Source organism: Ornithorhynchus anatinus, chromosome 17 (assembly GCF_004115215.2).
Source record: "Ornithorhynchus anatinus isolate Pmale09 chromosome 17, mOrnAna1.pri.v4, whole genome shotgun sequence".
NCBI lineage: Eukaryota > Metazoa > Chordata > Mammalia > Monotremata > Ornithorhynchidae > Ornithorhynchus > Ornithorhynchus anatinus.
Genome location: NC_041744.1, coordinates 32,706,783 through 32,850,961, shown reverse-complemented (window position 1 = coordinate 32,850,961; position 144,179 = coordinate 32,706,783). Strand labels below are relative to the sequence as shown.

The 144,179-nt window shown below is 43.3% G+C and overlaps 2 protein-coding genes across 3 annotated transcripts in view; one reads left to right on the top strand and one right to left on the bottom strand.

Moving 5' to 3' along the window:
• The window catches only part of CMSS1 (cms1 ribosomal small subunit homolog), a 109,519-nt gene extending 105,849 nt beyond the window's left edge, over positions 1-3,670 (bottom strand). The window contains exon 1 of the mRNA XM_039914457.1: positions 3,630-3,670. The gene's annotated coding sequence lies outside the window, so the exon portion shown is untranslated. The remainder of the gene's footprint in view (positions 1-3,629) is intronic.
• Positions 3,671-54,600: 50,930 nt separating this feature from the next.
• FILIP1L (filamin A interacting protein 1 like) lies at positions 54,601-142,432 on the top strand. 2 transcript variants are annotated; one of them, XM_029082146.2, is made up of 5 exons: positions 54,601-54,823; positions 55,540-55,713; positions 62,141-62,319; positions 122,833-125,620; positions 141,269-142,432. In XM_029082146.2, the coding sequence occupies exons 1-5, from the start codon at positions 54,611-54,613 to the stop codon at positions 141,458-141,460; spliced, it is 3,546 nt and encodes a 1,181-aa protein (XP_028937979.2). In that variant the 5' UTR covers positions 54,601-54,610; the 3' UTR covers positions 141,461-142,432. The 2 variants fall into 2 exon arrangements, with proteins under 2 accessions (XP_028937979.2, XP_028937980.1); XM_029082147.2 differs by lacking the exons at positions 54,601-54,823; positions 55,540-55,713; positions 62,141-62,319 and adding an exon at positions 96,985-97,185.
• The last annotated feature ends 1,747 nt before the right edge of the window (positions 142,433-144,179 follow it).

The window sequence follows — 144,179 nt, the reverse complement described above, 5'->3', positions numbered from 1 at the left end:
TCCTGCCATTGCCCAACTGGAAGGAAAGGACATCTTCTCTCTAGACTGTCTTCTAGTCGATGTCAGACCTGAAGAGGCAACAGTTCAGATTTCTGTGACTAGCTACGCGACATGATCCCTTATAGAGCTTTTCAGGCCGGCTGCTAAAACGGAGGAAATAGGTCTGACTATGAGACTCCCAAGAGATTAAATACCAAATGAACAGATAAATCAGGGGTATTCGTAGAAGATCCCTGTTCCCCTCACACTGCATCTGCCCCTACAGCCAGGGCTCAGTCCAGGGCAGAGAAGGAGCGCTACCACCTTGGCAAGCCATTCTGCTCTCCGCCCATTCCCTCGCCCCTGGATTGATAGGGCTGCTCTGTTTCCTATGTGTGAGTAGCTCCAACATGGTCTGTTATTGTATGTCACTCCCTTAGGCTAAAAAGAGCATGGGCCATGGAGTCAGAGGAATTGGGTTCTAATCCACTTGTCTGCTTTGTGACCTTAGGCAAGTCACTTAACTACCCTGCTGTGCCTCAGTTCCCTCATCTGTAAAATGGGGATGAAGACTGTGACCCTTATGTGGGAGAGGGACTGTGACCAACGTGATTATCCTGTATCTACCCCGGCACTTAGTACCGAGCCTGGCACATAGTAAGCATTTTACAAATACTACAGTTGCTGTAGTATTATTATTAGTCTGACCACCAAAGAAGAAAGTCCAGACCTTCATGAGGGAAAACACAACTGCTGAGTCAACTACTGGCCTGGTACATTTGGGAAGGTGGGGGAATCAATCAGGGAAAGAGCCGGGGTGAAGGCATTCAATCTGCTTGCAGATCCAACTGGTGAGAGCATCCTGCTCACTTTGCCTTCTACAACAGAGCCTAGTGCTTTACAAGGATACTTGCTGGATCAAAAAATCAAGACCTCAGCTTGCTGATAACACGCTCTCTGGTGTTTTCGTTTGGCAGTCTTGACAATGACTTGTTTTCCTACTGGGCAAAGGGGTGAGGGGCCACATTTCCAATGGAAATCCTCCATGTTGAAACTAAACAGCATACCTAAAACATTGTATTTGGCTTCCTATGAGCACATGAATTCTTCCTCCAGAGTCAGAACATATAATGAGCCTCCACAGTTTTGGAGGGCAAACTCATTCCCAGATGTCCTTCTCTTTACAACAAGGTTGTTGATTCCTTTAAAGTCACACATGGACCCAGAAGGCCCCCAATTTTCCCCTAAAGTTAGAAAGGCCTGTAATATGATTCTTGCTTTTTCTTTAGAAGAATCGGTCTTCTGGAGCAGACAAAGAACATTCTGTTCGGTTTGGGCTTTTTCATTTTAGTGATGGGCACATTGGAGAGATTCCCAGGAAAAAATAATACAAAATTAATTTCTTCTCGTGCGAGTCACTGTGAGTAGCTGGCGGGCGTTCTGAGTGGTTGGTAAGCTATGAATTCTACCAACTTTCTCCTTTTCGGAAAAATCTGAGAGGGCAAGAGTGGAATCTGTAAGATTCTTTATGGTGGAACAAATGAAACACGTGATTTTAAAGTGCATATGTAAATGGGCTGCACTCAAGGAACAGATTTGGGTTCTGAAACCACTAGGCCACCCAGAAATCTTTTCCAAACATTTGGGGTTTAATCAAACTCATCCTAGATCCCGAAAAGACATTTCTATCAATCATTCCTTCCCTTTTAAAGAAACATCTTTTAAATATAAATGTAATCCCCAGAGCAGATTCACTTACACTGAAAAAACTAATGTCATAAAATAGAGTTCTCTTTTTTTAATAGATTTAATTGGGAATGATCCTAAGCCCCAAGCCCTTAATTCTTGATAAGGGTTCAAATAATAGTAGTAATAATCATAATGATAATAATGTCATTTAAGTATTTACTATGTGCTAAGCACTGTACGCAGCATTGGGGTAGATACAGATAATCAGGTCAGTCACAATCCCTGCCCTATATGGGGGCTCATGGTCTAAGAAAGAGGGTTCAGGATTTAATCCCCATTTTACAGATGAGGAATTTGAAGCACAGAGAAGTTAACTTATTTGTTCAAGGTCACTGAGCAGGCAAGTGGCAGAGCCAGAATTAGAACGCAGGCCCATGAGTCTGACTTCCTGGCCACGATCTTTCCACTAGGTTCCATTGCTTCCCCAGTAAAACTTATTCTGTTCCTGGTAAAGAGCCAAATAAATTTCTGTTGACAAATGACACACACCTGGCCACTGAAAGCCCTCTTAGTTGGGATAAAGCAATTTAAGACGCTTCTATTAATAATAATAATAATGATAATAACAAAAATTGCAGTGTTTGTTAAGGGCTTATTATGTGCCAGGCACAGTATTAAGTGCAGGAGTAGATACACCAGACAATCCTAGCCCTAATATGCAAAGGAAACCAATTAGCTTTTCACAAGGAGATAGTCAAATATGAGATAGATACCTACACTTAACAGGGTAGGTAATTTAACACTGTACTGATTTCAACATGAGAGCAATTTTCTGCCCCCTCTTATAGTTTCTACTTATTGGGAAGCTTGGAAGAGTTTCACAAAGGCAAGTTTGGTTTTCTATGATATTTGAATTACACCTTTGATAGCATTAAAATCAGCATGGCGGATGGGAGGAGCGGCAAATGACATTCTTTAGGGCAAGATAAGGGGGCAGAGATTCCGCTCCCAACACAGTCACCGGGATGCAACAAAGAAGACCTCAATCAACCTTCTTGTTCTGGTTAAGTACTTAGATTTCCCACAATCTTATCTTCTTAACTAAACAAAAAAGGCAGCTGGGAAGGAGCCAGGAGCCCACAACATTGTCAATAAGCTTGGCTATAAAGAAGCTAACCAACCTTTCACTCACCCCAGGTAGTTTGACACTGAAAATGTATTTGTGTTTTCTTCTCAAAAGTAGAGGTGCTTTCAAAATATGCTCCAGAACAGAGTTCTATAGTCCCAGCTAAGTAACTGTTCCAGGCTTTCACTAGGACCAAAGAATGTGATCTACCCTCTCTTTTTAAAGTTAAGTTTGTTCCACTGGCTTTGACAACACTGAGAATCTCAACACCCTCCCCCCAATATACAGCACCATATAAACATATAAAAATGTAAAAAAAATTAATTTGATGGCTCTAGGGTGTATCCCCAGAATCAAAAAGATTAGCATCCATTCCATGGGCGACTTTTAATTCTTTTAAGTATAAACTTTGCCTCCCAAAACTTATTTGAAATTGTTTTACTGAATCATATTTAAGGAGGACACAGTATGAAGAATTATGTGGCTCAAAGTAAGACAACCACCCATGTCACACCATTTCCACAAAACCAGTAATTTTTTGAGAAACAGCAGATTTTCATGGACTATAGTTGGAAAATTATCTTTCTAACTTTCTGAGATTATTTTAAACAACGTTTTATATCCTTTCAAAATAGCCACAATTACTTGACTTTTACTTCATCTTTTAATTTTTTGGGGGGGAACGGGGTGGCGGCGATGGTAGGGAGAGGATGGGTTTTATGAATGAGTGCAATGGCGTGAAGACTACTGGGCATCAGTTCTGTGGGAAAATCCTGTCAGAGAAACCTCAAAAACAAAGAGTTTACCATAGTTTGAAAAAACAGCAAAACATTACCAAATGGAAAATTCCTTCCAACACGGAGCACAGCAATATGGGCCTTACCTATAAAAAAAGGAGAGAGAAAAGGAGAAAAAAGTGAGAACCAATTCCAGGGTTCTACCTCCAAAATATTCAAGATTCCAAAACATTCCCAGGTATCCTGACAACCCATGGACAATCCAAAATAAACAGTAACTGCACCAGAAAAGGAAGCAGTCATTTCTTAAGAAACGGTAATTAATGTTAAAGAGGAAACCGCAAACCATTCCACACAGGCAGTGGAGAAAAGCAGCTGAATTTGATTCCAAATAATTTGGAGAGGCCCATTTAAGAGGCAAATGAGTAAGACACCTAGTGGTGTGGATGCAATGTATCTTGCTAACGGAATGCCGGAGTGCGGGCACCACTGCCCTAATGAGGAGGGGAAGTTGAGCCCAGCTCAGCTAAAAGAAGGATCTGTGCAGGCCTACTATATTTTTCCAAGCTGAATTTTTCTCCCCTTCCTCACTGTTTGAACTGTTTGTTATTTTTTTTCCCCAATGTGAATATTGAAGGTCATGACAGGTGCCAGATTAACAGCCCGGGAAAATTAAGTGCTTCATTCATCCAGGGAAAAGTCACAACCTGGGCAGAAAAAAATCAAAATTTCTCTTTCATGACTATTGCAGCTGGGTTTCAACTCTGACCCTTGGGGCCCCCTCTGACCTGGCATCCCCTTCCCTCTCCCCACCCCCCGCAGTTTTGGTGGCCCAGTGGCATCCTGGGCCCACTGGCTCACCAGTGAAGCAACCCAGCATCTGACTGTTGCAGGCTCTAGCCTGTTTGTGAATTATGTATTCAGGGGCTTGGCTTTGCTTCTTTCTGGCTGCAAGCCATTTCACTGCTCATCAGTGCCTCCATCAACAGTGGGCAGGGGAAATTTAGAGATGAAACTCAACCCAGTCAATCTTGCTTCTTGTTGGCAGTTCTGGAAATGTATTGGTAGAACAGCAGGTTTAAGCCACTGGATAAACTGAGGATTTTTGTGCTATCTGTGGGTTTCAGTGATCCACTTGCTCCGCATCACATAACTGCTCTCATCTTCATTCTCTTGGTTTCTGAAGCTTGGAACTCTGCCGTCACCCTTGACTCCTTGCTTCCTTTTAAGCTTCCTATTCACTCTCTTGCTAAATTCTGCCTTTCCTTTCTCCCCTATATTTCTTGGAAGCATCCCATTTTTGCCAAATGGCCACCTCTCTTGTTCAAACTCTCGTCATCTCCTCAACTCCCTATCCCAACCTCTTCAGTTTACACTACACTGAATCATCTTCCTGAATTTAGCACAGGTTTCTCCCATTCTCAAAAAACTGCAATGATTACCATTTTCCTTTCCGATCCAGCAAAAAATCCCTCACCACAGGCTTCAAGGCTTTCCACCAACTCTCCTCTTTTTATCCACCTGGTCTTTTCACCTGTTATATCCTAGCTCACTCTCTCTTTATTCCTTTCAAGCTCATCATCTCACTGCCCTGAGCATCCTTCCCATTTCCAGCCTTATGCTCATGTCCTTCCCCCTGCCTGAACTCCTACCCTCTTCAAACCCACCAGACCATAACTCTCTCCACCTTCAAATCCCTCCTGAAATCTGGACATCTCCGGGAGGCATTCCCCAATTAATTTCCAACTCTCCCAGGTTGTGTCATCCCAAAAGTCTCTTCCCCTCTTATGTATCTTTAGCACTTATGCCTAAAACAGTGCTCCACCTTTCCCCCAAAACCTTCTCTTCCTCCTAGCTTTTCCTAACTCAGCAGAACACGCCACCATCCTCTGTGTCCCAGAAGCTCACAACCTTGGTGACATCTAGACTCATCATTACCCTTGAACTCTTGTGGGTAGGGAACACGTCTACCAAATCTAGTATGTTGCACGCTCTCAAGTGCTTAATACAGTGCTCTGCACATGAAGTGTTGATTGACTGATTCAATTTTCAGGTAAATCCCATCAGTTCTTCCTACACAACAACTACTAGATCTGCCTTTTCCTCTCCACCCAATTACAAGCTCTGGGTACATGATGGCTAATGGCTAGACTACTGAATCAGTCCTTTTGTGGTTTCCCTGCCACCATCTTATGTATTTCGTCAACTGTACATTCAGTTATTTATTTTGATGGCTCTATTTCTAAACTGTTTTATGTTCATCACCTCTGTTAAACTCCTTAAAGGAAGGGAACAAGTCATTTCTTTATTTTGAACTTCCTAAGTACCTAATCAGTTGGTCAGTCAGTAGTATTTACTGAGTGCTTACTTTGTGCAGAGCACTTACTAAGTGCTTGGGAGAGTATAATATAACTATATAACAGACACATTACCTGTCCACAACAAGCTTACATCCTAATACAATGCATCACATTCAGAGGGTGTTCAATACATGCTATGGTTACCTTCTATTATGCATACACCTATTTACATATACTACTAAATTATTCATTTACCTATCTTTTGTTTCCTACTGATAGGTAAAATGGTTCCTGTCTGTTTCCGCTGCTAAACTGTATGCTTACTGAAGGGAGTGTTAGGGCCATTTATCTCCACTGGTCCCACTCCTCTGGGACATAACCAGCATTCAATAAATTCAGTTGATCTGACCTGCTGCATTCATGCACATTTGAAAAGAGTCAGTGACCAAAGGTGCCTCAAAATTATACTAGGCCTACAAGAAATATGATCTAGGGTATGTAAGGGGCTTCTCCAAAGTGTGAAAAGCACTTTGAGCACTTTTTCAGGGACCAGCTGCTCTCTGCCATGCGTGGCACTGACAGTACGATCCTGGAGAAGCGTGGCATATTTTTCACACTGGTATTTTTTTTGTTAATTCAACTGGAAAGGAGGCAGGATTGTTTCCTGTCTACGCTGTTAACGGAGCCTGTGCCTCGGTGTCAGGGAGATAACAACTGTGGTTTGTTAATCATCACCCGCTCTTGGAAAATATTCAACAAGCAATTAATAACCTGCAACGACTTGATGGATAATTTCCTGAAGGAATTTTATCTAGCATGATAAAGGTGCCAGGCTGAAAACCTCATTTGAAGTGAGTGCCAAACTTGTTGTTGTTTTCTTAAGGCTGCCTGCCCTCGCCCAGGCCTCTAGTACGAAGGAGGCCTCAAGGAGCCGTGGTTACAGACAGCCATGGCAACCAGCTGGAGAGCGATGCTCTCGGGGCAATTCACAAGGAAATCTTGGGAAGAGACAGTTGGCGATCTGCAGGCTGCTGTTTCCTCTTCTGCCTTTTCTGTCAGGCGAGTCTGTGCGGTGCTAACATGGGCATCAGCGGGCTGAGGCCGCGCTGCTGCTGCTGCTTTTGGTGGCGTCTCCTGCCAAGAATGAGGGATGAAACTCAGGTCTGAGAGCTCAGGACTGTGAATCTGCACGAGGAAAGTCAGGGCAGGGGTTTGTGCAGCACCACTTCCTCTCTCTCTTTGCTGCCAGTTCAGCTCCCGCTGGGGCACGGATCGCAGCCACTGAGGAGGGCAGCTCCAGGGAGAAGGGCATTAGCTTGTATCCACCCCAGCACTTAGAATGGTACTTGAGCCAGAGTGATCACTTAATAAATAACATTAAAAAATGAAAGAGCACATAAAACTTTCTCGGGTGTTGGACTCATTGATGGCTGAGGTGACCACACTAAGCTTGCCCGGGCTATGCCAAGGCACTGGGCCCAAAGGGAGCTGTTTTGGTTGCCATTATTTAAATTAGTGTCTGTCTCCCCCTCTAGACTGTAAGGCTGTTGTGGGCAGGGAACAGGTCTACCAACTCTGTTATACTCTACTCTCCCAAGAGCTTAGTCCAGTGTTCTGCACAGAGTAAGTGCTCAATAGAGAAGCAGCATGGCTCAGTGGAAAGAGCCCGGGCTTTGAAGTCGGAGGTCATGGGTTCAAATCCCGGCTCAGCCACTTGTCAGCTGTGTGACTTTGGGTAAGTCACTTAACTTCTCTGTGCCTCAGTTACCTCATCTGTAAAACAGGGATTAAGACTGTGAGTCCCATGTGGGAAAACCTGATCACCTTGTATCCTCTCCAGCGCTTAGAACAGTGCTTTGCACATAGTAAGCGCTCTACAAATGCCATCATCATCATTATTATTATTATTAATAAATACCATTGACTGATTGCCACCTATGTGAGCTGGATATTTTTCAGGGTTCCTGTTGGGCATGAGCAGTGTGGTCTAATGAATAGAGCACAGGACAGGGAGTCAGGAGACCTGGGTTCGAATCCCAATCCCACCATTTGCCTGCTCTGGGACCTTGGCTAAGACATTTAAGTTTTTTGTGGCTCAGTCTCCTTATCTGTAAAATGAGGATCAAATACCTGTTCTCTCACCTCCTTAGACCGTGAGCCCAGTGTGGGACAGGGACAGTGTTTGATCAGGTTCTTTTGTACCTACGCCAGTGTTTAACACACAGGAAGTGTTTTTGGCTCTTCAGTCGGAGACCTTTGCCACTAATGGCTTGGCCCCAGCGGGTATTTCTCTATTGGTACAGCCACACTAGATCCCAGATTCCCAGAGCTGGACTTTTCCACTGGACCAACAGCAAGACTTGGCAATAGAGCCAATGGGGAAGAGGAAATGGGACTCCTGCCTTTACAGCTGAGGCTTTGGAAAGTCTTTTCCTCAGTGTCTCTTGGAAAGCAGCTGAGCTGAAATGTGTGTCAGAACAGTGTTTCCTGCTCTCTGGGTTAAGAAACAGCTTGCCACCATACCCCATTACAGCAACGCATACCAATCACATGTCACCTCCATGGCTGTAAAGAGGAGTTCAACCTTCAAAGAAGGAGGCAAGAGTCCTCACTGTTGTGCACAAAGGGAAAGTGGGAGCCAGGCTAGGGAAACGGATCTCGGTCACGCCCGAGCACTCTGCTCTCATCCCAAGACCCTATAACTTCACAGGAAATGAAAAGAAGGCAGAGTCAGGCACATCCTCCCAAAGCAGCTTTTGGTGGGCACAATAAAAGTCAAAATCCCAAATGAAATTTTCTGTGACATCTTCATACCGAGTCTTTTGCTAGACCACCTTAAGGCTTGTAGGTCAAAGGGATGGCCAGATCACGAAAGGAAGTGGGCTAGCAGTAACACTCTCTCATTAAACACTATTTTGCATACCGGTGCCTCGACTCTGCTAGGACTCTGGGCCAAACTTGTGTTCCAGGGCTCCGTGCTTGCAACAGAGGGCGAAATCTGCCTTACGGCTAGGTGCTTTATTGCCGGCTCTATCTGCTTGTTGGTTTCTCTTGGCGGGGCTTGTGCTTGCTTCCAGCGCCACTCTCTCTCTCTCTCTCACTCTGCCTTCTGCAGGATGATGAGAGCGATGCGTGGTTTCCACTGTTGTCTATTTCACACGCACCGCAGAGCAGAAAGTGGGAAAAGGGAGGCAACAAGCTTTATTCTCTGGGGACACATCACAGAGGCTCAGTCCTCTACTTAGGGAGTTGTCCGATAGAGCATCCTCCCCTCAGGACATGGTCATTGGCACTGTCCTGCCCAATGAGCCAAAACCTCTGGTTGTGGGCTTAGGACCACCATAGAGGGTCACAGAAGTCATAAAGGAAATTGCGGGAACTCAGACGGAGGATCCAGTTGCTTCACTGATGAGGAGCCAGAAAATCTCTTCTTTTCGGGTCTCCGCTGGGTGTGTCTACAGGGACTGTAGGGATTTCTTTCTCTTCTCATTTCAAACTCCAAGCAGCCCAAAGAAGGATCACCAAGGGACCACCAAGCACGGGCATTCAGACGGTCATCACCAGCTAAGTGGGGAGCTAAGAAAGCTACTGGGACATTGAACACTGCCCTTTAGATTTTGGGCAAACTGCATGTAGATGTAAATGCCTGGGCAGAGTCTTAACAAAGAAAGCTATTTTTATTCTTCATGATGCCTCCTGCATGTTGAATATAAACACTCACAGAAATTAAGCATTAGGTAATCAAATAACTCAAAACAATGCACTATAGTTCTAGCCATTAAAATGGTTTGGTTACTTTGGCTCCCTTGCTACAATTGTTAATTTGATTACCTGATCTAAGACAGTGTCATGAACATCTGTTCTTAGCTTTACTTTCTTAATTGAAGTAGCAAACTGCAACAAACACCAAACTAAAAGCAGAGCACCCCGGCACTTTGAGAACAACATTTTTGAGGCTGGGGGAAGACGGGGGGAGGTAAAACCACAAACTTTGTCTTCCAACTTCTCTACCAAGACAGGCTTGAATCTGAGATTTCCCCAGGGAAAACAGAGATAAAAATCAGGGTTGAAAAACACACACTCCATATTCATCAAGAAGAACACACTCCATAATCATCAGGACATAACTGTGATATTCCCACCCAGTCCACTGCCCACTGCTTTGTTTGGATCCATCTTTACTGACGCAAAGTTCTTTCATCCCCAAAATTCTATGCCTTTTGTACTTTTCTGAACTTATCCATCTCTCCAATGGCAGTTCCAATTTCGGTCCAACTGCTCATTACCTTTCTCTGTTTCCTAATAATTAATTTGATAGTTCTCATCCTCATCACCAATCAAGAACCTACTGTGGACAAAAGACTGCCCTAAGCTCTCAAGGTGGCTAGAGCACTGGGATGAGCACTGACTGAGGGGAACAGCTCTGTACTGAAGCAATACTAATTACGGTACTTGTTAAGCACTCACAATCTAAGTAGAAGGGAGTAGGACTTAACCCATAGTTAAGTGACTTGCCCAAGGTCACAGAGCAGACAAGTTAATAATAATGTTGGTATTTGTTAAGCGCTTACTATGTGCCGAGCACTGTTCTAAGTGCTGGGGTAGACACAAGGGAATCAGGTTGTCCCACGTGGGGCTCACAGTCTTAATCCCCATTTTACAGATTAGGTAACTGAGGCACCGAGAAGTTAAGTGACTTGCCCACAGTCACACAGCTGACAAGTGGCAGATCTGGGATTCGAACTCATGACCTCTGACTCCAAAGCCCGTGCTCTTTCCACTGAGAACTGGGACTGGAATCTAGGTGCTCTAACTCCCAGGTCATGCTCTTTCCACTACACCAGGAGGTGCTCAGTAAATTCTCACTGAACACCATACTAAGTGCTTGGCAAAGTGTAACCTTTCCTGTCCTTAAAGGAGCCCCGGCATGAATGAAGGAGGCATTGGAATGCAGTGGATTTTGAATACACTTATCAATTAATTTGTTAAATATACTGAGCTCCAAATGTGGTCAGAGCACTGCAAAACCTGGTTCTAAATGCCTTTATCCACTTTATCCACTTTATCCAGAGCCAGAGGACCTGGGTTCTAATCCTGGCTGTGCCAACTGCCTGCTGTGAGACCTTGTACAAGTCACTTAACTTCTCTGTGCCTCAGTTTCCACAACTGCAAAATGGGGATTCAATACCTGTTCTCCCTCCTTCTTAGACTGCGAGACCCAGGTATATGCCCGATCTGATTAACCTGTACCTACCCCAGCGCTTAGAACAGTGCTTGACACAGAGTAAGTGCTTAAAAACACCATTAATCCTGCCACCGTCCTCCGCCAAAAAAAAAAACACCAAAAAACTTGCAATGGAAGTACAAGACATAAGCTGCCTTTGTCCTTGGAGGCACTTCCAATTTCTCTCTCTGCTTTACGATCCCAAGTCTTACTTGAGAGAAAAGAGGAGGTAACACGAATCATCACCAGTTAATGTGAAATATTTGAGCCCAGTCACATTTCTCTCTTACTCAAAACCTTACTACTGATTTTCAATAATAGTTGAACTGCTTCAGTCTAATACTACATTTTGCCACAAGCAGCGTATTCTATTGGAAAGAGCATGGGCCTCGGAGTTGAGGACCTGGGTTTTAATCTCGCCTCTGTTACTTGCCTTCGTGATTCTGAACTAGTCACTTGATTTCTCTGTCAGTTTTTTCATCTATAAAATGGGATTAATTCCTATTCTCCCTCCCCTACAGTCTGTGAATGCCATTTGGAACAGGGTCAGTGTTCGATTTGGTTGTAATTTATCTATGCCAGCACCATCCACAATGCTTGGCAGATAGTAAGTGTTTTAGGAAATACCATTATTATATAAAAATAATAATACTGATGATGATGATGATAAGTTTGGATCTCTTCTGGTTTCATCTGTTCCAGGACGGAAAGACCAGCAGTAGACATACAAGTCAATCAAATCTAAATGGAATACACATTTTTTGGGGGGGAAGAAACCTGTAGGCAATGCACACAATTAAAACCAAGGAAACAAAGACCCTCTGAAGAACAGAACCAAATCCCCTTCACGAGGTAGCCTGCAGCTACTTGAGTCCAGCTCGAACACCAAAAACCCTGCTCTTCCCCTGGGTTTGTTCTTTACCACGGTCCCCTGTCCAAAGCACATTTAGTGTTTTCAAAAATATGAGGCTTAAAACAAAAGTGCCTCTAATCAGATTTGGCCCAAAGAGGAGAGAAATACAGGGTGAGGTAAGTGTGATCCTGCCCTGCGGAATAACAGGGGATGGCAGGGCTTCAGCACATGAGTCACGCAGACACTAAGCAGTATACAGCGAGAGATAATTCTCAGGTAAACTTTGCCTGAGCCACTACGTCATCCTGCTCTAACCTTTCTGCATCAATCATGTCACCCAGATCCTGATGCAACCCAACAAGAATGTCTGATTTGCAGGCAGCGAAGAAATGCTCCCAGAACACACACACTCATTGGAGAAAGTGCAGTGAACATGAACTTCACCAATTTTTTTTTATTTGCTTCATTCTTAAAAAATTCCTGCTAAAAATGTGGCCTCTAGAAAATTCACTCTTCACGAACCAGGGATGTGAGTTTAAATAGGTGATGAATATGTTCCAGAGAACTGGAAAGAGAATGAATCTCCCCACAAAGAGTCCAGAAGGATGAGATGGATAACATCAATGCTAAAGGGAGTTTGGCCATTCTTACTGTGAGGAAAAAAGGTTCCATGAGCTGGCTAGTTTCCTAAGGCCACTGTTCTTAATTCCCTATCTGATAGACACAGAAAACCCAACAGCACTGAGAAAACTGTAATAAGCGCTGAGTAATTGTTTTAGAAGATTCAGGTTTGTGCAGGTCAGGGAGTCTTTTGCCCTCAATTATCCAGGAAATTATAGCTGCACAGCTCCGGCCCAAACAACTGGGGCTCATTTTCCTTACCTAAAAAGGAAGAGAAACTAAATTCTTCCTGAAACGAGAAATTGGAATACCCCACATCTGAGATGGATGGACCATCTTAAATCATCTTGGTTCAAAGCCCAAATCAGCCCAAATCTGGGACTCCTGAGGGGAGCCACGATTGCCTCCCCTCAGCATTACTGCTTGCTGCCTTCCATGCTCACTCCTGTACCTCCCAGATAGGGACAGAAAACTTCCACGCTCATTACCAATAATTTACAAAGGAATCTACGAACCCAAGTGTTTCAGGCGAGTTGGGAAATGAGGCAATGTTGCTAAAGGGAGTGATGGTAAACTAAACCAAACCCGCCAAGTTTCACCCAAAGCAGGTATGAGTTGGAGCAGGTGGGAGGAGGAGAGGGTATGCACGTGACCTCCTTCCTCTCCTCCCCCAAAACAGGAAAGCAGGCCAAAGGGTCTCAACAGCACCTGGAGAGAGTGAAGCTCTACAGTTGCTCAGATGAATGATTTATGGAGTTTGGCAGCAGGCTCAGGCCAAACTGGTTTAGATTCAAAGGTTCCAACCTACAGTTATTCTGAGAACTCTCCTCACACCTGCCATGATCTCTGAGCCATCTGGGAGAGAATACAAATGACTGGGTGGTGCCTTACTCTGACAGGAGAAATGGGAAACCATCTCACACAGAACACACATCACCACCAAGAAGCCGTGGCTTCTTGATATTTTCATACGGAGCATCTTAAACACCCATGAAACCAAATTCTCATATGTTTAGGCTAACTGGACCAGTAATAATTTTGGGTTTTGATCACTTCGGTACTAAACTGAATCAAAGCGATGGAACGTATAAAGATCTACAATACGATGCCCCTGCTACTTTGAAGTCCCAATCCTGTCACAATGACAGGCCTAGTCTATAGAAGCAGGCCACTTCTTCCAGTGAACACTAACTTGTGATAATGTATGTCAACCCCCTCATTTTCCTTCCACCCCTGAATCATCTTGGCCAGTTTTGGTACCCGTTACCTAATCATGGCTCTTGCTCATTGATCTTAAAAACCAACTGCCACTGACCGGGTTGTTGTAAGCTCGTTAAGGGAAGGGAATGTGTCTGCTAATTCTGTTGTAGTGTAGTTTCCCAAATGCTTAATACAGTACTCTGCACATGGTAAGTGCTCAATAAATATGAACGATTGATGGTTAACAATGTGATCGGCAACCATTAAGAAACCTGACCAACTTCAAGTTGGGAGGGTATTATATTCCACCTTATTAGCCACAGTATATGACAGTTAGACACAGTATAAGAGGAAAAAAAAAGGCAACTGAATTGAATTTTCTAAATCCTTTGCAACTCATTTTATTATCAATCCCCCCATTTACCGGCTTAATGTTGGACTAAAAGCAACACAGGCCCCAAAGGGTAAAGATCTAACCTGAAAAGCAGTAGCTGTTAATGGATATTTAAAAATGCTGACACTAATGGTGGGTGGGAGGGGATGTCAAATGCAATCTGGGGCAGATGGAGGGATAGAGAAGGTGGAGTTGAAGGAACCTTAGATGTGCAGAAAAATTGGGAATTCCAGGATCTAAACAGCTGTCTGCTGTTGATAAAGTGAAAAAGAGAAATGGAGTTCTAGCCCAGCAGGGTTCTTCAGGCTAATCAGTCCCAAAGCCTATCTGCCCATCGGGAAATCTTTCAACCTTCCCATAGAGCTGTTGGGCAGTTTAACAACATACATCAAAGGCTCACACTACATATCTATTTTTTTAAGTTAATTTTTTTTTTTATTGAGACCTTCTTGCCTGAGCCTCTGGCAATCCGGAATGCAAACGAATAACCAACTGGCAGAACTACTGGGACATGTTGGGGCACATGTCTGACTCAGAAGGATGGGCTCATGCACTTTACCCTGAAGGCTAACAGATTCAAGAGCTGTTGGACCACAAGGGGCAGAAACTCTCAAGGCAAACATTTACACAATAAGGGCTTATGCATGCATGCATGCACGCGCGCACACACACACACACACACGAATGTGTGGTAGGTAGGTACAAACTCTCTATTACTTGGGATCAGTAGACTGCAGTTGGCTTGGATAACTAAAAACTACAGGGAGGAATTGTCTTTGATATAATGGACATTTTAGGCATTCTTCAACCTCTCCCACCTTGGGTGCTACTCTCCACTGCCCAAATGTAGTAGTGGATGGAGTTGGAGGAAAATCAGGAGAGGAGACTGAAATGTGAGACACTATTATACAACTCAGTATTCACCACTTTGGCCCAAGAAAGGTTCTAGTTTTCTATCTTTATAGTCAGAGAATGAGCAAGGCAAAAGCAGTGGAGAAAATGGCAAAGACTTGCTATTGCTCCATCTTAATCAGGTTTCCTCTTCGGGACAAAGGCCAATATCCCAGCCCACTTGGATAGCCTGTTCCAAGACCTACACAGTCACAGGTAACACCTACATCCTATAACTTGTTCCAAAGCCACACCGGAGCGTCCAGTAATGTTTAATTGCCAATACAATAATAATAATAGCACTAATGATTGTGGTATTTTAAGTGCCTACTGTGAGCCTGTTGTTGGGCAGGGATTGTCTCTGTTGCCGAACTGTCCATTCCAAGTGCTTAGTACAGTGCTTTGCACACAGTAAGCGCTCAATAAATACAATTTAATGAATGAATGCCGAGCACTGTGCTAAGCACTGGAGTAGTTAGTTGATGCAAATCAGACACTTCTCTATCCCACAGTCTAGGTGGAAGGGAGAATAGGTATTTAATCAGGATTTTACCAATGAGGAAAATGAAGCACAGAGAAATTAAGTGACCTGTCCAGATCACACACAGCAGGCAAGTGGCAGACCTGGAATTAGAACCTAGGCCCTCTGCTTCCCAGGCTGTGCTCTTTTTACTAGGTCACACTTTTTGGTGCAGTTTGGAAGAAAAGAATCAATCATATTTAGTGAGCACTTATTATATGCAGAGCACTGTGCTAAGTGCTTGGGAGAGTACAAAACAACAGAATTTGCAGATATTTCCCCTTCCATTCATTCATTAGCATTTATTGAGCGCTTACTATGTGCAGAGCACTGTACTAAGCGCTTGGAATGAACAAGTCGGCAACAGATAGAGACAGTCCCTGCCGTTTGATGGGCTTACAGTCTAATCGGGGGAGACAGACAGACAAGAACAATGGCAATAAATAGAGTCAAGGGGAAGAAAACACTATGACCTTACAATCTAGAAGGGGAGAGAGAATAACATGAATAAGTAAATTATAATATATGATTTAAAATAAGTAATTTATAATAAATGATTTTAAAACCAATCAACCAATGGTATGTATTGTTATTTTTATTAATCATAATAATAATAATGGTATTTGTTAAGCGCTTACTATGTGCCAGGCACTGTACTAAGCTGTAGGGTAGATACAAGCACATCAAGTTGGACACAGTCCCTGTCCCATGTGAGGCTCTCTGTCACAATCCCCATTTTACAGATGAGTAACTGAGGCATAGTGAAGTGACTTGCCCAGGTCATACAGCAGACAAGTGGTGGAGCCAGAATTAGAACCCATGAACTTCTGACTCCCAGGCCCATTCTCTATCCACTACACCTTGCTGCTTCTCTTATTCATTCAATCGTATTTAACTCATTCAATCAAATTTACTGAATGCTTACTGCATGCAGAGCACTGTACTAAGAACTTGGAAACTACTACACAGCAGTAAAGAGAGACAACCCCTGCCCACAATGTGCTTATACTCTAGAAGGAGGGGGGTAGACAGAAATCAAAACAAGTAAACAGGCATCAATATAAATAAGTAGAATTATATCTATAAGTGCTATAAGTGCTGTATCTATAATAATAAGTGTTGTGGGGCAGGAAGGGGGGGAAAGAGGAAAGGGAGTGAGTCAAGATGACGCTGAAGGGAGGGGGAACTGAGGAAAAGGGAGCTTAGTCTGGGAAGGCCTCTTGGAGGAGATGCACCTTCAGTAAGGTTTTGAAGGGGAGGAAGAGTGGTTATTTGGTGGATTTGAGGAGAGAGGGCATTCCAGGCCAGTGGTAGGACATGGGTTAGGGGTCAGTGGTAAGACAGGTGAGACTGCAGCACAGGCTTACCTTTTGCAGAGCACTGTACTAAGGGTTTGGGAGAGCACAATACTACACAATTGGTAGATACATTCCAAAGCTCCTTGTGGACATGGAATGTGTCAACCAACTCTGTTATACTGTACTTTTCCAAGTGCTTAGTACAAAGTACTAAGTGCACAAAGTAAGCACTCAATAAATATCACTGATTGATTACAGTGGGAGACTGACATTAATATAAATAAATTATGGATATGTACATAAGAGCTGGAAATGCTACAGAAAAAAGCAGTAGCACTTTCCTTGCCCACAAGGAGCTTTTACCCTACTGGGGGAGACAAATATGGAACCAGAGTGGTGATCAAACTAAATGTGTACATTTACATACATGAATGCTGAGGATAGGTATGAATAAGTTCATAGTGACAAAGTTAGTCAATGAAATTATGGGATCAGGATCTCAATCGATCAATCAATTGTATTTAGATCGCCTCTTTGATCTCTGATCCATCACCTAGTGAAGTTACCAATGGACCATGAAATGTCCAAGGGGCAGGCAAGAGATAGAGGAAGAGAACAAATTTGCCTGGGCACCAGAGTAATCGAGAACTTTTACGAACACACACAGACCGCCCATGATAAATTAAAATATTTAAAGATGCATAAAAATTTCCCCCAGTCTGAGAATACTCTTTCTAATGTGAATATAGTGACATCTCAGGAGAGTACAATATGTAATAAATGAATCAGAATTATTCTATGGAAAGAAGTTGTTTTTCAGATGGTAATAACTCTTGGCTAGATAAACTCCCATTACAAGAGTGGAATGCTAGAATATGTTCTTCCACAAGATTAATTGTATGTTCTCAAAGGCAGTGGATTATCCTGAAGGATTTCAAATAACTCTTGAAGCCAGAGCTGGTATTTTGATTGTATAATAGATTATATTTAAAGTATTACATTTTGATTTTTCATTTTAATTCCATTTTCACAATAATTGAGTGATTGCCAAGTGCTCAATATCACAGGACACAATATTGATTTACATACTCTGCAATTTAAAAACCTGCTTTGCCACTTATTCTAATTTCTAATCCCTTCTTCCTCTTTATTTGTATTTCGTGTATCTCTCCTCAGTTCTATTGTACGCTCTTTGAGGACAGGGATCCTTGTCTCCTACTAAGTGCAGGTACTCCTCACCCTGCAGGTGCTCAATAAGCAGTAGAGACTGGTGACGAATCTAGTGGCTTTTGTCAATAATGGCTGTGCTGTCCATACACTTTTATTACATCTGCCTTTATTTGAAGTGCCTCTTGATGCACCAGGTACTTCTCCTGCTACCTTAAGAAATATTTGCTAGAAAATTTTCTAGGTCTAAATGTTCTCTCATTTTTAAGCCCTTAAACTGTTTATGACCTCTGGGGTGCCTGAAACTGCAATCTGCTTTCTTTCAGTCCTCTCTAGGGGCCATATATTCACACTGGCTTGTTGATCATGGGCTAAGTACTGGGCTTCCAGCCCTATCTTTTTATAGTGTTTTGTTTGTTTTGAGAGAATTCAGTTCACATAGCTGCCAGATTGACAGATGTCGAGAGCACAACCTACTCTTCCACAGAAAGTATCTTAATACAGAAAGCAACCTTTCTGACTTACTCCTCATATGAGTGATAAATTGTCTAAAACTTTGCATTGATCAGTCAACTGGAAACTCATTCCAGACCTTCAAAAATCAAAATTAACTGATGGACACTTCAATGTTAAAAAACAAACAAAACACACAAACAAAAAACCCACCAAACTCCAAACCCCCAGTTTTATAACAACAGCCCCAAATGGGACAGTCATCATCCTCAGGGAAGCTACCAGAGGTCCGCAATACACTCACCTCTCCTATAACGTGCAGGTTAAATTCTTGAAAACTTGTTCTAAAGTTTTAATTATTATTATTATTCTGGTATTTGTTAAGCACTTACTATGTGCCAAGCACTTTTCGAAGCATTGGAGTAGATATAAACTAATCAGGTTGTCCCATGTGGGGCTCACCGTCTTAATCCCCACTTTACAGATGAGGTAATTGAGGCATAGAGAAGTTCAGTGACTTGCCCAAGTTCACACAACAAACAAGTGGCAGAGCCAGGATTAGGAACAATGAGCCATGACCCAGTCCCTTCCAAAATCACATTATATTTTATCCGATCGGTCAATCCATCAGTGGTATTTAATGAGCCCCTACTCTGTGCAGAACACAAGTGCTTAGAGCACTCAAAAAAGTACTATACAGACTTGGTAGATACATTCCCTGCCCACGAGGAGCATATTCTACAGAGGGACAGACAGACACTAAAATAAACTACAGATAGGGGAAATGGCAAAGTGTAAGGATACATATCCACACAAAAGAGAGTGGGGTGAATATCAAGTGCTTAAGGGTTACAGATCTCAGTGCATAAGCAACACAGAGGGGAGGGATTTGAGGACTTAGTAAGGGAAGGTTTCTTGGAGATGTAATTTTAGGAGGGCTCTGAAGATGGGGAGAGTTGTGATCTATCAGATATGAAGAGGGAAGTAGTTCCAGGCCAGAGGGATGATGTGGAAAAAGCATTGGCAGTTAGACACATATCAAGGTCGGTGTTAATAGAACGCAGTGTGTGGGTTAGGTTGTAGTAAGAGAATCAACAAGATATGGTAGAAGGGGGAGAGCTGATTAAGTGCCTTAAAGCGGATGGTAAGGAGTCTCTGTTTTTCAAAAGGGAAGTGAACTCAAAAGGAGGTCTTCTGCATTCTTAACTTTCTCTGTGCATCAGTGAGGACTTCCTGGACCTTTTCGGAAGAGGAGAGAGGTAGCAGTGGTGTTTATGGGCAATACTTAGGTGTAAGAGGCAGTTGAGATTGAATTCCAATCTCACTAGCAATTTTTAATTTACAGAAGAAAAAATTCTAGACTGTAGCTCGTTGCGGGCAGGAAACATGTCTTCCATATCTGCTGTACTATACTCACCCAAGTGCTCAGTACAGTACTTTGCATATAGTACACCCTCAATATATATGATTGATCTGAAGAATCAGTAATTCAGTGACAATGTAAATGCCATACCTAATACTTTATCTGAGCCCCAACCTTTACTGTTGGACATTTTAGAGAGTTGGATCAACAAGAAAACTCTCTCTTCTTCATCTCTCTCTCAGTTTAGTAACCAGGATGCCCCAGAATGGACATCCAGGGGCCATCAGGGACCCAAATAATGAGACACAGGAAAGGCTAGGGAATGAAAGAGCCAGAGGGGCAAGTCACAGATGCAAGGGGCAAAGGGTTCAGTGCTGAGAAATTCTTTGGCTACCAAGTTGGTCCTGGCCAAAACATCACCACTCCCAGAGGCCCTGCAGCAGTAAATCTTCACTAGTAGAGTTGGAAGTAGGGAGGAAGGGCAGTAGAAGGGAGATGGAGACTGAAAAAACAGATGGTCTCTCTTTCTATGGCCACCTTCTTTCCTTTTCTCATCCCTCCCTCCCTCTTTTTCTCCAAATGTACATACCCTCAAAATGCCAGAGTGAGCCAAACTCCCTCAATTATTCTCTGGTAGCAAGTTGGGCAGATGGAGTCCTGGCATGGTAAACTATTGACCAAGATACCAGCAATTCTCAGTATGTGCACTTGACCATATCACTGAACTATTTGGTTCTAGCAAACCTCCTTCCTCCCCGCTAGTCTCTAGTGTTAGAGGGGTTGATGGCAATTCTTAGGTGACAACTCTACTTTGGGGTGGCTCCTTTGGAGATACATGCTGCCATTTTGGGTGACCACTAAGTCTGGACTTGGGCAACCCTAAAGGCCTGGGAGAGGCTTGAGGGGCCCTTCCAAACACCTCTATAAGAACAGATAGTAATTTACAATGGGGGAGCATCTGACCCAAGTTAACTGCCAGTCTGAGTTTTTTTAACACTGAGATGCCACTCTGAATTTAAAAGGTAAATTCCGCATGGCTAAAGTTAGTGCTGTGCATATATAATCTATGGGGAAGTCAGGTGCTCAAGTAAATTACAGGTAGGGGAAGGAGCAGAGTAGACTATGTTCATAAATACTGTTGGGCAAGGGGTTAGATGAGTATCAAAGTGCTTAAAGGGTCCAGACCCGAGTGCATAAGTGAAGCAGAAGGAAAGGCGAATAGGGTGGGGGAAACGAGAGACTGGTCAGGGAAAGCTTATTGGAGAAGACATGATTTTAGCAGGGTTGTAAACTGTCAGATGTAAAGGGGCAGAAAGTTCCAGGCAGGAAGAAGGACACAAGCAAGGGGTCCATGGTGAGTGATAAGTTACAGTAAGTAGGTTGGCTATAAAGGAGTGAAGTGTGTTGTAGTGGGAGAGGAACGAGGGTAGGTAGGAAGGCGAGAGCTGATGGAGTGCCTTAAAGCTGACGGTAAGGAATTTGTAAGATGTGGAGATGGATGGGCAACCACTGAAGATTTATGAAGAGCGGGGATCATCATCATCATCATGTATCCAAAGCATTTTCCAATCTCGACCATGTGCTATCTTTTTCCAGTATGGTTGTTGCCAGGGGGCAGTAGCCAGGTGCATTTACTAGGAGCAAATGTATGATTGGAATATATGGCCTCTGTGAAACAAAGTAAAGTATTCTTCAGTCAAACTTCCCAGATAGAATCCCAAGTGTTTCATTCCAAAGGAAAGACATTCTGGTGAATAAAGCATTCATTCTTCCCCAAAGAAGAACCCATGGCAAGCCCCCTCAAAGGGCTCTAGGAGGAGGTATATTGGCGGGATACAGAATGACCTGTCAGTGACTGAGGAAAGAGGACAATTCATCATGTCAGAAATGCAGCAAAAAATCAGCAAACAGTGGTAGAATTTCACAAATCTTTGGAGTTTACAAAGGAGTTATCCAGAATACATGAGCTAATGCAGACTAACTGGTGCCTTCTGCTTGTGCTCTGTCATTATCTATCAGTAATAGATGGTTTAATCCTAAAAATATATTATGTGGTTTCCACTCTTAGCTCCAAGCTTACAGATGGAGAAGGTGAAATACAAATTTTTATTCAATTTGACAAGACTCCCTATATAATGAATAAATGAGTTGCTACTGGTAAAATTATACCCAATGTATGCGTTTTTGGCCTCCCCCGAAGAATTACATTCCACTTCCTCGTTTTCATCCGCTTTAGGTTGCTGATCCTTTTTCAAATATACAGAATTTTATTACTTAACCATTAGTAGGATAGGATTTGATTTTTCACCTTGTGCTTTTTGATTCCTATCATTTCAGTTGTTGAATAGGAAAAAAGCCTCCACAAACAAAGAAATTAGCAAGCTAGTTCCATTGCCTAATATATGAGCCTTGCCTTTCCCCACCCTTCTGACTTTGTCCACCCCCACCCTGTTTTAATAGGATTTAGCATTGGTGTTTCCAGTTTAGCTCTCAAAATTTCCCAAATTCTGAAATAATTTTTTTTTATTCCCCAGGTATAAATTTTGCTGACACCATTATGGAGCACAAGCCTGAGTCAGGAGCACTAGGTTTTACTGTAGGCTTAGATGTACTCCTTAACTTTCCAGTTCCTCGGTTTTCCTACCTGAAAAGTGGGGAACGTGATAAGTATAAGGTGGAGATGAGTGGGAGTCTAAGTCATGGATGCATTTGGAACTCTTGGGAAATGGCCCAAGTATATCGTTCTATTTTTCCTTTTAATTAGACTTCAGAGAAACAGAATAGTGAACTTCCCTCCTTTTCGCACATGGGCTGCAATAGCAGCAGAGGCCCTTAACCGAGGAGCTCTTCAAAGGCAGTTTTGATGGTTGGTTGCCCTTCTTGACATCCGACTGCTTGAACAGGGATCCACATCTAAAATTCCCCACTTTCCAGCTACTAACTCATTAAGCTTTAATTGACGTACATTTTCAGTCTGTACAACTTCTGAGGGTAACAAGTCCCACATGTCAACCATTCCGTGGAAAAAAACATCCTTTTGTTTGTTTGGAAATCTTCCAGCTTCAAATGGATGCCCCCTTGTCTTGCTATTGGATATTAGGCAAATAGCAATTGTGTATTTGCCCTTTCACAGCCTTCATGATTCTGTAAACTTCAGTCATGCTTTTGCATTTCTAAACTGAAGAGCCTTAATCTTTTTAGTCTATCCTTACACAGAAGCTGTTTCATCCCCTGATCATTCTGGTTGTCCTCCTCTGTACCTTCAAGAGAACTGCCTCCTGCTCCCACATTTTCTCTGTAGCAAGGCAGGCATCACTGGATGCAATACTGTAAAAAACATGCTGTCTTCAGCTGCATGGCCAAATTACATAGATTTATTTGTTTTTTATTGAGGCAAAATGAGTGTTCCATAAGGGCCAGGCTGTTCTATTGTCAACATGAATAAAAACACATACACACATTTTTGAAGCATTAGGAATGATCCTACTATAAGAATAACTTATGACATGAAAGAGGCCACGCAGATGATGGGTGGTCTGGTTCTATCTTGTCTAAACAGTTTATTGATTTCAATACTAGGCAGGGAAAATTTTCTCTATCCACCCTTCTTCCACTGAAGAAGGGGGTGGGAAGGGGAAGCAGGACTGATATTGGTTGAAAAAAGCTAGGAAAGTTGTGAAGGAATACCATTGTGAACAAATACATAAAAATTACATTGTGATTAAATGAAAGAATGGAGTGTTTCACAATCCCCATAAACTGCCACGGAAGCAAAACTCATTCCGAAGGGATGAACGAAAGGGCAGTTAATGTGCTGTTAGGGGAAATGGGGGGATATATGTGGTTGGGACGGGCACCGCTGGATTGGGATATGAAAGGACTGCATTTGAGAAACAACTGATCTTGGACAAAACCAAAAACTCTCTCTCCCAATGTGAGGAAAGTGAATTCTCTCTCAACACAGTGTTCCCCTACAAAAGTGAATTTCAAATTCACACATTACCTCACAATCTTCCACCCAGCAGCCTCCTCTGAACAGAGCTCTCTCTAATACCCCTCCTGGAGCACCAGTCTGTTGTCTCGTCACTATAAATGCAGAACATTTATAGTACAGCTACAAGCTAAGTTAACTAAGCTGCTAAGAATGTATTAGTTCATAAAAATTGACCAAGTAAGGGATTGTTAGGTCTTTGATTAGTAAATAATGAAACTGCCTTCTGAACTCTTTATTTTAAATTACAGGACAACTGAAGGAGCAGGTTTTCTGACAAAACTAAGGTAAGGAAATACACCTTTGTGGAAACATTATCCCGATCTGTTCGTTGTGTCTGCAAACCTGTTGCGCCGTTTTGTGTTTACTCCAAGCTACATCTGCTGCTGTCTCTCTCTGATGCCAAGTCCTGGCTAAGACTTGGCAACCATAAAAAAGCAGTCTGGTCTAATGAAAACCTCATGGGCCTAGGAGTCAGAAAACCTTGGTTCTAATCCCAACTCTGCCACTGGTCTGCTGTGTGTCCTTGTCAATTTACTGAACATCTCTGCACCTCAGTTTCCTCATCTGTAAAATGGGGATTATATCATTCTCCCTTCTTCCTAGATTGTGAGCCCCACTTGGGACAGGGACCATGTCCAACCTGATAATCCTGTATCTATCCCGGTACTTAGAACAGTGCTCGGCACCTATAAAATGCTTAACAAATACCATAATTAATGAATTAATCCCAATCATGAACTCCAAGGACCAGTATTCACCCCATCACGTTTGGAGGCCGTCTGGGTTGGTCCCTGGCAGAAACCATGGAAGTTCCCAGGTGCTTCCAGCCCAAGCTCCAGGGAAAGTTGCCAGTCAGCCTTGTAGGCCAGGGGAAGAGACAGGAGATGCTCTATTGCCTTTCTTCCAGCTCTTTTTGGGCAGGGAATGTGTCTACCAATTCTGATGTATTCTTCCAAGCACTTAGTACGATGCTCTGCACACAGTAAGTGCTTAATAAACACAACTGATTGATTCTTCCTAGCAGACAAATGGGGTCAAAATCAGCAAAGCAAGGAAAATCTTCTCTTCTTTCTTCCAGTAAGAAAGGTAGCAGTAAGGTAATTGCTACCTTACTTCCAGGGCTCCCTCCAATACAGAGATACAGGATTTTATGACTTTTTTTCTTGCTGACCCAATCAATAGGAGAATCCACCGCCTGAACCACTTTTATATGCTCAAGGGAGTATCAATGACTTTAAGGTTTCTACAGGTTGCAATACAAGCCTTTCTTCCCCCAGCTTCATTCATTCACTCATTCATTCAATCATATTTATTGAGTGCTTACTCTGTGCAGAGCACTGTATTAAGCGCTTGGAAAGTACAATTTGGCAACAGAGGCAATCTCTACCCAACAATGGGCTCACAGTCTAGAAGGGATACTGCTCTTAGTTTCCATGGCCAAGGGTTCCCATATCAAACTGAACTCAATCTAATCTCTTCTGCTTAACAAGATAGTGACAAGCACTTACTATATGCCAAGCACTGTACTAAGCACTGGGACACCAGGAGGATAATTTATCCCTAAAGGACTTGTAGCTTTTTATTTTGGTTGAACTGGGTGCAGAATATTCCAGCTTGGGCTAATTTCTCTTGTTTTGAGCTGGCAGCTTTCAACCTTGCATCAGACAGGTTCACAGACTAAGAGAGAGGGAGAATATAGAAATTTAATTCCCATTTTGCAGATAAGGATACTTAGCCACAGAGAAGGGACTTACCCAAGGTGACAAGACAGGCAAGCAGCACAGGCAAGTGGAAGAGTAGGGAATAGAACTCAGGTCTCTACTCCAGGCCTAGACTCTTTCTAATAGGTCTTGCTGCCTCTCAGTATAGAAGGAGTACAGAAACTCCATGCCAACAAAGTTCTCCCTCATTTGTAAGAGAAAGACTCAGTAAAATTGTCCTCCTAACCAATATGAATCTTACTGCCAATAAAAGGGCAGATTCAAGAGAAATCAGAAATGAATGGCAGTTCTGCTAATGTACAGAATTCAGCACAATGGCATTCAATTTGAGATTCAAACACAAAAATAATGAGAAACAGTTTCTTGGACAGACACATTGCTTTTCTAAATACATTCTTATGTATACTTAATTTTACCACCTAATTTCAATTAACTCTAATCTTGTAAAACCAGCCCCCAGAGACAGCATTTTTCTGATCTTTGTGCCTGATTGCAAAGTGGACTTTCCTAAAAAGCATTTTTTATCCCCCATTTTCATTTGCTGAGGGCATATTATTATCTTTATGTGAGAATGAGGGCATCTGGAACTGCAAAGGCGGTTTATGGCAGCTGTTAGGTCTCTGAAGCAACAAGAATCTCCCTTTTAACTCTGTAAAGTCTTGCAAAAATAAATCATGCATAGATCCTGCAGGAATGGAACTCAAATGCCCCATTCAGCGCCAGCCTTCCTGGAAGAGATTTGACGAGATGCCCACTGGCATAGCTGTTCGGCAGGGCTCGTCATCTCCAGGGAAGAAACTGTAAATCCTACTTTGCCTTCCTCTGTACAGCTTGTGGACAAATCCCAGGATGACTATTTTTTTAAGAAAATGAAAACAACCTGCAAAATCTATCAAAATTCTTAAGTGCACTTGGGATTCCTTTGGGGTGTCCCATTTATTGGGATTTACAATGCATCCCTAAATCAGCCCTCAAACTTCTCTGAGGAAACGGGAGCACCTTCATATCCAAAGGCAGGCAGTTTTTCTATGGAACTGATGGAGTGTGATGATAAGAAGACTTCTGTTCACGGGGTCTCAAAATCACTCAGAAAAGAAGACTAACAGCTCTAGACAGTTTCTGACAAAACACTCTCAGGACATATACACTGACACTGCAGAAACAAACACCAAACCCCATGGAATTTGACAGCATATAGCTTTCACTGGATCACTGCTGGCACAGCAAAGATGAACCGGTGGGCTTATGCCTCTGGTTTGTTACATGAGCCCTTCTGAACTAAAAGATTTTGAAACACTGATCACCTGGTGGGTCGTACCACCTCTGCAGCACCGGAAACTTCCCAGCTAACAGAGTTCAGTTCAATCTGGGATGCTTTGACCCATCGACTATAAATGCAATAAGCTGGGTGGCCCAGTGAAAAGAGCACAGGCCTAGGAGTCAGAAGACTTGGGTTCTAATCCCGGGTCTACCATTTGCCTGCTTTGTGACCTTGGGCAAGTCACTTAATTTCTCTGGGCCTCAGTTCCTTCCTATGTAAAATGGGAATTAAATACCGGTTCTTACACCTCCTTAGACTGTAAGGCCTGTATGGGACATTTTGTACTTTACCGAGCCCTTAGTACAGTGCTCTACACACTGTAAGTGCTCAATATGATTGCCTGACTGACTGGCACAGGGCCTCTGTCCATCTACTGTAATGTAATTGTATCTTTCCAGTGCTTAGTATAGGATTTGGCATGTAGTAAGTGCTTAAATACCACAATATTATTACTGATATTATAATATTCATACTTGTAGCGTCTTCCTCACTGCCTTGTGCTTCTGCTAATTTTCCAGGTTGCACTGCCTGAGAGTGAGAGCCTCGAAGATAGGCAAATGGCTCAACCAAACCACAAAGAAACAGTTTTTTTTTTTTTTACACGAACTTGCAAACTGTTAATTCAAACCAAAAGAAATTAGACCTAGTTTGAACGTGTACCCTGAATATTCTGGCACCCAGCTCAGCTAAGATAAAAGTGACAAGCCCTTTAGTTACAAATCATCCTCCTTGTACTAGCCAATGGGAAATAACTTGTGAATTAAATACCCCCCAGTCAGTTTCTGAAATACCCACCTTGGAGATGATGACAGTATTTATTAAGTGCTTACTATTTGTCAAACACTGTGGTATAAGGACTGGTGAACAGTGGCCTGATTTTATACCCCAAAATGCACCCACCCTTTTGCCAAACCTACCCCCCTCTATAAATTAGAAGGTAATGAATCAATCAATTGTATTTATTGAGTGCTTACTATTCATTCAATCCTATTTATTGAACGCTTACTATGTGCAGAGCACTGTACTAAGCACTGGAAGAGTACGATATAACAGAATCAGCAGACACGTTCTCTGCCCATAACAAGCTTACGGTCCAGAGAGAATGCAGCTTACACAAATAATGCATGACAAAAATCTTATACGTATGAAGGACCTTTTAACCGGAAAATCCCCCAATTGTATTTCATTAAATGACAACAGTTTTACTTGAAATCTCCCTTTTCATGTCCTTTTGCATCAGGCTTGCACCTGTGCATCAGGATGACCTAAGTTGAAAAGAGAGTTATGATTGACATCTGACAGAATAATGGCCCCTTAACCCCCTGTGAACTGGGAAAAAGGAGGCAGCCATGCAGGGCGCATCCTGGCACACTTTTCACTTCATGCCACAGTTCAAGAATAGGTTTTCTTTTATTGTCAACCAAATTCTTGCAGTATTAAGAGCAACTACTATGGTGTGCATTAGGTGAATGAATGCATTTATTCTCCCCTTGGGTTCTATTTAGCAACTTTAATGCAGCAGCACAATTTTACCAAATAGTGACCCACAAATACCCATAAAATGAGGAAAGCAAAGTTTTCACAGCAATTACAACTTGCTCATTTGCTCCTGCATATTTAAACAACCAATCAAATGAGACAAAAACCAACTTTTTGCAACATTATGGATTTACTGCTCCTGGGGAACTGAGCTTCTAGCAACCCTGATTTAGTCTGAGTTTTCCCATATGGGGCTTTAAACTTGTTTTGTAACTGGGAGGGATAGGAAGATGATGAGTTAACCTAGGCCTGTTTTGAACTGGCTGCCTTATGGAGCCCCTTCGTTTCAACTTGTTCACAACTTGCTAAAAAACATCTTTTGGGATTGAAATTGATATGCCTCATCTAGGCCCCTAAATGGCATTTTTCTATTGAGAATGTGTCTGCTAACAATTCTGAAGTTCATTTCAAACTCCCAACTAGTACAGCAGGCAAAGGGAGGGATGAAGGAATCAATTTCTTTCTCCTTTCTTTTCTTCCCTTGCAATTCAGAAATGACTGAATTTTCAATCTCCTACCTCGTATGGGGCGCCCCCACCAAAAGGTGGAACCTGCCAGCAGATCATTTCTTGAAGTATGAAATAGGCAATAGCCCCCAGAGACTGCCTTGGCTACTCACTGCATTCTCAGGAAGGAAGGACTCCATCTGTCCATCTACCACATGATACCATCTGATAGCACCCAACTGAATAGATCACCAACTCAAAACACCAGGCAGAATTCCCCAGGTCGGAATCTGCGCGGGAGGGCAGCAGACAGAACCGGGCCCTTCGTGTACAACGGAGGGTTCATTCGTTCATTCATTCATTCATTCATTCATTCATTCATTCATTCATTCGTATTTATTGAGCACTTACTATGTGCAGAGCACTGTACTAAGCGCTTGGGATGAACAGGTCGGCAACAGATAGAGACAGTCGAGGGTTCCATGGCAGGCGTGTTTGAATCCTTGGTTTACTTGTTGCAAAAAATAAAAAATAACGAAAACTAAAACCCCAGACAAGTCATTGCATCTCTTGTGGGGAACTTGCCGTACAGCAAGCCACTGGCAGAGCTGGGATTAGAACCCAGGTCCTCCGACTCCCAGGCTTGTGCTCTTTCCAATAGGCCACATTGCTTCCTTTTCACAGAGGACTTCCAGAGCTCGTTGTGAGCAAGCAATGTGTCTTTATTGTTGTATTGTTACTCTACCAAGTGCTTAGTACAGTGCTCTGCACACAGTAAGGGCTTAATAAATACGATTGAATAAATGAATGAATGAACGACCTCTCCAGAGTTGCCTCTAGAGAGCCTGGGCCCTGGAGGTGGGGAGGGAAGGGAAATGAGCAAGTGAGTGAAGGCAAACAAAAAGCTGGAGATGGGGGAAGGGTTTGAATCTCTTTGTCCTCAGCCCACTTGCCCTACTTAATGCTGTTTGCACTCCGGGCTCTCTGAAGAAGTCAGGGATCAAAAGACACTGTTTGTTGAAGTGGGCTGTGCCTGGAGATCACAGTCGCACAATCAAGATACTCGGAGACAAACAGCCTGCACTCTATTGCTCCAGCCCTGATGGTCACTGAAGTTGGAATCCTCACCTCCCAGCCCAGCAAAATAGCACAGAGAAAGGGACAGGGAGAAAAGTTGCGGCTTCCTCCAGAGTGTAAGCTCATTACAGGCAGCGAGCATGACTGCTAATTCTCTTGTATTGGACTCTCTCAAGTGCTCAGAACAGCACTCTGTATATAGGAAGCACTCAAAAAATACCACTGATTGATTGATTTTTCCTGGGTTATTCCCTGGCCTCACCTATGAAAATATGCAGTATTCACGAACTAAGCTGGTGATGGCAGTTCAGTTCACAGGTCCACGGAAACAAGAACGGCTATTTACCCTGGAAAGAATGACTGGGGCAGCTGTGCCCAGAGGTCCGCCACACTGGCCGAATGAAACCAGGTTGTCACCGCCATGTTATTACTGTAATAACTAATGCCTAGGAGGAGAGTGGATTATCCAGTTCTAAATCGAACTGGGGGGAAGTGGTGGGGAGGAGGGGGTGCTCTGAGGCTGTATTAAGACATTCACTCCTAAGGTTTTATGACATCATCAAAACCCCTTAATGAATTTACAATCTGGAAATCCCTCCATGGCCTTTATTTTCCACATGTAAATCCCTAGAACCTAAGTAAACTCTCTAATGCTTCTGTGAATGAACAGGCTTAGTGTGCCCCCTGGAACCAAGTCTGGGTTTACCCACAAAGGGGCAAAGATAGATGTCTTCCCCATCTCACCTATGGCAAGACCCAATCTCTTTCCTAGAACCAGCTTTTTCAAATTTTATTATTAATTGTCGGCTTCCAGTTCCCGAGAAAGGACATCTTTTTCTACTCAGTTTATTATTTGGAACTTTCTCTGTTTCCACAAGAAAACTACCAAGGCTTCAAAATGAGTTCAGTATTGCCTGCTCCTGGCTCCCACCCCTTATGTTGCTTCCTCCCAAATACTTTCAGTCTCCCTGCAGCCAACAATAAATAAAAGATGAGAGCTACTACTATAGTGCTCTGCGCTCAGTAAGGACCGATTGATTGTTTGTAATGCACTAACTCTTTGCAATCAGTCAGTCAATGTATTGTGTGAGTATTTACTGTGTCAAGCACTGTACTACGTGCCAAGGGTAGATACATTATAAGCAAATTGTACACAGTCCCTGTCTCCCATGGGACTCATAGTCTAATAGGAAAGGGAGAATAGGTAATTAAGTAACCTCCCAAAGTCACGCAGCAGGTAAGTGACAGAGCTGGGATTAGAAACCACATCTCTTGACTCCCGGGAATACAGTGCTCTGCACACAGTAAGCGCTCAATAAATACAATTGAATGAATGAATGTCCTTGCCAATAGGCCATGCTGCTTCTCCATGGTCTTAATTTAAAAGAAAGTCATTCTCATGTCCATATTTCTCCTATCTATAAATTATTTTATGACTTTTTTCCGTGTTAAAGAGAAGCAGCATGACTTAATGGATAAAGCATGGCCCTGGGAGTCAGAAGGACTTGAGTTTTAATCCCAACTCTTCCACATGTCTGCTGTGAGATCTTTGGCAAGTCACTTAACTTCTCTGGGACTCAGTTACCTGATCTGTAAAATGGGGATTAGAGTGTGAGCCCCATTTGGGACAAGGATTGTGTCCAACTTGATTAATTTGAATCTACCCCAGTGCATAGATCAGTGCCTGGCACATAGTAAGTGCTTAACAAGTACCACAATTATTATGTTATTAAAGTGTAATCTCCTGGAGAACAGGGATCATGTCTCTACCTCTTCCAAATACCAATACAGTGCTCCAGATCCAACAGGCACTCAAATATGATTTATCATTTCATATCTCCATCACATCCTCACAGCTGACAGGGAATAAACTCAACAAGCCAGCTGTGTTAGTTCAGATTGCTCTTGCTGACCCCTCAAGGATTGTAGGAGCCTAGAAAAATAAGACAATACTGTGCCTATCCCAGATCTACTTTATTCTGATGGTGACATGGAAAGGTTGGTTGGGGAAATTTCTTCCCAAATAGATCAAACGTAACATCGACAGTAGGAGAGAATATTAAGTCAAAGGGGGTTAGATCCCGTCAAAGCCCAAGAGTGATGATGATGTCAAATACTTTTGTAACAACGGCTGCTAAAACCTGTGTTTTGGTCTGAATCTGCACTGTGAATCGAGGAGTGTCTTCCGCAACTAGTCCCAAAACACTTTGGGTAAGATGTTGCCAGCAGAGAAAAGAACTGCGATATCTGGGTAGTTTCTGCAGGCAACTCTCTCAACTTTGTTTTTGAAGATGGTGATTAGGGTGGCGTCTGAAGTCTGGCCTTTCCTCAGTGCCTGGATGCCCAGACGGGCCTTTCCTCAGCATATGAAACACTACCGCTCAGGCAGGAATGCCATCAGGTCCAGGTGGTTTCTCATTTTAATGGCTTTGACTGTAGTGGTGGCTTCCTACAAAGTTACAGCTAATTTCAGGCTTCTTGGTTTTGGCATCTCTGCAGACTCCCTCTTTGCTTGTGGTATGAAGAAACACGATTCTTTCCTTGGGTGCAGTCACCCATGCTCCCTTTAGAGCTGAGTAAATGTTCTTGATTTGGTGTTAATCAGCATACCCCTGAATCTTTTCGGTTTAGGACACAGCCACATGCTTTCCATTTCTCTAGGATGGGGCTGAGTCTCACAGTGCAATCTGCCACGGGCTCCCCTTTTCTTATCAATTGATCGATGGTATTTATTGGATGCTTATTGTGTGCAGAGCACCATACTTGGGAAAGTACAAGAGAGTTGGTAGATGCAATCCCTGATCACAAGGAACATACAAGTCTACACTCATGAAAAACCGCACGTAGGTAATGTACTTCTTGATGAGCTGATCAAGGAGAATGTTCCATATTTTGGTAGATGAGAATAGCTAAGTGGGGAACAGAAGTCAGGAGATTGCCTGGGATGAAGTGGAAAACTGAAGAGTAATGCTTTCCTTCTAATCAGGGTATATTTGAGCTGGATAGCCCAAGGCCCAGTCTCTTTCACATATATTTTAAGCAATTAATCATCAGTGGTATTTACTGGGTGCTAACTTTGTGCACGGCACAGTACTAAGCACTTGGGGGAATACAACAGAGTTGGCAGACATGATTCCTGCCCTCAGGGAACTTACATCTTATGGGGGTAGCAGGCATTAAATAAATAAACCTAAGGAAGCAACTGAGTAGTCCCCCCAGCCAGTTCCCAACAAAGGCTATTTCTGCTCCTGGCCCTCATCCATACAGTCCTCCAGGTACACCTATGCTATCAGAGTCAGAGAACACCCAGCATCGATCGTAGGTAAAGAACCCATCGAGAGAGCCTAGCTGAAGCCCATGGTATTTCCTTTCAGTGCCACTACAGCCTGGCTCTCCTAAGGACATTTAGAACGACTTGGTGCTTAAAGAACAAAAAAAAGTGCAACGACCCCACATGACTTGACATTCCAACTAAGTGAATTGGACACGCGAGAGGCGAGCATGGTCTGCCCAGGGGCAGGTCTCTACGCCGCTTCCTTCTTTCTGGTAGAGACAATTTAGCTTACGGCTTTCAAGAAACTTCCCATTAGAAGAAATGGTTTCAACTCTAGATTTATTGCATTTTCCAAAGTTACGTCACCTGGAATTCTTATATTCCCAAGGGACCTGGGGGTCCACATTGTAAACTGCTACAATATATATTAATGAACATCACAGCTGATAAAATCTGCAATCTGTGCATGCCCACACACACACGCACACACACACACACACACGGAATGTTCACCTTATATGGTTACTTAGAAAAACCTGCCCTTTTTACACTCTACTTTGTTTGCTTGCCAAACACGCGAAGTACATCTACTTAAAAAACACCAATTAAAAATATTAACATCACAGAAACATATAAATGATGGTTCAGAGCCAAGGGTACATACATTTATTTGGACTCACATGGTAAGTAAACAGAAAATGAATAACAGAAACCACTACATCATGCAAAAGTAAGTCCAAACAGTCCTGAAAGTGAAAGTGAACTCCCAATTTGGTATGTCCCCCTTATCCCTCCTCAAAAGAGAGTCCATCCTTCAATCACAGGGTGGCTGACAAAAAGAAGTAAGGGAAGGGAAAGCCTGGGCTTTTCATAAAACATTTGTTTGAGTAGTTGACTTCAAATTGTAAGGTGGGGCATGGCTTGCAGTATCTTTCAACTCTCCATCTGGAACAAATTATCTATAAAGCCTCCTTATCTTATTTAGCAGTTAAGTGACATTTTCTATTTGCAAATTTCCCTTCACTTCAATCTTAGTTCACCTCTCAATCCCCAACCTCCCCTTTCTGCCCACTCAGTCCCAGGTAAAATTGGTGGGATTCCCATTTTACCAATTAAGAACAGAGGGGCAGGAAAGTAAATGGACTTGATTGAGGTCTGACAGGGAACCACATCTGGGAGCTGTGTTCTGGGAGTAGTGATGGTCTCTGCTGGCTTCAAGAAAGGTTTAAGGTGCATGTGTAAGGTGGGGGGTGATGACTTGGGGGAAAGTGGAATACTTGAAACATACTAATAATAATAATAATAATGTTGGTATTTGTTAAGCGCTTACTATGTGCCGAGCACTGTTCTAAATGCTGGGGTAGACACAGGGGAATCAGGTTGTCCCATGCGGGGCTCACAGTCTTAATGCCCATTTTACAGATGAGAGAACTGAGGCACCGAGAAGTGAAGTGACTTGCCCAAAGTCACACAGCTGACAAGTGGCTGAGCTGGGATTTGAACCCATGACCTCTGACTCCAAAAGCCCGTGCTCTTTCCACTGAGCCACGCTGCTTCTGTAATGGGCCCATCTATCCCTAGGGTAGGATCAATAAGGCCAATTACCACATGTCCCTTTCCTTGAGCTTCCCTTCCCTTCCCAGAGCTCCAATTACCAAGTCCTTCCTATTAGGAAGTGGAACCCCTCCAAGTGGGACCAAATCAGTGTGGAACCGACTCCATAGGCTCAACAGGAAGGGCTTAAAGGGCAGAATTACTGCAATGGGACACAGAGATGTGATGAGAAAGCCCAAATTAGAAATATGACTGGTCCCACTCTATACATGTCTCAGCCCTCCATAAGGCCATGTAATGCTCCACTATTTTAAATCAGCAGCCTGGTTCCCCACTAGACCAAGCAAGCACAGAGCTCCAAATGTTCACATCTGAGGTTCGGCCTGTCTAAGAATGGCAAAAGGAACTGTCCGGAACATCTATTCAGAGAATCTTCAACTGTTGTCACAGGCCAAGACTCCAAAGACTACAGAACCCTATTCTCCGCTACTCCAGGGGGACCCTCAACAGGCAGGACCTCCAGGGAAGTCTGCGCTGGACACAGAGCTGCTCTGGACTCCACTGGGCTTCAGGCTGCTCTCGTGGACCCCAGAGGATTTTGAGATGCTGGGATTTTTGGCCAGCATATTCTGTGACAACCCTGGATCAGCGTGACATCATGATAATCTTGCCCCTCTTCCCCACCCAAACCGGTCAATCTCTCCTCACCGCCTAGCCAGAAAGAATAATTCAATCCCTAAAGCCAAAAAACCTCTTTAAAATAGCCACAGACTCATAGTGAAACATGAGAAAATAAAATCAATTAAAAATCAGGAAAAGCACTGATCTACTCTATAGTTCTCCTGCGAAGAAGAATTAGAGTGTCTAGTGACTACGTTAAAATAATCATGATTTAAGGATTAGAAATACATGGATAAGACACATGGGAATCTGGCATGGGAATCTCACTGAGCACCATAATGGCAAAGGTTTCAAAACAGATTTCTGCTCAATCTGGGAAATCTGACTTGTTAACACATAGGGATTCAGTCTATCAATATTCCAGTGTGTGATACTCATTACCTTTAATGCCTTATCCAGACAAGGTTTACCCAGCTCCACAGGCATATGGAAGAGAGAAATCTGCCCAAAGGATTAAATACATAGAATGCAAATCTGGTCCAGCCTTTGTATCCCACTTTGAAATTGATGAGGCTAGCACACTGGTACTATTATGGGCTATAACCTCAGAAATTGGGAACTCCATATTCCTAGATTGAATTAATCCCTCTTAGATCTTCTATCTGATCACTATTCACTCTTCTTTTATTACTCCCCAAAGTCCAACACTTAAACCAATTATTTTCTCTGGCTCCCTTGTCAAAAATCAAATAATGCAGCAGGTTTTCTCTGCTAATAAAGAAATATGATTGGTATTTTTGATTTGAAAACAAATTTTATCATCCCTCTCCCCTCCCCTCCCATCTAACTGGAAGTCTTGATTCTTGATTGCAACACTTCTAGGTCAACCACCTATTTAAGCTTGCACAACCACCTGTGACACTTACATACACATCTCACAGACCCTATTACTTGGGTACTTATTCACTACATATCCACTTCTCCTTTCTCCTTTTTGTAAACGATTTTAGTGCCTGTCTTCCCGGATAGACTGTTAACTCCCTGAGGTCAGAGACTCTGTCTATGAGCTCCCAAGCCCTTTATTCAGTGTTTTGCACACAGTAGGTGGTCAATAACTACTATCAATCAATCGCATACCGTCTTGGAAGATTGTTATTGGACTGTTTCCTTGGTAGGTTGGGCACACCTCCATTATCAACACAGACACTTAATGTACAGATTTTATACTTGTCCTGTACTCTCTTTCACTACCTACTTGTAGTTTATTCTTGTCCTGTACTCTCCCAAGGCCTTAAAGCAGTGCTCTGCACATAGTAAACGCCCAATAAATACCACTGATTGATTGACTGATTTTAATATCTGTTTCCCCCGCTAGATTGTATGCTCCTTGAGGGAAGGGGTCATGGCTACCAACTCTATTGTATTCTTTAATCAACTTAGGACAGTATTTTGCACACAGTAAGCACTAGATAAATACCACTAATCAATTGATAGGCTGAACTGGGCACTAATATTCACACTGGCTTAGAACATAAAAACACGACTTGCCTGAGGGATCCGACCAAAGTTCACATCATTCAATGGCACTGAGTGCTTACTGTGTGTACAGAACTGTACTAAGCACTGGGGAAAGTACAATACAAAAGAGTTGGTAGACACTATCTCTGACCATAAGGATGATGATGACTACGATGATGTTATTTGCTAAGCGCTTACATGTATCAGGCACTTTACTAAGCGCTGAGATGGATACAAGCAAATCAAGTTGGACACAGTCCCTATCCCATATGGGACTCACAGTCTCAAACTCCATTTTACAGATGAGGTAATTGAGGCATAGAGAAGTGAAGTGATTTGCCCAGGGTCACAGAGCAGACGAGTGGCAGAGCCGGGACTAAAACGTGTGACCTTCTGACTCCTAGGCCCATGCTCTATCCACTAGGCCATGCTGCTTCCCCGGAGAAGATTGCAGCCTATAGAACCAAACATAATTTTTGAAGTGAAGGATTGTAGGGTACCTGACAACACCCTCCTCCAACCCTAGGCACTCACAAAGCAGAAGAGGCTGCCTCCACCCCCCACAAAAAGCCAAACTACAGTTTGGGGCACAGGGCAGCTCATATTATGCTCTGTGTAAAGCCTGTGTGATGAATGTGAACTGGGGCTTCTTCCTTCCTACCAAGACATGGTGCTTTATAAACCCTGTGTGGCTATTTCTGCCTCAATAAAATTAGGGAACATGCTAAGTTTCTTGCACAAAAGAGGTGATCTCAGAACAGCTGTTCAGCAACATGAACCGGGTTTCAGGGAAGAGTAGCCACATGGATTTCCCCAGAACTCCTGGGCAAGCTGGAGCTGGGTGGAAATCGGTTCCATTTCCAAGACATTCTAGGAGTCTGTGGTGTGGTTTTCCCTGTGCTGTCAAAAGAGGCTGCTGGGAATAGCTTGAACTAGACCAGGCACAAAAAAAAATCACCTCCCTCCTCCAATTTATCTAAGTCTGAGAACTTCTTATCATTACCCCCACCACATTCATTTCTTTCCATGGAGGAGCAGAGATCTTCAAGATCGGAAACTTTATATGTGTTTTAAATGTGAAATCCAAAAAAAATTCCATGGGGAAAGACAGCAGTGTTAGTTTTTTTGTTGTTGTTGCTGCTGTTGGGTGTTTTTTTTTAAATGGTACTTGTTAAGCACTCACTCTGTGCCAGGCACTGTATTGAGCGCTGGGGCAGATACAAGATAATCAGGTTGGACACAGTCCCTGTCCCACATGAGGCTCACAGTCTAAGCCAGAGGAAATTCTCATTTGATAGATGAGGTAACTGACACACAGAGAAACTACCCACGGCCGAGCAACAGGCAAGAGACAGAGCCAAAATCAGAACCCAGGCCCTCTGTTTCCCAGGTCAGCGCTCTTTCCACTAGGCCATGCTGTTCCCTCCTTCATCCTGAGCATTAATAATAATTATGTTGGCATTTGTTAAGCACTTACTATGTGCCAAGCACTGTTCTAAGCGCTGGGGTAGACACAGGGGAATCAGGGTCCCCACTTTACAGATGAGGTAACTGAGGCACCAAGAAGTTAAGTGATTTGCCCAAAGTCACACAGCTGACAAGTGGCTGAGCTGGGATTCGAACCCATGACCTCTGACTTCAAAGCCCATGCTCTTTCCACTGAGCCACGCTGCTTCTCACCACAACCCAATGGCAGGCCTTGTTTTAAATGGGTATTTGTTAAGCAATTATTGTGTGTCTAGCGCTATTTTCCATGCTGAAGTAGATACTACGGTAATCAGGTCAGACAAAGTCCTTCTCTCACATGGGGCTCACAGTCTAAGTATGAGGGAGAACAGGTATTGAATGCTCTTCACCCAGAGAGCAAAAACATCAATTTTGGGAAAATTGAGCACAACACAAGATTTCTCTAACTCCCACTGGACACCATGACACATTTAGGGGAGCTTGTCTTTTCTAGGACCTGGACTCACGTGTAATGATTAAAATGGCTCTTTGGGATTACAGTAGCTTCTGCTAAGCAATACTAAAGCCATTTCACTAGACTTATCCACAGTTGGGATCCTGAATGCCTTTGAGATGAGTCCCAACGCCAGGGAATGTCGGGTGGGGGTCAGGCTGGCTGAAGAGTTTCTTCGTCTCCTGCAGCTGGACAGATAGAATATGATTGCAAAATGAACAGCTGAGACAAATGTTGCTTGCGGTCTGCAGCACAAAGCCTTGATTTGGTCATTACCAAAATAATTGGGACATAGCGCTCTCGCTAAAAATAACTCCCTTGAAATCTGTCCCAGATTGATTTAGGACACAGAGGAACCAAGTCAGGGTTCGAATGGATAATGTGGTTCCCCTTGTTAAAGTGAGGCAATTAGTTCACGCATACAGTAAAACTTTGTTACCAAGTCACTGGCTTACAACATCAGTACTGTTGCAGCATCCCACGATCCTGGGGCCCTGACGCCTTTCCACACTGAATTGCTCCAAACCCTGTCCTCTGACATAGGCTCCCAGACACATGCTGGACTCAACAAGAGTTCTATGCACACACTGTACCCCAAGGCAGAAATCTGTCCTTCTGGGTCTGGCAAACACCTGTGGTCCCACCCTTTCATCTCACAACTCTCCACTCGACAGCCTAGACATTAATCCTTCTGGAGACTGGCTTCAACTCTTGTCTTCAATTAAGAAACTCACGTGGTTCCAAAACACAGGCTTCTTCGCTGCTAGATTCTTGTCTGCAGATCGGGCTGCCCGTACGGCAAAGCACGGGTGTCTGCTGGCTTTGGGAAATTCCTTTGGGAGTCAGAGGGCTTGGGTTCTAATTCTGGCTCGGCCTCAGTTTCCTCATCTGCAAAATGAGGATTCAATAGGTCCCCCTCCTATTTAGACTGTGAGCTCCATGTAGGACAGGGACTACATCCAGTTGGATTAATTTATAGTTATCCCAGCATTTAGAATGGTGCTTGTTACATAGTAAGCTTTTAACAAATATCACCATTATTACTACTGCAGAAATAGACACCTTACAGTTGTGACAGAGAGATGTGTCTCTGACCTTCTGATTCCCATCAAAATCCTCTTTGGATCCACCCTAAATTTAGTCAGCCCCCGTATTCACCATTTATTTTCACACTTGAAAATGTGAGAAATGGCATGTCCTAGTGGATAGGAACACAGGACAGGACACCTGGCATGGCTTAATGGATAGAGCATGGGCCTGGGAGTCAGAAAGGCCTGGTTTCTAATCCCGGCTCCACCAGATGTCTGCTGTGTGACCTTGGGCAAGTCACTTAATTTCTCTGGGCCTCAATTACCTCATCTGTAAAATGGGGATTTAAGAGTGTGAGCCCCATGTGGGACAGGAACTGTGTCCAACCTGATTAACTTGCATCTACTCCAGTGCTTAGAACAGTGCTTGGCACACAGTAAGCACTTAGAGAGTGCCCCCATAATTATTATTATTATTATTATCCTAGTTTCACCATTGCTTACTGGGTGACCTTGGGCAAGTTATTTAACTTATCTGTGCCTCACTTTCCATCTGTAAAATATAATTGCCCTGTGCATTCAAAGATGACAATACTCTTGGTGAAATTCACCTAAGAACACATGTACAGTTGAAAAGGCCAGTGTGAGAGAAAGTCCTGGCCACATGATGCACACAAAAAAGTATGTCCCCTGTAGTGTTAATCAATGTTTGCAGGGTCTGGTTTTGTTTTCTCTCTTCATACATGTGGTATTTGTTCAGCCCCAACTCTGTTGTATTATACTCTCCAAAAAGCTCAGTGCAAGTGTCTTGCTCACAGTAAAGGCTCAATAAATACCACTGATTGACTGATTGATGTGCCAAGCACTGTTCTAAGTGCTGGGGTATATCCAAGATAATCAAGTTGGACATAGTCCCTATCTCACATGGGACTCAGAATATTTTGCCTCCTTGTCTCTCACTCTTATGAAACTTTTGCTCAGAAAGGACCACTCCTTTCTTGAGAGCAGTGTGACATGCTGGTCTCTCCACAACTGACTTCCAGTTTTTGTGAGCAACGGCACCTTCATACGCTTCCTCTGTCTTCGTGGTTTTCAGTTCCCTGATTTCAGCTTTCTCTACACCAGTTGTTTATAAACCTGCTGAAGTCCATTTCCCTCACATATCCTATTCTGGGGAGCTCTACTGAGGTGATCATAGCCTCAAACCTTCTAGGGATTGCAACAATGTAAGGCAGTCATGCGAATAACACAGCAAAAAGGAGGAAGTCTAGCCTGGAATTGTTCTTGGTGCTTCCACCGGCTGCCTCTGCAGTGTTTCATTATATAATCTTGGTTAAGTTTTGTTCTACTCTCCTTCAGTCCAATAGGTGACTAATGTACTGAGGATGGCTTTATCCCAAATTCCAACATTTAAGAAGCCAAAACAAATGAAGCAAGGGGCAGAGGCTCACCTTAGGTCAACAAGCTAAAGATAACTTTGGGAAACTTTCCCCAAAAGGTTAAAGAGTAATTCTTACAATAACTACAGTATGAAGAATGGCCATTAACTCTGCCGACCAAACTAGCTGAGGGAAAAACCAACAGAGAAAACAGGAGAACCTCCTTACCTGGAGAAATCAACATCCTAAGCTTCACTGCCACCACCCCACCTAAGCAAGGCGGGCAACAAAATGCGTAACTGGCGGGCAGGGTAAAAGTTTCCAGAGGGTCAGGGCTGGACAGCCTGAACCGGCTGCTCAACGGTGACTCGAGAGGCAGCACTTAGACTTCTGAGGGCTTCAGGTGCCATCTTTGGATGGATAATTCCAACTTCTCTTTCCCTTGTGCCTCGCGCTTTCTTCTCGCCAAGCCCACGCTCGCTATTGCCTCCTCTTTCGATTCCACTACTTCCTCCTCCTCAGCTGAACTCAGCAAGGACAAGGCTGAAAATCTGCCCTTGGCCAGACCTCTCCAATTCTTGCTAAGGAACTATATTCGGCTAGAAATTATAATCACATCCTGATTGAGATATGAATTCAATTTGAGGCTGCCAACCATTGTGGCATGGGTCACACGTCTTTATGAAAACATAAAAGGGGCTTCATGTTTAATTAGGGTCACTGGATCTTTCTTTACCAAGGATGTCACCATTTGAGTGAATAATGAAGCAGGGCTCTGTTGCAGCTGATAATATCCCCAATGCAAATTTACCTCCTTTCTGGATGAATATCTTTAGCTTAGGCTGTGAAGTATGGGAAATGTCACAGTAAATCAATATTCAACCAAGGGAGCTTAGAATCCTCTTGTTTGGAGAATCAAATGACAGCGATGGAATCTCCATGCAAGAGAGCGGGATTTTTGGTGCTAATAAGGGTACTTAAGCCATTGGGGAAATGGAGCGTTGCCTCGGGGCCACTGCCCTCTGGGATTTGGCTGCTCAGCAACATTCTCCCATCACCTCTTTCTCCATCTTGCTCCCAGAAACATACCATACCATTGTGCTACCAGAAGAAGTGCAGGCTAGCATAGGGATGTGCAGGGCTTGAAAAACACATGCATGGAGGGTGGGAGTGTCAGGTCTGAACCCTGCCAGCAGGAGATGGTACAAGGTCAGTGGATCAGCAGGGATGGTGTGTCAGTAGGCCAAAACAATTACTTGAGATATTCTTTCATACCATTATTTTATTTTAAAACAGAACTGACATCTCTATCAAAAATGGCCACGTGCAATTTTAGGATATGGAGGCGCCAAGCTAATTAAGATCGACAGAGGTTGTTCAGAGATGATTCAATAAAATCTGGTTTGGCTGTGGGACAAATCCAATTTTGTTGATAGTCCAAATTTTCATCTGAACTGACTAAGGTTTGGATTTCAGGTTGATCAGATGACTGCCATTCAATAACTGGCTTTCTGCTGTAGTCTAAAGCCAAAAGGTCATTTCCACCTCACTTGCCTGTTACACGTGTCCGCCGGCTTCCTTTGTAACAGCACACGAGTCCTAGTTCAAGGTTCTACACCAAACAGGAGTGCAAACCACATGCTTGGGGATGAATGGAGAGGGAGAAAGTGAAAGGAACTGGGCCTGCGGATGGGAAGGGAGAGGAAGAGGAATAGGGCCAGGGTGAGGAGAAAGTTGGATATGGAACTGACGCCTTAAACTATTTTGATGCACAGTCAGCTCTGAAAATGGCCTTGGCCACTGGGTCAATGATCTTTCCAGAGAACGTGATCAAATAAGGATGTCTCTTTCCTAATTCAAGGCTCTACTACCGGGAATCCTGATTCCACGGGGCACTGATTGGTATGTTGGGAAATAAGAACGTCATTCTGAATGTTCTGTGGGCCAGATTACTGATGTCACCGATAATTGTACTCTTTTTCTTGTGTGCTAAGAATTTCATTATTGCACGACTGGTATATATTTAGGGATCATCTAGGGCTCCGTACATTGTGACGACCAACCCAAAGAGCATAGATAAATTATAAAAAAAGATACCAGACGTTTACAAGCCTTGAAAAAGTCTGCTGCAAATATTTAAAAAATCTGTTTTTCGAAACCCTCGTGGCCTCTGAAATTGTTTATTTGAAACAACAAATAAAAAGTGAACTATCACCTTCTAGTCCATGTTCTGGGAAGTAAAAGTTAAAGTGCATTTCTTATAGATGAAGTCATCTGAAAATACAGCAGCAGCCCTCACCCAGGGCCAAAACTGGGAACGGTCTCTTCGGCCTGAAGAGACATGGTATTTACAGGTCCATTTCCACTCTGCTTTCATTTCTAGGTTCCTCACAAAAAAGGCCTTCTCCCCAGTCAGGAAGTTTGGAGAGGAGGAAAGAAGAGAAGGAGGGAGGGAGAGAAGGACGAAGGGAAGAGGAGGAGAGACAAGGGGGGAGGGAGAAGGAGAAACAAAGGAAAACGGAACATCCCGTAAGTTGAAAGTTGACATTAAGCCCTAATGAAAGGATCCACAAATGCCTTTGAAAAAAAACAGAAATGTGTTTTTTTCTGGATCAAAAATCAGATTCCAAAGAAACACTGCTAGCAGCACACACTCTAAAGTGTGTCCAAGCATTAAGCCAACTACAGGTCATACACTCTAGAGCCGGCAAACCACAAGTCCAGGAATGACACCCAGGTTTCTGGGAGCGGCATTCCTTATTAAAGGCTAAAAGTAATAATGTGGAACCAGCTACAGCCACCAGGGACTACACAATAATAATCTCACGTAACGCTAACGCAGCTACGGTACACAGTTCACATTAATGCTGCTTACCCGTGAGGTAGGTAAGTAACATTAAGCGAATCTCTTCCTCAGTGTATTTGAAAAAGGTTTGCAGTAAGAACTACTATCATGAATCCCTTGTTCCACAGTCAATATCTGAGTGCAGGATAGAAATCAAAGCCCAGGCCTGAAAGCTCTGATGACTGAATTAGTAAAATAAACAACGAGAGCCCAGAGTTTAGCTGTGGAATACAGTGGCCACTTGATTCCATATTCACACTGTGCAGAAGTATGCCATCCTCTTGATATAGCCCTCAGCAAAAATAGGCGCTCAATAAGTATTATTGACCGATCTACTGATTGTAGTGGGAATTAATTCTGCACCAAGATTTTTCCTCCCACAGAGAATTTTCTAAGATCTGCTTTAGCAACTTCTTCTGCCATGCACCTATCAGTTCCCAGAAAAGCCTCCTACCCCACCTTTGAGAAAGAGCTCTGCTTTCACAATAAGCCATCGGACAGTGAGAATAACGCTGGCCATAATGGAGGATCTGGGACTGACCGCAGTGGGCGGCACCTTCGTTCTGGGGTACTCCCGGAGGACTACCCAAGACCAGGCAGACATGGGCAATGGTGGCAGCCTCAAACTGACCTTAAGGCTAAATCAAGTCAAAGGGGACTGCTGTTTTACATACAGGCCATCTCCACCATACCGCCTATCCTGAAACAAAGCATCCCAATACTTTATTATTATTTTTATTGTTAATAATATAATAATAATAACAATAACAACACTTGTTAAGTGCTTACTACCTGCCAAGTACTGTTCTCAACTCCAAGGTAGATAAAAGTTAACCAGATTGGACAGAGTCCCTTTCCCTCACAGGGCTGACACTCTCCATTCCCATTTTACAGAAGAGGTAACTGAGGCACAGAGAAGTTAAGTGACTTGCCGAAGGCCACACAGCAGATATATGATGGGGCCAACATTAGAACCCAGGTCCTTCTGGCTACCAGGCCTCTGTTCCCCATGTGGAACAGGGATTGTGTGTGACCCTATGAACTTGCATCTACCCTAGCACTTAGAACAGTGCAGAACAGTGCTTGGCACACAGTAGACACATCAAACACCATTAAAAAAAAAAATTAGCAAGTCCAGCCAAAGGACTGAGATACCCCTCCAAATGACATTCTGCAATCTGAGCGCTGACCTGACAGGGCGAGCTCTCAGCAATGTGCTCAGGCTCATAGATGTTTTGATTTGGCCCCCATATTAAATGCCACCCCACGCCACCGCCCCACCCCCGATCCACCCACCCTCAATCATGAGCAAAATATGCAATGCAAAAGGCCCAAAAGAGGTAGGTGCTTTGCTTTTCCACTTAATGGCAATGGTCAGTTTACTTTCACAAGGCCTCTGTGTGGTCTAATCATATCCATAGCTGCTCCAGTTTCCATTTTCCTTTTGCTTTCCTAACTGGGCGATGCCCACAGCTCCAAGCCCCCTACTTTCATGGGTTGAGGGCAAGAGCAATCCCAGTGGCAAGTCTTTACCCTATGATGGGAAATGAATAGCCAAGCTCTTCATCTCCAGGGGTGGGGGGAGAAAGTTCTCTCCCATTTGATACCTTTCATTGTCTGCTCACCTTCACTCACATCCCAAACCCTCCCATTCTCCTCACAAAGGGGTGAACAGATAGTGGAAATACAGGATTTAGTGTGGAAAGACTTCCTGGAGGAGAGGAGATTGTAGGAGGGTTTGGAAGGTGGGGACAGTGGCGGACTGTCGGATATGAAGCAGGAAGGAGGTGTGCGAGGGGTCGGCAGTGAGAAAGACGAGATGGAGTTCCCGAGTGTAGGCTGGTGTTAGAGAAGCAGAGTGCACAGGTTGGGTTGTAGTAGATGAGGCAGGTTAGGTAGGATGGAGAGATTAGGTAGGATGGAGAGCTGAGTGAGTGCCTTTTGAGCCGACTCCTATTTATTCATCTGGGAAAATAAGTATTTGCGATATGCGTGGCCAGAGAAGAAAACAGGGGAGCAAATAAGACAACGTCTTCTTATAAAATCCTTTGGCATATGTAGTGAATGGGGTCTTGAGCATATTTCATAACACTCATGAAATGAAGGAAGAAATTTTAAGGCACCTGCAAGAGTCCCCTGCAGCCAAAGTGCAATGTCATTTTCTAACCACATCAGCATTTAAAGTACAAGCACTCTTCCCAGGACTCAGTACGATTTTTTGCAAACTGTTAACACTTTATAAATGTTATTACTGATTGACTGATAGAAAAATGGCTACCCGGAATAAGTGAGTGGCTGCATGATGGATTGCAGATTGAATGGTACTAGTAGGAACTAGCTCAAGAATAGGGAGAACTTTCTAACGTCCAATATTCTATTATACAGAAATTGTAGGCATTATGAAACAAGCAACTATTGAAAAGTGGGAAACAAGAAAAAAAGAGGAAAGAAAATAAATTCTGAAAGAAATGAATCGCTAAACTATACTCCTTTGGTACTCTGTGGTTGGGAATATATGTGGCATGGTAGATTCCTTAATGTGTCAAAAAGACTCGAGTTTGAGGCTCCATTTCCTACGGCTAGTCGGCCCGCTGACACTCGCTAAAACGTCTCGGGTAAAATGGCTGAACGAAGCCATGGATTTCAGCCAAGTGAGTCATCGCAGGCGTGAACAGGGAGGGTCAATGACATGCTTTTAACATGGTCAAACTGCTTCAAGGCCAGTAGTGGGCTGCTTGCTGTGTACAGAGTGACACTCAACTCTGTACTGGAGCCATGGCCTAAAAGATGTTTGCTTTTGTCTGTTGGAAGCTCCCACTGGCAGCTACTAGGATTGTTTCCCAGGTTCAGGTGCAGGGCGGTTTACTAACACAACAGGGAGAGAAAGCATACATCTCATCACCTGCATAAAAGCAGGGAGAAGCAAAGATTATACATACATCCTCTCCCTGTTTGGGCATCCTCAATAAGGAGGGTGAGGATGCTTGATGCTGAAATGTGAACGTTGAAAAAATCTACTTACAGGTCTCTGACAACCCAAATTGTCCTGCTGAGGTGCTCAGGAGCAAGTGTCAGCAGTGGGCAAGCCAAGGATGCATTTCTATGCTCCAGAGGTTACTTATTTCGGAATTCTACAAAGAAAGGGAACAAGAATTCCTTCCTTCGTGAATGTGGTAGTATAAGACCCATGTTCTCTTCAAAAATTCATCACAAAAACCCATTGCCCTCTGTCAAATAATAGTTGGATTCAACATGATCATCTGTAACCTGTCTGTATCGGTGCAATCCTAGGATGGAGAACAAAAGAGGAATTTGCTCCCATAGTGCTTGCAGATGATTCTCAAATCTCTCTTTCCAGCCCCAACCTCTCTCCTTCTCTGTAGTTTTGCATTTCCTTCTGCCTTAAGGACAGCTCTACTTGGATGTCCCACTGACACCGGACACTTACAATATTGTCAAAATAGAACTCCTCATGCTCCCACTCAAACCCTGTCCCCCACAGACTTTCCAAACACTGTAGACACCACCACCAACCTCCCTGTGTCATATGCCTGAAACCTTGGCATTAGCCTCAACTCATCTGTCTCAGTCAACACATATATTCAGTCTGTCACGAAATCCTGCCGGTTCTTCCTTCAAAACACCTCTAGAATCTGTCCCTTCCCCTGCACCCAAACTGCTACCATGGTGATACAAGTGCTTATCGTATTCTGTCTCGACTACTGCATCATCCCTCTCTCTGACCTCTCAGACCCCACTTCTGTCCAAAATTCACTTTGCTACCCATATCACTTTTCCTACAAAAATGTTTGGCCCGGGTCTTCCCAGTACTCAAAAATCTCCAAGATTGCCCGGCCATCTCAGCAAACTCCTTAACATGGCTAAAAGGCACTTAATCAGCTCTCCCTTTGCTGCCTAACATTGCTCATCTCCCACTACAACCCAGTCCATGTACTTCACTACTCCAACACCAACCTGCTCACTGTTCTCTACTCTAATCTGTCTTGCTGATGTCTCCTTGCTCAAGTCCTCAGTCTAGCCTGGAACTCTCTCCCCCTTCATAAAGGTAGATCACCACTCCCTTATCTTCAAAGACTTACTAATAATAATAGTAATACAAATTATGGCATTTGTTAAGCACTTACTATGTTCCAGGCACTGTTTTAAGCACTGGGATAAATACAAGATAATCAGTCCTGTCCCTCACAGGGCTCACAGCCTTAATCCCCATTTTACAGATGAAGGAAGGGAATGAGTCACAGAGAAGGTGTGACACTCAATTTATATCACTGACTGAATGATTGCATTTATTAAGTTCTTAATATGTAAGAAGCACTGTGCAAAAACTGGGGTAGATTCAAGATATTTAGGCAGGCTATAACCTTGTCCCACAGGGGGTTCACAGTTTAATGGGGATGGAGAGCAAGCACTGTATTCCCATTTTACAAATGAGGGAAATTAAGCACAAGAGAGATTAAGTGATTTGCCCAAACTCACACTTCAGATAACTGGTGGAGCCAAGACTACGACCTGGGTCCCTTGACTCCCAGTCCCATGTTTTTCCACCATGCAACACTGTGGCCCAAAGACTATGGTGTATGCTAGGGCAGAGGGGAAAGAGAGGGAAGTTCAATAGTCAGGTTTCAATGAAATGGCCTTTAGAATCTTGTTGAGAAATTTCAGACTCTGAACCAGTGAACTGAGAAGAGAGAAGCCATTACAGAGGGTATATGGCCATCAAAAAGACCATGTGATGTAATGGATGAGGGGCAGTGTGGTCTAGTGGAAAAAGCCCAGGTTTGGGAGTCAGGTAAACTAGGTTCTGGCCTCAGCTCTTCCACTAGCATGCCGTGTGACCACGGATATGTCACTTAACCACTTTGTGCCTTTCCTAGGGGTGAGTTTCTTGGTCATCCTTCCTCTTTGTGAATCCCATGTGAAGCAGGGACTGCATCTGATCTGATTAATCTCAATCTACCTCAAAGTTGAGCACTGAGCCCATCACACAGTAATAAAATGCCAAAGGAGTTCTAACCACAGAAAGGTAGAGCTGCTTTTTTGAACTCCGAATGACTTTTGCTGACTTGAAAAGATTATTTTCTCATTTAAGGAGATGTTGCCCAACATCTTAAAGAAGCACTGAACACATAATGGAAAATTTGGACACATCATCTATTTCTATCCCAAGATTTCTATATTTTCCTTCTCCTTTCCACCCCTGCCCTCCACCCTCCTCACAATGAACCCTACTAAGAAATGCTATGATGTCACTCTGTTCCACAGAAAGCACAGTCCTGGTTACACATTCCCAATCATCAGTCCAAGTTTTTCTAGTCTTATCTTCTTTACTAGCAGACAGTGGGGAAGTCAAAGATGAGATGAGGAGCTGGGCAATTGAGAAATAGGGAAGAGACAGCCTAATAGTAATAGAAACATTAAGTGACAGGTTCCCCACCTACAAGGAGCTTATACGCTAATGGGGGAGGCGAACATAACTATACTTACAACTAGAGGGGGCAAAATAAAAGTTGAGCGGACATATGTACACAAGTGCTGAGGTGAGTGCAAATAAATTCATAAGTGCTAGAGTTGGTCGAAGGGATGATGTGGCTCAGGGTGCTGATAAATTGGGGAAAGGTTTTTGGAAGTATTGGGATTTTAGAAGGAATCAGTCCAGGGGACAGCTGGGGTATGTCTGACGTGGACAGGGAGGATGTTCCAAGCTGGAACAGAGGCTGAAGAATCGCTCTGAAGGTAGAAGACTGTGAGCTGGAAACTAACAGGTGACAGGATAAGATAGGTAAGGCTTGAAGCCAGTACCAGGAGTTTTCATCTTATACAAAGTGACAGGGAGACAGTGGAGGATTCTGAGGTGAGATGTGTGGTGAACGACGCTTCAGAAAGAACAGGGCAGTAGCAAGTAGTACATAAAAGGACAGAAATACACTGTATTTAGGGACCTACAGCAAGGAATAAACTACTTGCAATGCTCATCATCATTTTCAGATCAGATAGTAGGTACTCATTGTTATCATTATTATTTGCATTTTTATGATAGTTATTAAGTCCCTTCCATGTCTGAAGCACCAAGTTAAGCTCTGGGTTTAGGAAGACTGGCAGAAAGACAACTCTGAGCACGATGTGGCTCAGCTATGTCCGTAACTTTTCAAAAACAAAAGATCTTCAGACAGGAGAACTTCCCTGGGCCACTGGTCTTACTTAAATACATCCCCGGATCCTTTATTTCTGCAGCATTTTGCCAGTGAGAAGTTTCAAAATTAGAAACAACATTTTTTTAAGTTCACACAGGCCCTGAGGCAACCCTGTACCTTAGACCTCGATGAAGAAACAGCCAGCCCTGCAAAGGGAATGTTTATATGACTTAACTTTATTTAGCAACATGTGTATCTTGACTTCTACCATTTTCAGTAATAAAGCAGTCAATGCCTTTTTTAGTCACCGAGGTTGACTGCAGCTGGCTTGCCTTAGTCTCTTTGAGTGTAAGAGATGGGCAAAACCATACCAAAGCTGAGAAAACTTTACTTTGTATTTTGGAGTTCACAAAAGCAAACACCCAACAAGTCCTTCTCCAAAGGAATATGCTTCTCATTTCCTAATGTGGCCATGCAGTCCACAACCTGGCTGTTTAACTGAGCCTTATTCAAATTCTATTTATAGTCAGTTTTTTTCCTGTTGGATCACGTTTACCAGGGGACAATGAATACTCCGGGCCCCAACATGCTCTGTTAAGATTTATGCTAAATACTATCTTCCCAATCCCTTCCTAGAGCTGAACTTCACCTACATTGCTGAGGGCTGAGGGTGAAACTCAAATGGAAAGCTTCCTAAACTGGTGTATCCAAGCTGTGAGAAAAGATGAGGATAGTGAACGAAATCGTAAGCCACCAGACTTCACCCGAGTTGGGATATTTGGATTCACTGAGTAATGGATCATTTGCCACCAGCCACAAATTCCCATCTCTGAGCACGTCACTATTCTACCACAAGGCAACAACCACCAGAAAAGATGCTAGAGTCACTTTGGTCTAGAGAGAGAACAGAAATACTGTGTAAATACTTCTAAAAGTATTTCTTTTTCATCTTTTTCAAGACCTATGCCAGAACTCTGTGTGTGTGTATGTGTGTGTGTGTGTGTTGGGGGGGAGGTCGTCTGATCACTGACAATTTGGGTGCACCCCAGCCCTTCTTCTCTCAGCTACAATCACCCCAAAAAGCCACTTAAGTCTGGCCACAGGAAAGTACCCCGAGAATTCTACAGTCTTTGGATTTTCCTTTCCAAGAAATGTGATTTTTTAGGGCCCACTCTAAAAATCATCCCTACAGTTGCTGCCTCCATCCCTTCACTCTCAAGAATAGCACTCAATGGAGCAAGGGAATTATCCAGAATCCAGCTAGCCAGTCCTGCTTCACGAAGGCCTGGTTCTGGGAGTTCAGAGAAGTTTGACTCCTAGCCTCTTCACTCCCTCTTAGAGTAGGAGGTTTTCTGGCGAGAATGAGGTCCATAGACTAACATGCTTTCTGCTTAACATGCTTTCTGGGTTAATGATCTACATTGGATTTTAACAGATAACAAATTTAACAATAACAATGTCATTTAACAGATCTCTAACTAAAATCTGATTTTCAAGCCACTTTGCCCTGATTACCATTTTCAACTCCTCAGAGATAACCACCCTTCGCTCCCAGGGTCCCCTAGTTCAGTTTTCCCTGCTACACAAAGCCCTTTTTGAAGAACCCCAAGCCAACTCCAGGAAGGAAGCGTGCTTCCCAGGAAACAATCTCTGACCCTCCAACATGGAGAAACTCTTCCCCAGCATTCTGATTTGAGGGCCACGAAGCCCTTTCTAAATTAAAGTGGCTTTACTTCTCCACTAGCTAACCAACTAACCCCTAATCCCCACTGATTGGCCCTGTTTCAAGGGGAGTCACCAATTACATCATTAGTTCCTATGCAGATTGGCGTTCTATCACTGGGAGGAATTATCTGTTCTGGAAACTTCTAAATGTTTCCTGTTCAGTGGGACCTAAAGTAATTCTATTCTGTTTCCTAGGCTCTCCCTATCTCAGATACGTGGTGAACATTAATGAGGTAGTAGGAGTGTGGCCTAGTGGAAAGAGTGTGGGCCTAGAAGTCAGACCCTGGGTTCTAGTACCGGCTCTGCCATTTACCTGCTGTATGATCTTGGGCAAGTCATTTAACTTCAGTACCTCTGTTCCCTCATCTGCAAAATGGGAATTCAATAACTGTTTTCCCTTTACTCAGACTGTGAGGCCCGTATGGGACCTGATTCTTGTGTCTACCTCAGTGCTTAGTTCAGTGTTTGGCATGTAGTAAATGCTTAAAAACCACAACTTTCTTTTTTAAGTGACTGCCAACTCTGTTGTATTGTACTCTGCCAATAAATACCACTGATTGATTGATGTAGGTAACATGTATTAATGAGGTGATATGTAGAAGAACCTTGGCCTAAAGGAAAGAGCATGGGCCTGGGAGTCAGAGGACCTGAGCTCTAATCCCAGCTCCACCATTTAGACTGTGAGCCCATCACTGGGCAGGGATTGTGTCTATCTGCTGCTGAATTGTACATTCCAAGTGCTTAGTAGAGTGCTCTGCACATAGTAAGCACTCAGTAAATACTATCGAATGAATGAACTTGTCTGAGTGACTTTGGGCAAGTCACTTAACTGCTCCATGCCTCAGTTTCCTCATCTGTAAAACGGGAATTCAATATGATCTTCTTCCTCAGACTGCGAGCCTCATGAGGGACAGCGACTGTTTCTGACCTGATTATCTTGGATCTACCCATGCATTTAATAATTAATGTTGGTATTTGTTAAGCGCTTACTATGTGCCGAGCACTGTTCTAAGCACTGGGGTAGATACAGGGGATCTACCCTGTATAGAGTGCTTGGTGCAGAGTAAGCACTTAAATTCCACAAGTATGCATTTGTCATCTTATGTTTCCTGGAAGAAATAAAAATTGGGATAAAGTTATAGTGGCAGGTATGGTAAAATGAAACAGTAAGAAAAAGTTATTGAGTGGGGCTTCTATCTTACTTATTCTAAGCACTTAGACCATCCTCATGTGAAAGAGAATTGGATGAATACAAATAAAGATGTACTAAATGTCACTGAATGTACTCTCCCAAACACAGAGTAAGTGCACAATAAATACCACGGCTTGATGAAGTGATTGAAAGACAATTTAGGAGAGTTGGCTCTTAGTCAACAGTCTGAACCATGTGGTAGACTGAAAGAGCTCATCACTCTTGAAACCAAGTTGTGCTATTATTTCTCCTATGCTACATTCTGTGTCTACAGAAACAAAGTTGTCTTGCATGATGACAACATGCCCACAATGCATTCATGATAATATCTTTATTTAGTCATATTAGACTTAAATTTCTTCAAAACTTCCTGGCCCTATGCTGCCACATTGATAAAAACAGGAATTTAAATCAGGAATAAGGTTTGCCCCACTATTGCATGTAAAGAAATGTAACTTTCTCTCACTTCCTGTTCCCAGAAACTCCCAAACCAACACTGGTACCTCAATACTTTCTCTTCTTGAATTCACCCATTTCAACAACGGAAGATATATTAAGAGTTAAGCAAAAGAAACCAAGTACTCCATGACAATGTTCTCCAAGAACATCATTCAATTCACCTCTTGGGTTTTTTTGTCAATACTTCATTGCTTCTCATTAGAGAGCATTTGTTATAGTTGGCAGTTAGACACAGAAACCAAACTATTCTAAATATGCAATACATCCAACAAATCAATAGCCACTATGGCTACAAAAACATTGGTCAGGATAAAACAAAATAAATGTCAGCGTTAGCTTGCATTATTCAACAGATACGCTAATGGCCAAAGAGATTATTTTTTCAGCTTGTTGTGGGTGGCAATGTGACTGTTAAAATGTACTCTCCCAAGTTCTTAGTACAGTGCTCTGCACACAGTAGGCTCTCAATAAATTTGATTGATTGATTCAGAAACACTCAAATGGCTTTTTAATTGTGCTGGAGGAACACATCCCTTTTCAAATACTTCTCCTCACTGCTTTCAGACCTCAATATTTAGGTGTTTCCATCATCTATGGAGGATTTACCAGAAAAAGCATATTACTTTAAGTCTCCATTTCTTGATTATCTCCATCAAAAATTTAAAAAAGGACATCTGAGAGGCCTAATTAAAACATATGGAAATGGCTCTAACATAAATTTCTTATACTCCTTTTTTTTTCAGCTTATTTCTGGATTTTTAAAAAAAAGATGTTTATTAAGCACTATGTACTGAACACTGTAATATGCTCTATAGTAGATAGCAGGGGAGTCAATTCTTCCCAAAAGTGACAGAAAATGTGTCCCAACACTAAGCACACACAAGAATGCATGTTTCTGGTGAAACAGAGGTGTAGTCCAATATCTCTCTGCCCCTTTCTGTAGGCTAAACAATGCGTTCCAGAAGCAGTTACCCTGATGATCCAACCCAGATGATGCTGAGGACATCAACGGCTAACACCCCATGCTCTGGAGCTGGAAAACTGGGACGGGGTCAACGGGGGAAGGTCTATGCTGCTGAAACCAACACCATTCTCAGAAGTCCCAGGACTGAAAACCCCCCGAGGGACTCTTCCCCCCAAAGAGACAATCTCTCCCGAGATGATTTGCTATTTCTTCTCAGCATCCTGGAAGGGGAACTACAGGTCAGCGGGGCTTTGGGAGGTTGTTCTCAAGATTTCCACTTTGAAAGCCGGGAATTTGGTATAGGTCCAGTGGAAAACCATGAGATGTGTGCACACAGCAATGTATGTACACACACATATTGGCCTTTTCTTCCAGCCAATTGGAGGACAATTCATCGTGTTTAAAAGAGCTGTCATTATGACATGCCATTGGAATGCTTGTTGAGAAAGGTCACATCCTCTGCATCATACTGCTCACGAGTTTCAGTGCACAAACGTTTATCAAACAATAATACTAGATAGCTTCAGGGTTGACATAAACAGCAATAGCAGATTTTGTACCTTGTGTGAACTTGCTTCTAGAATTGCCACACTACATTAACCTTGACAAAACCCCTAAAAACAGCTGTCTAGGAGAGGGGTTTTTTTCCTACTTCAGAAAACTCAGTAGAAGAAATTTTCTGCCATGCTTCAATAAAGAGTATCATGTTACCCTCCAACAAAATATGGTACCCAAAAGTCTCTTGCTGATCCCTGCGGGTTTTTTAAAATTCCAGAGTGAGCCTAGTTTGCTACCCTTTTGAATAGCAAATGAGGCTATTTACATATTTGGGAGAGTGGAGAAAAAGAAAAATCAAAGCCCAAGGAAAAAAATTGTCAGCTACTGTTAGGCAGCCCTTTGCTAAGCATGCTTCTTCCTAAAGCCAGTTTTCTGAAATACCTTATCTGTTTCACAGGCTCGAGATGAAGTCATAGGGGTTTTAAAGGCTGAAAAAATGGACCTGGCTTTGTTGGAAGCTCAATATGGCTTTGTCACTCCCAAAAAGGTGCTAGAAGCTCTCCAGAGAGATGCTATCCAAGCAAAGGCAGCTCAGTGGCAGGAGGATATCTATGAGAAACCGATGAATGAGGTATGTACCATACAAAGGCTTCAAATAGGTGACCAAAGAGGTGATTTCTGACTGGAGAAACAGCAGCCCAATGGAGTAGCAACTTTATGGTTCAAACCCACCTTCTGTCTTTTTTGCTTTATGCCATTTTTGATCTCAAATATATTTAGCAGAAGCCTTTAAAGTGGAAAACCAACGAAGGCAGGATGCAACGTGCAGAAATGAAATACCTCATGTTCTAATGGGAAGCGAAGGTGAACTCACACATGCTCTTGCAAATCATGAATAGAAAATTCTCTAAGTTGTTTCCAGGCTGCAGACTGAAACCTACAGAACGATACACAGTTCATTTCATACCAATACATACACTCGGGAAAAGGGAAGGAGCAGGGCTTGTTTCTGGGCTTGTAGGTTAAAATCTCAGGCTATAATCTAAACCAGAGAAAGTTCAATTGCAGAGGTTAATTTCTTTGAAAACACTGAGGTATTATGTCATAGAAACTTTGAGCTTGAATGGAAAGGATTTGAACAGCAGTCCAAGTAATAAGACTTCTAAAAAATATATAGCTCTGCCTACTACTTTGCATAAGTTCAAACCCTCTTTTTCCTTCAAAAACGTAATGGCAGCAAAAAAACTTCTAACACCCACTTCTTTGGCAATTACAAAGGCAAAGGAAAACATTACTCTAAACATGGCTGCCGTGGCTCAGACTCATGGCACTCTGTCAGTCCTGTAGTTTGCTGACCTTTTTGTAACTAACAGGGCTGTTCTCTCTCGGGCTTGCCCCTGGAGCCATTGGTGACGGATTGGTTTTTAAAGCAAGGAAGGGATACTTTCCAGACTAAAGTGGAGAGAGGAGAGGCCCTAGGGCTGGATCACTCTCTCTGCACGGCTCTGGCCACGCACCCCAGAAATTACCTCTAATGCGCCGACTACTCTAGCCCCGGATATCTCCTGAGAAGACGCTGCCCGTCTTGCCAAACCGTGATGCGATTTGGTCATGTGGATCGGCATCTCGGGTGGGTTAGCATGAGACCACCCAAACTCTGTTGACTTGTAACTTAATCCAAACTTAAACATGAGGCGTCAAAGCTGAAAGTCAAGTGTATTAAAAAACAATCTGGTTTCCAATAGATTAAAGGATAATTTGGCGATCCGGAATCACTGACTCTTCATGGACAAATCCTTCTGTATTGCTTCAATTACCAATGAGCTGAGACATAAAACTGGACCATACCAAAATAATCTGACGGACATCGAGTCCATATGGTCAAACACGAACGAAACCAATCGATCAATGACACATGTGTCTATGAATCCAATCAGCAAATGTAAAAACTGAATCAAAATCAGCACAGACAGAATATTTTAAACATATCAACTCTGAAGACACTTTTAAGCACCAGGAAAAATTTAGAATTTTCCGCGGCAAGGTACAGACTAATCAGAGTTGGGCCAAATGGTCATCCTAGATAGTAACTTTCTGTTCAAAAATCCCGCTCCTGTATTTCATAAGAATGGACTCCAATGGGATTTTTCTGCCCTCCTTTCAATGATCAGGGGTTTGTTTGCTTCTAAGACAAGCTATCATATCGTCGCCTCTGTTCTACGTACACCTGGCCTAGTGGAGCTGGATGGAAGTGAGCAGTATTTCAATGCTAGGAGACCAACTTCATTCTAAGACTTCCTGCTTGTGATCCTGTCCAGCCATTTGATGTTGAGTGCAGCCTATGAATGATTCTCAAGGACACATATGAAGTGTCTGGGGGGAGGCCAGGTTCTCACACCATACTGGCTGGACAGTTCTACAACTCTGCAGACCTTTAATTTGGCCTGCAGCAAAATATCATACTGCTACTAACACAGTCTCTTTGACAATATTCAAAAGATAGCCTGGCCTTCTAGATTTTACTTCCTTGTCTAGTGTTGCATTATTTGGTCTAGGTGCTACCCAGTTAACAGGAGTCTGGGATGAGTCTTAAATATATAGGTTTTAGGTTTTGTATATGGCTGTCCAGGCACAGAATGCAACATCATTTCAGTATTCTTTCAACATCACCAGCCCATAAGGCCCTTTGGATTTGGTGAAGCCATCTTCAATCATGTGCATGTCTTCTTGTAGAAGGGTCTCTAGGGCACAGTTGCTTATGAACATAGAGAGTCACTTCCTGGCCCGAGGTTATCGGTTAATGAGAAGTTCTGCAGGACAGACACACAGACAGTGGGCCATGTCTGTACATGACAACTGCGGGCCAAATGCACTCAAAATTCCTACCTAACCTGCCAGGCCAAACTGGAACTAACCTAAAGAGTCCTTCTTGATTCTCATTCATGTAGCCTCAAATTTTCTGAAGGGGATGCACAGTTCCAAAGACATGCAAGTCCATCTATTTTAAATTGTTTCCCCTGCCATTAATCTGAGAAATCCAAGGGTAAGAACCATGCAGAGTCTAACTAAAGTACAGCAGATGTGAAACATACTTTCTTATGTTTCCCTTTTAGATAGGCATGGGTGGAAAAAATCTTATTTAATTAAATCATTCCAAATTTGTTTGCAACATTGACCAACCTTCCTTCTGATCCAGCCTGAGCCTCCACTGGACTGGGTGAGGATGCTCACAAAGGGAGTGAGACCCTTTATGCCTTAGTTGGTAAAGATTATTGCCATGATTAAACATGTAACATGATTCCCAGCACAACACCCCTGGATCACAATTGAGGAGTTCTGCTCACGCCTCATTTAGAGAAACAGTGGGCTGAATTTCACTAGAAGTCTATTCTGAAGACCAACATCAACATTATCAGTGAGTGGGCCGATGCGTGTGAAGCACTGTACTGGGAACTTGGAATACATCAAAAGTAAGGCCAGATCCCTGCCTTATGAGACCATATGACACAAGAACAACAAACATCAAAAAAACAGATACATGTGTGCCAAGTGAGCCGATGGGATGGTATGATGGAAGCTGAGGGGGTCTAATTAGGGAATAGCTCCTGAAGGAAATCAGCCTTTAGGTCTTAGAAAGGGAGGGCAGGATGAATCCTTAGAGATTGTAAACTCCTCGTGGACAGGGATTGTTTCTACTAACTCTGTTGTACTGGAACCCTTTTAAATGTTTAATATAGTGCTTGTACACAATAAGCGCTCAATAAATACCACTGATTGATTGTGATTTGGAAAAGCCAATGAGGGAAGGCTTTCTAGCCACAGGGACCGGATTTTTTTTAGGCCGGGTTAGTGAGGAATGCATAGCAAAAGAAAGTCCTTTTGTGACAGAGGGAACAAGAAGGCTTTTACTGAAGTCTTGATTTCCTTTCCCCAACTCTGTCTCCACTCAAAGTACACAGAATAAGAGCTTAACAAATACTACTAATAAATACTGCTCCGATGGCAACAACTATTATGACTGCTTAAAGAAGCAGCATACCCTAGTGGAAAGAGCAAGGGCCTGGGAGTCGGAGGTCGTGAGCTCTACTCCCGGCTCTGTCATATGGCTGTTGTGTGACCTTGGGCAAGTCACTTAACTTCTCTGTGCCTCAGTTACCTCATCTGTAAAATGGGAATCAAGACTGTAAGCCCCATGAGGGACAAGGACTGTGTCCAACCTGATTACCTAGTATCTACCCCAGTGCTTAGAACAGTGCTCGGCACATAGTAAGCACTTAAATACCACAATCATTATTATTATTATGACTACTATTACAACTAGCCTAGGCCGAATGTGAAGGTAATACTACTTGTCACACACCTCCTAGGAGTGCTGAGAGGATGAGTGGATTAATTAATGGTTAGAAGGCAAACCGAGAACTTACCATGAAGAGTACCAATTAACAATACACCACCACTTGGGTTTGAAAACCAACCCTATCTGAAATTTATTTTAATAATAATAATGATGGTATTTGTTCAGCACTCACTATGTGCCAAGCACTGTTCTCTAAATGCTGGGATAGCTACAAGATTATTAGGTTATCCCACTTGGGACTCACAGTCTTAATCCCCATTTTACAGATGAGGTAACTGAGGCATAGAGAAGTAAAGTGACTTGCCCACAGCTGACAAGTGGCAGAGTCGGAATTAGAACCCATGACCGCTGATTCCCAAGCTCATGCTCTTTCCGCTAAGCCACCCATGCTTTGGGGTCTCCCCAGTAGACTGTAAACTCCTTGTGGGCAGGGATTGTGCCTACCAACCCTGTTGCCTTGTACTTACTCGAGCCCTTAGTACAGTGTTCTGCATACAGTAATCACTCATTAAATCCCACTGATTGACTGATTTAATTTAAGCAGCTCGGTGAATGGAACATCTGAGATGCACCAGTTCAAGAAGAGGAAAATGGTAGGAGCTGACCTTCTCCCAAGATAACAAAGAATCAAAAGTAATGGGACCGGAGGCAGTTCTCTCTTTCCCCACCTTTCAAACTGGAGGAAGAACCTTAATTAGAGCACAGCTCAGTGGGCAATATTGTTGTCCTATCCCTGACTACTTCCATGCCATGGTCAGTGGAGACGGCTGCGATGTCCTAAGTGAGAAGCAGCATGGCCTAGTGGATAAAGCACAGGCCTGGGAGTCAGAAGGACCTAGATTCTAATCCCAGATCCAACATTTGTCTGCTGTGTGAACTTGGGCAAATCACTTAACTTCTCTGTGCCTCAGTTACCTCATCTGTAAAATGGGGACTAAAACTGTGAGCCCCATTTGGGACATGGATTGTGTCCAATTGAAGACCTTCTCTCTACCTCAGGGCACAGAAAAATGCCTGGCACACAGTGCTTAAAAAGTACCATTTTTTTAAAAAAGGATTTTACAGGCGTAAAGTTTAGGTTGTTCTTTTCCCCATCACCAACAAAGTAAACATTCTACACTGCTATGTCTGAAGATATAGCAAATAACTTGGTGTTTAAATAAGGTTCTCATCTTTTGGGCAACTCATAATGCAGCAAGCTGCGATCATCAGAATATGCCGAGTCGATTTTACATGAGCTCCTCCGTCTATGCTGATCACTGAGGCCCAGAAGCTCAAGACCGCTTGAGTGTGATTATAATGACTTATCCTGATTGCTCATAACCTAATGAAAATACACCAATTGATCTAATAACAAAATTCTAAAGCTATTTCAGCTTTATCAGCATAAAGCCAGGAAAAATTTTTTTTTTTCAAAACTAAATGAGAATTCCTTCAAAACTATGTGTTTTGATTGTTCTTTTGTCATTTCTCAAACTACCATCCTAGACATATCTTTTACATGATGTCTCTGGTATTCGATAGCACTTACCCAATAACTTTGTTTTTTTCTTCAATACTAGCTTTGGCTTGCAGGCTATGACCATAATCGATTCTGCTCTGGGAAAAGTATTCACTTATGAATACTAACTTAGCGGATGGGAGAACAAAACTTGGCAGTCAGGAAGTTGTGGCTAGGCTTATTATTTCTTTTTTGTTTCCAAAGCTAAGTTATACAATATGCTCAAAAGCTGCCAACACTCAAAATGCACACTTAATTTTAAAAAAACCAACTTGTTTTCAGCATTTAGGATTTGCAAATGGCTTATGGAAAGGTGTCTAGTTGGGGAGAGTAAGATAATTACAAGATTTAGATTGCCTCTTGATTGTGTTGTATGTTCTGTACCAACTTTCAATCTATAAAACGGGATAATACCAACTGATCTCACCTTATAATACTCTTCTTTTAGCATTTTGTTGGGGGAGCACTATTGAATTTTAATGCCAGTGTGTTTGTTTTATGGTGCTTTCTGACATGGAAATAATGTTCTGGTTTTGCAGCAGAGCAAAATTTGACTAGCCTCAATTACCTCACTCTATGTCTCTTTCCCCTCTGCCTCAATCTTTGAAGTGATTCTGACTTGAATAGAGAGATTAAACAACTCTTTGATCTGTTTGGCATTAAATAATAGGAGCTCTCTAATGTGTGAGCACAAAGTGTCTTCTTGCAGAACAGAAAGTGAATGAACAATAATACTAAAATTCAAATATTTACATCACCTAAAATCTAATTGATAATATTAATCGATATACATTTACATTATTTGATCATAAACCCATCTTTACCACATATTTATCTATCTCTCTTGTTAGAGAAAAGCCATATATTGGTTTGTTCTCTTTTTTGGATATTGGGAATGCATTAATGTGGTCTAATATGCTTTACATGATTTTACTGAGGAAACCTAGAGTTTGGATAACTCTTTCCTTACCTCTATTTTTATGGAACCAATTAATAACACTAAGAGGAATGCATTAGCACTTGTCGTTTACCTTAGACAGATGCCATGAAGAATAATTAGGAATTTCATGCACTACTGATATGAACAATAAACTATGAATGACATGAATGGAACCAAAGTAAAATCTCTTTAGAAGCAAGTCTTTTCAGGCTGAGATCAATCTGTTGAAACGAACACCGAGGTACTTGTTTCTTTTGTAGCTAGATAGAGTTGCTGAGAAACAGAAAGAATCATACGGACGGATGCTGGAACAGCTTCTGATGGTGGAGAAAGCTCACAGGCAATCAATACAAGAACTAGAGGAAGAAAAGCGGAAGCACAAAGAGTACACCGAGAGGAGTGCCGAATTTATCAGTTTACTGGAACAAGAACGTGAAAGGTAAGGCTTCCTTAGAAGCACAAGTTGGCACGATTCTAAAATGGTATTTAACTCTGTTAACCAGTCAGGCTACTGGATTTCTATTCGACCATGACATGCTATTGCAAGTCTGTGGAAAAGAACACCTCAAGGCATGGTCAGTCAACACGACAGTCAGTCCTGTTAGAGTGTAAACTAAAGGCCAAGTCTTGTGCTCTGTCTAGTGCATTGCCCTCAACAGGTGATCAATAAAGACCATTTCCACTATTATTTACCCCCCCCCCCCCGCCGTACTGGAAACTTGAATGAGGATTGAGGGCAATTAGTAAACCCTAAGAAACACCTGTTATTGATGGGTAGCTGTGCCACTTGTACTAACACTTTATGGATGTCTAAGAGGACTATTACAACACCGGTCCTCCAAGCAAAGAAAGATCATGTGCTGGATGAACTATGAATCTTATCCAGGAGACCCCCTCTTACATTCATAGGGAATCCTTTAGGAGCTATGGCAGGGCTAGCACTGGAATCTCTGGGATCAGTAACTGATTAAAAATGAAATTCTGTAGATTCTTTGTCATTCGATGGGCTTTCACCTTTTCTAAACAGTTATAGAGTTCAAGTGGTGTTGAGCGTTCCCACCTCTTCTCGTCTCCTCCCACAGAAACATTAAGATTGGTTGTGCTAATCTGTCTGGAATTATTTTGGACAGATTTGGATGTAGACATAAACATGACTTTTCTGGGGTAATTTATGGTTGATCTATAGCCAAGACACCTCTGGAATCTAGAGAAGTGGCGTGGCTCAGTGGAAAGAGCACAGGCTTGGGAGTCAGAGGTCATGAGTTTGAATCCCAGCTCTGCCACTTGTCAGCTGTGTGACTGTGGGCAAGTCACTTCACTTCTCTGGGCCTCAGTTACCTCATCTGTAAAATGGGGATTAACTGTGAGCCTCACGTGGGACAACCTGAATACCCTGTATCTACCCCAGCGCTTAGAACAGTGCTCGGCACATAGTAAACGCTGAACAAATACCAACATTATTAATCTCTAACTGCTGGGGATCACCAGGCCCGAATCGCGATTGCTTCCAAGCCTGGCACCCCTCCCAAAAATAAAAAAGATGCTCATATCAAGTCTAAGCCCCAAAGTACCTCACTGAATCGGGCCTAAATAAACTTTCAAACGTCTATAAGACCAGATGAGGGCTTTGAGGGAAGTCTGGCATGGAGGAAATTAAGTCGAGCCATCCTAATATGACATTTATTTGATTAGACAATGTTTTATTAAATATTGTTTTGGACCTCTGTGGTTTGGCACCACTAGTCTCTATTGCTAGATTGGCACTAACTTGAACACAGACACATCCTTTCATCTCTCATTATTAACATTTATTCAACTCTACCAGAGAGCTAGTGATTTATTTAAGAAAGGTACAGGCTGTCCCTGCCCGGGGTGACTGCAACGACAAAGACGGACAAGACAATAAAGACACAGACGTAGAGAGAGGTGGTATTTGTTAAGCGCTTACTATGTGCAAAGCACTGTTCTAAGCGCTGGGAGATACAAGGTGATAAGTTGTCCCACGTGGGGCTCACAGTTTTAATCCCCATTTGACATATGAGGTAACTGAGGCACAGAGAAGTTAAGTGACTTGCCCAAAGTCACACAGCTGGCAAGCGGTGGAGCCGGGATTCGAACCCATGAACTCTGACTCCCAAGCCCGGGCTCTTTCCACTGTACCACGCTGCTTCTCCAGACGTGGAGGGTGGGAGTGAGTTTGGCAGTTGAAGTATGCTTTCAATATTCTCTGTTACATCACCACTATCATCTGGAATAAGACAATAGAGATAGAGGGGGCTGGCCAGCCAGGAGAAGTGTGTTTGAGGAGGATTTTATAAGCAGAAGGGCATGAAAGCTCAGAAAACAGATGGGGTCGATTAGGCAGAGGGAGCAGTATGGAGAACAGATACTGGGAAATGGGAGAAAGAACCGGGAAACAAACGAGAGACCCGAGCTTGCGGGGAATGGGCAATGGTGATGCAACTCACATTCACACAAAGGGAATCGAGGTTTTGCTAGCAAGGACTTTGGAAGCAAGAGCTTCAAATGTCAGAGAGCCAGGATTGTCAGTCTCTCAAAGGGAAAAAATAGTAAACGTGAAGAAAGCTTCCCTGGACTCAGGAGAGTGATTAAACTAAACGTGTTGCTCAGAAGGAATCGGAAAAAATGACTAGAGTGTGTCTCATTCCCTGGATAGTAACTGGAGGAGATATGAGAATATTCTATCTATTTCCGTTTGCTCAGGCAAAGCTTCCAGATGGAAATGTTTGGGTGTGAGTATGCTAAGACTATTCTACACTCACATGATGGGGTAGATAATTCTTCCTCTGTTCCATCTGAATAACATCATGCTTCCCCATTAGCTGTTTCTACCCTTCCTGCCACCCCTCCCTTCTAGATGTTGTCTACAGACACTGAGGTGCATTTGAATTTTGCTTAATGCAACAAAGCCAACAACATGAAACTTAAAAATAAGTCATACATAGCTTGATTGGAAGTGAAAGAGAGGGGGAACAGTAAAGAACCCAAGAAAGCATCTTAATTCTCCCCCATAAATACCCAGAGATGTAGGCATTCTAGGCACAGGCAGGCTAGGCGAGGGCAAAAGGAGGAGATTAGGTTTGTCTTAATCGTAACACACTCTTAAGCAAGGAAGCCAAATACCAAATACCTTCAGATTGTGATACATTTCCTCTGAAGCAAACAAGCCCTCTCTGCGAAGCAAAGCTCACTGGCCTTAAGGAGCCAGATCTCAATGTTATTTCCCAAATGAAGCGTCAAACCCTTCTAACAAAGAGAGGTGCTCCATGTCCATAATAAGCCATCCCAACCTCCGCCTCCCGGCCTGAGAAAAAAGAAAAAAGGAGTCATAAATGTCTAATTGAAACCCTCAAAATGATGGCAAGAGGTTTACCTCTTCTCGCTGAAACATTCTGTAATATATGCCTGGAAATAAAATAGAAATTTAAAAAACGCTTCATTGAGGCGGCTAATGAAGCCTTAGAGGATGTAATAATGGATTTCAGATTAAGACTCAATTTCTAGGTTTTCTTTGGAGAATTCATTTTATGTGGAAAAACCTAAAGGAGCCTGATGTCACATGCTGAGGCTGGTCCAAAATGCTTGCCAAATGATGTCGCTGTCATAATCGCTAAGCAACTGCTTACCCTGCTGAAAACCTGTTGTGGGAGGGAGGGAAGAAGGGAGGGCAAACTCTCTCTCTCAGAAGTTAAGGCAAAATCCCCCGTCATTCGTGACAACTTTCAGGCTGTTCCTGGGCTCCAATATGAAGACAAATGTGTCATTCCATGACCCGAATTTTGTATTTGGCTGGTGGACAAGAGAAGTCTGTGTGAAAAATTTTCATACACAAAGCCATGCCAGCAAATTTTGGCCTTTTTGATGGCTTCACAGAAAATCCAAGATAAAAATCAGTTCTAGTCAATGTGATTTTGCAAAAATTTCCCATAAGCCAAATGCCAATCTTGCCTGGCCTTTTTTAGAAACTTTTTTTTTCCCAGTTTCATCTGCAAAGAGAAGTTACGTGACAAAAACTGGGAAAGTTGGCCTGATGAAATGATGCAATTAGAGAAAATGCTAAAAGCATAAGAAGAAATGAAAGCAAGTCTTTTAAACATTCTGGTGGGTCGCAACATATGTTAGGGTTTTTCTCAGAACTAGTCTCTGAAAAACACTGGCTCAAAACAGGCACGGTAAACCCATGTGAAGGAGCCACTGAATAGTAGTGTGGGAGGGGGCAAATGCATATAAGCTTTTCACGGTGTCCCTCAAAAAGGGGCCATAATGGCCATACAAAAAAAACTACCCTGGAAATCCACAGCATGAAGGATTACTTATGAGATAAAGGACGTAGACGTGGGGTGTGGGGTTGCTTAAGGAGCAGAAGATTTTCTTCTTCAGCTGTCACTTCCATCTTTTAGACAGTAAGCTAATTGTGGGCAGGGAATGTGTCTACCAACTCTGATGTACAGTGCTCTCCCAGGCACTTACTACAGTGCTCTGCACACAAGTGCTCAATAAATACCACTGATTGATTGATTCCCAATTAAAATCCCAACACACTCTGAGTCACCTCACTCTGTCAGACTCGATGAACATGTACATATTTGTTTATATCCATCTTCAGTGAGATTTGGGTACATAAGCATAATTCACTGTACTGTTTATTCTGAATACCTTATTTGTGCATATTGTTCTTTCTACCTCCCGGCATTACAACAGTGTGGCCTAGTGAAAAACAGCATGGACCTAAGAGTCAGAAGAGCCGAGTTCTCATCCAAACACTGACACTCGCCTGCTGTGTGATTTTGGGCAATCCAGTGGGTGCTCAATAAACATCACTACTATCACTACATGGTTCCTTAGAGACTCCAAAGTGCTTATGCAGCCTGCGGTTTATTGACAGATTAATTCCTGGGGCTCAAATTGGCCATCTAGAGTTTTCCCAAGACTCCAGAGGGCTAATCAATTAATCCATCGGGGCCAGTTTGGTTCTGTCTCCCAAGTATCATTGCTATTTTACAGACATGAGGAAGCTGAGGGGCTCTTCTAAGGTCACCAGCTAAAGCTATAATCGGTAAGCAGAATTTCCTATGCTTGCTCTGCTTGCACTCTGTCCCTTAAACTGCAAGGCTTCATCCTCATTCACTCAAGCTAACCCAGGTGCTTTTCCAAGAACAGCCATCTCCCAATATCCCTTAAGAGAAAGCATCCATTTCCGTCTAGAAATCCCTAAACGAAGACAGAATGGACCGTTCCAGACACTTTGGTGATAACTGGAATTGCCAGATGTGCTATAATATGGATTTCCCAACAACCACAGCAAGAAAAACAGCTGTACTCTAGGAGCCACCTGTAACAATTACGGGGAATGACGTTTCAAGTGCATTTTGATTTGGGGTAGTTAGCACATCTAATTAAAGTGGAAGCAAAGGACAGTTCTCTCCCTGCCTATTCACTTCAAGAAGACATGTTGGGCTTTATTTTCACATTGGACCAACCAGGTACCCGCCTCATCATCAGGAAGGTGTGGGATGGAGAATAAAAGAAGGATACAGGATTTGCTTGTCTTCTGCTAGGACCATACATGTGACCTTTGCACTTATGTTGTCCCTGAATATAAAGGTAGGGCCGTGGTCTGAGCCATGCCTCCAAAATCTTCTACTTGTTCACGAAAGAGTTCCATCTTGGTTATCTTGATGATCTTTTAAGTTCTTTGACAGTCCCTTGTTAGTTGGAGTTTTCAAAATAGAGAAACAACAACCATCCTTAAACAAAAGCTATCCACTTATCAATTAATTCTGAATGTCTACTATGTGCTGAGTATCATACTATGTATTGGGAGAGTGCAAGAGTTACAAGACACAAATTCTGCCCTTAAGTGGACTACCACCTAGCAGGGAAGCACAACCGTTCAGGCATATTGTTCACTCCTAAAATGTTTTTACATGAATATAAATATCTGTGTGCATGTGTGTGTGCACATGCGTGTGTTGCACACATACATATTTGTCTTTTGTATTCTAAGAGGACTATTGAGATAAGATCGTATATATGAACATGGATGTTAGAAAGACCTACGAGTCACCCATACCACATATGATACGAAGGAAGTCCTTTAACTTGCTCCCGTTCCACAGGTGCTTACTCATAACATTCAGTCAAGGAAATGGGTAAAATCTGTCCCTGTGCAGTCATCCAATTTCTGCGAAACAAAGACAGGCCATATGGGCAGAGAACTCATCTTCCACATGTTATAGTGTACTCTCCCATGCATTTAGTGTAGTGTTCTGCAAGTGGTTAGCATTCAATAAGTACGATTGATTGATTGATTGATTGATTAGGCAGAGAAGCCATGGTGGTAGAACACTGTGCTTCCATGAAATGAGACTGAAGGTACTACAGGAGAGCAAGGAATGTAACTAATGTTCTTCCAGTACAGAATCTAATTTTCTCCAAAAACTGCTATTAGGTTTGCCATTTGTTATTGTTCTTAAAAGCCTCAGCTTTTAAGATTTTCCACAAGGCATGTCCAGGTTGGTAGGACACTTTCAGAAAAACATAAACACTGCCTACTTATTTATCCTATGTGGATAACCAGCAGTTTTTAATTTCATGCACACTAAACCATTGTTGCAGAATGCATTGTACTCAAATGCAATCACTTCCTTTTGGTTTTCTGGCAGTGAGCAATACATATTACATATACCCGGGACTATGTCTTGCAAGTCGTGAAATGTATGCCAGATCCGTGTACGTTTGACCTTTTTCCCGGGTAGTCAGTGTTTCGTTGGTGCAAAAAGGGGACCCACCACAAACATGACTTCAGTCCTGTAACTCTATCCAACAAGTCAATGGGATCAGCCCAGTGCTCATATCCCGAGATATAACAACAGGCTCTGAGAAGTGATGCACAGAGATGAATTACCTCATGCTAGTGGGTGAAAAATGGTCTTCTATTATATAGTACAATTTAACTTTCAACAGATGTCACGAAACCAAAAGCTTGTCAAACTGCACAAATCAAAAGGTTTCCACATTGCTCTTGGCTTAATTATGGGGTCAAAAATGATGTAATGATGCCCCTCTCATTGATTCTCCTTGTGTGGAGGATGAACCTCGGTTAAAGAAGAAAATCACTGCAAATGACGGAGTAAGATTAACCCTCATCTGTGGGATCACTGAATGTGACATCTAGAAAACATGATCATCCATTTCCTCCCAAGGCAGCCTAAAAGGGAATGAACACTTCCCAAATGCCTTTTAGTAAAGGGCTCCTATTCTAACATGCCCAATCCCCAAAGTGCTGGGAGAGCCCCACATAGGCACCCAAATCTCCGGGCTTGCTATCAGTTTGGGACTTGCTTTGCTTTAGATGACTGAGAATTTATAAACTGGCTACTCTCCTGAGATTGGTGTTCGTTCAATGCACTCCTCCAGAGGTTGGTAGGAGTGAAACCTGAGGAAACCAAAGGAGAGAGACAGGAAGGCAGCTTGATACTTTCCAAGCACTTAGTACAGTGCTCTGCACACAGTAAGCGCTCAGTAAATATGACTAAATAAAGGAATGAATAGGGAGAAAGGAAAAAGGTGCCTCACACAACTGTACAAGAAACCCGAATGAGGCTCTGATGCATTTTGGTTCTCAGAGGAAGCTCAATTTACTATGTATATCCTCTCCTCTTAGAGGGTGAGGTTTTTGTCAAGTGCTGACAACGCCATAGGATATCTCTTCTTAGAGAACAGTTGGGCTACAGAGTAGGATTAATATATCCATTTATATCACAGAATGCCCAAAACACAATTTAGTTCCCTAATTCCCCGCCCTTCCCCCCCCCCCCCCCCCCACCACACAACTTTGTTTGGGAAACGTACACATGCAAACACACACATTCACTCTTTTAAGAGTTTTTTCTTTCCTTTTTCCTAGTGCTCAATTTGAATACTTGAGATTTCTGACTTGATGCTTTAATCCCAAGAGATAAATTATCCTTCTGAAATAGCATCATACCTGGTCAAGGTTTGCCTACTCTACTCCCTAGTTCCCTTACCTCACTGAAAGGAGGACAAATGCAAGAAACGTAGACACCCAACCTGCTCCAGATGTGCAGCTTGTGTTTGCTTTAATTTTCTTAACCCGAGTTACTTCTAGCTCAGTTTTTCCAGTCTAGATCCTGCATTATTTGATCTAAGTAAGCACAACAAAATATTCATGGCATTTATGTCATAACAACTTCAACATACTTTTAACCTTGGAAAGTATCCATCAAATGTGTCTACAAAGGTGCCATAATAGAAAACATTCCTTCACCAGCAGAAATATCACACATTTGAAAATTTTCCAGGCAAAATAGCCATTTGTAGAAGAATACTACAAATGTAATAATTATTACTGGATTATTTCCCTTCCAGATTACGCACCACACAATTTGCTTTTCAGTTGTTACTTTATACTACAGCTAGAGATCATTTTTACCAATCCAAAACTCTGCTACTGATCCAGTTATTTCCTAAAACTCTGGCTTCTCTACAAATTATATGTTCAAATACAATAACATCAATTAGCAGGATAGCATTCCCACAAAGGAATTAGAGGTATTTTTCTGGGGACGTGGGGAAAATCACTATTGTGCTTAGGACCAATCTTGCCATTCTTCTTCAACTGCAAACTTATGGCTAAAGAAAACCCACAACGAATAAGGGAGGATGGAAATCTTGATGGAAGAAAAAGTCACTCCTTAACTCCAGCCACACAGGGTTCTAATTAAAGTCAGTCTAACAGCAACAACAAAGAAAAAGGTAAATCGTGTGAAGCTATGCCTTGGATCTCACCAGTGCCCATATACAAAACAGAAGCACGAAATTTTCTCCTATTGCTGGTATTTCCTCAGACTGAGCTGCACAACAATTTTAGGTTCAAGTACTGTACCCAGCCATGTCAAAACTGAGCTAAGCTCACTGTGGGCAGGAAACCTGTCCACCAAATCTGTTGTAATGTATTCTCCCAAGTGCTTAGTACAGTGCTCTGCACACAGTAAGCACTCAATCAATACCACTGATACACCAATTTTGGAATTTCCACTAAACTATTCTGCCTTTCCGAGAATCACTTTTCTTTCACTGTGGAAGAGGGAATGGCTTCATTTTGTTTATTAAAGAAACTCATGGAGCGCACGGTCCCAACTTCCAGTTGGAAAGCTCAGGAATCTGTTGAAATTTGTGCTTTCCTAATGCCACTTCTGTAACACCACCGTGAACCTTCACAGGCCCAAAGACAGTTCAGTAGAGCCCAAAGAAAACTGACCTGTTTAGTGCATTGGCCTTGCTATACAGGGCTTGAACAAAACAAATCCATTCAAAACTCAGAGCATGAAGTTGAGAAGAACCAAAGGGGCCAAAATATTTCAAAAGTATGTTTCAACAGGAAACAGTATGACCTAGTTGACTAAACACAACAATCCGGAGGTCTAGGCTCTATTCTGAACCTTTAAACAATATTCTCCTATACTTCAAGTTCTTTCTTTTTAAAATGATGATAATGCTAGGTGTAATGCCCGGAGGAGCAGTGTGGCATAGTGGAAACAAGCACAGGCCTGGGAGTCAGAGGACCTTGGTTCTAATCCCAGGTTCGCAACGTGCCTGCTGTGTGCTCTTAAGCAAGTTGCTTGACCTCTCTGTGTCTCAGTTACCACATCTGTAAAATGGAGATTTAACAGCTTTTCTCCCTATTTAGATTGAGAGTCCTGGGTGGGACAGGGATTGTGTCTGTCCTGATTATCTTGTATCTTCCCCAGTGCTTAGAACAGGGCTTGACTCATAATAAGCGCTTAATATATACACTTCTTATAAAGTGTTACTCATTTTGATTGCTGGCTTGCTTGACCCAAGCTCTCGACCCACCTTTCTTGACGGTTCAGTATACTGCGAAAGCACCCATATGGACATAACACATCACCCCATAGTTTCCATTGCGTAACATCTGAAGCTCTTCAGCAATAGTGACAAGAAGCTATGGCGGCCTTCTATCTCCAGCTCACTGAAAAATTCATGAAAGCTGGATAGGTGAGATAACTCAGAAAGGAACAGAAACTAAATGGCAAATTAGTCCAGAAGAGTGGGACCTAAAGGAGAAACCAGAAGTCACTAGGGCCTAGGGCACAGAGTATTGTTCCTGGTGAAAGGTGGACGACATCGAACCACATGGTACCCTTGGATAGTGCCAGTGTCTGTTCTTTCAAAGGTACTTGTCTATAGAAAGATAATGGCACAACATCTTTGGGAAGCCACGACAAAAATCTGGCATGACTTTCCAACAAGTGGAAAGAGAAGAATGTGGTCCTTGCACCTTAAGAGAAGCAGCGTGGCTCAGTGGAAAGAGCCTGGGCTTGGGAGTCAGAGGTCATGGGTTCGAATACCAGCTCCGCCACTTGGCAGCTGGGTGACTGTGGGCAAGTCACTTAACTTCTCTATGCCTCAGTTACCTCATCTGTAAAATGGGGATTAACTGTGAACCTCACATGGGACAACCTGATTACCCTGTATCTTCCCCGGCGCTTAGAAAAGTGCTCTGCACATAGTAAGCGCTTAACAAATACCAACATTATTATTATTATTATTATTAAGTGAAAAGAAATGGAGTTAGGATTAACTTTCTGCCACCAGACTCCAGTGATGTCAGAAAGTCCAATTCATTTTGGACATCATGTAAAGTCCAAGACTGTCAAAGAACCAAACCACGTGAACAAGTATAAGCTGGTGAGACCAACAGCAACTTTGTTCTCATCCTTCTTAATGGCAGTTGTAGGGTTTTTTCTAAGGGTTTTGACTTGGCCTTTGTTGGTCGATTGTCAGTAACGTTTTCTGGGGAACAGAAATATCTCCCTAAGAGAGTTATCAGACTCTTTCCTTTATTTCAATGCCATGGGACTTATGTAGAAGCCAAAGAGATTCTCTGTTCTTTTCTGCTGGATACTTGCTCCCAACCCACATTTATTCTACCCAGGTCCTGTGGCAGGCAGTTGGCACAGGCAGGCACAGAAGTGCGACATATCTCAGTTATCCAGTGTAACACGATTGAGTTCAAAGGCAGGCACCTTCGACCCATGCCAAACTCATCAGACCCTCTTTCCCAGTTCTAAACAATGAACTCCTGTTGCTATCAATATTAAGCGAATGAGGAACTAACCACAAGAAAAAAAACAGCCTGGCACTTCCAGGAGTCTCAACGCATTAATCAAAATGACTGCACATACAGTGAGACGCTAATACTGTTAAAATTTGCAGGAGCAGGCTCCTTGATCTTGGATGGGAACTAATGTTGGGTATTTCCTCTGAATTCAAGCCTTGCTGCTATTCAAGTTGAATTTAGATGTCTGATCCGGTGAGCAACAAAAAGAAATGTATTAGCAGCAGAAGTTCTTAGATAGCTGGAGCAAAATCTTCATCGTTCCTCATGCATATTTGGTAGGGAGCCAATTTACCTGATGGTAAATTGTAACTGAAGAGGGTGAGGGTGGTGATGATGAGCTAATCCATTCTATACAGTGTGTGACCCAGTCACACTGATATTTGGTCAAATGGGAATTTAATTTTAATTTGGAAGGACAAAAATTCTCTTCATATCTATTTCTGGGATGGAAGGAAGTGGAAAGAAGCATTACTCTGATTTTCCAGAGTAAGATGCCATTCAAGGAAATGTTGAGGGCCTTTTTGCTGTCATGGGTTACGGCCAGTTTTTTTTTTTTCTTCTTCTTTCTGGGAGAAACTGACCAAGATCATTTTTCTTGTGATAGTAAAAAGTAAACTATTTTCAAGGTGGAAATTATGCTCACAAATCTCAAAAAACAGACCACTGTAAAAGTAGGCATGAGAACAAGTAGCACAGGTCAACAATTAGCTATTACTATTTATAGCAAATGTGAAATTTCTTTTAAAAAAGGAAACCTTCCATTTCTCGTGACATATTATATGAATGAAACCTTATGGTTTAAAGTTTAAGATTTAAAAATCACCTGTGAGGATAGATGCAGCCAATCCAGTCACGCAGCTGGAAGGAGCTGGAAATAAAAAAAATACATTTATTTGAATTCTGTCTTCCGTAGAAGACCAACACTTTGGGAAGAGTGACAACTCTAGGCACAGAACAAAGTGGTTCAGATAAGCAGGCAAGGAAACTGAATGTAGAGGACTGGAGCAATCAAACTCATAGGCCTTGAAGGGTTCTCATTCAATCCTTCTACATTAGAGGAGACTAAAATGTCTCCTCTCTGAATTCCATGAGGCCTATGTGAAATTCCCAGTCAATCTCAAAGGGTTGAGGAGCCCCAAATGGGTCTCTTGTCGGCAGTCCCAGGAGAGAAAAGTAGAATAAATATGTAGAGTCAGAATTCTCCTCCTATCCCCAGCGCTCTTCCTCTGGCTCAAGAGCGAGGTACTCTGAGGAAGTGGCAAGGGATCAGCTTTTGGCATGGCTACTATTTTTTATTAAATTGAACCATTTCAATGTGCATGCTGTCAATACTTAACTTCCACAAGCTTCAGAGCTTTCATCTTCAAAGTCAGAAGAGAGTAGCCTCTCCCACAGGCCACTTAATAAGAAGAATTTATGAACTATTTATTTTCATCAAGGGTCACAGAATCTCAGATGTAAGGAGGCCAGGCATCTCACCTCCGTTCTACAGGAGGAAAATATGGCTCAGAGAAAGGTTAAGTGACTTGCGCCAGTATGTACAATGGCTGGCAGTGGCAAAGCTGGAAATAAAATGAGTATCCTGGGCCTCCGTTTTATGCTCTCTCCATTATCCCACACTGCCACCTGAGTAGTAGATGCTGATGAATATGTAAGAGTGAACACAATACCTCATTCCCAGTCTGAGGTGACCTTGAGTTATACCTAAAACTGGTCAAACCCAAACTTCCAACATTTCTTCAACTGGACTGCAAAGAGAATGCAGTGTAAGTGCTGTGGATCTCAGAAATCCAATCAGCTCTGAGGAAGCCTGAAAAGTTTCAGGTGAGCGAATATCTGATTTGTGCAGGCTTACCAAAATGAAGATTGCAGATAAACAATTAAAAAGCCCCAAATCTCAGATTGACAACTGAAAGCCCCTATGTTTCAGGGCAGGTTTAAAACCATCATAGTAATGCATCATTTACTCACTAAAAGCCATTTGCAACTTGCTAGTCAGAGCTTCTACTCAGGTAACATGATCACTACACAGGCCTTTCAGCCTCGCTCCCTCAGCCCCATCTAGGCCAAGGTACGACGTCTAAATCCCAAAATGCAATTGTCCAGGCTCCACATCTCTTGAACTTGAATACAAGTTAATACAAGTAACTGGCTGAACCCAGAAGGGTACTGACAAGTGTCAGTTGCTTTACTATCAGACTGAGCCAAGTGGCTCAGAAATAGCATGGCCCAGTGGAAAGAGCACGGGCCTGGGAGTCAGAAGGACTTCTCTTTGCCTCAATTACCTGATTGGTGATGATGATGATGATGGCATTTGTTAAGTGCTTATGATGTGCAAAGCACTCTTCTAAGCACTGGAGGGATACAAGGTGATTAGGTTGTTCCACCTGGGGCTCACAGTCTTTTTCCCCATTTTACAGGTGAGGTAACTGAGGCTCAGAGAAGTGAAGTGACTTGCCCACAGTCACACAGCTGACAAGTGGGGATTAGAACCCATGACCTCTGAGTCCCAAACCTGGGCTCTTTCCACTGAGCCACGTAAAATGGGGATTAAGACTGTGAGCTCTATGTAGGACACGGACTGTGTCGACTGGATTATCTTGAATCTACCCCAGCGCTTAATACAGTGCTTGGCACATAATAAGCTCTTCAAAACACCATACAAAAAAAAGTGACTGAAATAAGGACCTTAGTAAGCTTTCTCTTCTATTCAGTAAAGCTGTGAGTTATATTGTCAAGACAAACTTGAACCTAATATTGGGGAATATTAGGAATTTCAGGGGAGGAACAATTAATTACTCCATAATGTAATTAGGGTTAGACAGAGCATTATCATCCACAGAGACAACTCCAGTAAGGCTTTGGGTAAAATCTAAACTATTTTCTTAGTTGGATGCACAATAGTTCAAGAAAAATATGCAGGGTCAGAGGATTGGAAAAAGAAAGCTGACAATGTGCTCCTAAACATATTACATGATTAATTATTTCAGAGCAGATGCCACATTAGCCTCTTAGTGAGGTGGCTGCCTTATTCATGCCAGGCCAGCCTGGGGACATGAAAAATTGGGAACATTCCTCCTCAAGCACAGAGGCAAGGATGGAGGATGAAGGAGAAATGCTTGCCTCACCATTTTCCTAAGTGAGACTCAGAGGGCCCTCAGTTTCTCCAGAAACCTGGGTAGGGTCTGCTAGAGTCCAGAAGATACCACCAAGGCATCACTAAGGGAGAACTGTTCAGTGGTAAGAAGTAAAAGGGCCTTTCCTGAGGGAAAGGACCAAAAGCTGGGGTGGGGGAAGAAGAAAAGAGAGCATATGGCTTGGGATGCTGTGAGACATGAAGGAAAAGGAGACTAAAATGCAGCCTTTAAAGTGTGGCCTGATCCAGAAGGAGAACTTGGGAGACAATAAATAACAAGAGAACATTCAAGGGGAGGAAAACACCACAAAGAGTCAAGATCTTGATGAACTCTTTTTCCCAGATGGAACATTAACTGGAAGTGTTGCATTCTTCAGACCAAAAAAAAAAAAAAATAGGATGGGATAGAATGGGATGTGGCTTGTGAAATAAAATGAAAAATATGAAACTTTGCTCCATCTCAAATCCAAGTCAGGCAATGTGTAAATGAATCGTTTTCACTCCAACTTTAAATGGCTACTTAGGCAAGAAAAGATCACAAAGTGAGAGAGTGCCAGGCTCTCCCAAGAATAATAATGAAAAAACAAAACCAAAATGTCATTGTCGACTTATTGATTTAAAATAATCTATTAGGTTGGCTGAGGGAAAAATATTAGTCCATCCTCCCTGCCCCCATCAGTTTGTGTTTATCAGTTTATTTTTTTAGGGGAAAATGCCCACTAACCCTCCTATTTTCATGGTATTTGTGAAGTGTTTACTATGTGCCAGGAACTGTACTAAGAGCCGGGGTAGATACAAGGAAATGAGGTTGGACAAAGTCCCTGTCCCACATGGGGATCAGAGTTTTAATTCCCATTTTACAGATGAGGAGACTGAGGCATAGAGAATTTACATTTCTTGCCCAGTGTCACACAGCAGGCAAGTGGCAGAGCCAGAATTAGAATCCAGATCCTTCTGACTCCCACCCCCTTGCTCTACCCACTGAGCAATGCTGCTTCTAAATCCCATATGAGTCAGAGACTTTGTTCCACCTGATTAACTTGTATCTGCCTCAGCACTTAGAACAGCGCTGGACACAAAATGGTAAGTACTTAACAAATGCCATAATAATAATAAAAAATATAGTGACTACAATGCCTAATCTCAAATCTGCCAGTGGCTGAGGTGGGTCGTTTGGATTCTTTAGAGTGCTCCATCAGCAAAATTGGTAGAAAATTTCCACTACTAGAGTATTATGACTCATCACAGAAGAAACAGTACTTAGCAACTGCCCACTTGGTGCTATGCGCTGTATTAAGCACTTGGGGGGGTACCAAATCCTGCCCACATGGAGCTTACACTTTAAATGAGGAGCAAAGAGAAAAGTTACCAATAAAGTAGTCAAAAATAATTCAATGTCCAATGAGAAAGCATATTTTGCAAAAGTGCTGTGGATAGGATTGGAAAAGATCACCGATGAGAGAGGTGGCTCATGGGTTTAACTTAGGGTCTGGGAACTATATTAGGAAAGTCTTATTTGGAAGAGGTGGGATTTCAGGAAGACTCTGAATGTGGGGAAAAAATGGAGTCTGTAAGATTGAAGGAGGAGGGGAATTCCAACCCCGTGAGAACAGTTGGAGCAAGGGCAAGAGCAAGGGCAAAAAACGGGTGAGTCAAGAGTGAGGCAACAATAATAGGGTAGCTTGGGGAAGAACAAGGAGAGCGAGTTGGGAAATAAGGAGTGAAGAAAATACTTCACTAAGTTTGGGTGAGTTATTAGAGAGCCCTGAAGCCTACTGTGAGATTTTTTTTAGTTTGATGCAGAGGCCACATATTGCTTAGGTTACATTTGCAGTTAACATTAGGATGAAAGGTGTAATAGAAAATAATTCTTTTTATTTGGACACTGAGAAAGAGTTTTCCTTAGCCACACAAAGGGCATGAGTTTAGAAGACTCAGCTTTTTTTAGGGAATGGCACATACTTTCCCAGTTGTTGTTAAGTTATTTTTCTTAAAACATTTTTGAAGGTGAACCGAATACAGTAGTAAGAGTCTGCCATCTAACCAGCACGTGACAACTGTGGATGCATATTATAGTTGTTTATTTTGAAAACCTCCAGCGATAGGAAGATTTATTAGCAAACTAAGGCCCATTTCATTGCTGAAATCCCAAGAAGTGTTTTTGTTACGTTTGGGTTCGCCAACAGAATTCTGAATCTGTTTGCATTCTATCAATCTGCACCATGAGTCAGTCTGTCCCAGTCCAGTGCTATAACAAGAAAACTGAGAAGTTTGATGACACATTCAGGTAAACACACTCACTGGATGAAGTTACTTCAGTTTGTATGTCCCTTTAGTTTTCCACAAACCTTTGAAATCTGTACTTATTTTCAGGCCGGATTTAACTCAGTTTTCATCAAATTAAGTAGAGATTATAAATAACTTAATGAAAACAACTAAACTAAAAACACCCAGGGCTCTATAAATCTGACCATTCAGTGTTCATTATGGGATTGTAGGGACTCAAGCTATAAATTTTTAACCAATTCCAATGCTTCCTGATTAACGCTTTACACGCTCATCCTGAGGACTGAAGTTTTTAATTGCAGTAGGCAGAAGATGACAGCTCTTGCTGATGGTGATTAACAGGTTTTAGGCATGACGGATTCACGGTTTGGAAAAGAAAGGAAAGAAGCCACTGTCTTCATCAGATGAAGTGAGAGAGCCTCAGAAATAGTTTAGCCCGGCCTACAGACTGAGTCAGACCTGAATTTCACAACAGTAGTTTTTGTTGAATACTTACTGAGTACAGAACACAGGTCTAAGAGCTTGAGGAATCTACAAAAGTATATGTTCCCTGCCCTTGAGGAGCTGACAAGTGATATAAATGGAAAATATGCCATTTAAGTCTCCAAAACTGATAAGTACTCAGAAATTAATGAAGTTTCCTAGGACTGAGTAAAGGAGGGGTGGAAACTATCACAAAAAAAGCTTTTGGTCTTCAATCACACCGGAAGAAACCAAAACATCGGTGGAAACAATGGTATTCCATCAAGCACCCTGGTAGATCACAATATTTTTTGGCTTTATCAGTGTCTATTTTGACCACCCATCTACCTCAGGAGGATGAGGAAAGCTGATGAAACATAGAACATTTAGGAATACATGTTCCTTGCCCCTACTGCCTCTGAAGGAGGTGTTACTGAACAACAAAATGGCCAAAGGAAGACCTGGAAGCTTAGGTCTTACCCTGCTATTCTAGTTTTACTATCTGCAGAGTTGAAATAATGGCCCCTTGACTCTTCTGCTCTCTCAGGAATAAGGAGGGAATCGATAAACAAGGTACAAAATACCTAGAGCTCCTTGGGGAAAGCGGTTATGCCCATCCAAGGAATCATTATCAACATCTTTAACGTTTTGGGAAATGAGCTCTCAGGAGAACAAATGGCTCAATCAGATGGAGTGCCCCATGGAAAAGGAAACCCATCTCAATATATTTCAAATTGGGGCACTACATGTTTTTATTTTATCTCTGGTAGCTACTTTCTCAGAAGAATTTGGCAAGTGCTATAGTTCTGTTACAAAAATTAGTGTCTTGTAAAAGAAAATTGTGCCAAAATTGAGAACTACAGCAAAAGAAACTCAGATAAATATTGTTATTATTACAACTGGAAAGCAATCGGGTATAATTATGGCATTCAAAAATGTTTTCTTTGGTGCTAAAATACTCCCTCCTCATAACACTGTCCTATATCTGCACAGCATAGTGGACCTTTTCAAAACTGGACATTCCAAACACGGCAGCACCAATATAGATGCTAATACAGGATCATCTGTTAGTCAAAACAAGATACTTAATATACACACTTTCCTGACAAGTTAAAACATCTTGCCTAAGTCAATCAGCCTGAGGTTATCTTCATTCCTTGCAGGTATATTTCTCCCTCACATTTGGGAAGCAGAAGTGTAGCAAAATAAAATTAATAATACTAACAATGATAGTAATAGTAGTATTTCCTAAGCACGTACTGTGTGCCAAGTACCATACAAAGTGTTGTGATACAAGATAATCGGGTCAGGCATAGTCCCCGTCCCGCATGGTGCTCATAGTCTAAGCGGGTAGGAGAACGAGTACTGAATCCCCATTTTACAGAGGAGGAAATTGAGGCCCAGAGAAGTTAAGTGACCCACCCAAGGTCACAGCAAGAAAGTGGCAGATCCTTGGTTACTGTATCAACCTCCTTGCTGACCTCCCAGCTTCCTGTCTCTCCACACTCCAGTCCATATGACACTCTGCTGGCTGGATCATTTTTCTACAGAAATGTTCGGGACACGTTTCCTCACTCCTCAAGAACTTCCAGTGGTTGCTCATCCACATCTGCATCAAATAAAAACCCCTCACCATTGGCTTCAAAGCACTTAATCATCTTGCATCCTCTTACCTCATGCCCCTCCTCTCTTACTACCACCCAGCCCGCACACTTAGCTCCTCTAATGTCTCACTGTACCTCGATCTGGTCTATCTCGCCACCGACCCAAATCTGACAGACCATTACTCTCACCCACTTCAAAGTTCTATTGAAGGCACATCTCCTCCAAGAGGTCTTCTCTAAGCCCTCCTTTCCTCTTCTTCCACTCCCTCTATGTCAACCTGACTTGCTTACTTGATTCATCCTCCTCTCCCAGCCCCATAGCACTTATGTACAAATCTGTAATTTATTTGTTTACATAAGTGGTTATCTCCACCTCTAGACTATAAGCTCATTGTGGGCAGGAAATATGTCTGTTTATTGTTATTTTGTACTGCTCCAAGCGCTTAGTACAGTGCTCTAAACACAGTAAGCACTCAGTAAATATTACTGAATGAAGAGCCAGGATTTAACCTAGTTCCTCTGACTCCCAGGCCCAGGCTCTTTCCACTCAGCTATGCTGCTTCCCAACCACATGGGATCACTGTGTGTATGTGTGTGTGTGTGTGTGTGTTTTACGGTGACAGGTGCTGTACTAAGTGATGGGGTAGATAGAGATTATCAGGTTGGACACAGACCAAGTCTCACATACGGCTCATAGTCTCTATCCCCATTTTCCAGATAAGGTAATTGAGTCCGAGAGAAGTTAAGTGACTTGCCCAAGGTCACACATCAGGCAAGATACAGAGCAAGGATTGGAACCAAAGTCCTTCTGACTCCCAGGCCTGTGCTCTGTCCTTAGGTCATGTTATTTCTCATGGTGGTTACTTCATTATTTCTGCCTCGGCAAGAAAGAAAGAGGAACCTAGTTTTTACCAAAGAGAAATGCTTTTCTGTTCAGAGATGTTATCTTTGTATTCAATTAAGCGCTCTATTAGAGGCTATGCCCACTAAAATCATCCCACAGTTCTCCTGTCTCCCTACACCCCTTTGAACTCACACCACCCAAGAAGGACAGGGAATACCAGGTTCCTGCATCCTGGGACTTCCCTCTCTTTCCTGTGGCCTCAGGGCTCTATGGAAGCATGTGTGGGCTGGGCTGATTTGGCATCTATTAGCATATTGCTGCCCAACTGGCTATTGGTAGACAATCTGGCATGGTGGTGAGATGCTGCACATGCTCAGAGTTACTTTTGGCTTCACCACAATTCTAAATTTAAGCATTAGAATTTAGAAATGACTCACTTGACCTCTTTGAAACTTAGTTTACGGGGAACAACTCCCATTCCCGGAGGGTATCCTGGGTGAATGGAAGTGCCTTGGTCACTAGGAATGAGTAGGTCTTCAGTCACTCCCTACTTGCAGCTCATGGCTCTGAATCAGTTGATCTAAGAAGCCAGGAATACAGAAAACACCACCTTTCAAGTAACTATGTTCCAGTACTACTACTGAAGAAACTTCCCCTCAGAACTTGGGGGAGGCAGCACCATGGCCACTGATCCTAGTTAGATGTGCTACTCGGGAGCAACAGCATTAGTTAGAAAATATGATTTTAATGCCAGCTGACTCAAATAGGAGAAAAAAAAATCCAGAAGGGTGAAAGATGAAATCTTTGTAAAATGATGTCTATCTGAGGCTCTTTATTCAGCATCCGAATCTCAATCTGAGAGACAAATCAGAGAAACATACCTCAACCATTAGGCATATCCAGCCTAAAGTTTAACAAAGGAAAAATCACTTGGCTATGGGTAGAGTTACACAAATTGTTTATGTTAAGAGTCTGAGTTTTGTTTGACTATTGAACTTAAAAACACATACAGCCAAGATGTGAGCAATGTAAACTGTGCATTATCATTGTCAGTGTAAATTACAGGTCTTGATTTGCAGTAATCCTGCCAAATGAAGACCTGGCAAATAGCCATGTAAAAGTACCGAATTTAAAACACTCAATCAGTTTCACTCTGAGGCATTTTGTTTAGTTTTTAATAGCTTCTCAAGGGACAGGAAAATTACCAAAGCGCATTGTTTTGACATGAGCTAAAATGAGTCATCTCTCGTCACTACATTTTTGGGGATTTGGCGTTTATCTCCAAAGACAATAAACTATAAACATCTGAAATAAAATATCAATTTTCCTAAACAGTTCTAGAGAAACCGGGTTACTCTTTTCTTGGACATGGAGCTACAAACTCAAAACTGAGGAGACATTCAGTTCCGATACTATGTTCATTTTTGTTTTCCCCTAGACAATACCTACAGATGTTGTTTCTCCATTATTCCCTGCCAGCGTATATCACTGAGTCTACTATCTATGACACCATCTTTGGGAAGGTGCTGAATTCCTCCTAATGACTCCTAATTATCTGTGAAAATGGGAGGCGGCACTAGTTCAGAAATGGAAATCCACAAACAATCCAACTTTATAAACCACAAGTATCTCCATGAACCCTCCCCCAAAAGGCTATCAAGTATCATTAACATTGACCACTTAACATTTTTCCCCTCTCTTCTGGGTTCCTCCTCCAGAGAGCAGAGAGGGAACAGTGAAACGTCAAAAATATTCAGAAGAGAGGAAGAAGAGGAGGATTTTTCAACTAGGCAGATAAACTGGTAATTGATTAAATATTCCTAAAAAGATTACTAATCTAGCTAACCCTCAATTTTGGGGGAAATGATTACGTGGAAAGAGCATGGGCTTTGGAGTCAGGGCTCATGAGTTCGAATCCCAGCTCTGCCACTTGTCGGTTGTGTGACTGTGGGCAAGTCACTTAACTTCTCTGTGCCTCAGTTCCCTCATCTGTAAAATGGGGATTAAGACTGTGAGCCCCACGTGGGACAACCTGATTCCCCTATGTCTACCCCAGCGCTTAGAACAGTGCTTGGCACATAGTAAGCGCTTAACAAATACCAACATTATTATTATTACCCATCTTTTGGATTTCCCAGGCCCCTGAGTCTTTCCTTTCAATGCCAGTCTTTTAGTCATTTCACTGCAGATTGGCAATTTATGCAATCATTTGCAGTTTTCACAATAGGTGTGTTGGCTACCAACCTAGACTGTAAACCGGACATGGGGCAGGGATTGTCTGAATCCATTATGACTATATCTACCCAGCCCTGAGCACAGTGCTTGGCACAAAGTCCTGAACCTTAATTGTAGTATTGTTTCCTCAGTTTAAATCACTTGCCCAAGGTGAAAAGAAGCCAGGATGCTATCAATTAATCAATCGTATTTATTGAGTGCTTACCAAGCACACAGTGCTTGGGAGAGTAATAATAATAATTACGATATTTACAGTATACAGGATAGGAAGATTTACAATACAACAGAGTACAGTATAACAGCGTTGGTAGACACGTACCTTGCCCACAACAATCTGAAAACTCCTCACAATTGATAGTAGTAGGGAGTAGATGCTCAGAGAGCATATCTGGATTTCTAAAACATTTTTTCCCAGTACTTTGTCCTGATGTGGTGCATTGATTAGGACAACATCAGCTGGAGGCCTGTGAGTGGGCATTCTTTTCCCACTGAGAGTCAGACCAAAGATCCAGGATTAGGGTTATTTGCTGTAGCTTTTAAGGAAGACGATTCATGTGGTGTTGGGAGCTGTTCAGAAAAGAGTCACAGTTCCCATCATCTTTACACTTGCCAATTTCTTTTTCACGTTGTTGCATTACCAATGCCCAAAAAAGGCCAAGAGAGATCCATAATTACCAGAAATGACTACAAAAAAAATGAGTGAATTGAATATGTTTGGTTTTGGAAATCTGCTTTTATAAACTATGACCAAATGTTCTGTTGTAAGTAAAAGTTAACTGGACTCTTTCTGAACTATATAATGTAAAGATCAAACATCACTAAGGTTACTTTTTCCCCTTAAATACTGTATGATGTTTATCTTTAGAAGAGAAGAAACATGCAATCCTAGTTTAAAGCCCCAAAAGGATCTACACACAAAAATCTCACTTTGATGTGATGAGAGTAGACTGCAACATTGGGAGTTAGCTGTGTCATACATAACTGCCCTTCAGAATCAAAGATGATGCTACCGATGGTGAGATTTTATCCATGTGTGTGGATGTGGCTGAAAAGGCCTCTGAGTGAATGACAGGCCCTTCTACGTCAAAGATCGTCTCCGGCTATGCCAGTGCATTTGCAATTTTCAATGCTTGGCGCTGCTTTTAATTTTCCCTCTTGGTTTGACAACCTTCCTGCAGACTCTGGTCTAAGACGACTGCCTGATTTCTGCTTACCACACTCCAGGCTGGTTTGCCTGTTCCTGTTGTCTCCAAGCAATCTCCAGTTAAGTCATCTGGTTTATGAATGTCTTCCTTACATTTCTGAAACATTTCTTCTATTTTCCTTGCTTATGTCCCTCCCATTTTAATTCACAATTCCTCAGTATTCTAGCATCAATGCTGGTCAACCGATTTGCTCCAGAATCTCAGTGCAGATGAACCTGCTTTACTAAAGAAGCAGTGTGGTCTAGTGGGAAGAGCATAGACATGAGTTCTAATTCGAACTCTGCCATTTAGCTGCTGTGTAACCTCAGGCAAGTCACTTAAATTTTCTGTGCCTCAGTTACCTCATCTGTAAAATGGGCATAACGACTGCAACCCCTGCGTGGGACACAGACTCTGTCCAACCTGATTACAGTGTAACTAACCCAGTGCTTAGAACTGTGCTTGGCACATTGTAAATGCTTTACAAATACCATCATTATTATTCACATGTCTAGCAACTCTGTTGTATTATACTCTCCCAAGCACTTGGTATGCAGTACGTGTTCAATAAATACCATTATTTGAAATACGTGACTGCGTAGGAAGCCTCAGCCCATCTGATTTACCAATGTGAGACGAGACAAAACCATGTTTTTCCTCCATTGATGGGGGGGGAAAAAGTTGGCCAGAGCTCATCAGTTCTGCTAAGTCCTACCACATCATCATGGAGAAGGCAATTCCTGCAAGCTGTGAATTCTAAATTGACTTTAGCAACGGAATAAAGCAGGATTGCACTCACTCTCACCCCTAAATTATGACCTTGCCTAAGAAGCCACCTCTTCAGCCAGGGTAGGGTTTTTTTAGGCCTCAATGGATGCAGCCTCTACCTGCCAGGGAGAGGGAGCAGGCCCAGGAACACAGGTTTCCCCTGACCTTGTGGTTAAAATTCCCATGCACATGAGGCAAGCTGCTCGCACCTTAGTTGTAGAACAAAGATTAGAAGAACAGAGGACAAGCAAATTAAGCAAAGTGCTCAGGGCCAAATTAAATGCCAGTCCCTGAATTTGATAGCTTTGTGCATTGATTCTTTCTACTGCTAGTTCTATGAATCAACAGCCAGAAAACCTCTTTGCTACACACTTAATGATTGCTCTGGTTGAGGCATTCGATCGATTCATCCATCAATCAGAGGTATTTATTGAACATTTACTATGTGCAGAGCACTGTACTGAGCACTTGGGAGAGTACTCTCCAACAAAATTAGTAGACGTTTCCTGTCCACTTCACACACCATAATTCATTATATTTTTATAGTTTTAAGTTACTAATCACGCCTCCCCCAATCCCATGAAATTTCTACCAATACAATAACTCATTAGGCACTCACCAAATCTTGCACAGACATTTAGGTCACCATATACGCCAACAGACAGGTTAAATAGGGAACTTTAGTACCAAATCTGTTATAGTTTACTCTTCCAAGTGTTTACTACAGTGCCCTGCGCACAGTAAGCACTCAATAAATACCATTTATTGATGTAACCTCTTGGCAATTTGTAGATTTAAAAGTTTCTTATTTTTATGGTTTCTTTAAGTCTTTATTCTAATTACTCTGGAGATGTGCTAAGAAATATCTGGAAATACGTGTTATCTTTCCCCCAGATATTTAACCTGCTCTCCTTTCTTGACTGAGATATTAGGTCACAATCCCGTCTTGGAGACCTAAAAATAATTTTCCTAATTAATAGTGGTATGAATAAGACAGACAGAAAGTACTTTATCTGCAAGAAACTTTCCATTCAATAATGGCAGAAAAATAGAAGGAAGTGAAAATTTCACAGTGGGCTGGTAAAGCATTTTGCTTTTTGTTTTCTGGAATGGGGCATTTAAAAAAAAGAAGAAAAAAACTCCCCAATGTTAAAAAATACAATATCAACGTGTTTTCCTTTAAGATATTTTCTGGCACCTCACAGCTATTGTGCAATAGGACAGTTGCTATGGCAGCTATTGAATAATAAACACTATCACTGTGTAAAGCTACTCACAGTTGTGTTAATGAAGCAGTCTCCCAAGGACAATAATTATGGCCCTTCTCTCTTCATCCTTCGACTTCTGAAACCCTCAATTTCACTTTTTTAAATGTTCACTTTATTTTATTTTTTTTTTTACATTTCTTACATTTCTCTTCTCTATTCAAGCCCCTCCATTCCCCTCTTCCCAACATCCTCTAGTGAAGCATCCATTCAAAGAAAGATGCAATCTGCCTTAAAGGGGCAGGTAGGTTTCTTTCAATCAAACATTACTTGTGTAGTTTTAAGAGGAATAATTATGTGGCTAACATTAAGGGCAACAAATTTTCCCTTGCCTTCCCACTGCCATATGCCTGTCACTTTTTCCTATAGTTTCCATTCACTGTTTCAAACATATGTTGCCACTTACTTGCCAAGAAAGGAATCTCTGAACTACCCCCTTTATGCATGATGAAATGGCACACTAAAAGGGGCCAGAGAGAGCGCCATTAACAGTTATTCACACGTCTGTTTTCTCTTAACTCCCTCCCTCCCCCCTTTCTCAAGTTTATTTCTCATGAGCAAGGGAGGATGTGTAACCATAAAGACATCTATGACTCATGCTTCGGAATATCTAACTCCAGCAACACAAGGCAGAAGCAAACAGTTTTCATGGATTCGTTTCCCCTTTCCTCCCCACAAGAGCATCTTTTAAGGAACTCTTCTTTAAGAAGTTTCTATTTCCAGGTAGATGATTCCTGGTAAATCTCTACCCAAGTACTTTTCCTGGACCCTCCACACTCTTTTTCCCTTAAAATCATGGGCAGACATGACCAGCACTTAATAGGTTGTCTCTTTATAAAGCATTTGTTCTTTGAGGTCAGACTTGGTTGTAGAATTCCGCTCCTGCAGTTTGTTAGAGCAGAATAGATGTGGGGCAGGTGGCAAAAAAGAACTGTTTTCTTCAATCCAAGAAGAAGGAGTAGGGGAACTATGAATCTATTTGTTCACATTAATTTTATGAAGGTGGTTATGTGGAGAAACAGGTCGGTGAACTTCTTTACACACTGCACCGCATACACGTCGAAGAACATCTTCGTGGTTCCCATCTGCGGTCATCAGTGCCCAAAACTGATATTTCAGAATATCTGACTAGTATTGAAAAGACAGAAAGGCTGATATTGTGGAACAGAACTCTGCATTCTGGTGATAAAATCAGGTAGGAGCTGGGATCTTGTTTGGGAGGGAGAAGGAGCACAGGAAATATTATCTCAATTCATAGGCAGAGGATCCAGGAACTTTAATCCAGTCCATTATGCTTTATATGACTGGGCAAAATAAATTGCAGAAGGTTGTTTTTTCCTTAATGCAAATATCTGGGTGCAAAAAAATGGGTACCAAAATGAAAAAAAAAATTGTTCGGGAGACATTCATTAGAGACAAAGTACTCTCTGAAAAGGAACTATGAATTGGCTACATTTTCACACAATCCACATTCTCACTCCAACATTACTTCCCAGAAGGTAGTGTTATCTCATTCTGAGCCCAGGCCCCACAGCTACAGCACTCATTCCAACTGTACATTCCAAGCGCTTAGTACAGTGCTCTGCACATAGTAAGCGCTCAATAAATACTATGGAATGAATCAGTGAATTAGAAGAGGGCAGAGTGGAATTGAAAATAAAGATCGCCATCACCTATTCCCCTATGTGACCCTACCAACCTGGTGAGGTTTCTGAGACGCATTCAATATACTTGGTGGTAATAAAATCTGGCTTAAGGATGGCAAGTGTATTTCAATATCATTCTGCTCTAAAAAGCAAAGGCCTCCAAATGGGGAGATAGTCCTCTTTCACTTTCTTGAGCTGGGAAGATGTAGGAGTACCAATTTTGGGGGGGAATATAGGAATACCACCAATTTTTGAGGAATTGTGTCTAGTGGAAAGAACCCAGGCTCGGGAGTTAGAGGACCGGGGTTCTAATCCCAGTTTTGCCACTTGCCTGCTGTGTCATCTTGGGCAAGTCACTTAACTTTTCTATCCCTCAGTTCCCCCATCTGTAAAATGGGGATTCAATCTCCACACTCCTTCCTACTTAGTTCTTGTCCCACGTGGGGCTCACAGTCTTAGTCCAGCATTATTAACTGGTATCTACTCCAGTCTTTTTTACATAAGTAATCAACCAATACAGTTACTTTTAATATTATAAAACCCACACCTCCTCACTGAATTTTGTTGCTCTGTGAAAGCCAGCCAAACAGTTTTTGAGACTGCTTAAAAGCTTCCTCAAAATGATGTTCAGGACCCTTGAATAGAATTCAACACACAGGCTCTGGTTGAAAACTGGCGAGGGGAATTTCCATGGATAAATTTACCCGTACTTCTGGAAATGAGCATCATTTCAGTCACACAACAACAACTCTGCTTGTGTGCGGGTCGCATCAACCTGAGTCTCAAAGCTGTATATGTGGAAAGTACTTAGATAGCACTGACCCCAAAGAAAGCTTGAAACAAACCACTGAGCTGTCGCCATTGAGAGGTTGAACACAACACTACTTCAACTTGGCTGTCAAACAATACTTATGCATCCTGATAAAGGAAAGTCGCATGTACTTGCTTGCTTGTTTGAAGGACTGTTGGTTGTAAAATCTTCCTGATAAAAAATACCTTCTGAGTTTTCAACCTGCAACAGCAGACAACTTCCCAGAGCCGAACTGCAAGATGCCTTTGGTTTTCAAGTGTTTGATGGGGAGGGCTTTTCCATACCTCTTAAAACCTATTCAGGCCTAGGACAGCCAAATTCACTGGGGCGGGAGGTTCAGGAGAAATCTTTTGTTGAAGAGTATACAGCTCCATTGATGGGGTATTAATTACAGCATTTAATGCTGAATTGTATACATGGTCACAGCCCTGTTTCACATGGGGCTCACAACCTAAGAGCCAGGGAGAGAAGGTACCTAATGCCCATTTGACAGATGAGGAACCTGAGGCAGAAAGAGCTGATCTATCAATAGTATTTACTGAGCGCTTAACTCTGTGCAGAGCACCATACTAAGCTCTTGGTAGAGTACAACAGAGTTAGTAGAAATGATCTCTGCCTTCAAGGTGCTTACACTCTAGCAGGGTGTAAGACATTAAAATAAACCATCCGGTCCTGTACTGGAGAGCATAGCCTCAACCAACCTGAGGACTGTGGAGGCAACATCCATGGCATAATGACGCCTACTCCTCATCAGGTAGGCAAAATTAAAGTCAGGTCTCTGCTAACCTCTAGCACTTTTTTCCCCCTTTGTTTATGTGTGGGATGACTGTCCTTAGAGAGCTCTCCCCTTCCCAGATCCACTCTCTGGTCTTTTCCAACATGACAAGCCATCATACTTCATAATGCTATCATCTCCAAAGAAAAGGAATTGCCACTGAACTGTGTCAAAGGCCTCTCTACATATACCCCTTCCTCTGTATTATGACAGTCAAAGAGACCTGGCCCCTGTGGTAGTCTTCTAGACGAGATTATTCTCCAAGAAAAGGAAATGTTCTAAATCAACCTCTAGCCTAGTAATTCTGAAAACCCCAAACACCCCACATCGCACAGTAACTGGGATGGTAAATTTCAGGATGGTCTAAAAAGCTTCCAGGTGCTTTTTAAAATAATTCAGGAGTCTCCTGGAGAGTTTCTTGGGGAAAACTTCTTGGACACAGCTGAAAAAACTCCAGGCCGCCAGTGCCAAATACAACTCTTCAGAGATCAATGCTTCACCTGCTCCATTCAAGTCACATTACGTGAAACACCATAAGAAGTGACAACGAATTGCAATGCTGACTATAAATTTACTGTGGGTGGTCTTATGCTCTGAATTTTGATCTAAACTTGTAGTTAGTTTGCTGCCCAATCCAGACTATGGGAGGGAACAAGACAACTGCTTGAAATAAAGTTTAAGGGCTAACCACCTTTCTGTGTCCAACTCACAAATTCACCAAGGATTGACCGAGATACTTTTGGAAAGCGGAAAAAAATATCTTCATTAAGATCTGTGGTTTTACCAACAGTAGTATATTTGGGCTAATGGGGAATGACTACAGAAATATTTGCAGAGTTAATGAGAATTGAGTGGATGTTTGGACCTAATCTTCCAGTTTCTGTGCCCAAGAAATATCTCCCCTCCTGATTCAATCAATCAATGGTACTTATTGAGCACTTACTGTGTACAGAGCTCTGTACTAAACTCTTTGGAAAGTATAGCAGAATAGAGTGGGAGACACGGTCTCTGCCTACAAGAAGAGACAGACATTAAAAACGGTTAGGGATGGGGGAAATCGTAGGGTACAAGAATATTTGCATAAGTATCACGGGGCAGGGGCCAATGGTGAAGAGACACAACTTAGCTGCTTGTAGGGGGTTTAGTGTGCTCTGGGGTGACTCCATTCTTATTACTGTCTATGTCTACACGGGGCAGGCGGGATGAGATGTGGGAGAGGACTTATCCTGGAGAAAATTCTAAAGTTTTTCTGATCAGGCAAATACTAACATTGCGCATCAAGCCGAGTTAGAACTGATACGATGGACCTTTTTCCAGTCACACATCTGTCATCCTGGGTCATAAAAAGTAAGGCATCAACTTGTTTTGACATCTTGGAGCTTTTTCGAATCCTCAGGTTTGCTTTGCTCCCTGCACCTAGCCGAGTGAGTGGGAAGTGAAGCAAAGTCCTCCATCAAGGAACATTGGTAGTAGGGTGAGAGGGACAGGGCAGAGACTAACACGACTGAGCAAATGCTATCAAGTCAATCATCATTATCAATGGTATTTATTGTGCACTTGGAAGAGTACAGTACAACAGAGTTGGTAAGCCAATAATCAAAATACCCTGAACATACAGCTTAGTCCAGCAGTTTTGAGTCCTACTGCGCTGCATCCCAACCAAGTCCAAATGTGAAATACGACTGGCTGGTGCAGGAGTATTTGAGAAGTAAGAAACAAAGGCTCTGCCAAGCTTCTCAACTTACAAAATACAAATACCAGGCTAAATTGACTGTTAATCTAATTACCCCAGAGCACCACTGGTTAAGTTCTTGTCACTTCAGTCTGTACCAGCATCAGCATCAAGGTAGGGTTCTTTTCTGCAAAGGTCTCGATGTGTGGGCAGACCTCACCTCTTTCACAGGGCAGTTGTACTCCACAGGATGAGTTTCATTGAGGCTGGGTGCTTTGCAAGGCACTGGATAAGAAAAACGGTCACCCAGCTTAGTATTGTTTCACTGATAATGGCACCAAAGGATGCTTATTTGAGGAACATGTGTGAATTCCTGAGAGGAGACAAGTTCATCAACACAATGCATCAGGGTTGTGTAGTGATGGATGACAATGTCTACATTCAATCTCCTCTCCTTTAACCCACATAAATATTCCAATGACACCCTGAAATGAACCCACTGCTTTTGTAAAACGTCTGTGGGAATATTTCTGCTGCAATCCGTCCGACACGATCTCCATTCATGATGCTTTCTCTGAAGTTAAAGGGAGCTCCATGGACAGAGAGAAAGGATAGTCTGTCCCACTTGCTTCTACGAATGCCCATTTCAGGAAAAAAAAAATGAACTTGAAAAGGTCCCTTAAAAATAGACTGGACAAAACCCTGGGAACAATCTGTACTGGCAAGGGACAGCGAAGATGACCTAATAGGTCTTTTCCATTTCTAATTTCTGTGATTCTAGGGGTTTTTCGCTCCTGCAGTAATGCTTGCAAGTAGAACAATTTCTCAAAACTATTATTAGTTACTAAGGAAACGAAACATATTTGCAGGAAGAAATACGCAAACTGACAGGACCTAAATAGCAGGTCTTTCCTCCTTCCCATTTAACTCTCTCCCAGCGGGGTCATCTTGCCCACCTATAATGCTCTTCGACTCATCCTACTGACCTATGGACATCTGCTGGAGTCCCGTATTGAGGGCAGGACTTGGAGTGCCAACTAAGCCTACAAGGCTTCTCTTCAGGACCAGGTTCATTGTTGATCCTGCTAACACTCCAGACTGGCACCAGCGGTGAGATACCCAAGAAGGATGGGATTCACAACTACACTATGCAAGGCAGCTAGGACAGGTCCCTATCAAAGGAAGAACAACAAAAAGCAGTCTAACACTAGAGGATTAGCAGACAGAAAGTAGGCTTCGGGCAAAATTTGATCCTAGCAGATTTTGGGTTAAAAAGTCACAGGGCTGCACTCACCCGCTTACTCACAGCACTGCAGTAGCTCATGGCTTCTGAAAATTGTTTATGCCCATATGTGCCAGGAAATAGGAGAGGGTGGACTGGAGAAGAAGGTAACTGTAAAGGTGGCTGTCAGGACCATCATCCAGTTGGACACTCTTTCCCCGTTTTCCACTCTGCTGCAAGGTCTGCAGTCAATTGCATCAGGGGCCCTGAAATGCCTTGTACCCGTCTCCCAGAGCTGTGGTCAGCAAAGCAGGAACCAATGGAAACCGGCCACTGCAGCGAGCCTGATGGACCAAGCCCTAGCTGCTTTGGAGAGCAGCAGTCTGTCCATGCGGCGGGATGCACCGGGGTTCAGAACAAATGAGCATTCGAGGTTCACATTGTAGCCAGGCCCAGTTGTAAGCATGGATGTCAATGCAACATGGGCTCACAGAAATTCCCTCCTCTCCTTCCTGCTCTCTCAATCAATGCTATTTAGTGAGCACTTACTGACCACAGAGTATAGGAAAGTACTGTACAACCGAGTTGGTACACACATTCCCTGGCCAAAAGGAGCTTACCGTTCAGATGGGGAGATAGTTGTGCGGGGGTGAGGGTGGAGTGAATAAGTGCTCAAAGGGTACAAATCCAAGTGCATGGGTCATGCAAAGAGGAAAGGAAGTAAGGGAAATGAGGGAAATTAGGGATGGCCTCTTTTTTCTTTGGTATTCATTAAGTGCTTATTATGTGCCAAGCACAGAATTAAGCAATGGGGTAGATACCAGCTAATCATGTTGGAGGAGAGGTGATTTTAATAAGGTTTTGAAGGTGGGGAGAGTTGTGGTCTGTCCTCTCCAGTCCTTTTCCAGCACCAGAGCAGTAACACACATATGTAGAATACGTTTTCTCTGGTTCTGCCCAGGGAAGCAGAATTCTCCCCTACCTTTCTCCCACCAATTTCACCCTCCTCCCTCTTTATCTGCTCCCAGGGACAGGCAACCAGTAGAGTCTCTCAAAAACTTCAAGAAGAGTGGAAGAGAGACCTGGAGCTGAGGGACTTGATAAAATTAAATGAATCCCTCGGAGGATGACTGAAGAAACCCATGCAATGAGGTAGAGCCAGAGAGAAACAGATACTGGGAGGTGACGCCAAGAAAGATATATAAGAGAACAGGATATTGTGAACAGTCATTTCCCAAGTAATTTAGAGGAACTGTGTCAGCAGATGTGGGAACCACTTCGAGTCAAGGCCCTGGTACACTGAGGGCTTTGGTCAAATGTTTATTAGTAACAACAATGACGTCTGCTGACACTTCAGGATTGCCTTCTACCACATTCCACTTCTCCCTCCTGAAGGTCAGTCAATAGCATTTTTTGAGCGCTGATATTGTGGGCACTGTACTAAGCACTTTGGGAGAGAATGTTTATAACAATATAACAGACATGCTCCCTGCCCACAATGAGCTTACAGTCTAGAGGGAAACCATTCAGCAGGCAAGGAATCTGGGGGAACAAATTTGGGGAATTAATTTATGCTGCATCTCACAGGAATCTGGGCAGGTGGACAAAAGAAGACCTTAAACTGAGGGATGTATTTTCTCAAACAAGAACAACAGACTATAGGTGGGGACCTTCACTCAACCCATTTCTGACCCCAGAGAAGACAAACCCAGGGAGAAGCTGTGCGGCCTAGGGGATAGAGCATGGGCCAGGGAGTCAGAGGACCTGGGTACTAATCCTGGCTTTGCCACTAGTCTGCTTTGTGACCTTGGGCAAGTCACTTGATTTCTCTGTGCTTCAATTACCTCATCTGCAAAATGGGGAATAAGAATGTGAAACCTATGTGGGACAGAGACTGTGTCCAACCTGATTAACTTATATCTACCTCAGCGCTTAGTATGGTGCCTGGCATATTGTAAGCATCAACAAATACCATAAAAAAAGAGGTAACAGTGTCTTGAAGAGTGTGGTTGGACTTGTTTTGGGTCAGTATCACCACAGTCCAGAAATGCAGAAGAAATGACTTCCAGACCATGGTGGTGAAGTTGGGGGGTTGGATCAGCTCAGAGCTCTCAAGAACTGCCAAGGAAAATGTTCTGATCCCATTTCTGCTCAAGTTGGGTTTCTGGGTGACCTTGGATAAATCATTCATCCGGCTGAGCCTCGGTGAACCTCTATGGACATCTGCAACCTCCTTTGCAAAAAAAGTGGGACTAATGCAGGAAAGCCACAAGAAAGAGCGGGGAGAAATAACCACCCAGCACTCAGACAAAACTAAAGCACCATAAAAATGCCTATCACGGAATTAGGGACTGCTTCACACCAGGGCACGTGAGGGCACTGATTCACAGCCGGCAGAACAATGTTCTTGTCTCTGGCTGATGTTCAAGGTTTGGGGTTTAAAGCTTAGTTCGATGCTGTTTATGCCTCATATGATGCTCCTCACAGTCTCATCCAGCCACTAGCGACCTGGTTTAAAAGCCTGTTGGAGTTTGGACATCATATGATACACAAATGACAACTGACCTATAAAAATGAATGTGCAGCACTTCGCACGGGTAGGTGATAGAAAATGCTCATGCAACCACAACCAACCCTAAAAAATGATGGGATGACATATGAATATAAAGGAGGATGTTAGAGTTTATGTCTGGCAGCTGGATGCACCCAACCAGGAGATTCAAAGACATTGAACTTCAAAGGGAGCAGAATTCAGTGCCCGGTTTTTATCTTTCGTCTTTAGCCTTCACCTCTCTCACTTGCTTCCCAATTCTGTTCTCTCCACTCCTCTCCCCACTCCCACCAAATGTACAATATTTTCATTATTTCAATTTGGCTGAACATATGGAAACAATAATCCCACAGACATATGTATATCATATTAGGAAGCAATCCTGTTTGAATTTTGCAATTTTTAAGAGTTTTCAAATAGATTCCAGCTCTTACAACTACTCCATTCTTCTGAAGTCTGCAAATAGAGCAGACACATCCCTAATCCTTGTAGCAGAACAAGGCAGTTCAGCTGTGACTCAGAGCACAAATTCTCCCACTGATGAGGCAGGGTCACTAATTATCAACATCATCAGGGATCTGAGGCAGGTAGCTTCTACTAACTCTAAATCCGATTGCCCTCATCCTCAGAGGTTTCAAACAGACACTCTTCTCCCCATCCACAGTCTGTATTTGTTTTGGGGGTGTAGAGGAGAAGGTGTAGAGGGGTAAGCCATGAGGAAAAGAAGATTATTTTCAAGTCAAGCATTCCTATTATACTTTCCTGTAAGAACACATTTTCACTACCAAATAAATTGCTCAGCGTCCTAATTGCATTAGCTAAAACACAAATGTTCCAAAACTGCTGTGGGGGTGGATGGGAAAAGGGGTAGGGGAAGAGAGCCGGGAAAAAGGAGAGGGAAGCGTCTTTCGGAAAAACATTAGCAAAAAAAACAGATTTCATCTGGCCTTCCCATCATCACTTGAAGAATTGTTTTGTAGTTACATCATCAGGAAATAAAATACTATCCTCTGAGGACCCCCACTCTCCACAAAGAGAAATGAGGAGGAGGTTTGAAGTCCGAATCACCTTCAGGGGAGTTCTAGTAACATATTTTGTTCCCTCATCTTTTTTCCTTTTAAAAGAAAAGCACAAACATTCATTATGCTTTATTCAAGGCCACTATCTAGGGGCTTTTTCCTCTCTCTCTCTCTCTATTTCTCTCTCTCCCTCAGCTTGTGACTAGGGAACCAACTGAGAAAAGTTCCAGTTAATCAGCTCATGACCCTCAGTGACTTTATTATCAAGAGCAAAAAGGAACTGGTGCAGCCCTAACCTTCCGCACATTCTTTTCGGCCGTGAACCGGGGAGACAAATGAAATATTTCACAGAGTCTTGAACGTCAGCTGGAGCCAGAATGCATTAATAATTTTTCCAAGTTCTAGCTATCACCGAAGTACGCTAGTCAGACACGGCGAGGCTGCACAACACACAGAGTTCCTTATATGGCAGTGCAATGACGTAATGCTCCATAGGCTTGGGGCATGCAAAGAGCCTATCTCTCATTGTTTGGTGCAACTGCTGGAATGCTCACATCTCTGATGCCTAAGAGGACGCAATCTCCAGCTCCAGGGAGCGATAGCTAAATCATGGGATTCCACAGTGCCCGCAACTAAGGTAAGAGAGAGGAAACAGCCTTTTTAAAAATCACTTTAAGCAGTCAGGGGACATTTCTGCAGGAAAAGTGATGTAGCTGTGGATGTGTGTAGTTTTTCTTCTGAAGTTTTCTCCGCATCACTGACCGCGAACGGGACTGGAAAAATGCGTCCACTTAACCCTACCTGGAAAAAAAACAAACCCAAAAAACTTCTCAACTAACACTAAACTTTTAAAGGTAAAAGGATCTGGCAGAGGAAACAGATGAGGCATTTAATTTTTTAGCATTAAGAAGGAAAGATGCTATTACACACACTTTCCAAATTGCCGGCACACTAAGCCCTGCCTAAATTAACACTGTGGAAAAAGAATTCATACATATTGTGGTACATCCCTGTACCTTCTGCTTTATTTCTCCTTGTAGTTAATCCCACAAACCCAATTGCACTTCAGAGCTACAGTATATATGCACCATCTTACCACATGCTAAATGTGTTGCTTGGTAAATGAAATCTCCAATTCATATTCGAAGTGATAGAAAAAAAAACTTTTCTGGGTACTCACAAGTGTCGATTTGAAAATAAAAGCTGTTAGTTCAACTACTGAAAGGAACTACAGAATCTTCACATTTTTCATGTCTGTGTCTTGAACACAAATGTCAAATTTGAAGAGGAAGTAGCTGCCAGTTTGGCGTCCTAACGTTTTTACTCTGTGTCCACTTGCTTGGCAATACCTGAATGTGATAATGACAAATAATTCTATTCCCTGTAATGTAGCAGTGAGTTTGGATTCAGAAAGTCTTCTGCCCAAAATCCCTGATATGACAAGAAAAGTTTATAGAAGTCTTTTGTCATTCAGTCCCTTGAAAGTTATACCTGAATGCTTAAATAGGTCTTATATTTTAACCCACTCAATAAAGTAAGGTACACATTTTCCACAAGGTTAATAAAAATATGCAAAAGGCTCTCTCATTCCACTATCTCCCCACAACATAAAATTAGCAGACGTTTCAGAAATGAAAGGTGGTGACTTGTGCAAAACATTTCAATGAAAACTAAGTTGGATGTTGAAACCGCATTACCGTATCGGCTATTTTGTTCTTGACTACACATATTTGGGGCGTCTTAAACAGTAAAAGTCTACTATGTTGGAGTGAATGAATTCTTACCTTTTAAAAGTAACTTTGCTTTTTAATGTTTCCAAGGTAGGCTAACATCAAAAACCGTCACTGGCTGACAATTTCAGAGACACAAGCAGAGTGGTTGTTTAATTCTGATGACATTTAAATAACTGCAACAGGGCTTTATAAAGTAACTCTCTATGATGATAAATAGGTAAAAGTCATAAATCTCTCATGCAGGTAGATTAATAGAGAGGTATGGGGACAGTCTTGGTATGGTAAAGATGAATTTTTATAGTCAGAAGCAATTGGGTGATTTATTTTTTAAAAGAAAAAGATAAAACATCCTAAGACAGCCAAATCTGTGACAAAGATGCTTTATTATGATCTCCGGTACTTTGGCTAGGCCTATAGATTGCTTCACTTCCTGTTATCAATGAAAAGTTTATCTCCCAATTATGATTTCAGAATGTATTTTTGGTAATACATAATTTTGGAATAATGGCCCACTTTAGTTCCCCCAGTGTAATAAAGGAGAGCTCTGCGTTTCTCTGTGTCTACAAAAAGAGGCTAATGTATTTGGCTAGTATTCAGAATTGGATGCTTTAAAACTATTCTTTTAAACTTACAGAAGCCCAGGCTTATCTAAAAGGGGCACAAGAGAGGTGAACACCCAGTTCATTGTGTGGAAATACTGAAATGCAGTAGAAAAGTTGTTTAGTAAAGGCTGTAATAGGAAACGGAAAAATGCTTGCCTTAGGCAGAGGTTATTCAGTTCTTTTGAATCTAATAGAGAAGGAGGGAAATAGAAACCATTAATTACTGTTTTAGCTCTACCCAATGTACCATCTGCACCATAAACTCTATCTAGCCTGTTGCAAATCATAACATCTATCAAAGGCTTAACAGCTGTATTTCCCATAGGGTAGCACTTTTTGCTTTGCACTTACTGATTTCTTCCCCACCGCAAAACACACCTCAGCCTTCTACACCTTTTTTCAGTTTAGCATTTAAGAGTACATTTTAAGGGAGGAGGTAGTAAGATTGCTAGTCTTATGAACCAATTTCCTCTTCTCCCCCATCAAATGGTTCTCTGGATAATTAAGTCAGGAGTTTCAACAAACTAATTTCTTAGTGTTGAGGAAAATCGGCTGGACAGTCACAGGGCTTCCAAAGCAAACTGGACCTGTTTAAAAATAACACAAAACCCCAACACTTCCTAAAGTTCCTGCCTGCTCTTTTCCCCCTTAATTCTCTTTCAGTGCCGATGAGAACGAGACAGCACTTGACTGTTGAGCACTGGCGTTCTTGTGTTATTTTCCTAATGTTGTGATTGATTCTATAGTAACAGCCAATATGAAAACACAAACCAGTCCTTCTTCACTTTCACTCCGACTGTAATTCCCATTACATGCGACTTCACCAAAGCCTCTGGGGTTTGTGTTCAGTGATCCTTTTGCTCCCCGTTTCCCGCCACCACAAAACACACACACACACACACACACACTCCTTCTGAGCCAAATGTATTTTGATAGGATAAAAGGAAAGCTGAGGAAGGGTGGAGGAAGCCCCAGCTACTGGTAACTTTCTCAGGCATCCGCCAGCAATATACGGAGGGGGCAGAAGTATGATCTTACAATGCTGATATCAACATCTAAAGAGGCAATCTAAAGGAAAAACTCCTAACATCTTCCCCACCCTCTTAGCTTTTGAAGAAAAGGAAAGCTTGACAACGCATAGTAATAATTAGAAACAAGCAAAACACCATCCGAGTGTTAAGATCCCAACTGATCACAGATGCTGAGTCGAGTTCCCTGGCCATCCCCAACAGGTTGTTACCATTTAAAAAAAGAAGACCAATACCCACTCCTGGCTTTAACCACAGTTTGGAATTTATATTTAGGCGCTTTGGGTCGGGGGGTTGGAGGGGTGAGGAGGAGTTTGACTAAGGGCTTCAAGATGAAAGGGTCCTAAATGGTCAGCAATATAAGCCTTGCAACAAATATTCTCTGGCAGCCGTGCTCTCTGCCGCCACTGGCATTTTGCTGAGCTGGTTTGATGTGGCTCAGAGGCCAGTCATTTGAATGGTTCTTTCCACCCCTGATGAACTGGCCTGCAACATGTTAGGCTCTACGTATTGCCAAGAAGGGCGGGGGGAGGAAGACAACTTTGGTCAGCCTGGAATTGCTAGGATGGACCGCCTGTAAGGAAGAAAGGGACAGTAGAGGAAATCATGGATGTGGATTCCCTCTCCCCGACCCCCGAAGCACAGACCCAGCTGGAACCCATCATCTATGTGCACTCTGGACAGTCAAGCCGACCCAGCACAGTCTCTCCTGTCCAGAGGAGCCTCGGATAGGGGGCCCGTAACTGCAGCGGGTGACCCAACGCAGCTCAGATGCACCAGGTCATGACTATACTTTGCCAGTGAATGGAGAAGTTTGGAGCGGAGTGGGAGGAGAATGATTTTCCATGATTGTCTGGGTGAAGGGTTAAGTGCACACGCATGGTTAAGAGGGCAGGACACTCGCCCCTTGCTCCCTTCTGCGGCATTCCTCGGTATCTCTAAGAGCTGGAGCAGCAACCCACCCTGATCCCTGGAGGCAGAAGTTGACACTAACTTTCCTCTCCAAGGGACAAAATCATGAGATCTACTTCACTCAATCAATGGTATTTATTGAGTGCTTACTGTAGGCAGAGCACTGTATTAAGTGCTAAGAAGGCTACAGGTGGAGGGTGGGGGAGGGAACGGCGTACAGATAGTTTACTGACAGATGCCAGATCCTTCAGAACCACTTGGGCCTGTGAGCCAAACTGGTTTCTGGAGAAAGCTGGGCAGAGATGCCAGTTCTCTGGCATCATTGAGGTATTGTACTCTACCAAGCACTTATTACAATGTTCTGCACACAGTAAGTGCTCAATAAATAAGACTGAACGACTCAATGAATCATGCTGAAGGCATGCTCAGCCACCTGCATAACTGACAGGGCTTTGCAACGTTCCTAATATGTTGGGTGGCACTAAGCACCACTGGGGGGAAAAGCAAACAAAATGCATCTGAAACGACTGTGGGATGTTCCATGATCAGGACCCCCAAATAAGATGTGAGACACCCTATCCCATTTCCACCAATAGCAATGCTTAAGGGATATAAGAGCAGGTTAAGACACACCCTTGAACACATCCTAATAATAATTGTGCTATTTGATAAGTGCTTACTAGGTGCCAAGGACTGTATTACGCACTGGGGTAGATACAATACCATCAGGTCAGACACAGTCCCTATCCCACACAGAGCACACACTCTGAGCCGTCAGACTGAGAACAGGTATCAAATTCTCATTTTACATGAGGAAACTGAGGTTCAGAGAAGTTAAGTGACTTATCCAAGGCCACATAGCAGGCAAGAGATGGTGCTGCTATGTGACCTTGGATCCAGGTCCCCTGATTTCCAGGCCGGTGCTCTTTCGACTAGGCCACTTGGCTTCTCACATTCACCCACCAAGGTAGGAAGAAATCTAACTCTTGTGCACTGTACTACGCCAGATGCTCTTGGGGGACATGAAAGAGCAAAGCAGTCAGTCTGCCGGACAGTTCTGTTGCCAAAGATGCCCAGGTATAAGAGCTGATGCCTGAAAGCAGGCCATTCTTCTCAGGCTATCGGCGTTCCTTCTGTTGAGTCCTTAAAGCGTGTCGAGCACTCAAATGAACTGATCCTGGAGCCTTCAGCCCCAATATCTTAGCTACTTTCCCCTCTGGCATATTTGGCCTAAATTGCATTGGCTTTCCTTATCTAAGTTGCAGAGTCTTGAGGTATTGTGCGGTGAATCCAGAGAAAAGAATTTCTCTGAAGAGACCGTAGGATGCAATCAAAGGCAAGTTTGGGAGAATGCGAAAGAGGCTTCACTGAGCAGAGGAAAAGAGGCAAAAAACAGGAGAAGGGACAAATGAAAGAGGCAAGGCAGGCTATACTAGACAATGACTTTCCTCTAGGACCTTAAAATCCTTCATTCCTGTCAACCCCATTCTCTTCTCAAAAGGTTTTCTAACAAAAGGGCCTGGCTTCCTTAGCTTCCAGCTAGCTCCCCCTCCAAGGCCCTAAAGAAGACCCACTGGGCTGCCTGTGCCAGAGTTTCCTCTTAGCAGAGGCAAACAGAACTCCATTTCCCCTTAAGGAACTGTATTGAACCTACTTCAAATGCAGGCTGATCTGGTAAACAAACAAGCCAGAAAGGCAGGTGTGTTCTGGTGTGTGTCAACAGATGTTGTCATCCAAATCTTGGGTGGGCAACAAGTCACATTCCTCCTTAAACCAGCAACAATGCCCAGGGCCGGCAAATCCAGGGGGATAGCCTGGGGAGAAGGGGATACCCAATAGCAAAAAGCTTGCAGCAAGGAGAAGGTTGTGATTGTTGCTGCTTAATGTTTGCTGAGAGCCCGCAAGGTTGGATGCTTCTCACTGCCTCAACCCTGGGGAAGAAGACTCCACCCCTCTGGGGGATAAAAAAAAAGCAGCTCAACTCAGTGATTAGAAATGTGACTGTTTGCATGCACATACAGCTACCCACCCACACGCACAGGCTCACGAAGTCAACGTGGTCTAGTAGAAAGAGCACAGTCTGAGAGTCAGAAGGTTGGGATTCTATTCCCAACTTTGCCTCTGGCCTGATGTGGGACCTTAGGCAAATCACTTAAGCTCTCTGGGCTCAGTTTACTCATCTGTAAAATGGGAGAGTGATAATATTGGCCTCTCCTTTCCTCACCGGGATGTTGAATGGATAAAATGGGACAAATGATGGGAAAGCACTTTGAAAAAATGAAAGCGCTCAAGAATTTCAAAAATATGGTGTTATACCCACAAAAAGTTATACATAAGTAAGAAACCATATGTGTCTTATCCTAGCATGCTAAAGACCCACGCAATGCCTTCTGCAACCTCACAATGTCCCTTGTGAAGAAAGACGGTAGGAGGTATCCCCATCATCTAACCTTATCATCACCAAAGGTAGAAACAGGGATGCTAGCCTTTGCCAGAGCTAAGGAGGGAAACCAGGGATCCCATTCCGCCCACTGGATCCCACTGCTTCCCCGTGGCCTACCTTGCTGGGCCCAGTAATAAATGACTAAAACAGTAAGCTGTTCTTTCCCAATTTCTTCCACCTCACCTCCGGTGCCTTTCTTTTAAATACCCATTCTTTCCTCATGTTCTGAAAGAGCAAAGTAGATAACAGGGCCTAGATGTGTATACTGCGAAGCCAATGAGAAACAATGTGGGAATGTTTAAACCTAGAGCTAGCTTAAGAGTGGCCTGAATTTAACCTCACTGGGTTATCTGGGCTAGGGGTCTGCTATCAATTCATTGCGGAAACTGGAGAAAGTCCCTTAGCCTTAGGTCAGGTTGTAATTCTGGCTCTGCCACTTGTCTGCTGTGTGACCTTAGGCAAGTCATTTAACTTTTCTGTGCCTCAGTTACCTCATCTGAAAATGGGTGAGACTGTGAGCCCGATGTGGGAGTGGGACTGTGTCCAACTGGATTTGCTTGTAACCACCCCAGCGCTTAATACAGTGCCTGGCACAAGTAAGCCCTTCACAAATACCAAAATTATTATTATTCTCTAGGTGTAAAATAGGAATACTATTACCACTGGTCTTATGCTTCTTCCCAAGGAAGAGTTTCTTTAAGGAACTACTGGCTACTTGGATGCTGGCCCTATAAAATTACAGGATGCAAGAAGATGAAAAGATTGGCGGGGAGAAGAGCCAGAAGGGACAGGAGAGTTGCATTTTAAAGCCTCAAAATGGAGGAATGATGAACATCAATCAATGGTGATTACTGAGCGCTTACTGTATGCAGAACACTGTACTAAGCGCTTGGGAGAGTTCAACAGAGTTGGTAGATGCGGTCCCATCTGTTATAGCTCAAAATCGTTACGCTAACAGCAGCCTTCGGGATGATGTCAGTGCATCGAGGCAGGTCATTTTGACGGGGGGAAAGCTGCCAAATTTCATGGATCTCACGGCCTTCCAGTTCCAGTCTCAGAACAAAAGTTTAAAGGTGAACAACTCTTTCCCTTTTTTTCATTCCTTTTGTAAAACCCCAAGATCCCTGCTCAGAGATCAGAACTGGAATGGAAAGCATTCAGCACATTTGGGGGTATAAAGAGAGCCAATAATAATGATGATGATAATAATTCTGGTATTTGTTAAGCACTTACAATGTGCCAAGCACTGTTCTCGTCTAAGCGCTGGATTAGATACAAGTTAATCAGGTTGGACACAGTTCCTGTCCCACATGAGGCTCATAGTCTCAATCCCCATTTGACAGATGAAGTAACTGAGGCCCAGAGAAGTGAAGTAATTTGCCTAAGGTCACACAGCAGACAAGTGGAGGAGTCAGAATTAGAAGCCATGACCTCCTGACTCCCAGGCCCATGCTCTATCCACTATGCCATATTGCTTCTCTCTGTGGAGGATGAGGAAAGAAGAGGAGGAAGGCAAAATTTAAGGGCACTGTTTTCATGGCCCAGCAGTTGGCATTCTCCAGGAAATCCAAAGTGCCAGATTTTGAAATCCCACTCTGCCCGCAATGGACTGGGCAATCTTGGACCAGCCGCTGAACCGATTTAGGTTTCAGTTTCCGCGGGAGTTGAATTAGGACTGACAGAATCGCCCACGACAGATGTCCTGGGAAAATCCCACCTGTAAGGAGTCCTGTTTCACAAGAGGCCAAGTCCTATTACATTTTAATGGCCATTCCTGAAAAATCTGTCCAGACAAACTTTAGGGAAAAGTCAGGAAGTTCCAGGGAAGGGAGCTAGAAGCAGTGGGGAAGGGAGGTGGTGCAGGGGAGCTCGGCTTCTCCATTTGTCCTGTTACAAGTTTCCACAAACACCTCATAGAGACCAAAGACTACTGGTATCCCTCAGTGCCTTAGAGCAAATTCAAAACAACCATTTGATCAGAGAGAGAGAGAGAGAGAGAGAGAGAGAGAGCGCACAGCCCAGCAGGGAATTGGAGGCTACTGTGTAGTTGTTTCTTCCCAAGAATCTCTGGGCTTAAGATCACTGAAAGAACCAATCATCTTAACAAACAAGGGCTCTCATAGAAAGGGAAGCACAAGGCATGGTATAAGGACCCTATCCCTATCATAGTAGAGGCACAGGGAAGCTGCCTTCTGGGCTGTAGGGGTGAAGAGGGAGCAAGCAGCTTAGCCGGGATGTAATCATCAGTCTAGTAAAGTGCATGTTCCAGGAAAAAAGCAACCCCAAAGCACAAAAAAGGGATTGGTTCACCTTAGAGAAGTGTTACCCACTTGGAGGGCTCGTGGTTGGCTTTTCTGAGAGGTGAGGGATGGTCCCTCTGTCTGCCCAAGGCAGAACTCTGAACTTGGCCACTGGACTGGTAGTTGCAATGATCCTGGGGAGAGGAGTGAAACAGGGAGGAACATGCAACAGAGGATCAAGGAGACACTGGAATACCAAGAGGTCATACTTGAGGTTACCTGCTCGCCTTCTGAGAAGCCCGAATAGTGAGTCCGGTCTTTCTTCATCTTCAACAAATCTAGGATTGCCCCATGATCCAAAGTGAAAAACCATGCCCCCTAAATGGATGAGATCTGACTCCAGCTACAGAGCAGACAGATTTCCTCAGGAAAACTAACAGTCTTTGTAAACCCTGGTTCCATACCTAAATTACCTCTCCCAAGGTATTCGTTTTTGAATTGAACTTTCACCAAAGAGGAATAATTTGAAGTGTCAGGCCTCTGAAAGCATTTAATGCTTTACTTTCCTAACAAAACTAGCATGGAGCTGCCGCGGGCAGTGATAGTCTTTATTGCTGTCCTATACTTTCCCCAAGCACTTAGTACAGTGCTCTGCACACAGTAAGCATTTAATAAATACAAATGAATGAATGAATGAATGCATGTGTCAGAACCACAAACAACAGGAGGATCCAGTGACACCCAAACTGATCATTTCTAGATCATTTCCAGGGTCAGAAAATGGGCTAAAAGAGATGTATTTTTAGAAGTGTTTATATTTATCCTCCAGTGTTCTAATTAAAAACTTTCAATCACTATTTTCCAGTGCTGACAGCTTCCTAAGAATAGGCCTTTCCCAAGAGGATGTTAGTATTTCGTGTCTTTCATATAAGGTTCTTAGAATATTGCAAACTTTAATGGCCAGTTTTCATCTTCTCACTTCCCAGATGGGCCAATGAGTCTGAAAGAGATTTGAGGCCACACAGCAAATAAGTAGTCACTTGGAAGTCACTCTATACCTACCAGACTTATTATCTAGTTTGTAAATGGGGTGGGGAGGTGGAAAAAGGGCTTGCAATGTCCTTCCTCAAAATCCCCAGCCCCAGCTCAATAGGGAACCGATTTGATGGCAGGGAGGTGGGTCACCATTCTCGGACCTAATGCAGCTGCTTCTTCACCTCTACTGTGGGATGGGGAATTTAGGCAGCATCTGAAAGTGACCAATAGCTTACCACTTACTGTCCCAAGCCAGATGAGCCAAAAGGCATAAGCCCCAAGAGAAGATCAGCCACCTGGGCTCTAGGGCCATCTTAGTGGATACTCTTCCAGGTGCTATGTCAGAGTGGCCTCCACCAATCAATAGTGGCATTTATTGAGGGGTAACTGGCACTTGGAAAGTACAGTAAAATGGAGTTGGGAGACATGATCTCAGCCCTCAAAGATTATAATCCAGACCCTTGACTCTTACTGATTAAGAGCACCTTGAGGGCAGGGATCATGCAGTCTTGCTTCCACTAAACTTCCAGAGATGCTCAGCAGAGTGATTCACTCTCAGCAGGAGCTCAATTAATAGCACTGATTGACTGATTTGTTCTTCAGATTTTGGGGTAGGTGATGGTTGGGAGAAGAAAAAGTCAAATTCTGGGCCCGAGGAAGAAAACTTTCTATTTAGACTCAGCGTTCTGACACATGGTTAATCATAGGGCAAAAACTTACTTTTACACCAAAAAAAGAACATTATGTGTCAGCACATTAAATTTTCTTCATGCTTGCAGCAGCTGAGAATTGAAAAATGCAACCCAAATGCCCTGGACTCTTCACCAAAGCAAAGCAAAACTAAACAAAACAAAAATCAAACCAAGTCAAAAATAAGGCTCACACTACCGAAAACATTTTTACAGTTTCGACGCTGCATTAAAGGAAGCAATCGAAACACAGGCGGAGGGGAAAAAAGTGACTTGCTCTCATTGACATCGAAAATACAACTTTCTACCTGTCTGTGATTAAACTGTGCACACGGCCAAAAGTTGGCAGGTTCCAAAAATCACAGGGGACATAAACCAATTCCCCTCACTTACAGTGTGAAAAGTGGGTTTGGGGAGGGATGCTCTATCATAAAACAAGATCAATGGTTTGCCCAGACAACCCCTACAAAATAGATGACACAAATCTAGAACATGACAGTTTCCCTGCTCTTAAATTGCCACCGTGTTGCTGCTTTTTGTAGAAAAAAAGGACACAGGGAAGGAAATAAATCTGATTTTATGTAGCTAGCAGTGTCCACCTGAAGGATCCAGTCGAGGTCATCCAAGCCCATATGAATTATATCTCTGATCACCACAACAGAGGTGATCACTGTGGTGATCCTTTAACTCTTGCAATCTCTGTTTCCCTTTACAAGTCAAGAAACGTTCTGCCTCCTAAGTCAGCCGTGTTAAACCCGCCTCTGTGCAGGCAGCCAGACTACAAAGACTCAAACGTGGTGGCATTCATTCATTTGGGCACATGATTTAACTGATCTCCAACTGGGTCTTTCATGTTAAATCTGACAAATTGAACATCAATGGGTTTAAGTATGAAAGCCGGGAAAAGTGGAAAGCCTCTTAAGATTTATAGGAACCGAGGTTTTTTTTTTAGACTTGGCTCAGTTTAAAAGGTAGAAAATCCCAAATGCTGTGAAGCAGAAGTGCAAAGAGGACAGTGTTTCAGGAACTCCAAAATATATAATTATAAATGAAAAACTCTAATGGGGAAATAGAGAGACAGATGAGTGGGAAACAGAGAGAGAGAGAGAAAACGCTAATAATGAAAGCATTCTTCAGACAGGTCACTGGATTTACTAGCATATCACTCATTTGTGACATCCTTCCACTATTAAGATAGACCTGGCAATCCAAATGGATCCAGGTGTGGATCCTGATGACGGAAAAAAGAAGAGATATATACTACAACTTTTCGGGGGGAATTTACTGACAAAAACAAAACATATTCCTAAGTGGCAAGCTGTCTCCAAAGCTTTTTTTTTTTTTTAAGGCTGCCTGTTAAAATAGTTTCCGAGAACTTAAGGTTCCTTGAAATGTTCTGTGAAAATGGTATTTATGACAAACTCATCTCCCTGAGGAACATGAGATGTTATTGTTGGCAATGCCCCAGTTTTTCAAAGCAAACTAAAAATATGCATCAATTTATATCAAGCGATAACATTAACTATGACATTTATTTAGCACTTTTAGGGTGTCAAAACACCCTGTGCTGAAAGCTGGGAGAGATCAGAATGAATAACCAGAATGAACACAGTCCCTGTCATACTTGGGGCCCACTCTCTAGGAGGTTTGGACTTGTGGTCTAATTACATTGACCAAAATAGTCTTCAACATGTACTTGAAAATTCAAAAACTACATAAAGTCGATTCTATTTCTGCCTATTCGGGAAGCTTAGGAGTTTTCTGGGTTGCTTTTTTTAAATTTCTGAAACATTATTAACAGTCAGTAAGGGATGTATTTTGTATTCAAAAACATGAAAAAGCAAATTAAAACCTACCCTTTCCTTGTTTTATACACACATAATAGTGCATCTTAGTGGAAGGACCATGGGCTTGGAAGCCAGAGGACCTGGGTTCTATTCCCAGCTCTGCCACTTGTCTGCTGTGTGACCTTGGACAAGCCACAACTTGTCTGTGCCTCAGTTCCCTCATCTGCAAAATGGGGATTAAGACTGTGAGCCCCACGTGAGATAAGCCTGTATCTACCCCAGTGCTTGGCACATAGTAAGCACTTAAATACCATAAATATACACAAGTGGAGAGAGCACCCAGCAAAAGCCTTGAGTTCTTTTTCCAACTCTGCTGCTGTGGCTTTAGCCGGGTCACTGAACCCAATTGGAGCCTCAGTATTTTTCCCCTCCAAAAGATGGAAATAATCCTGCAAATGACATCCTAGAGATAATGTGAAGCCAATATGCATGAAGTTTCTTTAATTCTTTGGAAAAAAGATGTCTTGTCAATCCAAGATAATTATTATTTCCTGTAAGGCAACCAGTTTAATTTTCAAGCTTTAAAATACAGCAAATTGCTACATTTCAAATGGTAACTCCATATAGGAATCAGCACTGGAAATCCCAAGTTCTTCAACAGAAAGTTTTAAAGATTTCTCTTGTAACCCAGGGTATTTCCATTGCTCTCTCTAATTGAGAACAGGGATACAGGCAAGACCAAAAGGCAGAAAGGGTCGATTGGCCAGTGCAATCAAGCACTGCAGAGAAGCCGTTCCACGCTACTCAATGATACTTTCACAAACAATTTTACAGTCATAAAAATCAAGACCCAAATGATGTGCTTGGTTTCTCTGACAGTGAGTCTGGGCATGAAACGTCTTGTTAAATAATGACCTCACCATCGCTGCCGCCACCAATAGTTTGTATTTACCTAACATCATTTTTCAGAAGCGCTCAAAGAACTTTATAAAAATACTCACTTATCCTCCCAACATTCCTGACCAAGGTCATACTGCCTGGCGGTGGCAGAGGCGCGGGGGGGTGGGGGGTGGGGAGGAAACCATTTAAGTCAATGTTCATTCCCCAGAGCCGCTGCCTTTCTGCCCATAAAAGGATAAAGTCCATGAATAGTGCCAGAACCTACCAGCGGACCATAGGCTCACCACATCTAGAGAAAGATGAGAACATGGGGAAGAAGCTTCAGGAATACCAGGGAAATAGAGCCCTGAATGTGTATGGTTTCACATAACAGGCCTCCAGGATTCTCCACCCTGAAAGCAAGTAACTGCCATGTGCAGATGAGGGGGGCAAGATCTGCTTGGTAAGAATAACAATAATGGTTGCAGTTTTGAAGCACTTATTCTGTGCATTGTGCTGAGCCTTGGGGTATAAATTATAGAGTCAACTCACAGACACAGTCCATATCCCACATGTGGCTTACAGATCTAAGAGGGAAGGAGGATGAGCACTGAATCCCCATTTTACAGATAAGGAGACTGAGGCACCGAGAATGAAATGACTTGCCTGAGGTCATATGACAGGGAAGTGTTGCAGCTGGGACTAGAACCCTGGTCTCTTGGCTCCCAGTCTTGTGGTCTTCCCACTAGGCCACACTGCTTCCCAGTTGTAGTTTGAGATACACAGGCGAGATCTGTGGCCAGTGTGGAAATGGAAAAGAACTGTGGGCATCGAACTTCGGCTTTGGCTACAAAGCAGAAGACATGAAAAAGAGTTTATAAAAAGAGATCTGTGCTCTCAAGAAGGCAACTAGAAGAAACTCCGCAAGCATAACTCATGATGTGGAAATTAATACACAAAACACATAAAGAGAATTCTGTGACTGCATTGCTCAGTGGATGTGGAAGTGGGGCTGAAAATTCCTACATATGTTGTACAGCCAGCCCCACGCTGGCTCCATGTGAAGTCTGACTTTGGGGAGCTAGCATGGCCAACTACTCTAATTTCAGGGTGGTATTGGAGGCTCTGTCTTTTTAGGTTGCAAGCTGGACCTGGTCCTCAGCCTCTCCAGCTTTAATATCTGGTTGGCCCATTGGCTAGGGATGATCCTCCAGCAGCCCGTGATCATGCCGGCCATAAGAGTGGCCAATCATCTGCTTGTGAATGGTCCTAGAGCATTTCTTCTGCCCAGTAAATTAGCAGCAGCTGTGCAAAGCCAACCCTCCTTGGTCCTTTCCCCACCCAGTGGAGCAGTCACTGTTTCAGTGCCGAGGGTCTGCATATCCAGAGAGACTTGGTTAGTGGCGATCCCAGCCACCCTGCCAGTTTGCTACATTCAGAGTTTGTGGGTGAAGGCTAAAACTGTCCAATTAATAATTAGCATTGAGCCCTTCCTGTATACAGAGCATCAGCTAGGTGACTCCTGGAGAAGCAGCGTGGCTTAGTGGAAAGAACACAGGCTTGGGAATCAGAGGATGTGGGTTTGAATTCTGATTCTGCCACTTGTCTGCTATGGCATTTGTTAAGCGCTTACTATGTGCCAAGCACTGTTCTAAGCACTGGGTTAGTTACAAGGTAATCAAGTACTCCCACGTGGGGCTCACAGTCTTAATCCCCATTTTACAGATGAGGTAACTGAGGCACAGAGAAGTTGAGTGACTTGCCCAAGATCATATAGCAGACAAGTAGCAGAGCTGGGATTAGAACCCAGGTCCTCTGATTCCCAGGCCCATGCTCTTTTCACTTGCATGAGTAGCATTACCAATGTGTTCTTATGCTCCAAACTCTGTCTCCATCAGGAGCGGAACAAGATGCTGGTGGGCCTGGGTGCCCTGCTTTAGCAGAGGGTACCTTTAGTCTCAAAGCACTAGCAAAAGCAAAAGCCAGGAACTAAAGGAGGGTCCCTTTATGTCGCAGCAGTTCCATAATTGGGCTCATTCACTTCTGTTTTTAGTTCAAGGCTTGTAAATTGTCCAATAGGTCTCAGCTATGAGCTCTTCTCAGCAGAACTCCAGGTATGACTGGTTAATGGTTCTCTGAGGAGCCCTGCATTTCCATTTTGCTTTCTGAAATGTTTGCTTGTTTATGCTTTGGCAGTCAATGTTCTTTCTTTGCAAGAATCAGGTGGCGAATGAATGCACCAGGATTAAGTCTAGCTAAAACAGTCCCAACCTGGAAAACCATAGGAATTTCTCCTGCTGAGGCCTATTTAACTGCTGCCTGAGTCCTTGCAAGTCTGATAATACCTAGTTCTGAACTTAAGAAACAAGGGGCAACATTTTCTTGTCCCCAAACCCATTGCAACTACATGCAAATGCAATACTTATGCCACCGGGGTTTTGTGTTCTGCTCTAGTCCCAGGGCAAAGGGGTCAATCAATCAATGGTATTTATCGAACACTTACTGTATGCAGAGCACTGGACTAAGCACTTAGGAGAGTACAATGCTAGAGAGTAGGTCATCATGATCCCTGCCCACAAAGGTCATGGTGTGGGACATTGTAAAAATGCAGTAAGAGGCAGAAGAAAGCAAGAAAAATGTCGGCGCTTTTAGAGGTGAAAGTTTAACCCAAGATAACAGTTTGCCATTGAACTGTGTTTTATGACTGAGCAAAACTGGGAAAGGATTTTCAAGGACCAAAGTCAAGTCAATGAAAATGTGTTTGCCAGTAGGGTGTGTTGCTTTGATCTAGCCTCTAGACACCTCTAGGTACTGAGGAACAGTACAGACTCGTTGTCCCCATCCTTCCCCCCCCCCCCCCAACTCCTATCATTCTAAGATCTCCAGTTTAATCAATTAAATCAATCATTGCTATTCATCGAGTGCTTTCTGTGTGCAGAGCAATGGGCGAGTACAATACAACAGAGTTGGTAGACACGATCCCTGTGCAGACTTTTGGTGGTTCAGTGTATGTGTGCACTGATGGGATAACTGTAGGCAGTAAAGGTGGTAATACTGAGCTGGGAGGCAGTCGGGGGAAAAGGGAAAGAGGTGGGATCAGCCGGCCCAACCAAACTGAGCAGAGGAGTGAGCGCAAGCACCACTCAAGACTACCCTGATTTTCAGGTGCCCAGGTCAGGCTCAGTGGGTCTTGATCAACTGCGATACCATGAGATTGTGCTAGAACCTACCATTTTTTCCATGCAAGATAAGAACATACTGAACTTTCATTTGAAAAAAGTGAATGAAATGAATGAGAGTCACAAATATTTGGGGAAGAAAAGGCCTCTGGGGGTGTTTTTCCAGTCAAAAAAATGAGGTTACCATTTTTCCTTTTCCCCACCCATGATTCTCTGAAATTTCTCCCCCAGGATTTCAAAGCCAGGCACCACTGATCCTCTTCCCTACTTGTCATCTCCTTGTGACTGAATGGAAGGAACCCAAGCCTCCGCAAATCACAACTGTGGGCTCCTCAAGGGCAGGGATCGTGTCTGCTAACATGCCCAAGCATGCAGCACAGTGCTCTGTACAGAGTAAGTGCTCAGTAAATATCCCTGACTGGCTCAGTCTAAGACCCTGAACCACACAGCAAATCAGGGGCCAGAAAATAGGCGGGATCCATGGGTCTTGTCCCAGGTGCCCTGCTTCAGCCTCAAAACTGTGCCTTCTTCCCTCCACCACTGCAATTCTGCTTCTGCCCAAGACCAGTTGAGTAACTCGTCTCCCTGTCATCTGTGTCCCGCAGCTCTCCATGAGCTCAGTGGTGACATAATCTTAAATAATGAGGATGTTCAGCAGACACAGACTCATATTCACACTCCACTGCTGAAACCAAAAATAAGTGTTACCATTCTGGTAGAGCTTGCTGACCAAGTCAAATGGATCCGACACATTACTTTATGGCTATGGTATGCCACTGCTGCTGGGATTGAAAAAGTCTTAGGCTTTTCTTATGACAGTAAAAAAGGGAAGCAGCAAACCAAAGAATGAAGAGGGACAACAGGAGCTTTTTTAAACCGTCTTATAAAATGACACTGAAAATCAGTATTACCTATTGAAGCACAGAAGAATGGAAAGACATATCAATTCTCTGCCTGGTAACAAGAATAAAATATCCTAGACTAAATCCTACAGGATTTAGCAGGTCTCTGCTAGGTATTATAAAATGGGGAGACACAAAAAGAAGACCCAGATTCCTTTTTCAACTTATGGAATCTACAAGAGATGAGGGAGGGAACAAGTGGGATGGATAAAATTAATTGCTCGACTAAGCTTTCCCTGTTGGGCACTGGCTAATTCCTTCCCATACTTTTCTACTATCTGCAGGTTGACTACCTTTGTGTTGATAGCAACACTTTACCAATGACAAAACTGTTGCCCAACAGATTTATCAGAGTGAGGCATGTTTGTTCTTTTAGCTAATGACCTTCTAGAGTTCACACTGCAGATGAGACACACCAGTGGGTTCTAGAGATAGCATTCATTAATTGGCATTTTGAGATTTCGTCAAAGAAAACCCAACAAGAGGATCTGTAGACCTTAATTACAAATGAATCTGAATGCTTGAAACCTGAGATACAGACACCTGCAGAATATTTGCATCCTCGTACTTAAAAACTGTGAAACAGTCTTACTAGTGTAAATACTGTTAAAACTATTTTCTAGGCTTCTAATAATCACAGGGTCAGTCTGGGGGTCATGAATGTTGGGCCTGTTCCCCACCCTTACAAATCTGCCCCTTAACACCTAGAGAAATAAATCCCCCCAACCTTTTGTCACCCTCAGTATTGCTATGAATACAGTTGCTGGGAGAATAGTAATAGCTGTTGATCATCCTGAAATACCCTCTATTCCCAGCAGAGGAAGGCCCAGAAAGTCACTTTCCTGAAAATGGGTAGGCTAGCAAGGGATCATGAGAGTGATGCCATTTAGAGCACAAAAATAAAAGAATTTCAATCCTGAGAGATAGCTTCGTTTCAAGGCTTTTCATGATGCACATTATGTATGACCTGATTCTGTACTGTTGTACTTCTTGGCACCCTTTTCTATCATCAGGCAGAACGATGACCATTGCAACATGTCTTTCCATGACTCAAGCCTTCTTCTCTGCCAAAAATCCACACACACCCCTTTCAGCTCCACATGATCCCCCCTCGAATATTACCAGGGAGACACTGCAGCCTCTCTACTCAAACAATGCTTTAACACAACTTTCAAGATGCATTTCACAGGTCTGCGCCAGTTCACCTCCACATCCCTACCCTTCCGGCCACCGCCACAGTCCATCGCTTACCTTTTCCAGGAGCCCTGTTGACCACAAGGCTCCCAGCCCCCCTAATCACCTCAGCCGCAGTCACACCCACCGTCTCTCTCTCTCTCTCCTCCCAGGTAACCCCTGGGGCTCTGGACCTTGTTGTTCTGGCATTTAATTCTCCAGTTTAAGATTTGTAGCTCAATCTTCACTCCCACCCAGCAGCATGCCCCTTCTCTTCTTCAAAGTGACATAAAAAGACTCCTTCCACCTGAGGCATTCGCTGTGATTATTCCCATTTTTTTAAATGGTATTTGTTAAACGCTTACTAAGTGTCAATTACTGTTCTAAGCGTTGGGAAAGGTACAAGTGAATTAGGTCAGACAAAGGGTCTGTCCCATATGGGGCTCACAGTCTAAGTAGGTGGGAGAACAGGTACTTAATCCCCATTTTACAGTGAAGGGAACTTAGACACAGAGAAGTTAAGTGACTTGCGCAAGGTCACACAGCAAGCAATTGGCAGAGCAGGGATTAGAACCCAGGTCCTCTGACTCCTAGTCCCATGCTCTTTCCTCTAGGCCATGCTACTGCTTGTCAGGCCATCAGCCACCTCAATACTCATTTTTTTAAAAAGTCTGTATTCACTTGTGTCATATTTATACCTGTTCTTACTTTTAGCCATGGCATAGTCATCGACTCAGCTCTACTCCTTTGCCCCTTAGATTGTACACTCCTTGAAGGTAAGGACCACATCTTACACTTTCGCAGTTCGTTCCCAAGCACCTACTACAGTACTCTTCACCCAACGGGCACAAGATAAAACCCTGGGTTGTCTCTGGGCACCTAAGTGTCAACCTCTAGATTGTAAGCTCCTTGACAGGAGGAATCACATCTACTCACTCTCTACAGTCCCAAGCTTTTAGTACAACCCTCTGCATGGAGTAGGGGCTCAATGAGTAATACTGCTTCTTTGACTAGATTGTGAATCTTCCCCTCCAATTCAAGGACCGTGAAACAAGACAGTCCCAATCATGTAATTCTTTATTTTCATGCTCTTGACCAGAGCTGGGCAAAACGAGGCACAGGGATCAGATCCAGCCTGCCTCCATGCTAGCAGCTTCCCCTCCCTGTCGGCTCTTACTTCACTTCAAGCCAGTGGCTGAGGTTAACAAACTCTTGGCAGGCTGCAAACCCGACAACAGCGGTGTGAGGGGTTACTCACTGGATCCTGCACTCGGGTCAGAGCCAGGGAGAAGTCGCCAATGGTGGAAGTGGGTACTCTTCCAGTGTTCAACTCCCTGTTGATTTTTCCAGGTGGGTGGCCTTAGCAAACTGGCAAGTGGCCCACAGGCCAAACTGATAGCTCACTGCTGCTCTAGGCAGTAATCTATTAAAGTTCTCAGTATAGTTTATCTGTTTTTAGAGGAGTTAGTAGCTACAGACAATCTGAGTAAGGTCAGGAGTCACTCTGCTAAGCCTTCCACAGCTGGGAATGGACAAGAAAGACCCCTCCATTGCTGCTGGAGACCTTGAGAAAAAAAGAAACTACCCTAAATGGATGAATAGCAAATAACCACCCACTTAAACTAGCCAGCCAGGCAGCAGTCCTGGTGCCCAGGAGGAAAGATTCACGGAGTGAGCAAGGTGGCAGGACATCAAGATCACTGGAGAGCTTCTCTAACACAAGATTGTAGGTAACAATCAAGGTTATTTCTGGCCTTCTTGCTATGTCATTACCAGGTACCCCTTTGTGAATTGCCCCATCTGCTCCCCAGATTCATCCCAAAAGTTCCCAGTGGTCCCCAAGACGTACCATAAATAGGGTGGGGGGAAGAGAAGAGTGGGGTGTCAATGAAGCTCAATCAATCCATCAGTCATATTTATTGAGCACTTGTGGTGTGCAGAACACTGTATTCAGTGCCTGAGAGTATACGCTAGGGTAAGTAGACTGCACTCCTGTCCTCGAGGAGCTTACCAAAGAGGGGGTGACAGACCCTAAAAGAATTTACACCCTTACAAGGTTCTCCTCTGTAGAAGCTGGTGTCAGAGTGCCCGCCACCCACTCCCTCATCCCCCCATCAAGCATGGGATTCCCATGCAGGACCTGGATTTCATGGCATAGGTACACAGGGTGGCCTTATAAAATGACCTGGGCTGGGAGTCTTGAGGACCTGGAATCCCCATTATACCGTGGGATTATGGGCAATTCATGTAGCCCCTCTCTGCCTTATTTTTCTCGTTTACAAAATGGGGAGAAATTGACCTGCTACCCGCTATCCACTAATGAGGATAAAATTACCTAATAAGTGAACTCATTTTGTGAAATTATATTGTGCTTACTCAAGTGTTTAGTATAGTCTCTGCACACACTAAGCACCGATGAAGACCACTGATTGATTCAGATTTCCTAAGAAAAAATGGGATAATGAAACCTAATGTATTGATGGTTATTAAGATGACTTCTAGAGACCTTTCTGCTCCCTGGAATTTCAGAGATGGTCTGCGGTTGCTCAGTATGGCCCTCCAGTGCCTCCTAATTCCTCCTCCCCACAACCCCACACTCCTGGGGCAGACAGTCACCCATTCATGTGAAGTGCTAATCTACCTAGCCACTGATCTGCAACCAGTACTTGCCCTTTCACAATTCTACTGTTCTCGCTAAAGCACTTAGTACAATGCTCTACACATAGTAAAGGCTCAATAAATACCACTGACTGATAGTTGTATATGATGCCTGGCGCTTCTGGGGCTAACCAAGTTATTTAGAGGAAGTATGCACACACAACACAAACACATACATGAAATGCTCATAATACCAATTTGGACAGAGAGAGCATTATGAAGAACAAAGAATTCTTAGGATGGCAGATCTGACTTTTTTAGCAGAGCAACTAACTGGTACCGCATATAAAAACAATGATAAACCACAGTAACTCCTATAAGTTCTGAACCATAATAGAAACCTCTAAAGTCATGCTGTAATAAGATACTACTTGGACTCTGTTAGGATCTAACTACCTCACATTCATGTCTATAAAGCCAGCTTCCAGGACTTGTTTTTGTTGGATGGGATTCAGTGAGTGTTCTTAGAGTCCTACGGGGTCAGTATTTGGACGTTGTCTAAATGATGTAACTACCTTTGTCTGAAATGTAACCACATTCTTACAAGTTTTAAGTAGAATTAAAAACAGAATCGTTAATTTCATCTGATGGAGCTTGCCATTCTAGGCATATTGCTTCCCAGCAAACTGAATGTCTTACTTTCTAGCTCCAAGCATGTAAGACCTTAAATGTAATTAAAAACAGCAACAAACTTGTGTTTGTTCCTTGATGTCTGTGCCACAAGTACAGCTTTTGAAAAACCGTAGACAAACTAAACCCGCTTCTTGGTGTTATTTGAAATCAAATTTGAGAAAGATCAAAGATCAAAAGTAATTCAACAGTGCCATTCCAACCGAGGGGTGTATTGCAGCAAGTTTCTGTGCCTTAGATTCAGTTGACATTCATCACTTGTCAATCCGACTGACCCCACTAATTGAAAAAGATGGCGAAAACCTGTCTCTCTCACCTAAATAACTTCAGAGAGTCAAGGAGAAAAAGTTAGCCTAATGCCTGCAGATATTCAGTCCGAAAACCTGTCTTTTATCTAAAGGCAAAAAACACTTAAAGACTGAAAGTTACATAGCTGGTAAGTCCAGGACAGAATCTAAACAAGCCCCCCTCCAGTCCCCATTTTTTTCTGCACCTGTTGCCTTATCACAGGGACTGATTTTGCATGCCTGCTTCAACCCTACAGAAGCCACAGGAAGAGAGAGCCAGAAGCATTCAAGTGTGCTCTGCTTCCACTGCCCCCAGGCCCAGGTCAGTCAGTTATAGGACCACTGAGAGTCCCACACAATTCCAGCAGTGATTTCTCTAACCAGGTAAGCTCAAGTGGCTCTTTAGGTGACCTTGGGTCACTCGGAGTCCCAGGAAGGTGAGGGAGATTAGCACATTCTTGAGAGCCCAGTTTTCTCAAATATGCTGATTTCTACTTCTGGTCAGTTGGGGAGTTGGAAATGGTGGAGGTCTGGGGGAGGTGTTCATGAATTGGTAGGAAAGAGGCAAAAAGATTGTGATCAAGTGCTTGTGACACAAGCCACTCGGGTTTGACACAGTCTCTCTCCCACATGGGGCTCCCAGTCTTAATCCCCATTTTACAGATGAGGGAACCAAGGCACAGGGCAATTAAGCGACTTGCCCAAGGTCACACGGCAGACAGTGGCAGACCCGGGATTTAGAACCCAGGTCCCCCTGACTCCCAGAGCCTTGCTCTAGCCACTAGACCACGCTGCTTCCCTATTGCCCCCACCCCAAGGAAAACAAAGAGCTTCCCCACTCATTAGGAGCAGACACTTGCAATGTAAATGAAAAGCAAAGTACGTTAATGATTATTTATATAGCATTTTAGGATTTAGGCCCCTATATTTTGTTCATAGGGCACAGATCAAAAATTTGACTTGATACCATCAAAAAAGTTATATTGCAATTAGAGAGACTAGAAAATTTTATAATCAATATACATGTGAGTTTGAACTAAGCAATCACTATATAAGTGTGAATTTTTGAGTATGTACTTAATAAACAGCAATTATAAGAATACATAGAGGAGGAATGTTGTGGTAGTGATTGTATTGGTGAACTGAATGGGGGGGGGGGAGGGAAAAGAGAATGTGTAGATGGGGAGGGAAAGAAGAATCACGGAATAAAAGGGAAAGAAGAATCATGGAAAGTTTTCCAGGAGAGGGCGTTTAGGCACTCTTAAAAAGAGAGAGAGAGAGATGTAGAAGATGTATGGAAGAGAGGCTGGTTCATGCATACAGAGCAGGTTGAGAAAAAGTTGGAGGGGTGAGAGAGGGTGAACTCAACACAACGCATCACTAACTGTTCTTATTTCCTGATGTAATGCAGAGCTGAGAGAATATCTTCTTCCCAGCATTGACATCTTAAGCACAGTCAAAAATGCAAGTTTTGCTTCTGGGAGGAAGGTGGGCTGGCCTTCTTAAAGTTTGTTAAACCCCAAACCACTACAGAACCAGTGAGGAGAGAAGCCCACTCAGATTTAATGCTTTCTATACTGCCCCAAATAATACCTATGAGGGAAAATTGACGGGGGGTATTTCAAAAATAACGCAAGCCATGCACTTTTCACAAGAGATTCCTCCTCACTGAAAATCACACTCCATAACTTTAAAGATAATAATAATAATGATGCTATGCAGCATTTGTTCATTACTTACTATGGGCCAAGCACTGTTTTATGCACTGAGGTAGGGACAAGTAATCAGGACAGACTTCAGAGAATGGGTTTTACCTTGTCGGTGTGAGAAGGAATAGAGACCTGCCTCTGTAAGTTTACTGCCTTGGGTATTTGAATTGGCATAATGAGATCTTCTCTACCCCACCCCTAAAATCAAGCTTTCTCATAAAGTCTTCACCTTTGACGGTACAAACCACATTCTTAAGATTTGGTGAGAATAACCATTCAGGGACTATTTCCTCACTCTCAAAGCCTGACACTAGCTTTCTCAATTCTAGCCCAGAGAAGCCAGCTAGCAAACTGGGCCCGATCCCGAACCTTGAGGCCTCTTCATTTAATGGGCTAACACATAACTGTGAGCTAACCGTCCGACAATGGGCACATTACCGATTAGCTTGGAAACTGATAGCAAGCAATATTGAGTGAGATCATTTCTAAGCCGCCTCCCTTTGAAAACATTCATGAAGCACTGAAGAGGAACTTCCTTGTGGCTTTTTTTTTTTTTAAAGAGACTTGTTTTTAAAGGTAAACAAATAATTTTTAGATTTCTGTAAACACCAAAAAAGGAAAGGTCAATTCTGGCTAGGGGAAACATGTTCCTGGGACCATGTATGCTCACTCTGACACCTTCAAGCATTAACTACAACCATGCTTGGAAAAATTCACATCTATAACACCAGGCTTATTCTGCCTTGCCTTCAGCATGATAGATCACACAGCAAAATCATCTGCAGGGCTTTCACAAATTCAGATTGAAGGAAATTAATTGTCATATTATAAATGTGCAACTATTCTCACTAATGAAAAGAATCGTTGATTTACTTTTATATTGCCTGTAACAAAGTCCTCTTGTTCCGGCTAAGATACCTTCCGAAAAAAACAACAGAAGTGACAAAATAGAAATACACAGAGATTCGACATTTGTGATCGCACAGCTTTCTCCTCCACATTCCTTTCATTCTACTGACTCCTCAATACCTGCTTCTGGTACCCTCCTATCCCCCGCAAGAACACAAACCCTTCTAATTCTAGCTGAAACTCTTTCCTCAAGCGTTTAGTATAGTAAGTGCTCAAAACATGCCAGATTGATTCCCCCACTTAGAGTGATGCATCCCGGGATCACCTCAGTGAGCCGCCAAGCCCCAGTGGGTGGAGGTATGCTGTGTCACTGTGGGCAGGGAACGGGTCTGCCAACTCTGGTTGCATTTTATTCTCCCAAGCACGAGAAGCAGCACGGCCCTGTGGAAAGAGCAAAGGCCTGGGAGCCAAAGGACCTGCATTCTAATCCCGGCTCTGCCACTTGTCTGCTGTATGACTTTGGGCAAGTCACTTAACTTTTCTGTGCCTCAGTTTCCTCATCTGTAAAATGGGGAGTAAGACTAGGAGCCCCTTGTGGGATAGGGACTGTGTCCGACCCAATCATCTTGTACCTACCCCAGTGCTTAGTGCATTGTCTGGCACATAGTAAGCTCTTAACAGATACCATAGTTGCTATTACTAAGCACTTAGTGCAGTGCTCTGCAATTAGTCAGCGCTCAATAAATACCATTGATGATGATGCTGATCTGGGATTTTTTTCCTGAGAGAAGAATGGCTTATTTAAAAGAAAGCATCATTCCCATTTTCGTTGTAACTCTGTCAAAAAGGACCACCCCTTAGAAACACCAAAGCACAGTAACAGAACATACAGAATCGGATGGTTGCGATTTTAATCTAAGCTACCGGGCTCTTTTCCAAGACATATTGGGCACACAGCACAGCCTAGCCTGATCTCCAGCGCAAGCCTAAGTGCTGCCAATATCAGCAGGGGAGAAGTAGAGGAGAAGCCACAGGACAGAGAGGTGGAGCATGTACATCCGAGAGCAAGCCATAGCCTGCGCCGCTCTCCTGGTCCACCCTGCTCCTTCTGCCACCCAGATGGAGGCAGGGCAGACCGAGGAGATGGAGACTATCTAGAAGGGGGAAGGCAGAGTGTGACGGTAGGGTGAAATCCACAATCAATCCAGAGAAGCATGCCAGGTTGGATGCCTCAGTTTGCTCACCTCTACTGGGCATGTCAGGAGTTGTTGGTGCCTTTCCTATTGGCTGCAGAGAGATAAACATTCTCTTTCTTAACCCTGGAAGGCCTCAGAGGAAGAACAAACAATGCTGACTCAACCCTTCTCAATTGGTGTTCCACCAGAAGGCAAGCTCAGGGAGTTTCCCCTCAATTTTAGGCCCTGCCTTCTGGGCAGGTCCTGTTCTAGATGACCGGGAGAGTTTCCTAATAAATGAAACGCCCAGCCACTTCCATGGTGCACTAAATAAAGCAACAATGGTAAAACAAAATGCCTTTTGTGTTTTTCAGGCTGAAAAGGCTGACTGACCAAGAGAGAGACTACCAGGAGAGAAAAGAGGAAGAAAACAATAAGAAAGTTGCCACTCTAAAGGAGGAGCTGACCAAACTGAAGTCGTTTGCTTTGATGGTTGTGGATGAACAACAAAGACTCTCGGAACAGCTCACGCTCCAAAGCCAGAAGATCCAAGAACTAACTGCCACCGCTCAGGAGACCCAAACAAAACTGGCCGTCGCCGAAGCCAGAGCTCAAGAGGAGGAGCAGAAGGCCATCGGACTGGAGCGGGAACTCCAGACGCAGACCCACAAGCTTACGCAGCAGCAAGAGGTTACCATGGCCAAACTGACCAACGAGGACAGCCAGAACCGCCAGCTCCGCTTAAAGCTGGCGGCCCTCAGCCGGCAAATTGACGAGTTAGAGGAGACCAACAGATCTCTGCGAAAAGCAGAGGAAGAGTTGCAGGACGTAAGAGAAAAAATCACCAAGGGAGAAGGCGGCAACTCTGGCATCATGGCGGAAGTGGAAGAGCTCAGGAAGCGAATCCTGGACATGGAAGGCAAAGATGAGGAGCTCATAAAAATGGAGGAGCAGTGCCGCGATCTCAATAAAAGGCTGGAGAAAGAAACGACACAGAGCAAGAGCTTCAAGGTGGAGGTGGACAAGCTGAACAAAAGGATTATGGAATTGGAAAAACTCGAAGAGTCCTTCAGCAAAAGCAAACAGGAGTGTTACTCTCTGAAATGCCACCTCGACAAAGAAAGGATGGCAACGAAGCAGCTGTCTCAAGAGCTGGACAGCTTAAAAGTCAGAATTGGAGAGCTAGAGAGCACTGAAAGCAAGCTGGAGAAGACCGAAGGCACCCTCAAGGAGGACTTAACTAAACTGAAAACATTAACCGTGATGCTTGTGGATGAAAGAAAAACAATGAATGAAAAAATAAAGCAGACCGAAGAAAAGCTACAAGTGGCAACTTCTCAGCTGCAGGTGGAGCAAAACAAAGTGACATCAGTGACTGAAAAGTTAATCGAAGAGAGCAAAAGGGCCCTGAAAACTAAAACAGATGTGGAGGAAAAGATGTACCACGTGACCAAAGAGAGAGATGAGCTCAAAAAGAAGCTCAAAGCCGAAGAAGAAAAGGGAAGCGACCTTCTGTCCAAAGTTAACATTCTGAAGAAAAGACTCCAATCCCTAGAAGGCACTGAGAAAGACCTCCTCAAAAACAAATCTAAACAAGAACCCAGTAAGGGCACAGGCAGCTTACACCAAGAAAACAATAAGATCAAAGAGCTTTCCCAAGAAGTTGAAAGGCTGAAACATAAGTTAAAAGACATGAAAGCTATCGAAGATGACCTCATGAAAACCGAAGACGAATTCGAGACTCTAGAGAGGCGCTACGCCAGTGAGCGCGACAAAGCTAAATTTTTATCCGAGGAACTTGAGGATGTCAAAATGGAGCTTGCCAGATACAAATTGGCAGAGAAGACGGAGGCCAGCCACGACCAGTGGCTTTTCAAAAGACTCCAAGAAGAAGAAGCCAAGTCCGGGCATCTATCTAGGGAGGTGGACGCGCTAAAAGAGAAAATTCACAAATACATGGCCACTGAAGACTTAATAGGCCACTTACAGGGTGATCACACCGTTCTGCAAAAGAAACTCAACCAACAGGAAAACCGAAACAGGGATTTAGGAAGAGAAATTGAAAGTCTCACCAGAGAACTGGATAGGTACCGGCACTTCAGTAAGAGTCTTCGACCTAGCCTCAATGGTAGGAGAATTTCTGACCCACAGGTGTTCTCTAAGGAAGTCCAGACAGAACCAGTGGACAACGATCCCCCGGATTACAAGAGTCTGGTTCCTTTGGAGCGAGCCGTCATCAATGGGCAGCTATACGAGGAAAGCGACAATGAGGACGAGGAGCTGAATGACGATGAGCCCCGAGTGGCCTTCAAGTGCAACTCTTCCACCGTCCATCCTGTCAACCGGAAATTGTGGATCCCATGGATGAAATCCAAGGAGAACCAATCTCAGAATGGAAAAGTACAAGCCAAACAGAATGGAAACTACGTCCAGCCTGGAGACTTGGTTCTGAGCCACACGCCCGGGCAGCCTCTTCACATTAAGGTGACGCCGGATCACGGGCAGAACACGGCCACTCTTGAGATCACCAGCCCCACCACCGAGTCTCCTCACTCTTACACGAGCACTGCAGTCATTCCCAACTGTGGCACCCCGAAGCAAAGGATAACCATCATTCAAAATGCCTCCATAACGCCCGTGAAGTCAAAATCGGCCCCGGACAGCCTCACGAGCCCAGAGCAAGCCGCCGTGTCCCCGGTGGCCATGGCAACGTTCGCCAGAGCTTCGACTCCAGAGTCCTGTGGCTCCATCACTCCGGAAAGGACAATGTCTCCCATCCAGCTGGTGGCCGTGACTGGCCCCACCAGCTCCCCGGAACAGAGTCGGTCACCGGAGCCACTGGAGATTGGGGCCAAGCATGCCATCTTCAGGGTCTCTCCGGACCGACAGTCGTCGTGGCAGTTTCAACGGTCGAACAGCACTGGTTCCAGTGTGATAACTACTGAGGATAACAAAATCCACATCCACTTAGGAAGCCCTTACATGCAAGCTGTGGCTAGCGTGGCTAGTCCAGGGAGACCCGCCAGTCCTTCGGTTCCATCCCAGGATACCCGAACTCCAGCCCTAACGAATGGGACACCCGGCAAATCCACAAATAAGGTCACCAGCAGTATCACTATCACACCAACAACCACTCCTCTCCCTCGACAATCACAAATTACAGTAAGTAATATATATAACTGACCCTCCTGTTCCCCGCCCCCATCCATATGGATATTCTTACAAGAAACCAATCCTTTCTCTTCCCCACTCCCACCCCAGATCCCAGCAAGACTGACTGAACAACCCTTTTTACTGTGGGAGAGGTTTGTGCATGAACTGTACAACAGTATATGGAACTAACTTTAAGTTTTGCCTGCATAGTCATATCAAGTGTGCACTTACTGTATATCGTTCATTTACATACCTGTATGGAAAATATTTAGTCTGCACTTGTATAAATGCATCTTTGTGTATTTCATTTTCCATAACTCACATTAATTTTTGACTGCAACTTGTCTCAGTGAAATACTTTAACATTACAAAATAGTAAATAATTGGTTATTTTTACCATTGCTTGCTGGATTTTCTTTGGGTCATTTGTGTTTTTATATTTTTGCATGTACAACGGAACTTGATTTTGGTTTCTACAATGCTTATTAATTCTGCCTTAAAACAAACCCTGCTCCCCATTTGTTCCTACTTTCTACAAGTATTGATTTTAGACAAAAAGAAATACATTCAGCACCTACCATCTGCTAAAATGCTATAACCGGTTTTTGGCTAGAGGAGTCACTCAACTAGCTCTAAATCAGAAACTTCATCTTACTGAAATTTAGTACCCCAAAAGTGTAGGTTTCCTAACTTCAGGATCTCGGTCCCTGGTAAATGGGTTCAATTCTCATTTCAAATTTTAACAGTGGCTTAAATAAAACCCTATGCAATAAAATTTAAACCCAAGGGGGGCTTGACTCTGATTTTAAAAGACATTAAGGTGGATGTGGCACTGTTAACATACCTTTTTAGACTTTTGGGCTGTACAGATTACTCGACTCTGAGTCTCCTTCTTCACTGAGAGCTTAGGTCATTCAGTGTTAATGAGAAACTGACAGTCAAAAACTCTAAAAAACATATGCATTTGTTTTGTGCTATTTATTGGGGCTGTGTAGCCGGATACAGAATCTATTCGCCATTCTACTATGGGTCTATTCTGATCATTCCTGTCCTTATTTTCCCAATTGCCACTACCTCAACCTCTTATTCAGCCAATCAATTTCATAAGCATTCCAGGGTACAATTGAAAAATTCTTTTCACCACCATAATCAACCAGAGAGACCTCAGAAATTAAACAGAATATTTTCTCCCTTTCTAATCATCCTCTTTTTTCCTGTAATCTTTAAAGTGATAGCAAAAACCCAGGATATGTTGACAGAAACACTTCCATGGCAATGGACAGTAATATCACTACACTTGATTGCATCACCATTCAATGAATTCGGCAGAAAGCAGAGGTCGATGGTGAACGAAAAAGCTTCTGTTCAAACACATTTTTCTTGGGAATCAGCATTAAGCAACTGGAAGGAAAGGACACTATAAAATACAGGGTGCCATATTGGGTTTCTCTGGGGGAAAAAAAGTCATCCTCAGTGGCAAAAGCCTTCTAGGGGATCACCCAAGGTCCTTATTGCCTCAAAGAGAATTCTCCAATTTGTTTTGGGTTCTAATTTTAAAGAGACACCTTAAGAGACACAGGAGAGCCTGATGGATAGAGCACAGGCCTGGGAGTCAGAGGGCCCTGGGTTCTAATCCTGGCTCTGCCACTTGTCTGCTCTGTGGCCTTGGGCAAATCACTGCACTTCTCTGTGCCTCAGTTACCTCATCTGTAAAATGGGAATTAATAATAATAATAATGTTGGTATTTGTTAAGCGCTTACTATGTGCAGAGCACTGTTCTAAGCGCTGGGGTAGACACAGGGGAATCAGGTTGTCCCATGTGGGGCTCACAGTCTTAATCCCCATTTTACAGATGAGGTAACTGGGGCACAGAGAAGTTAAGTGACTTGCCCACAGTCACACAGCTGACAAGTGGCAGAGCTGGGATTTGAACTCATGACCTCTGACTCCAAAGCCCGTACTCTTTCCACTGTGCCACAATGCTTCTCTAAGACTATGCTTCTAAGCTATGCTATGTCTATGCTATGCTATGCTAAGTCTATGCTATGCTTCTAAGACACTGCTTCTGTAAGACTATGAGCCACAAGTGGGACAGGGACTTTCTCCAACCTGATTATCTTTCAACTACCCCAGCGCTTAGTACAGTGCCTGGCACATAGTAAGTGCTTAACATATACCATAAATACAAATACCATACCTTAACAGCCAAACTCCTCAAATGCCTGAAACGACATACCCCCTGGAAGAATATCATCACCCCAACTTTCCTAAGGCCCTACAGAGTCCCAGACCACAGAAGGATGATAATGAGGCAAAAAGCCAGAGTGACCAAAGCTCGATTCTGTGTTCCCTCCTTGTTGCCCTGAGCAATCCATTTGCTTCCAAACATCCCTCTCCACAGAAGCAGTGCAAACCCTCATTGCGATTCCTTTCATTTTGCCTTAAGTGTTTTGGGGGAAATAATTTGAATTCATCACTTTAGACTTTTGCCTGGCTCCCAAATCCAAGATTAGTTCTTCCATGGACAGACATCCCACAGGTATGTTTAATGTCACTGGCACCTCAGCATTGGCAAGTTGTCTCTTCTCCAGAGACATACTGAGGCTAATTTAATCTCTGACTTCTCCATCCACACAAAAGACTCTGTCCTTCAACAGTCACCACAAGCTTGGTTTCACACAAGCACTACATCCCACTTGGGGAACACTGGGGGTGTTCTTAACAAAACAAGTGTAACTGTTACCTTCCCCCAAATTAAAACACATGGAAAGAGCCTCATTTAGTCATTTCTCAGAGGCATCTTCTGTCCTTTGGACAACTGCCCAGTTCTACTCACAACAAAGATGTTTACAGTTGAGTGTCAAGGCAACGGGAAAACCTAAACCAAAGACCAGGCATTTAGAAGTATTAATGGTTTGCCCTTTGCTCATGTTTCAATCAGGGGTGATTTTTCAGGTTCATTACATGAAGGCAAGAGGCCAGATGACGCTGCCCAGGAAAGGGCCCAAGTAGGACTGTGGTCTGAAAAAGGCTCTCTTACTGTCCTCCTTTCCCTTGGCCACTAGCCAAATACAGTGCCCTGGCATCTACAAGGGAGGTTGAGATGGTGTGGTAGGGACTGTTTCCCATGACTCTTGACATGCGTGTGTGGGTCTGTGGCAATGGGTGAATAAATGGAAGACACAGGGGGCATGCAGGTTCTATTTTTCATATGCCCAATTGCTTTGGGAGTTCCGGTAAATCATGCTCAAACCAAGTAAGTTTGTTTAAATTTGGGTTGCATCATGAAGCCTCAAATAGTGTTCTGTTCTTATGGACAGAGAGGGCCAATTGAAAGAAGAAACATTTTACAGTGCTCCTCTCCACTCTCCTCTCCCTGCTAAAAAAAAACCCAAAAAACCAACCAAAAAAAAATAACCATCCCCGAAAAAACCCAATCAAGACACTGACTTGATTACAAGATATCTAGAAAAGATGCGGCAAGGCACTGTTATGGATGATGAATGGGATATGAAATGTCTACAATCACAAAACCAGCACAACCACATACTTCATAAGTACATACTTATGGCTTAGTTTGGGAAAAAAATCCAAACGCATAAAGTGCAATCATTTTCTTCATTTTAAAAATAGATATTGTTTCCCTGCATTTTACCTGTGCATTACTGGTCCTAACTTCCCCTTTCCAAGAAATCCCAGCAGAGATGAGGAATCAGGAGAGGAAGGGTAAGAAGTCCAGGGGTTCTTGAAGAAATATTCCCTAAAATCAAAACACTAGACAATAAGGGAAGGGGATTTTAGTTTATGGTTTTTTCCCCTTTTATGCTGTTTGTTTTTTTAAAGATTATTGGATTTGGAGGAAAAGGAGATGAGGAAGTTCACAAGAAAAGTGGCACTCAACTAAAAATCAAAACAAAGCTTCCACCATTACCTACAGAAATCACAGCCCCAAGTTCATAAACAATGCAGCCATCCACTCCCAATATGTTTTAACATCTGCTCTCAAGATATATTTTAATCTGGCCTCAAACGTTGCCCTTTGACTCGGGTGCAAGCAGCAGTTGCAGCCAATTCCGCACTATCATTTTGGCTTTTTAATTATTATCATATTTAAAATGGACCTGCCTATAGATTTCAATGTGGCTTTTCCACAATCCGGTCAATGTTTAACTTTCTGAATTCCAGCCTTATGTGACCTATACAAAAAGGGCAGGGCAGTCTCCTTTTATCCTCTAATGGATCCTTAGATGGACCCACATCACAAAGCCACTGTGCATTTTGGCATAGCTGGCGGCTCGGCTCCCATGAGGTCTTGGACTAGAGGAGTCAGAGCAGTTGAGTGGGGAAGTTGGCCGGCCGGCAGAGCACTAAGGCAATGGTGGTGATACCAGGCCTGGATTCCAACATGGAACACTGTTACCTCTCAGCAAATCTTGTGGCTCCAGAAATGGTCACTTGGGTCAGGCTTGACCCAGGGCTACTTCTAACAGTCCCAACGTGAGGTGGAACCTGAAACGGGGAAGCAGGGTGGCCTAGGTTCTAATCCTGACTCTGCCTTTTGTCTACTATGTGATCTTGGGCACATCTTTTAAATTATTTGTGCCTCAGCTTCCTCAACTGTAAAATGGGGATTAAATCCTACTCCTTCTTAATTTGACTTTGACCCACGAGTGAGACAGGAACTATGGTTTTGAACTTGGCTGGGGAGGGGTGGGAAATCTATGTTCAAATGTTTGTGGTTGTCAGGAGGCTATTTTTTGAGCCACCCTGTCTTTAGGGGAACAAAAGGTGATAACATTACATTACATAACAATACATAACAATAGTAACAGAATTTGTTAAGCACTTACTATATGCCAGGCACTGTACTAAGTGCTGGGGTGGACACAGGCAAATCGGTTTGGACACTGTCCCTGTACCACATGGGGCTCACAGTCTTAATCTGCACTTTACAAATGACGGAACTGAGGACCAGAAGTTAAGCGACTTGCTCAAGGTCACAGAGCAGACAAGTGGCAGAGTTGGGATTAGAACCCAGGCCCTGCTGACTCCCAGACCCATGCTCTATTCACTAGGCCATGTTGCTTCTCTTCCACACTCAATGGTCAAGAAAACCGCTAAATCAGAGGTGCCTTTCAAAGGACTCCTCACCTGCTTCGTGAGAATTATACTGCTTGAACTGAATAAACCAATCTCAAACCACCCCACATGGTGCCCCACTGAAAATATTTAGGGTGACCTAAGCCAATTTGGGGAGTTATTCAGGCATGAAATGAAAAAAGCCAAACTGTTCACATTGCCTTTGAGGGCTGAATGTCCAAGGAGCAATTTGGCTATTGGTGCAGTATAAAAGTGGCCTATCACCTGATCAAGGAAGTGCCCCTACTTGACGTTAAGCCCAGTGGCCCAATAAAAGTGAATCATGGGACGAACGAGTTATCGAAGGGCTGTGCTTTTTTTAAAGATGGAAAGAAAAGGTCCTCTTTTCTTCCACCTTGGGAACAACCACCATCCTGCTGAAGCGGGACAGGGCCTCTTCAGCTCAGGAAGCTGCACTGATGCAAGCAGTGCTCCCAGAACTAAGGCAAGATATAAGGCTTTACGCATTTACTGAAATTTAAAATAAGCAACTGGGCATGTTGTATGTGACTTACTCGTTAGGAGGGGTTGTTTCATTACCCTCAGAAAGGAGAGTGCTGAAGTTTGTGCATTTTCCCCACACTGGGACTCTCTCCTCCTAAGGCTACAGAGGCGAACTAAAACACCTATTATTTTGCAGTACATGACACCAATTAAGTGAACTCATCAAGTGAAAATCCAAGATGACAAAATAAGTAGTAATAGATCTCTCCACCCTGCCTGAGGCAGAGCAGGATATAACTTCCGATATAGCTGAAAACCCAAAAGAAATCCCAAGACTCCCCTGCTAGTTTATAAGGCCCTTGAGAGCAGAGATTATGCCTACTAATTCTACTGACTGCTCCCAAACATTTAGTACAATGTTCTGCACAGGGTAGGTGCTCAAATACTATTGATCGAAGACTGTAAGCAGGCCAATTGGGTGGCAAGATTAAACACGAAAATATATAAGAGGGGTTGGAGAAAAACATGACCTGAAGGAAAAATAGGAAAGCAGCTTCTCCATGAAGGGAAATAAGAATGTTATCTAAAAAGCTTAAGAAGAGAGCTCAAGCATCTAAACTGAAAGGAAGCCCAGTAAATACAAAACTTGAAGCAAAATACCAGTGTTGGTACCAGTCTTCGGAAAAAGAACTTCTCTCAAATAACTCTGCTTTGCAGTGGGTTACAGAGGGAGCCCACTGGCATTCCTTACCTGGAGATCTTTAAAAAGGAGTAAAACCTCTCTGTCTGGCATTATTTTGGCAGGGTCTAACAACTCTGTCATATTGTATTCTCCCATGTGTTTAATATGGTGCTCTGCACACAGTAACTGATCAATAAATAGGATTGATTGATTGAGGGTCACACCTAAATCTTGACTTAGTTGGGTGAGGTGACCCCTCAAGGGTCTCTTTAAGACCAGAAAAGCAGGGTCCTCTTGAATAAATGAGGCACAAGACTTAATAAGGATGGATAGACATTTAAGAGGCTATTTAAAAAATGCCTCATGCCATCAAAAAGGATTCTTTTAGCCACATAAGAGAGTTCATCCCTTTCAATAATGCACATGGCACTAAATGAACACAACTCAGTAGATACCATAACTACTTTTAGTTGAAGACTGAGAAAGGTGTCTTCTGAACCAATCATATTTATTGAGCGCTTACTTCATGTAGAGCACTGTACTAGGTGCTTGGTGAAATAAAGTATAAGAGTTGGTTCCCTGACCATAACAAATTTATGGCCTGGCTTACATAAATACCATCTTCCCCAACTTTAGCTTTCTTAACCCCAGGAGCCTCGTGTCAGAACCCTTCTGCAAGTAATTGCAAAAAAGAAAACAACTAGTAAGCACATTCTTTCGGTCTCCTGTATGGCAGCCTCAGGCCTTAAGTGTTAAGAGTTGCAACCTGGGCTGTGCCCAAGGGGATAAGGCATCTAAATAGCCCCAGGAAGCGGGAGCTCTTCCATCCAGGACAAAAAAGGGAATTAAGTCTAGCCATCCCAGACTGCCACCCTCAAATTCAACTCAGAGGTCCAGAGAGGAACAGAGGTCTCGTCATTGGAAACTTCCCAATTTGATCCCTTAGAGCAGAGTACAGTCACTCCTTCTACGGGTTCGTGGCCTCTTGGCCCCTTGTTTCTGGAAGGGTAAGAGATACCTACTGTGGTAGTAATAGCATTTATTAAGTGCTTACTGTATGCAGAGCACTGCGCTAAACCCTGGGGGAAAATTCACAGGTGGAAATTAGGCTCGGTCCCTGTCCCTCCTGAGGTTCACAGTCTAAAGCCGTCAAGCTTCCCCAGCAGAAATGCTTGCAAAGCTGAGGATCCCGGCTATCCACTCTATGGTACTCCCCCAAGTATTTAGTGCAGTGCTCTGCCCCCAGTTAGTGCTCAATAAGTACCACTGACTGACTGGCTAAGGGTCCATTTACACTTCTTCAGCCATGTCAGAGTCAGAGGCTTCTCCTTTAACTAAGGCAGAGTTAGAAGCTACAGGGAATATTAAATAAGACACTAAAGGTGAGTTACTCAAGAAATCCCAAGACTTTTTCCTTCCAATGGAGTCTTTCTAGTTTGGGGCCCATTAACAGTTAAAAGTGGGGAAAAAAAACCCCAAGATTCTTAGTTGCCCAGTGTAATGCATCCTCTGAAGACAAAATTACAGGGTTAGGAATGATCAGGGAGTCCAACGAGCCAATTGGTTAAGCCGCCGTAAGTGCTTTATAATTTGATAATATAACAGTGTGCCATTCACACAGTGCACTCGGGGATCTGTCAGCATTTCCATCAGGATACTGGCTTTTGCGTTTACAACTGTGCCGTAAAAATCTGCTCCAGTCTAAACCTTGGCATAGGGGCCTCCCACTCCAGGAACAACCCGCCTTTCTCCTAGGTTGGCTTTACACTTAAACTGACAGTCGAGGTTGCCTGTCGGGACATTAAAACTCACTTCATCGGTTCCCTGGGGCAACTCCTTTAGTGCCCCAACCTGAAACTGGTTTCTCGGTGAAAGCTAAATCTCCCCTTCTCAAATCCCCACTTTGATTCCTTCACCGTTCCTTGTGACATCCTCCCCCTCCAACCACTGTACAAGTGGGAAAAGTTTCCATGCTTATGTGCTTTAATCACTTATGATGTCAGCAAATCCTCGAAGTTGCTCTGGTCGCTGATAAAACTGTGCATTCTACATGTCCCTCGTCTTCCACCTCCTTCATGATCTCACCCATGGTCTTGCATGACTTTGTGCCATTTTAAATATGGAGCATTCAACCCAAAGGCACAGTCCTTCATGTAATAGAGGTGGATCAGATCACTGAGTGACTGTGATAAGTAAGTAGATGTGCCCTGTTAAGGGCTAATCCACAGGTAAATATCTTAAGCAGAACAGAATCACTCAACACATTGCACTAGAACCTACTGGTGCTCACCAATTTTCTTTTCCCTTTCTGAAAATTATGTATTTTGTCTGTTGCAAGAAACTCTTCTCCCACACCCCAAACAAAGTGGGTTTTCAAGTAAGCATTCCATTTCGCTTGTGCATCTGAGAAGAGATGTCAGAGGACTTCAAAAGGGAAGTTGGCAGCATTGGATTAGGATAGAACCTAAAGAGATGACTCCATCTCCTGTACAAACTTGGTAAGGCAAAGCTTCCAAACATTTTTTTTCTCAATTCCACCTTCTCCCAAAACTCTAAGCTCAGAACTTTCTTGATAGAAGGAGATGGTGTGCTTTTTTGCTCATCAGTACACTGCAGTACTCTCAGCAGTATTTCTTGGGTATTTAATCTGTGCAGAGCATTTACTCTGAGCACTTCAAAGATAACAATAGAGTTAATATGCACGATCCCTGCCCTCAAGAAGCTTACAATCTAGTCGGGGTGACAAGACACTAAAATAAATTATGGTTAGAAGCACTTACCGTCGTCGTGAAAGTTACCGTCATCGTGCCTCCCCCCCCCTGAACACACACACACCAACCCCGTTCTCTTGAACCTACCACCCTCAAGCTTCACTGGATTTCCTGGCATTGTGGGATATGGTGAACCATTCCAGGCTTGCCCGTCCACATGTCTCATAATTTTGTAAATGTCAATTATTTCTCTCCCAGTCTCTGAATCTTCTAGAGATTGAAAGTTTTCTGCCTCTCCTCCTCCAGAAGCTGCTTGATCCACCTCCACCTGATCATCTTAGTGGCTCCACCGGGCTAGTGGAGGTATCTCCAGGCCTGAGACCAGAGCTACAATATCATCTGGAATTCCATCTGGAGTAGATGAGAGGCTCCAGCTAGGCATGGGGGCAGACACCACGACAAGCAAGGATCAGGGCAAGCTGCAGCACTCAAGCTTATTCTAAATAGCCCCAAAAGGGGGGTTTACATTTAGCAAATCAATTCTGTCTCACGACCTCTCTCCTTCTTCAGCAGGGCTTCTTTCCTTGGGACGTTAGTACTAGTGGTACTGCACGGGCCAAAGAGTGGAACTCAGTCCACGGAGCCAAGCGGTGATAGTGCTCGCTTTCCTAGACACGATAAGAGTACTCTGCTTTTTCAGAAACACTAGATTGCTTAACTAGAAAGGGTTTTTTCACCTCACCATTTGAAGATCTTAAGAGCTGTCTTAGATGACCCCCTCTAATTCCCTTCCTCCAGCACTTTCCAGTTGGGGGCCTCTCCTAAGCTTCTAAAGCTACTGTTTTAAGGGTCTTACATTGCAGCTAGCCACAAAAGCCCTCCACCCCCACCCTCAGCCTGCCTCAGTTATTCTCTTTGCCCCATCAGGCTGAGCTGAGGTCAGTGTTACCTTTCTGTTTTGCTAGCTCAACCCAGAAACCACATCATCAGGAAGAAGGAAAGAGGACAGTCAACGGGAAGCAGAGGGAGAACCAATCAGGGAGAGGATAGGTGAGAATGAGCAGGGGACCACTGAGGAAAAAGAGAGAAAGGAGTGGAGAGATCAGTGGTATTTATTAAGCCTTACTATATTCAGAGCACTGTACTAAGCACTTGAAAGGGTATGATACAACAGAAATGGGGAGGGAATAGAATGCATTGGGGACGAGAAGCCCAGAAAGGAAGACAGTGAACAGTTAAAAGAAGGGGGGAAAAGGCCGGGGTCGGGGGGGGGGGGGACGGGGATGGGGAGGCGCGTTGTAGAGGAGAAGAGCATAAGAGGAAATGGAAAAAAAAACGCAAGAAAAAACCTAGGAGGTAGATATGCTGAAAGGGGCCACAAGAAAACAAGTAAAGGTGAAGGAGGCACCCTTTCGAGGGGACAGAGTAGTTTGACTCTAGTCCTTCATGTCGTCCTGCCCCTCTTCTCATTATAGTCCACGGTGGAAAGAGAAACAGGGTAGGGAGGAAAGGGAAAAAGGGTACTGGGATTGAACAGGGATAGACCGGCATCTTTCCCCATCCACAGCTGGAGCCCCAACCACCAAGCCACATTACATCATGATATAAAAAGACCAAATAAATCTTGGCCGGATAGGAAGTCGGGCAGTTCTGAAGCACAAATCATAACATTCAGAACAGCGGGAATCTATTTAAAACCAAATGTTCTTTTGCAGAAGTTTAATGGCGATGATCTAACCACCTCATGGGCCTTTCAACTAGTTAGCATTAAATAATTTACCTAGACTGGAGAAATCCTTTAAAGGGCCCCTTTGCCCTGGCAAAATGGCTGTCCCCCCTCTTCTCACAGTGATATGCACTTGATTTAAATGGGTGTGGAGTTATGACAAAAAAAGTAAAGCAGGCAAGTTGTGCTCATTATCTGTGCAGTCTGGGTGACTATATTATCTTGAGTCCAAGACGAGTCTCTTTCAATATTTTTAGCTCTAGGACACAGAGGGTCACCTTAAAAATCTCCAGCTACTAAGTAATTTCAGTAACTTGCAATCATGCAAGGGCCTGAAAATTTAGTGTCAAACACTTCTCTCAGAGGAAAATAATCTGCTCTTTAAGCACTGAGCTGTTCTCTGGGCTGATTTTAGCCTCGCTCTGGCACTGGCTGAAGGCCATATGGACTGTCCCTGAATCTGAACTCAAACCTATCCTCCTAGCCATCTTGGTTGGGTGAGAGCAGGGAAGAGGATGGGGAGAGAGGGTGCAGTCTGACTGTTTAAATTCATATGACTTTTTCAGTAGCCTGGGAAATGAAAATGTTAGTGTGAGAGCATGACCAGGTAAAATTTCATATGCTCCATCTGATAAAAATATCTAGACTGGACACTTATTATTGGGCATGAAAACTTCTCTTCCCCTTTTGGACCTTCAGATTCTAGGGGTCCTTGAGTCACTTTAAAATTCACTGTTTGGTAGCAGAGTTCTACAATAGCTCCTTTCTTCTTGTGACTTAACAGCAACAGTTCCAAAAAAGGGCATTTTGGAGTCGGAATCGTTTTTTTTCTTTCCTCCATCACTTCAGCCTTTCTTCTTGAAGTCACCGTGAAAAACAATGCACACTCAGAGGCTACCCTACAGCCAGTTATATCTGGTCTCAGAAACAAAAATGTGTGATCCGGAGACCTGGATCCTCGATTCTGTCAAGGGGAAGAAGGGTTGCATCTTCTTCCATGCTGGAACCTAACCTGACTCTTTCCTCGATTCACCTTCAATGGCATTTCTGAGCCAGTCAAGTGACAGTGCCGGAAACCCAAAGGGCAGAACCTCTGTAACGAAGCCATTGCCTGACCAAACAAATCATATTACTTCCAAGAAGCTCAAAACGCTTCACAGACTTTTATTTTGCTTTCCCTCACAATACTCTTGTAAGGGCGATGGGAACAAGGACCCTAGGAGACAATGAGGCACAAAGAGGTATTCAAGGAGGCAATAACAGACCTGGGGAAAGCACAGTCTTCAGGCTTCAGTGTGATATTCATTGACTGGAGTTACCCTGCTTGAGTGCTCACCATCTCTACCCCCAAGGTAAAAAGTTTTCCCATTAGGCATTTAGTAAATGGTTTTAACATCCTATCAAGTAATACAGGGCCCGCAAAAAATAAAGCCAATGGTAAGGAAGGAGGTTAATAAATCGCAAACCCAGGCCCACTCTTCTGCACTCTCATTCTCCCAGCTACCAACCTCCCCTGCCGTCAGAGACAACGATACAATGACAAGAATAGGCTCGAATGAGCAGTGATGTGTTTGCGGGATCAAAGGATTTTGTAGACTCTACCGCATGGTTGGTCATCCTTAGCTGATCTACTTTTATTTGTTTGAAGGTCAACCACCTTCCAACCAACATCCTTGTGATTACTCTATAATCCAAGGCCCTCAGATCTTGAAGAAATCATCTCCTTTCATTGCTTCACCCTCTTGCTCAGTCTGCCTGCTTGGCACTTGCTTCTTTCACGACGGTCTCATTGGTTAACCATCCCGATACCTTTCGGCTGAGCCAAGCACATTTAATTTTTTCGGCCTTTCTATTCTTTATCCCTGTTGTTTTCTAAATTCCCCTCCCAGCCATCTAAATCCTGATGGAACACTGAAGCTTCCAACTTTGTGCATTGTTCGCTGTGTGGTCTCCTCGGAGCAAGAGAGAAAAAGCATTCCCTTTCTCCAAAGCCCTGATTCCTCTGCCAATTCTACATAAAACTTTACTGCTGCCATTTCACAGAGAGTTCTTCGTAAAGTTGGTCCAAGATGTAATTTTTCAGTCCCATACCACTCGAATCAGTTTGTCGTTGGGCTCCAAAAACTCAGACCAGAACAAAATATTGGTATTGCATCCAAGACTGGTGATTGCCCTAAATCTACTTTCACGCATATGACTAGTCGTTGCTGCCACCTAGAGACAAATACCTCCAGTTACACTAGGTAATTAACACCACCAAACTCCTCAATCCCATCATTCGTACACTTAAAAACTGAGAATTCATTCAATAGTATTTATTGAGCGCTTACTATGTGCAGAGCACTGTACTAAGCGCTTGGAATGGACAATGCGGTAACAGATAGAGACAGTCCCTGCCCTTTGACGGGCTTACAGTGAATGCCTTTTGTACCTCATAGCCGACTCTTAAAAGGAAACTCAACAATAATAACAATAAGTGTTAAGCACTGCAGTAACCGTTGGAGTAGATCTAAGACTGTAAACCCGTCAATGGGCCGGGATTCTCTCTATCTGTTGCCGAATTGTACATTCCAAGCGCTTACTACAGTGCTCTGCAAATAATAAGCGCTCAATAAATACTATTGAATGAATATAAGATAATCAAGTTGTACCCAGTCACCTGTCTTACATGGGGCTCATAGTCTCAGCAGGAGGAAGAGCGGGTATTGAATCCCCATTTTACAGATGAGGAAACAGAGCCTGAGAAGTTAAGTGACTACTTGCCTAAAGTCACACACCGGCAAAGTGGCATAGGAAGGATAGAACTCCAGTCCTCTGACTCCCAGGCCTGTGTTCTTTCCACTAGGGTATGCTATCATGCAAAGGCAATTTATTTTAAATTTATAAATGCATGTGCAGTGCCGGCCATGAATTAATAATAATTACCACCACAATTTCACTGATCAGTGGAGAAGACAGTATGACACTGTACCTATAGGGAGGCCAGTGATCTTTCAGTTGGTCTGTCCCCTCTCATACATACACTGGACCCCTTTATGTCCACTATATTTTCAGCACCCCACCTCCCTCCTTCATTCAGTCACATTTACTGAGACTTTACTGTGTGCACAGTACGTGCTGTTGCTGAATTCCACAGCTTGGAAGCAGCTTCCAGGTTCCCATAAATCCCAAAAAGGAATGTAATGGCTCTGCAGTACGCAAGAAGAGTAGGAGTACACCCATAGAAACTCTCTACATTTGGCCAAACTAGGCAGCCTTCAGCAAAATGGCACATATGACACCATTACAATATGCTACATGCCTGGTATAATTCATGGGACATCACAAGTATGTCAGTATAGTATTGAATGCATCAGTTCATGGAGAAGAAAGAAAGAGCTTGGTGCTGGGAGACAGAGGGTCTGGGTTCTAATTCCCAGCTCCGCCGCTTGCCTGCAGTATGATCTTGGGCAAGTCGCTTTAGCTGCTTCAGTTTCTTCATCTGGCAAAAGGAACACAGGCAGAATTGGCTTCGCTGAGGCCACCCGGGATCCCCTGAAAGGCAATGAACAGAGCACAAGTGCAACCTCCGTGAAGCCTCTCCACCGCCTTAGTCTCCAGCTCAAGGAAGACTCGTGAGCACTGGCTGTCATCGTTTAAAGGAGCCATCGGGCACACTCACGGTTTGTCAGAGGCCAGGGAGGGGATAGCAGAAAGAGTGGCCAGAGGAAGGGCTCTGCTCCACCTACTTCTAAAGCCCGGTCAAGGAAACTGAACCAACCACATGCCCGTGAGTGGAGCTGCTTGCCCAAGCCTCTCAGAGTGGTGGCCCACCCCTGAGCAACGTTAACTTCTTAGATTTAAGAAAAAAAGTTTAAAGCAGACTCATTACAGAAACAACCCAGATCTGTAGTCTCAACAGCCAGTGACCTCTATCTATAACTTGATAAATAGCACTTCCAATAAAGCTATGTCTATGGCATAATGATATACACATATATACAGTACTAAAGATTTCAGGTGGACATTATTATGGTATCATTACCCATAAAGTCATTGTCTCAAGGTTGGGGGAAAGGGGGATGGGAGGGTGTCTTAATGTGTGTCAACTACGGCTTGGTTTCTTGGCCTGAACTCTTTACTCCCTGCCTCCCAGTTGGAACTGTCATAAATTTGAACTCAGGGATCGTGTCTTCTATGTCTATCGCACATTCCTTAGTATCTAGCCCAATGTTCTGCACACAGTAGGCACTCAATAAAGATGATGAGGAGGAGGGCTTTAGCTACCTCACTCACCTCTCTCCCATTATTTTAATATGGTATTTTTTAAGTGCTTACTACATGTCAAACACTGTTTTAAACACCGGGGTAGCTACAAGCTAATTAGGTCTGACCCAATCCCTGTCCCCATATGGGGTTCACAGTCTAAGGAAGGACAACAGGTATTCCCATTTTAGAGTTGAGGAAACTGAGGCATAAAAAAGTCACAAACCCAAGGACTCAAAGCAAACACTTGGCGAGCTGGGATTAGAACTCGGGTCCTTGTGATTCCCAGGCCCATGCTCTCTCTACTAGGCCATGCTGCTTCTCAATTCTAATATTCTGTTTGTGCCTCTCCCCCTGCATGGTACTGCTTCCCCTCTCGAGTGCTCCCCAAAGGCCGCCTTCTTCAAGAAGTTTTCCCAGATTAAAGCCCACCTTTCTAGTCACATCAGTATCACCTTAGTATTCACTGCCATCTGTTTACTCATTTTATTTGTTTCCTTTCCTATTCTATCATTTGTATTGACGCTCCTTTCCTTTTACCCTGAGGGTATTTATTAATTTCTAACCGAATTAGACGGCTAGCTCCTTGAGAGCAAGGGCCACGTAGTTTACTTCTATCCTACGTTCCCCAGTGCCTGGCACAGAGCTCTGCCCAGGGTACTCGATCGACGCTGTCGCTGATGATGCTTTTCCCTTTGTTTGCTTCGAGATCGCAGACCTGTACCGGGTCCCCCACCCAGCCCGAATCCCGAAGCCCAAGTCTGCAAGTTCTGTTAAATGCCCTCCTAAGACTGCTCCTGGGCCTCTCAACAAATCACTTCACCGGGCCAGTCTGGGGAGACTGCATGTCATTCGGACTGTTACCTCCAACACTTCCCTTTACCCCGGGGGGAATAGGTAAAGCCCGCCGTGGCCTCCGTGACCAACGTGCAACCCTTGCCAAGTGGCTCAAAGACACGGGAAGCTACCCTAACCAGTAATGATGGCCACTCCCAGGCAAGAGCCGGGTCCTTGGAGAAATGGGATGGCCCACCGCCAGTGATCCCCTGGATGGTGGAAGAGGCGATGGTCACCCTGAAGCTGCAAGAGGTGGACGTCCCACGACGCTGTGCCTAGCGCCATGCTTTAAGAGCCATAAAACACAACCCAAAATATTACTGGATCCACCTCGCCCTTCCAAGATTGGTCAGGGCAAGCCCAATGTGCACAACCTGGTCCTCTGCCAGACCTAAAGATGGAGCCTTTATCCAAGCCCTATATTTGATGAAGCATCCTCCAAAGCACACACACTGGATCTTTCTAAGTTTTCTGGTGGAATACCCAGCTGGAGGAATGCTTTCTTTCCGGTGACTTTATTCCACAGCAGGAGAGTGACTTTACTTGGGAATAAAGTCTGGCACCAGACTACTAGAAGGTGGTCAAAGCTGTTAGGATCAAGACCAACTCCAAGGTGAACAACCAACGTAAAAACTTGAAAGAGCTGACCCTGAGCACTGTTACAGCATTCTGCCAGAACCAGCTTCGGTTATCTCCCAGGCCCTGGGAGGGGCTACTACATCAAATAAATAAATAAATGGGATTTTCAGGATGGCTTCAGTAATCAAAAGCTATTACCAGAGAGGGCTTTAACTGCTACAACAGAGTCCCGGGTGAGATGAGAACTACAACTGCCCTCGTGTGCAGAAGCTGCAGACAGTTTCACAGCAGAATTCCTGTTTGATCAGAGCACCTAGCTAACTGGAGGATTGGCTGAATCCACCCATTCAGTAGGGAAATGAAGTGGAAAATAGGACGATTCAGACTTTTTATGGTATTTATTAAGCGCGTACTATGTATTGGGCACTGTACTAAGCATCGGGGTAGGTACAAGCTCATCAGGTTGGACACAGTCACTGTCCTACATGGGGCTCACAGTCTTAATCCCCAATTTACAGATAAGGGAACGGAGGCACAGAGAAGTGAAGTGACTTGCCCAAGGTCTTACAGCAGACAGGTGGCTGACCGGTATGAGAACTTAGGTCCTTTGACTCTCAAGCTTGTGCTCTATCCACTAGGCCATGCTGTTTCCAAACCAGCATAAAAATCTTTGTACACACAAAGTATCTTCCCAGGTCCCTTCAGCATCCAGACAATTCATCAGACCAGAGGTAAAAAATCAAGCAAAGCGGCTAGCAAAACCATGGCTAGCAAGCAGCTATCTGTAAGACTGACGATCACAAAGTACAGCTAAATTGTTCTTTCTCACTCTTAATTTTCATTCCATCTCCCAAAGTGATAGTCGAGGTTGAGGAACAGGGAGGTGGGGGGCAGGAGGAGTGATGTGCAATTGTACAGGAACATGGTTAAGTAAAACAGAAAGAAAGTGAGGGGGTTCTTTATGGTATTTGTTAAGTGCTTACTATATGTCAGGCACTGTACTAAGCGCTGGGATAGATATAAGATACACGAGTTGAACACGGTACCTGTTCCACACAGGTTTCATGGTCTTAATCCTCATTTTACAGATGAGGTAAATGAAGCACAGAGAAGTTAAGTGACTAGTTTGAGGTCACAGAGCAGACAAGTGGCGGAGCTGGGATTAGTACCGAGGTCCTCTGACCCCCGGGGCCTGCGCTCTTTCCACTAGGGCAGGGGTCACGCTTCATTCATTCAATTGCATTTATTGAGCACTTAATGTGTGCAAAGCACTGTACAAAGCACTTGGGAGAGTACAATATAAATGAATTACATGAATCACAACCTGAGAAATGCCATAAGACAAAGTGTATCGACTGGAATGGAAAAGTCCAACCCTTTCTTCTTTTGCCCCAAAAACCCAGTGTTAAAAGTTGGGTAGGATAAACCCACAGAGACACCAGGAGGCATGTGGGATTCCCCAAGGGTGTTACCACACACCGCTCCACTCTGCTATACCATGTCCGGCCCTGGGGTCCAAGCCGGGTAGGCAGCAGCAGGGTGTAGGAGCTGTTTCTGCCACCTGCCCACTACTATTTCTACCTTCTGTACCAGTCAGTTGTAACTTGGCCTCCAATTAAAGCCCGGACTGTGGAGCCAGGCAGAGCACGGTAGACGGGTGGAAGGACCGGTATTGGAGATGGCAAGGGTGGGGCGCGAGATGGCCGGGGGAGGTGAGAGGCTGGCAGGGAGATGGATGCCCAGGAAGCCAGGGACAAGAAGGAAAAAGCTAAACAGTGAGCTTCGCTCAATATGGCAGGTGGAAAAGAATAGATCTCTGGGAGAAATAGTCTAATGGCCATTACGGCTGATTCTCAAAGGCCTAGAGATTTCCAGAATGGCGAGGAATTAGGAAAGTGGGGAGAGGCTATTCTGTCGAACCATAGGGAAGAACTGACTAGGAATCAGTGGTTAGACAGTTAAAAATAAACAAACATTTCAAAGAACACGGATTGGAGCTGGGGTTTGCAGTGATAAGTCCACATGCTTGATAACGCTTACGGTGAAAAGAGATGGACAAAGGGATTGGAAATACAACAATAAAATTATGCAAATGCAAAAACACTAAAATCTATAAAAATTAACCCCTGGGAAATTTTTTTTACTGATGGTGAGGACCGGGGGTCAGAAAGCTTCAGGGACCTCTGTCCTGACATAGTGAATTA

Bases quoted from the DNA above. Each gene is read 5' to 3' on its own strand.
- FILIP1L (XM_029082146.2), top strand. From the start codon at position 54,611: ATGATGCTGAGGACATCAACGGCTAACACCCCATGCTCTGGAGCTGGA. The intron at 54,824-55,539 runs GTCAGCGGGGCT...TCTGTTTCACAG, and splicing joins TCCTGGAAGGGGAACTACAG to GCTCGAGATGAAGTCATAGG. The intron at 55,714-62,140 runs GTATGTACCATA...TTTCTTTTGTAG, and splicing joins ATGAGAAACCGATGAATGAG to CTAGATAGAGTTGCTGAGAA.